This window comes from Mercenaria mercenaria, chromosome 8, assembly GCF_021730395.1.
Source record: "Mercenaria mercenaria strain notata chromosome 8, MADL_Memer_1, whole genome shotgun sequence".
Classification (NCBI taxonomy): Eukaryota; Metazoa; Mollusca; class Bivalvia; order Venerida; family Veneridae; genus Mercenaria; species Mercenaria mercenaria.
Genome location: NC_069368.1, coordinates 77,381,825 through 77,503,628, shown reverse-complemented (window position 1 = coordinate 77,503,628; position 121,804 = coordinate 77,381,825). Strand labels below are relative to the sequence as shown.

The 121,804-nt window shown below is 35.0% G+C and overlaps 4 protein-coding genes across 8 annotated transcripts; 2 read left to right on the top strand and 2 right to left on the bottom strand.

Annotated features, from left to right (window-relative positions):
- The first annotated feature begins 11,977 nt into the window (after positions 1-11,977).
- On the top strand, positions 11,978-40,794 carry LOC123566019 (protein disulfide-isomerase A3-like). The gene is made up of 13 exons (XM_045359836.2): positions 11,978-12,192; positions 15,744-15,831; positions 16,914-17,031; positions 22,487-22,594; positions 23,046-23,172; positions 23,849-23,962; positions 29,245-29,367; positions 31,143-31,325; positions 31,590-31,689; positions 34,146-34,271; positions 35,306-35,385; positions 38,381-38,432; positions 38,847-40,794. The coding sequence occupies exons 1-13, from the start codon at positions 12,059-12,061 to the stop codon at positions 38,958-38,960; spliced, it is 1,467 nt and encodes a 488-aa protein (XP_045215771.2). The 5' UTR covers positions 11,978-12,058; the 3' UTR covers positions 38,961-40,794.
- Positions 40,795-52,165: 11,371 nt separating this feature from the next.
- On the bottom strand, positions 52,166-65,027 carry LOC123566020 (uncharacterized). The gene is made up of 2 exons (XM_045359837.2): positions 64,469-65,027; positions 52,166-53,337 (listed from the first exon to the last, which is right to left on the bottom strand). The coding sequence occupies exons 1-2, from the start codon at positions 64,736-64,738 to the stop codon at positions 52,714-52,716; spliced, it is 894 nt and encodes a 297-aa protein (XP_045215772.1). The 5' UTR covers positions 64,739-65,027; the 3' UTR covers positions 52,166-52,713.
- Positions 65,028-68,508: 3,481 nt separating this feature from the next.
- Positions 68,509-105,321, top strand: LOC123566021 (uncharacterized). 5 transcript variants are annotated; one of them, XM_045359838.2, is made up of 10 exons: positions 68,509-68,760; positions 92,402-92,836; positions 95,154-95,189; positions 97,760-98,077; positions 98,360-99,199; positions 99,939-100,056; positions 100,720-100,771; positions 101,297-101,425; positions 104,071-104,219; positions 105,141-105,321. In XM_045359838.2, the coding sequence occupies exons 2-10, from the start codon at positions 92,485-92,487 to the stop codon at positions 105,250-105,252; spliced, it is 2,106 nt and encodes a 701-aa protein (XP_045215773.2). In that variant the 5' UTR covers positions 68,509-68,760; positions 92,402-92,484; the 3' UTR covers positions 105,253-105,321. The 5 variants fall into 5 exon arrangements, with proteins under 5 accessions (XP_045215773.2, XP_045215778.2, XP_045215775.2 ...); XM_045359840.2 differs by lacking the exon at positions 68,509-68,760 and adding an exon at positions 80,605-80,704; XM_045359842.2 differs by lacking the exon at positions 68,509-68,760 and adding an exon at positions 85,227-85,287.
- A 5,632-nt stretch (positions 105,322-110,953) lies between these two features.
- Positions 110,954-115,410, bottom strand: LOC123565599 (uncharacterized). Its single transcript, XM_045359459.2, has 3 exons — positions 115,226-115,410; positions 114,242-114,408; positions 110,954-111,356 (listed from the first exon to the last, which is right to left on the bottom strand). The coding sequence occupies exons 1-3, from the start codon at positions 115,281-115,283 to the stop codon at positions 111,120-111,122; spliced, it is 462 nt and encodes a 153-aa protein (XP_045215394.1). The 5' UTR covers positions 115,284-115,410; the 3' UTR covers positions 110,954-111,119.
- Positions 115,411-121,804: the final 6,394 nt, after the last annotated feature.

Here is a 121,804-nt window from a genome sequence, read left to right as displayed (position 1 = left end):
TTTCCACCATTTCTATTCTGCAGACGAGCTTTCGTGCAACAAACTACGAGAGTATACATATATGTATACTCTTGGCCAAGAATAGGCACCTTGTATAACCCTCGTGTAGCCGTAGAGGGTCATATAAGATGACTGGGCAGCGTTCGTTCTAAACAGTATCAATATTTAACCTTGTTTGAGTCTCGAAGGTTCAGTCCGATCACCACGGCCTGTATTCTACGCAACAGACATCACGATTGGACACAGTTTAAGTCTATATAGCAAGGAAATACAGACAAACACTATATGAACCTGTAGTTTTGTGTCCGACCAAGTTCGGATACTTTTAGATTTTAAGGTGTTGGCATAAGTAAAGGTGATGGAATGTTTCACTATTTTGAACATATCTTTGCGATAATAAAGCCAAACCATAAAATACAAATCAGATTTTTTACGCATATGATATATAATCTAGCAAAATCATCTGTTGTAAAGCCAATCACTGATTCGATTAATCAGTCTTTGACTATATGCTAGCCCCCATATAACCTCAAAATGGCACAGATTCTTTAAAAAAGTGTTACATGTGCTAGAGAAAGCAACCATCTTCCAGCAAGTATATACCCTTCCAGTTTTGTCAAAACATTTTGAAACGGCAATCAACTATCACTTATCAGAATTTTTAACCTGTGTTTTTACGTTTCAAACAGAATATGGATGTCAGAGTGTACATATGAAAACATATACAAACATTGGAAAAAAAGACATCGTTTACCTCATGAATTATAACTAAAATTAGATTTCATTGGTTTGTTAGGGTCTGCTTTAGAATTAATTAAATGTTACTGAAGTAACAGAAAATTATATGTATAATTAGTTTGTACAAAGATGCTTATGCCAACATTCATTCAAAATTAAATCATGCTACAAACATGACAAAAGCTAGTTGTAAAAATCTCTTGTAAACGACAGTGGCCATATTTCTTTGATTGTGCAGGACCAGTTTTTCACTAATCAAATGAAAGCGAATCTGTACGAATTTCAAGCACTGTGAAAAAACTAAAAATGAAAATATAAAAAAGTCCAAATATTTTATGAGAATGCAAATCCGATAGGTCAATTATAATTAAATTTTGATATTCATATTTCAAATGAATGTAAAAAGGCTTCCAGGCAGTTACATGTTTTAAAGCTAATTGGTAAAAAAAAATTAGGTAAACGTGTAAATTTAAACATCTTTTACTCCTCCATGCCCTAGAATTTTAGTCATTGTCACCTGACGTAGCACTATTGTGGAGAGGTCAACACCCAAAACAAAATAGAAAGAAATAATGAAAAGACTCATTTACAATGAAGGTACTTGTTGGAAGTTTTTTTTTAAATTATCAATCAGCAAGGTAAATTATATTTACATGACCAAATATAAATCAAACAAGCAAATTTTCTTCTTCCAGGCGCATAAAACGTGCGACAGACATACCGCCGTTAAGAAGAGTCAGATGTCCTCAAGCTAGGCATACAATTTTCTTGATTTTATACTGTTTTCACGCTTCGTGTCGACAGAGCTTTTGCGATAATAAAGCCAAACCATAAAATACAAATCAGATTTTTTACGAATATGATATTTTGTTTCTTCGAGAACAGTTGTAATGGTGTCATATTGAGCAAAAAAGAAACAACAGTTTACCTATCTCAATTTAGTCTTTTCTTACATGCAACACCAACATCGGATTATCCATTTTAAGCGTATTTCCAGCGGGATAGGATTGCTCGTTTACCACCTGTGCATATGCTAGCGGTTGCGTAGAGCAAGTTTATTGATGTTTTTACACAAAGGGATCGGCAACGTGAGTAAAAGATTTTTAAAAAGTACACTTACTTCTGTAGTTACATTTATTAATGTTACACCTTCTTTGCTTAGTTTTTTTTCACAGATTCATGCATATAATGTTTGTAATTGAAAAAAAGCAATTGCGTACTACAAAACATTTTTTCACAAAATTGAGGAAGATGTTCATGCAGATCTTGAAATATTAAATGTTTGTTTTACATGCATTTTTTAAAATTATGTTCATGACTTAGCACTATCATGTTAGTTTTGCTTTTTGTCGTATTTCGATTTCAGGGAAAACGGTAAAATGAATGAAACTCTCGAATTTATATACATTTCAGGTGGAAGGTTTTAGCGGTATTGAAGAATCATGCAACAATGACCAAACTCTAAAGTTCCCAAATTATTCGATTACCTTTTGGACTTATTATACTTGACGTAGTTAGACACAACAGGAAATAAAGATGAACAACTACATATGAGGATTATTTGTTGGATCGTAGATAACGGTGAAAAATGGTCGGATTTTGGTTACATAATGGTCAGATTTACATTGAAACGTCGGCATCCGACGTCTGAACGGTTTGCAAATGTATCCAAAATCCGACGTATCCAACGTATATATGTACAACGTCTAGCAGACGTGAAATGCTTGCTAGGTGTAATTCTCTCACACACACTTTAAAGCTTCATTTATGACTTCGAGTTCTAGTTACTTAAATGTTGCAGTTAACAAATGACAACTGTACTCTTGCTCTTGATGTATGCTCTGTTGCAAGATAAGGTGTGTTTTTTTTTTCGTGCAATATGTCAATCATTATAATTTTAGTTCATATGTTACAATCAGTCATATCGATATGAGCACACAGAGATATAAAAATCATATACTTTGTTAAAGAAAAAGAACATACTAAAGTCTTGCAATATGATTAAAATCAATAATACCACGATTATGCTTATAATATCACAGATATATGGATTAACGACATATGTCAGCACATGTTAACCTGATAAAATACGAAGATTTATTTCCATCAGAGTCCTTGGTCTTTCATTGATGAAAAAACACATTAAAAACACATAGCTAACGATGTATTACTAGCAATGAATATGTTACATGTGCACTACGGACAAGATGTTACACTATTGTGAATATCGCCTATAATGTGCCAATCCAAGCACGAAGAACATAAATGTAGTTACAACAAATGCAGAAGAATCAGTTTAAAACACACGAATGTCTTAAAGTACACTTAACCTGAATTTTCACGAATTTCAATCTTATCCTCACAGCACGCTTGATTAAAAGCAAAATTTTGCTTTAACATTTTCATACTTCTTGGAAGATCATTCCAATCCTGATTATAACTGTGGTAAAAGGACACTGAGTAAAACCATTTACTTGTGGATCATAAAAAATATCTTGTTTCCCATAACTATACATGTTACTGATTTTCGCAAAGTTCTCATTTAAATAACCATGACTGTTATGATAAAACGATTTTGGAGCCCGGTTAAACCCATGCCCTTCTAACTCTTCAACTCCTAAAGAGGTTCTGCAGTTAACATTATAAATGAACTTAGTAACTTTATTTTGTGCATCCTGAAGTCATCAGAATGAACAAGCATAATAAAACTTGATTTGAGCTTCACAGAGTTGCACACACTGATTTCTTAAGGAAGGCAGCTACTTCGCCTGTACAAGAAATTAATTCTAGAATTTACAGCTTTTACCGACAACAGAATTACGAGGGAGATCTCTATCAAAAATAGACCAAAGATATGGGGGTGTGACAGCCAGCTAATCCTATCCATATTTTCCCTGAAAAAAAAACCAAACTACAAATCATAGCCAATATCTTGTCAATTTTCTTAATGTCATTTTAATTCTTATACACTGATACAATCCGCTACTTTGACATAAATCACGCGTTTAAATTCAAATAAAATTATGTCATACATCGGCACGTGTCACGATGTTATACCTTCATTCATACATGCCGTGATTACAATGGCAACAAACGTGTCACTTTTAAATTTAATTAACACAATTTAAATTCTGCGTACACTGATTTTAGGCACATGACCATAAAACTTACAATGCTAATATCTTGTCCCGTGCCACGATGATATACTTGTATACAAGAAACAGGATGCTACTTGGCCAAACTGACACTTTTAAAAATCTAAATTCAAATTTAACTAATTTACTGAAACACCCAATCACTATGTCAAAATCATGAAGTCATAATAAATATTTAATTAGTATTATTATTTTGGTTATTACTATAATGCAACAACAAAGCTGCTTTCACTTTTATTTTCGAATTTTTTAAAACATATCTCAGTATTTTCAAAGGATAAAAACTTTAAAAACTTTTAAAAGAACTTTTATCGGACGAAACACACCTAAAATCATGCTAAACTCTATTATATGATTATACATGTATTCCTATTCCGAAACGGCTCTGTCTTATCATAAAACTTAGCACGTTTTTGTCAATATACAGAAAGCGTTGAAACCCTGTCTTTAAAGGAATTTTGAAGCAAGAAAGAAATAACTTATTTTATAATAAAATATATATCTAGAATGTGCACGACTAGGACTTTCCAAATATATCCGGGATGATATTTTAACTTTAACCTTTCCTTCAAAAATACTTAGTAAAAACAGGGTTATCGTGTAATTCTTCCAAATTTGTATAGAGAGTATATTGAATTTGAGAGACATTTTTCAAACGAATTTTGAAGCAACCAAATATTGACTTATTTTGAAGGCAAATATTCCATCGTAAAGGTATTGAATTGCTTTTTAAGGAAATATCCGGGATGGTGTAATAAAGTAAACAGAAATGTGTAATTTTTGACATTTTCTATGGTAAATGTATCATTTTCCTATATAAATCAATGTAAGTATAGGAATAGGATTTATCAGTTGTGCTGTCTGATGGCTTATCAGATTTTGTGCCGTAGATGTACTGATAAGATCGCCAAAGAGGAGAATTGTTCAACATGACATTCTTGCCTTTATTGAAAATACATATCACACCAAATCCTTATCAGTACATCTAAACACTGTCTCAAACTAGCTTCTTCCCAATTAACTACTGTTATTTCAGACAAAAAGCAAAGCATATGCACGGTGGGGAAACCAAGAATGCAACGTCATCCAAACCCAGCGCAAATGAGCTGACCACACACAAATTTACGTCGATTCAGGTCAGAAAAGTCTTGTAACTTTTTTATTACCGCAGTTTTCGACTCGAGATAAAGAGCACCGTACCCGGCCTGGAGTATACTATTCTGCGGTAGTGTTCCATGTTGTACGTATAGCTTGGGTTTTGCTCGAAAACGCGAACAGTTGGCAAAGAGGGTATGAGCTGTACCACACTTTTGTCTAAGAAAGTGAGTTTTGATCGTATTTTCGTAAATTGAGGACAGATTTGACGCTCATTTAATATCAGTGACAAGCATAATAGTCAATCATTGTTTTATCCTGCTATTTTCAAGGATATCTGACGATATTTTATTCAAAACAAACATTATTAAAATGAGAACATCCACACTGACGACTTTGTTGGAGAGCATCCACACTCTTAATTACAATTATTGCAGTTATGCTTCCTAAAAGCTATGTCTTAGGCAGTCAAGCTACGTTGTTCAACGACAAATGTCGTTGGGAAATTAATTTTGGTAAATCAACATTTACTTCCAGTCGTTAATTTACCCGGTAAGTCACATACTGTATGCGGAGCTTAAATTTGTTCACAAAATAATTTTAAATACTAAACAGATAGCCAATAATTAGAAAAATAAATCTTCTCATTTCATTTAAATAATTTTGGCACCAATTACATATGCGAGATAACAAAGTATATGTAAATTTCTTTTGCCAAACCACAAACCTATACTTAAACACCCTTACAATTTTCCTGGCTGAACTACTATTAATGAACAATACGGCTCAAGCTCTATAAAAGTTTGAAATTATTAAGATCTGCTAATATCAAAAGGTGTCCGCAACTAGTAAATTTATTAATACAGTTGTAACGGTATTATGTTTGAAATTATTTCTTGTCCAATAGCATTGCAGTACATTTCAAATTATGGGAAATTTATTTTAATAAATCAGCATTTGATTGGAGTGCGATATTAGGGGCTAAGCTTCAGCCAGAAAACCTGCTCTGCGGGATCACTGTCACAAGACAGTCACAGCGGAGAGAGAAAACCAAGGATGTGAGGAGTGTGGAAAGGTGTATAAATACTGACGAAAGTTGAAGGCGTCACATGAAAATCTTTCCCGTATGTTGCCTAAGGTAGTTCTACAAGTTCTGATCCATTTGTTTTTCTTCACTGATTTAAAATTCGATTAAACTCCGATTTTTTCCAAATTATAGAATAAACTTGCAACTTTTGGCAAATGTAAATTGATAGTGTCATGTGATTTTTTCTGCTTAACAAAATGTTTTGACCTTAAGTAACTTTTTGTAATATGTGCCTATAGGAAATCATCTTTTCAAAAGTAAATTGTCCCCAATGAAGCTTTTAATGAATCTTCTCAGTCGAAAATATAAGCTACGGTCTTACGTGTGCCTTTATTTTAGTTTATACAGAATTCATTTTAGGTCGATTGTGAAGGAAGATCTACAACTTATATTATTCACTCTCGACCCCTCATTCCTGATAGGATCAATCTCCATGAGGGTATGAGAGAAGAGGCCAGTTTCCCTTTTAATGCTGAGCGCCAAGTAAGGAAGCTACCGTGATATGTTGCCCCCTCCCATGATCCAACGCTTATCATTGTGCATCAATAGTGTGATTTTACATTGTGTTTTTTGCTACAATTTTTTAGCCCTTTTCCCTGTACTTCACTCAGAGTTTTTTTTTATCTTCTTTCGAAAAGAGAATGGCAATGTCATCTGCATAAAGTATCAGTTTACATTTGTCATTAACGTGGTAAAGTAATGCAATAATAAAGGCTTACTGAACTCTACATACTGTTTCCTTAAATTCAGACATAGCATTATTAGCTCCCGTCGAACGCAGAGGGATATTGTTCATGTCAAATGTCCATCCGTCTGTCTGCGTTGAATATGTATATAATTGAAAAAAAGTATTTAAGCTCGAATAGCCAAACCTATCATAATTATTAATTAGCACATGATCTTTGCCCGCACATAATATAATCCCCCTTGACCGAGTAAAAGCAGAGTTGTACCTCTTGATTAGTTTGGAAAAAAATGAAAATGCTTATAATTCAAAAAGTATTTAAGTTAATATCACCAATCCTCAAATAATTATCAATTAGCATATGTGTTTTGCTCACACGTAATATTACCCCCTTGACCCAGTAAGAGCAGATTTGTTCCCATTGATTTATTCTGGAGCAATGATATAAAGTTCTATCTTCTTCCCAGATTTATTCAAGAATGAAAACGCTTGTAATTCAAAATGTATTGTAGCTAGAACCACCAAACCACATATACTTATTAAATAGCACATGACCTTTGCTCACACATGATCCCCCTTGATCCAGTAAAAGCAGAGATTATCCCCTTGTTTGGTAGAAAAAACGTAAATGCTTAATATTCAAATTGTATTTTAATTAGAATCACATATCCTCACATAATTAGCACATGACTTATTATCCCCCTTTACCCACTAAAAGCAGAGTTTTTCTCTTTGTTTTGGCAAAATAGGGATTTTGATGTATTTAAGTAACTGATCGATGGATGGATCTTCATGAAACATAATACAAATATAGATTACTATAGGGCGGTGATGCATACCTATCTTTCATTAGAATCTCTTCAGTAACTGCAGTCATTGCTCTTTAATTGTCTTAAAATTCATAAATTTCCAGACAATGAAGTAATCCATTGATGGAACTTCATGAAACTTATTGATCGCTACAGAGCAGAGTTTCCCCCCTTGATTTTTTCAAAAAAGGAGCCACCAAACCGTTGCACTGTCCCTTTGTAATAACTTTTGTATATCTGGAATAAAATATCTTTTAAAAATATATATCCCTTCATTCACAAAACAACTTATTCGGCGGTGGGTAGAATTCACTAAAATTACTGGTACAGAATCCAGAAATACAGGACAGTTAACTGCTCGCTGTTACATAACAGAAATACTGTTGCAAAATGACGCATAATCCAAACCAAGCAGACTTGTAATTCAATAGCTATGGAAGCAGTGTATTGTTTTTTTTTCCTCTGTAAATGAAACTAGACCGCATATGGCCTAAATGATGCGGAGGCTTCAAACGACCAAAAATAAAGCAACAAAAACCTTTTATTCAGCTATTTCAAATAAAATTGAAAGATGTACATATAAAATAAACATATTTATATATGAAAAAAATCTGTTATTCAGATTGACACTGTTGAACCTGATCTGAAGAGGGTTAATACTTGACTCGTCGCACTAAAAACTTCTTTTCTCATCTTTGTTTCCTGTCATTGGCTTTCACTGAGGGTTTTGTCCATTTTGTTTAGTCTGTCAAACAAGTGGTTTCTGAAATATCCTCGCTATCTAAAATCTCTTTTTAGTCTTAAACATATCTACGTTAATTTTCTAAACATTTTGTAGGCGATGTGAGATTAATATATTCTTGAATACAGAATAGCTTGACATCTCTATTACTTAGATTCCGCCCATTAATCTTATTTTGTTTTCAGTATTATTATCTTATTATCATATATGGGTCAGAACTGAAGTTACTTTTTATGCAACTGAGTATTTTCGATAAAATTATACCAATAAAGAACACCAACAAAGCTTGAGTTATGGTTCGAACTACCTCATAACCTTCATACTGTATAAAAGTGTATTTACAAACCTTACTCCAGTTTGGTATATTTTCATTAACGTCGGCAGAGTCTTTTATATGTTTAACAACGGGATACACAGGCGCTCGTGATGTCCTCATATAAAAATCCTCTGAAGATATGTGAAATACTTTTAAATATGTTTTAATTGTCAATAATGAAATTAAACATATATTTCCTCTAAAGTTTGTCGTCATATTATTTGAAAGCGAGAACTTTATTTTATGAACGAGGTGGTTTGAATGGAGGACAATGGTGCCATGATAGCAAAAGAGCACAAGACTGAACAACAGGAGCTGTATGTTGACAGCGCGCTCGACTACTCGAATAATTTATGTAAGTTTGGGGTCAAAATGTAACTAGCTGAAAATGGACAAACTAACAGTCTACCATTCACTTCCAACTTGGAAGCACGAACCTTTCTGTCATAAGCCACATTTTTCGAGCCGCTTGCTTACTGGCATGCTCTGCATAAGTTGGTATGCATATTTTAGCTTGAGCTCTACTTTTTAACATAACCTGATGGTTTGGAGAAAGCTTAATTCCCTCGGTCAGTTCCTAGATAAGCATCAATAGCAAGTCATGGATGCCAGCCCGACATTAGGAAGTGGGGCAAATATTCTACCAATCTGATTTCTGGTCAGTACTCAAGGTTCAAAGCATTTCTAGCAATGTTTGGTTGAACCTTTCTTCTGATCTATCGACCATGGGGTGGTATGGTGTTGGTCTACATTTCGCAATACCAGTAAGTTTGCAAAGCTCGTGTATAACTTTACTTTCAAGGTTTCGATCTTTGTAACAGTAAGTCTTTTCGGGGATGAATAGACCTTTATGAAGTGTCCATAAAGTGTCTTTGCTGTAGTTTGCGCCATTTCATTTTGAACAGGCTGTCGCTTGAGCATACCAGATCAAATGATCTGATATTATCAACACGTGTTCAAAAGCATCCTTATGCCGTTCAAGAGACAGGGCGTCCGTACAAAGTAGCTCCGTTGATCTTGATCAACCTTGATTTACCTTGATGTTGATAGCCGACGTTGATATAAATCTCGTGTTGGCCCAATTTTTATCAGTTTTAGAAAGTTTGGAACACACGTACTCACACAATAAGGATGGTTATATTTAAAGTAGATTAATGAAGGGTGAACTTATTGTCCATGTGTTTTCATTCTGTATTAAGTGCCCTCTTAAAGGCATTCTCGTCCTCTGCTATGACCGTTTGTTGAGACAGACATATTATTTCAGTGATTAATTAATCCTGTCTGAAGACACGGTTTTGGCCTTTGCTACTATTCGCATGGGTTTTTTTGTTGTTGATTTTTTTAATAGGAATAAGTTCAAACATCTGGGGCGGCCACTTCCTTAAAAAGGGATGCAGCGCTTTCAGTTTCGAACTCTGGTCTTGACACCTTTCTCTGGTCTGAGCAAGTAGAACCTCTGCCAAGCTAGCCATAGTGTTTTGCCCTTGCCTTCATGACCCACATCATCATGAACACCGTTCAAGACTTCCTCTCTATAGCATTCGAGAAGGACTTTTGCCTGATTTGCCGGCCATCGTGAGATGTGTTTCTATATAAAAGCAATACAGTAGCTATACTTTCTAATATTCTACTTTGTTGCAGATCCCTAAAGCGAAATCAACTAAAGTCGATAAGAACTCTTCGGTATGCAGCCCCTGTACTCTGGAACACTCTCCCTAAATCATTCCGTCTGTCCTATAACTTTGTTCAGTTTAAATCATAAATGTCGAATTGGAATGATATTTAGATTCTAAACGCTCAGCCTGTCACAAATAAACAATTTCAGAATTACGGTGTCATGAACTGCATGCTTTAATGACTATTTATGCTGTTATTATTCTGTCTGATGTGCTTATGTTTTTCTGTCATTTTACATGCTAGCTTTTATATGTTAGATTGTATGCTAATATGCAGTAGTAATTGTTCAATACGTGTATTTTGTTGCTTCTATCCTTTATATAGCCATCTCTTAATATTTGTCTTTTGGCAGTTTGTATGTGCCATTGTATAGATCCGTAGGCTCGATTGTGATGAAAACTTCACGCTTATTGTAACCACTCTCAGGTCCGCTTCCTGGAAAACCCAGTACTGGTGTCAAATGAGAAGTCATGGTCGTGATCCCAGCGGGACTCGAACCCACGACCCTTGGATTGAGCAGTGGCCACCTTATCCACAAGACCACCGCTCTATGATTTATTCACATCCCTGTAAAGGATTAGGGGCTAGACATTACTGAAAGATAGATATATCCTGCACATTCCTGGATCAAAGCTTTTCTAGGACATATAACACAAAGGGTGGTGATAGATGCGGCAACATCTTGCTTGGCTCCTGTTATATCAGGCGTCCCCAGGGGTCCGTCCTGGGACCTCTACTGTTCCTGCTCTACATAAATACCAGGTTCTTTATCTTCCAATATGCGTCTTTTTGCAGATGACTGTGTTATTTACAGAACAATTAAGTCACAGGCAGATTCAACTCAGCTGCAACAGGACCTTAACAGTCTGTCATTTTGGGAGCAGAAATGGAAGGTGTCCTTTAACGTGAGCAAGTGTCATATTATGCATGTTTCTAGATCCAGAAATTCAGTAAATACTGTCTATACCTTACATGACCAGCCTCGGTCTGTTGTCAGTCAAGCTACTTACCTAGGTGTAGAAGAAACATCTAACTTATCTTGGTCCCCTCATATAAACAAAATATCTAGTAAAGCATGTCAAAGTCTTGGTTTCTTAAAACGTAATATAGTCATTCTGCTAAAAGTAGTACCAAAACAGCTGTCTATACCACCATTGTAAGAACAACTTTAAAGTATAGTTCCAGTGTTTGGGATCCTTACCATCAGAAGGATATAGATAAATTAGAAAATATTCAGAGGCAAGCTGCGAGATTAAATTGTAGTAAATAATCATAGCAAGACACCGGGCACGGTCACAAATATCCTAACCAGTTTAAGTTGGAATTCCCTCCAATCCAGAATGAAGTATAGTAGGTTGATTTGTTCTATTTTATAAAATAGTTCATAATCATGTTGATATCGATCCTAAACATTATCTCGCGCCAATTACTAGACAATCTAGACATTTCCATCACTTAGCTCTGCAAATACCTTCTACCAAAGTTGACTACTACAAGTACTCATTCTTCCCCAGAACTGTGGTAGAGTGGAACGTCACCATCTCAGGTAGATATCTATAGAGTTGGTATTTCCCGGTTACGTATCCAGACTAGTCGGGTTCCGGATACCAGAAAATAGCTTGCTTTTCTCTATCCCGGAAGTTGTTAAGCGTTTGTCGTGGACCAATGAAATCACGACAACACATTTGCACCGTCCACGTTAGGGAACCGGCTTCGCTGTCAACACAACCGAGAACAAAGATTGAGCCGTAGAGATGATGTTTCCATTTGCTGTGTTTGCGCTTTTGTCTTTGGCAAGCGCAAGTGATGTTTTAGAGTTCACAGATAGTGATTTTAGTTCCAAAATAGTAGATCATGACGTTATTCTCGTCGAGTTTTTTGCTCCATGGTAAGTAAAGTGGGTGGGGTAAGAATTTAGTTTAGGATAGATTTTTTTTGTTAAATATGTAGTATATGGATATGGCGTGTGGCTGGAAGAATCACGCTTTTCTCCTGTTATTTAAAAATGTTGTATAGCAGTTGACGTACGTACCAGGAAGAATCCCTCTACCAGTCTACAATTCTGAGTCTGACTGGGAAGTGAAGATTGTTGCAGTTGTATGCTTTCTTAAAATTTTCAGTGTTATTGTACCCCCCGACAACAAAGTTGTAAGGGGGGGTATACTTGTTTCAGGTTGTCTGTCTGTCCATATACGCAATCTTGTGCGCACCATCTCCAGGTAGAGCACACACAGTAATTAACAGATCATATATAAATCAATATATCATCTCTAAATTTATATATCAACATATCTTTTAATCAATATATTAGTAAGTAAAATTGTTTTTAAAAAAAATCACAGTCAAATCCGCACCGTAAAACGCACATCCGGGGTTTATTTTTGTTTACACCAGCACATTCGTGAAGATAATATCAACTTTGAATGCTGCGAATTTTGCTTTTGGAGACATATTTTCAAAGAACTATACAAGTGAAGGACTTCAGGATTATAATATACCCCAGAAAATGCAAAAAATAAGTCGACAATTCGTTTCTCTGTCTCTTTCAATTCACCGGAAGCATTTTGATGTTGACTGGTACTTTTCCATCAATTATTTTAACAAGCGCCGTGATTGATGCTGACAAAGAGATGCTATTCATTACTAAGAAGCTGCTGATAAAACTGAATGACGATGTTTTAAACCAGTCAGTCATGACCTTCACCTCGGAAAAGAAAGAATAATTTCGACATTATTAATTGAATAAGTTATATTTTGACAAATTTATAGCATTTGAAACTGTTAAACATGCGTATGTGGTTTAATACAGATATGCTAATGCAGTTTATTTTATAAACGCATCATGACAAACATATTTTTTTATCTTAAAATGAAAATTTACAGTTTTTTGTTCCGTCTCCATCGTTGAAATCTTTGCGGAAATGATTTGCATTAGAAAATAATGGTTAAGAAGTGACCGATATATTGATTAAAAGATGTGTTGATATATGGATTTACAGGTGATATATTGATTTATATATGATCTGTTAATTACTGTGTGTGCTCTACCTGATCTCTCCTTATCCCCTTGACAGAATTTAATGAAACTTCACACAAGTGATTAGTACCAACAGTAGTTGTGCATGGGGCATGCTAGGTTGTTTTTAAAAAAAAATTGCAGAGTTATGGGACTTTGTTTTTTTGTTACTATACTATATACATGGACACAATCTTGTGCGCACCATCTCTCCTCATCCCCTTGACACAATTTAATGAAACTTCACACAAGTGATCAGTACCAACAGTAGTTGTGCATGGGGCATGTTAGGTTCTTTTAGAAAAAAAATTTGTAGAGTTATGGGACTTTGTTTTTTTGTTACTATACTATATACATAGACACAATCTTGTGCGCACCATCTCTCCTCATCCCCTTCACACAATTTAATGAAACTTCACACAAGTGATCAGTAACAACAGTAGTTGTGCATGGGGCATGTTAGGTTCTTTCAGAAAAAAAATTTGCAGAGTTATGGGACTTTGTTTTTTTGTTACTATACTATATACATAGACACAATCTTGTGCGCACCATCTCTCCTCATCCCCTTCACACAATTTAATGAAACTTCACACAAGTGATCAGTAACAACAGTAGTTGTGCATGGGGCATGTTAGGTTTTTCAGCGACAAAAATGGCACAGTTATGGGACTTTATTTTTTGTTAACATACTATGTACATACAGTCTGCATATGCAATCTTGTGTGTGCCTAATCTACCAAACCCTTGCACACAATTTAATGAAACTTCACACAAGTGATCAGTACCAACCCTAGTTGTGCATGATGCATGTTACATTCTTTTAGATAAATATTCTGCATAGTTATGGGACTTTGTTTTTTGTTACTATACTGTATACATACAGTCTATATACATACAGTCCACATAATTATGCAATCTTGTGTGCGTCAAATTGCAATGTACTGTGTCAGTGCATGGGGGGGTACATTCATCACCTTTAGTGATAGCTCTAGTTTTTTTTAAAGGCAGGTGACAACCATTTCTAGATCCTTATTTAATTTTATCATTTCTTGGTCAAAAATGATGGTAATAAGCTTCAAAAAGCTTCTGATGAGTTCCGCATATATACTCTTGATCAAAAGCTCTGAAATTTTCTTCTTTGACATTGCTGAATGGGACTAAGGGTCTGCATGAAAAAAAAAAAGCTGTCATGTTACATTTTGTATTACAGAACTTTATATTTATAAGAATAACAATGCACAGCATTATATCAAGAAACGGATGTAACCAACTTTGAAGTGGTTTCACACTTTATTCAGGGAAAAATCCTCTCACCAAACTTTTGACAAAATAATTAATTTACAGGACAATTATCATGATTATGGTAAACATTAAAAAGCGAGTTTCCAGTAAATTGTACAGTTACACTGGTCACTGATACAGTGTTCGAAATTCACGGTAGTCCGACAGCCCGTGGCTACCAAATTTCAGCTCGGGCTACCGATTTTCCACAGGTACAAGCGCGACTGGGCTACCGAATTTTCCTCATTTGTTTAAAAAAAACATGCTAATTAAACGAGTACTGCATCGTGATTTTCCAGACTGAGAAACGCTTATGGAATTATTGGTTTTTGCACTCTTACTTGTTGACAATCAAACACAGTGCCAAAGACGTAACCGCAGCTCTAATTGGCTGAATACAATCACCTCTAGCGTAACGGATAATTTGATTAGCTTTCACAATTCTCGCGAAAATCTCACAAGTACCTGCAGTAGGTGGAGCTTAAATTATGCCATCAGCGTGTGTGTAATGTGTATTCAGCACTCGGTATTACATATTACAAATTGTCAACAGTCCGAGTTGCAGTAATTGGCGAGTGCGGATCCTAAAAAATCGGGCATAACAGTTTAGATTTCGTTTTGGCAAGGAGTGTCATGTCCGATGCTTTTGGATTCTGACGATGCTGATCTGGACTGGAGTATTTCGAGTTAAAATTTTTCAAAAACATGGCAAACATGTACTGTATGTCTTTTTTATTACTTCACACATGCATAGAGATGTCTGTAAAACAAAATGTTATATGGTGCAAAAATTATGTATTTTAAGGTGTTAAAGTTCGGGCTAGTGAAATTGATGTCGGGCTTGGAAAATTTTTAATCTGGTAGCCCGAACGGGCTATTGGATTCAAATCTGAATTTCGTACACTGCTGATAGGACTGTGCCATGTAGTATGCTGTACTATGAAATTAGAATTGACACCTAACTTAATGGCAAAAGTTCAAAGAGTGACACTATTTGCTCAAATGTGTATTTGTTTTAAGTTCTTAACAAATTTACATAAAACAGGTATTCATATAAAATTGCTAAAAATTTTATGTGAAGTTTATATTTTGTAAGTTGTACTTAAATTAAATTCTAGCTCTGCTGTTTCATTGTAATTCAGGTGTGGACACTGTAAAAGACTAGCTCCAGAGTACGAGAAGGCAGCAACTTCACTAAAAAAGAACGATCCACCCGTATCACTTGCAAAGGTAATTCTTATATCAAAGTGTAAATATAAATGCCATTTGTTGGTTTCAGTTTGTACTCTGAATTTTGTATTTTTTACAGAATAATTGTATTGATTTTGTAATAAAGCTTCAACTTGTGGAGTTGGTGTTGTTGTCTTGTTGAGAATCAATGTCTCACAAGATATTTTTTCTTGTTGCTTCAAGTTACTTACAAGTACAATGTTACATATTATATTTGGAGCTAAAAAAAACTATTTGTAATTATAAATTTTTGTATTAATCAAGTTGTCATCAGAAATCAACCTTAATATTTCGATAAACTGTCAATAAATCTACAGACACTTTTAACAGAATTGTGATAATTTAATACAAGGTAACACCAAGTTCAATGATGTTTTCAATATAGGTAGATTGTTCATTGATACATTCTGCAAGAGACTAGGCCTTAAAGTGTATCCTACACTAGCTATTTACAGAAAGGGAGAATGGATTGAAGAATATGATGGTGAAAAAACAGGGGGTACTGATGTCAATAGATATTACATTATGTATACATGTTGTATCACTTCTATCCAGATAAATTTATGCAGTCCTTTCAAAGCAAAATGGTTTATTCCAGTTGTTTATTGATTTTGGGGTTTGCAGGACTTTGCTCATTTATCTGGTATAACCTTGACATTCACAATTCACATCACATTGACATAAATGTCGTAAGTGTTTTGTCTGTAACCAGCAAATATGAACTCACATAGATGAAATCTTGCAAAATTTATCAGACTTGAGACTTATTTCCTTTATTAAATTTCCTGCAAGATTTTGAAATAGTGAAGATATTGATGTCTCACAACTTATATTTGCATGTTTACTGAATTTTATTTCATATATATATAATTTATTGCAAGTTTAAGGGAACAGGGTTTTAAAGGAGTGGTGATGCACATGGTAAGTTTTTTTGCCACTCAGTCCAGCTGTTGAAGTCTCTAACCCCAGTGGGGTTCTTGACAGGGTCTCCAGATATTATCAGGTTTTCATTTAGTGTTAGGATAAACTTCAGCCTGACAAAGATGTTTTATTTATTTGTTTGTAACTTATTACCATCTCAGGTTGATTGTACTGCCAATACAGAAGTTTGTGGTAAATATGGTGTCAGTGGATATCCAACACTGAAAATATTCAAAAATGGAGAGATGGCAGAAGATTACAACGGTCCGAGAGAAGCAGGTACATGTTACGGGATAGCATGTAGTGTGGTGTTCTTATTTGATTAAAAAATATCTGGTGCTTTAATAGTTGTCTAGTGTGTTGCTTTCATTAACTCTGTAAATGTTGCATTTTGTTTAGTTCTTTTTGCTTCTTAAGGGTGGTGCATTGTTTCATGTGGTGATTGCACGCATGCTTAGATGAATTGTTGCTTAATATGATGTTAGGTTACAAATTATGCTAGATATATGTAGCAGCCCATCTGCTCAGTATGGAGAGTGCAGATCTACAAATGTTCTCAATATATAGATTTGATAATAGACATTGTGTCAGGAGTTTTTCATCCGCTTTTGACTCAGGTTGTGGGTGACGTGTGAAGATCAGGTTTGTTCTGGTACATTGTCCATGAAGACTGGTTCGGTTAACCAATGTTGGCAAAAAGCCGGTCAGTATGAGTATTGACCGGGCCGGCGGTCAATACTGGTTAAAACTGGTCAATACCGGTCAATAATGGTCGATTCAATACTTTGGTCACTCTTGGGTGGTCAATACTGGTTTATTCAACACTTTTACATAATGCACATTAACAGATTAGAACAAGATGTAACAGTAATGTAAAAATTATAAAGCAATCTGAATAATACAAAATATTGTTTGTTAAAAAGTATAGTGGATTGATGGTCAATACTGGTCGATTCAGTTTTGGTCCTTGGCAATGTGTCCTGGTCAGGCTCAGTTCTGGACAATATACTTAGACTGGTCAGTGGTCAATACTAGTTAAATGCTTTTATCACTTTAAAGTATAGCCTTTATTTTGAATTAATTAAAACATTATTACTATAAATTACACTCATTGAAATGGACAGTACTGGTCATTTCAAATTTTGGTCCTACACAGTATCCCTGATCAACACATATTATGGTCAATACTGGTCATTTGAATACTTTGAATTGCATAACTAATTTTTATACGCCCGTTTGAAAAACGGGACGTATTATGGGAACGCCCCTGGCGGGCGGATGGGCGGGCGGGCGGGCGGGCGGCGTCCACAGACCTTGTCCGGAGCATATCTTCTACATGCATGGAGGGATTTTGATGAAACTTGGCACAGTTGTTCACCATCATGAGACGGAGTGTCATGCGCAAGAACCAGGTCCCTAAGTCTAAGGTCAAGGTCACACACTTAGAGGTCAAAGGTCAAATTCAAGAATGACTTTGTCCGGAGCATATCTTCTTCATGTATGGAGGGATTTTGATGAAAGTTGGCACAATTGTTCATCATCATGAGACGGAGTGTCATGCGCAAAAACCAGGTCCCTAAGTCTAAGGTCAAGGTCACACTTAGAGGCCAAATGATACAAGAATGAAAAATTCAAGAATGACTTTGTCCGGAGCATATCTTCTTCATGCATGGAATGATTTTGATGTAGCTTGGCACAGTTGTTCACCATAATGAGAGGGAGTGTCGTGCGCAAGAACCAGGTTCCTAGGTCTAAGGTCAAGGTCACACTTAGAGGTCAAAGGATACAAGAATGAAAACTTTGTCCGGAGCATATCTTCTTCATGCATGAAAGGACTTTGATGTAGCTTGGCAAAATTGTTCACCATCATGAGACGGAGTGTCATGCGCAAGAACCAGGTCCCTAGGGGTAAGGTCAAGGTCACACTTAGAGGTCAAAGGATACAAGAATGAAAACTTTGTCCGGAGCATTTCTTCTTCATGCATTGAGGGATTTTGATACAACTTGGCACAAATGTTCACAGCATGAGACGGAGTGTCATGCGCAAGAACCAGGTCCCTCGGTCTAAGGTCAAGGTCACACTTAAAGGTCAAAGGTCAGATACAAGAATGACTTTGTCTGGAGCATTTCTTCTTCATGCATGTAGGGATTTTGATGCAACTTGGCACAATTGTACACCCATCATGAGACGGAGTGTCATGCACTGGTCCCTTCTTTAAAATTACTTCCCTTTGCTGTTACTATAAATAGCTTATATTGTAACTTTTTCATTACAAGTCGTAGGGAAAAATCGAGACCACTTTTCTGTAGTACAACATGCATGTTACATCCAATTCTGAGGTGTATTTTGAGCTATCTCTACCTGGTAAGGATTTTTGTGTGGACTTGTAATTTTTTTTTTTCGATTTTTTTTTTTTTTTTTTTTTTTTCTCTTTAAAGATTAACTTCCCTTAGTTGTTACTATAAATAACTTACGTTGTAACTTTTTTATAATTGACCGTAGGGAAAAACCAAGACCACTTTTCTGTGGTACAACATTGATATTACTTTCAAATTTTGGGTGTATTTTAAGGTATCTCTACCTGGTAAGGATTTTTTTTGTGGACTTAGAAAAATAAAAGAATTACAATAATTTCTAAAAAAAACAACATTGTAAACAACTAGAAAATTAAAATTCCATTTGCAAATACAGGTGCTAGTGTAAACAAATTTGCTGTGACGGGCGTATATTGTGACATTCTGCACCCTTGTTTTTAGATAAAGTTACCATGTTCAAGCACCTCATTGATACAGTGGGATTATTGATCATGACAGCTAATAAGTGACTAGATAGACAGGCCTGCAACATATAATCTGTTGTATATTGTAACACATGGTGTCAATTAGGCAATGTGACACTTGCTATCAAAACACAATTAAACCACAAAGGGTCCAGTTGTAGGCAGCAATTTTTCATTGAATTAAATACCAGTAAAAATAATTAGATTTATCACTTGTGAATCAAACACTTGACTGCTACAGTTTATGAAATACTTTCTACAAATGAAGTTCAGTTAAATTAGCAATATAATGACCAGTATCAACCAGTGCTGACAAATTGACCACTTCTGACTAATTTGGGAGTATTAATTTGGTTGCTTGAACTAAATATAATGCATGCAAATACCTTCATCAAGCCCCAAATGCTCTTAACAGTCATTATTTAAATTGTTCATAAACTCTGCAAAATATCTTAACAGTCAGTATTGACTAATTGGCCAGTATTGACCAATCGACCAGTATTGACCGGTATTGACCACTTCAGGGAGTATTGACCGGGGCGGTTTTAACCGGTTAAAACCGCTGGTTAAAACCGGGGGCGGTTTTAACCGCCCAACATTGCGGTTAACTGCTCACTGTTATATTAGTGAAATACTGTTGAAGCTGGCACTTAAACGGAAACAAATAAAACATACATGTAGCAGTAGTATACTGTATAGTGCACGAATATGAGGGTTGATGCTTTTGTAAACTTGGTTACTTGTCTATGTTTGCTATGTCATCTTGTCATGAACTTATCAGTTTATGTTGGTCATTAGCGCGTGTATTTAGTTTATCTATGAATTTATATGTTAATGTATTTTATTTTCACATGAATTGAATTGAATTTGATATAAGAATGCTTGATGGTCAGTAATATATGGAAGTATACAGCTTGAACTGAAAAGTAGGCAATAAAAGACCTGTTACTTCATCCATTTGCTCCCAGTTACAGTGGCGTTTTACTTTGTAATATTAATTCTGAGCCTTTAAACTTTGGTTTGTAAACTTAAGAAACCAAACTTATTGCCTTGCACATTTCATTGTACCAAGTGGCTTATCAAATTAGGCAGGCTTTCACTTTGATAATGTGAAGCTGTTTCTTTCTTCTGATTCCAAGTCATATTTGTGTTTTGCTCTGTTCGGTGTTATAATTTATATTGACCAAACCAGGTAAAGTGACATCAAAGAGGGGATTTGTAGGGTTGGCACTGAAACAGAAGTAAACACATGAATAATTAACAATAAAAATCACTACAATGATCAATAATACCTGTCACAGTTATTTTCATTAATTAGTACAGGCACTGATTTTCTGTGGTAGAGATTATAAAAATTAATGGTGGAAACTGTTTTGTATAATAAGATTTGCATTTATTGTTGTAACATATGTCAATAACGGAAACACAGCTGTTGATTTTTGTTTGGTTTTAGAGGTGTGTGAAAACACTACATCTTCAGAAATGGTAATTAAACATACAACCAGTAATACCGCTTTATTACATTTATAGTAAGCTTGTAAAAATAAATGCACATGTTTTCTTCAAAGTAAAGGAATTGAGTGCAAAAGGCAATTGAAGAGTTCACTTGATACATTGTTTTCTTACATTGTTACCTTTAGTTCTCTTACAATATCATGCTGTGTTCTCACTAACCTTCTGTTCTTATTTTAGTGAGTGTCACTGTGTTAAATCTTTTACGTTCAGATTTTCGTGGTCATATTGTACATGTATTATCACAGTTTTATATCACTTTGTGAAATGGTAGTGGTCAGTGTAAGAATATGGGTATTCATTTGTCATTTATTGTTGCATTTTTGTTTGAGCTAATTTATGATTTATACCCCTGGTAACTGGTATGGGTAACTCTTCCAGTAGACTTAGTAACCTTTAGAGGGAGGATAGTGCAAGATTCTTCAGATGCTCCATTTCCAGAAACTTGTTTAGCATGCCAAATGTATAGCACCCATACACAAGATTCTTAATCTGAATGTTAGTTATTTTTAGCTTGACTTTTCTAAGAACAGTCCGAGCTATTTGACTCACCATGGCATCGGCGTCACACCTTGGTTAAAATTTTGCATTCAAGTAGCTATAGCTATTATTTAAAGGCAAGAGAAGCTTATTTTTTTCTTTTTCTAGGTCAATTACCAATCTCACTGGGTCAAGTTCTATAACTCGGACATGTATTTTGGCCAAATTATGCCCCCTTTTGGACTTAGAAAATCCTGGATTAAGTTCTGCATGCAAGTTACTATCTCCAAAACTAAAGCAGATATTGAATTGAAACTTTGCTTTTGTCTTCCGGGTAATAAAACTAGGTGATAGCATGAAGTCTCATAACTCTGACATGTATTTTGGCCAAATTATGCTCCCTTTTGCACTTACAAAATCCTGGTTAAAGTTTTGCATGCAAGTTACTATCTCCAAAACTAATGCCAGATACTGGATAGAAACTCTATAGATATTTTAACATTAAGGATAATATTCCTGCTTCTGGGACAACAGTTTGAATAGTTGAGCATTGGCTGTCTTACAGACAGTTCTTGTTTTTTGGATGAGTGGGGAATCAAACTTACAACCCTTGGTTTTGCAGTCAGACAGACTGTCCGGGACGGTAGACAACTGAGTCCATTCTGTTTCTTTCACAATCAAATGTACCTTGTTGACCATAAGTCTTAAATATATACTTGAGTAATACATAACATTTTTGTATAGCTTTTAGATATTCTTTGTTAATTAGAGTTGAAAATTTTACACATATAAAATTAACTGCCCAGTAAAATCCTCTAAACTAGTAATTTAACAATTTATTTATGATGGCCTCAGGTTAAAGGTAGTAGGTTTTGGCAGTAACTAGTGTGTAAAAATTATCAAAATAAGTTTTGTTTATTTCTGTATACATTAGGGAAGAAATTGACTATTTCTTTATTCAGATGGTATTGTGAAGACCATGAGAGGTAAAGCCGGCCCGGCCTCAAAGGAACTAACGGAAGTGGGACAAGCTGAGAAGTTTTTGGACAGCTCAGAATATGGTGTTGTTGGTGAGTGTACAATTACATAATTTATCAATGCCTTTGCATCAGATTTTTGGCTTTAATGGAAAGAATTTGAGACAGGCATATGCACATGTGAAAGATGAATAATGATTAAAATGGCAGGCACTTTCAAACTGTGTAACACTTTATCTTCATATAAATAGTCATTTACTTCTCACACATCTTGGTTAGATTTAACTATTTGTGACACAATAACTGACAGAGGGTACCATCTTGATATACTATATATAGATTTTGATAAATGCTATTAATGTCTTAACAAAGTAAAGTGCTGTAGGAAGAAAGTGTCAGTCAGTCAGAAGTTTATTGCTAGTTGCATTGCACAGGGGAATTTTGATGACAGTTCTACTGAAATTTTAGGAAAATATTGTAACCAGTGGAAACTTACATAAATTTTATCATACATGTATGTTTAACTGGAGGTTCTATTTTACAGGTTTCTTCAAGAGTGCTGACAGTGACCTTGCCAAGACATTCCAGAAAGTTGCCTCTGCCATGAGTGAAAGCATTAACTTTGCTCACACCTACAGTGGTGACATTAACAAAAAATATGGATATGATGAGTAGGTTTTCCAAGCTAATCTTGTTTTATCTAATCTCTTCTTAACAGTCTACAACAAATCCTAATTGTATTGGACAGCTAAGGAAAAGAGGCACCTCTTGATAACATTTTTCATGCCATTAGGGAAATAGTGGAATATACTTATGATGTTTCATTGCAGATAAATTCCTTACTCATTTGAGAAAACTCTGTGATATAAAGTAATTAAGCTGAAGTATGTTCCATATCACTGAGAAAAATAGTAAAAAAAACTGTTCATTCAAGCAAGAGAGATTTATTAACATAAAGACAATACAAGGCATCTTTGATCGCAGGAATGTGACTTATTTTATTAGTGATTGCATGTCTTCTCTACAGTCATTCTTTGGCCACATCTCCTGAAAAGTGGCCGCTTAAAGCAGGTGGTTGCTTTAACAAGGAATAACTTGGATACATGAATTTTGGCTGCTTAAATGAGGTTTCTTCTTAATGTAGGTAACAGCTAACATGTGTTTAACTGTAGTTTGTACGGGTGAAAACCCAGTAGTGGTTTTGCTGTTTTACTGTACATGACGACTTTGACATCTGTGGCTCCTTAACATATTGATGTTTTCTGAACCTAGACTGTGTTGGTGCGCCGTAAAACCCAAATAAATAAATACATTTCTGAAACAAATTATTGTAACTTTCTTTTACAGTGATATTGTTTTATTCCAACCAAAGAGACTACACAGTAAATTTGAAGAGTCAAAACAGAAATACACTGATGATGCCACAGTATTTAAATTGAAGAGTTGGATAGCCGATCAAAGGTAATTTAGCCTTGTGTAAAAGGACATGCTGTTGGAATAATAATAAATAAAACATGACTTTGTTCCTTAACTTGGCCTGATGTGCTTTTTCTGAAAGCCAGGGTACAGATAATGCGAAATCATTTAATTTTGCGGCACGAAATTTTGTGGGTTTTGACTAAAATGGCTGTTTCTTGAGGACGTAAATTCGTGGATTTTCCATTTTTGGAAAAATAAAATAAAATTCATAATTTCCACAGGAATAGATCTAGTATATCATTTTATTAGCTCGACTATTCATAGAATAGTAGAGCTATTGGACTCGCCCATACGTCGGCGTCCCAATTTGGTTAAGTTTTTGTATGTAAGCTGGTATCTCTGCAACCACTTGTGGGAATGGATTGAAACTTCACACACTTATTCACTGTGATAAAATGACCTACATTGCACAGGTTCCATAACTCTATTATGCTTTTTTACAAAATTATGCCCCTTTTTCGACTTAGAAATTTTTGATTAAGGTTTTCTATGTAAGCTGGTATCTCAGTAACCACTTGTGGGAATGGATTGAAACTTCACACACTTATTTACTGTGATAAACTGACTTACATTGCACAGGTTCCATAACTCTATTTTGCTCTTTTACAAAATTATGCCCCATTTTCGACTTAGAATTTTTTGGTTAAGGTTTTGTATGTAAGCTGGTATCTCAGTACTCACTAATTGGAATGGATTAAACCTTCTCACACTTGTTCACTCTCATGATCTGACATGCACATTTTATTAGCTTGTTTATCCATAGAATAGTAGAGCTATTGGACTCGCCCATGCGTCGGCATCCCAATTTGGTTACGTTTTTGTATGTCCTATAACTTTATTTTGCTTTTTTTCAAAATTATGCCCCTTTTTCAACATAGAAATTTTTGGTTAAGTTTTTGTATGTAAGCTGGTATCTCAGTATCCACTAATAGGAAAGGATTGAAATTGCACACACTTGTTCACTGTCATGATATGACATGCAGTGCAAAGGGTCAATAACTCAACTTCGCATTTTACAAAATTATGCCCCTTTTTCACTTAGGAGTTTTTGGTTAAATTCCTATTATGTAAGCTGGTATCTTAGTACCCACTAATGGGAATGGATTGAAACTTCACACACTTGTCCACTGTCATGAGCTGATAAGCACTATGCAGGTTCCATCACCCTATTTTGCTGTTTTACTAAATTATGTAAGTGTTTTTTTAGCTCACCTGTCACATAGTGACAAGGTGAGCTTTTGTGATCACCCTTCGTCCGTCGTGTGTCCGTGCGTCCGTCCGTCAACAATTCCTTGTCTGCACGATAGTGGTTTCATTTATGATTTTATTTTAACCAAACTTGCACATAACTTGTATCACCATAAGATCTCGGTTCTTTTCTTGAACTGGCCAGATCCCATTATGGGTTCCAGAGTTATGGCCCCTGAAAGGGCCAAAATGAGCTATTTTGACCTTGTCTGCACAATAGCAGCTTTATTTATGATTTGATTTTTACCAAACTGGCACACAACTTGTATCACCATAAGATCTTGGTTTCTTTCTTGAACTGGCCAGATTCCGTTATGGGTTCCAGAGTTATGGCCCCTGAAAGGACCAGAATTAGCTATTTTGCCCTTGTCTGCACAATAGCAGCTTCATTTATGATTTGAATTTAATCAAACTTGCACAAAACTTGTGTCACCATAAGATCTCGGTTCCTTTGTTGAACTGGCTAGATCCCTGAATGGGTTCCGGAGTTGTGGCCCCTGAAAGGGCCAAAATTAGCTATTTTGACCTTGTCTGCACAATAGCAACTTCATTTATGATTTGATTTTAACCAAACTTGCACACAACTTGTATCACCACAAGATCTTGATTCCTTTCTTAAACTGGCCAGATTCCGTCATAGGTTCCAGAGTTATGGCCCCTTAAATGTCCAAAATTGGCTATTTTGGCTTTTGCAGCCATATAGAGACTTCATTTATGATTTTATTTGATACAAACTTCCAAAATATCTTCAACAACAATAAATCTTGGATTCCATGACAAATCAAATCCAATTGTAGTTTCCAGAGTTATTTTATATCTGATTACCTCCCCTGATTGTAGTCAAAATGGATTTATATCAGTAAGTACTTACAGGACTTATTTGAAATTTCGTTATTATCATTAGTTGGACCGAGCTAATCAGGGTAGATAACTATGGATTGATTTTATGTCAAATTACCTCCCTTTATTTCAAATTAAAATGGGTATATCTCCGAAACTAATGAAGATACTGATCTGAAGTTTCATTTATGTCAACAGATTTATTTGGCAGATCCTTCTTTTGTTAACTTACAATAATTTTCTTTTGAATTACTTCCCTTTTACGTTACTATAAATAGCCTATTTTTAGTAACTTTTTTATTTTTGGCTGTAGGGAAAAACCGAGACCACTTTTCTGTGGTACAACATGGATGGTACCTCCAATTTTTAGGTGTATTTTGACATATCTGTACCTTGTAAGAATTTTGTTTTTCTTTTTGGTTAAATTTCTTTCCTTTGTTGTTCCTGTCCTTTGGACTTAGATATTTTTTCTGAGAACCTTCTTGTCCTCAAGTGCAATGATAACAGGTGAGCGATATAGGGCCATCATGGCCCTCTTGTTTGTTGTTACTGTTTTTTTGCAAAATGAATGCGCGTCTGCATCTAAAATTACAAGCTGTTGAACTTACGCATGTGTTATTTCCTGCCGAGAAATATGTAATGTGAATTGGGTAATAATGCATTGGCCGCAAATCTAGCAATTAATTTATAATATTTAATAGTCCCAAAGTAATAATAGTTTACTGCGTATCTGTAAAAATAAAGGCTAGTGTAAAACATTGCAGAGCGGGTCCGGAAAAAATCAGAAAACAGCTGCAGAAACACTACGTCAAACTTCTATATTTAGTATCTACTTTTACTTAATGAGCATGTTAACAAATCATGGATAAATGTCTGAATAAAAGTCTTTTTTTTTTTTTTACGACACATATCATGTTTATCGTTGATGGAGCCTCCATAAACTAAACGAAAGCTGCAGGTCTGTGCTGCCGCATGCACAGATCTACAGATTAGATTGAACGACTATGGTGTCTTTTTTGGCAACATTGAGGATTGTAGCATACAATTTACATTATCGTGGACACAATTTGTTCGTTGGGACTTAATTTCGTGGTTAAGCTGAACCACGAAATCCACAAAAATTAATCCCCCACGAATATTAATGATTTCACAGTAACATGTTCAGTCCCAGCAAAGTAAAATCAGTGTTTATTCAATGTGTAGTTAATTTACTACTTTTTTATACCCCAGTCACACATACAGTGCGGATAGCTACCTCTAGCCACGGATAGAAACGTAGTAACCCGTATCGATCTGTACCATAAGCCCTACCTCAAAGTAGTAATCCGTATCAATCCATACCAACACTTGGTCAAAACGTATTCAAGACTTATCACAAACTTGCAAGTTCCTACAATTTTTGAACATGCACAAAAGTTTGAGCGATCTGTAGCCATTTGAGCGATCCGTAGCCATTTGAGCGTGACTTTTGTCCAACTTGGTTGAAACTTATTTATCCGTAGTTAAACGTACTAAAACATAGTTATCACTACTGAAACGTACCTTGCCGTAGTTATTATCCGAGGCTGCCCGTACTTAAGCGTAGTTCATCTCGGTCGTCCACGCGCTGGGCAAATTGCTAGGTGCAGGAAAACGTAGTGCAGCGTAGTAAGCTGTACCTACCCGTACTTATTCGCATCCTTTATTGGTTTTTTTTTTTGCTCCCTGTTTCTCACCATTTCTCCCGTACTAAGACGTACTGCTCCATACTTATCCGTGTCCCCACCACAGACCAATCCCATCCCATCCGCACCGTACCAAAATGCACGGACATATCTGTATGTGTGACTGTAGCTTAAGGGGATAGGTCTGGCACTGGGTTGGTTGGGAGGTCTTTTTCCTGAACACATGCAAAACTTATTATAAGTTGTTCCTTTTTTACTTTTTTGAAGTTAAATGATGTCTGATAGAACAATACAAGCAGAAATGAAATAAAAATATCACAGTTCTCAATAAACATGCCAATATTTGTTCAGTAGGAAATCATTCAATTAAGCTGGAATACATTTCATGGTTTTGGCTAAAGCGTCTAATGCAGTCTGTTTACTTGGGGTTTAAATTTGTTAATTTGACAGTGTTTCAAGACAAAATATATTTTAATTTTCTCTTTTTGGTTGGAATTTAATTTTGTGGATTAACAACACCACAAAAAGATAAAAAAAATGAATGATTTCACCGTATCTGGGATTTTTTTAAGGTGAAGAGAAAATGTGTAGTTTCAATGGCTCGGAACAGGAACCGTTATTGGAAATGTCCAAAGCAGGAAAAAAACAATGTTTGAATAAAAAATTCAGTCATATTTTTTCAGTTTCAAGATGGTTCTTAATTTTTATTACTTTAAAGAACATGTCATTTTTTGCAGATAAAACATAGAAAGGGTGTCAGAAATTCTTGGTATTTGCTTAGCGCAAAGTGCTCAAGGTGAGCTATTGTGATGGCCTTGTGTCTTCTTGGGTTGTCAACAGTTTGACTGTTGACACTCGTCAAGATGGAAACTGGGTTATTTGAGTTAAAAACTAGGGCACTTGGTCAAATCATGAAAAAATTAATCTAAGGGCCGCATTTTCTCATTTATCTTCAGAATGTTAATCTCTATTATATCTGTGTCAAGTTTGAAACTAGACTATCTAGGTCAGAAACTTAAACACTAGTTCAGATCATAGAAAGACATTGTTAAAACTGAAAGGACTCTATTTTCTACCTGAACTTCCTTAAGACTTGGTCAGAATGTTACATTGGTTAAACATCTAGGAGAAATTAACTAGGACATTAGGCCAAATCATAGAAACAACATGGTTAAAACTGTAGAGGCCTGTTTTTGAACTTCATCATCATAAGCCTGTGTCAGAATGTTTTTCTGTATGAAATCTGGGTCAAGTTCAAAGGTAGGGAACATGAGGTCATATCATCAAAAAAGTTGGTAATTCAACTATTGATATGCATAAACATGGTCAAAATGTTTGTTTGTATGAAATTTAGGCCAAATTAGATACAAAGTAACATGGAGTGAGACCTAGGTCAGGTGAGCAATATATGGCCCTTAGTGCTATCCTGTTTAAACCTTCTGCTGTATTGACAGTGCAGTATGTGAAATGTTATGTTGCTTACCTTTCAGATGAATTTGTTTTGTTTTTCAGTCTTGGGTTATGTGCACACAGAACATCCGACAATGCTGATAAATTGAAGAAACCATTGATTGTAGCTTACTATGATGTAGATTATACCAAAAATGTGAAAGGAACCAACTACTGGAGAAACAGGTATACAGCACAGATTTTTTGCTGTTTTAAGCTTTTTTATAACAGATCATTGGGGGCCTCTGTGGCTAAGTGGTTGTGGCCACTGACCTTGAATCACTTGTCTCTCAGTGATTAGGGTTTGAAATTTCATTTCTGGTAAGGAATCTATTGGAAGGTTTAGTGGTTCTATCAGGCATATTGTGGCAGAATTCCAGGTCTGAATAAATGTAGTTTTTTGAAGCACAAAATATGTTTAATACACGTTTTGGAAAAATGGATGTATTATGTGATGGCGCATGCGTCTGTCCATCTGTCTGTGTCTGGAGCATAACTTTGATAACAATTCAATGTATTGACATTAAACCTTACATATGGGTACTTGGCTATGAGATGATTTGCAAAACACATGAACCAGGTCAGTAGGTAAAGTGTTAAGGTCACAAGTAGAGCTCAAAGATCATTTTTCCTTTGTTTTTGTATCTCGAGCACAACTTCAAAATTATTCAAGTTAATGACTTTAAACTTGGAATATAGGTGGATGGTGATGAAAATATTTAGGAGTGCAACAGTCCACATTACTCCTCCCCAGCCCCCATATTACATCCAAACTCTGACACACCAAAAAAAAATTCTTAAAGTTTAACTTCCTCCTTCCTAATCTAGAGTTTTAGTCATACATTTCCCCACTCTGTGGTCTTGTTTTTCACTCAGAACATATGAAGTTGAAAATGTAATTTATAATTTAAAGTGAATATTTTTTAACATGAGTAGTAGAAAAGTGTGTATGTGTGGAAGGGGTAGGGGAGGAAAATTCCTTTTAGAGATAAAACTTTTTGAGTGAAAGGTTTAATCCATGATTCAACATTATGGTCAGAAACATGGGTTTTATAAGTAATGTAAATTTTTATGTATTACTGAAATTGTTAAAACATAAACATAAAGGCTACTAGAATGAAGATATTCATTTCAATTTTAAGATTTATTTATACAGTAAAAATTCATTTCTGCTTTATTAGCAATCTTGTATGTCGGATATAAAAGAAAAGGTCCAGCCTTTTGCTGATGTCTGTTTCTGTTGCCCAGTGGACAATATGCAACTTTATATGGTTATCATTGCCATTGCTTAATACTCCTCTGTGGCCCAGTGGTTAACTGTTAGGTCGCTGACTTCAAGTCACTTGCCCGTCACCGATGTAGGTTCAAGCCTCACTCGGGGCGTTGAATTCATCATGTGAGGAAGCCATCCAGCTGGCTTACAGAAGGTCGATGGTTCTGCTCAGGTGCCCGCTCCAGATAAAATAATGCACATAGGTGCATCTGGGGTCTTCCATAGTTGCCATATGACCTATAAGGCATAAAAAAAAATTGTTTGTTTCTGGTATCCCGACCTACCCTAATTTTTTGGCCCGACCCTAGATGTTTTTATGGCCTTGGAGAATTTTTTTTTTCAACTTTTTAATAAAAAGTTGCAAAACTGCACTTTTTATGCTTTAAACGTGTCCAGTGATGTTAGAAATCAACTTACTGATGCTCTGAAGGCATTACCCTCTTATTTACATTTATTTTTTGACACAAAAATAATTTCCAAAAAGTCTCCCTTAATAAAAAATAATTTCAAAAAAAAAAATTTTCCGACCTACCTACCCCAACTTTTTTGAGCATGTTACTGGAAACAAAGAATTTTTTTTTTAGACCTAATTGTGTCAGTGCGATGTTAAACCCAACAAAACAAATAAAGACTCCTTTAAGTAAACAAAAGATATGAAATATAATAATTGAACATGTGACATTTGCAGGGTGATGAAAGTTGGCAAGAAGTTGAAGGATGCAGGAAAAAGTGTATACTTCGCTATCAGCAGCAAAGATGATTTCAGTCATGAGCTCAATGAATTTGGAATTACATCACCAAGTGATGATAAACCAACAGTAGCTGCCCGGGATAGCAAAGATCAGAAATTCATAATGACTGACGAGTTCAGGTAAGTACAACCTTCCTAGCTTAGTTTTGATAGCGAAGAGTATTTGGCTCCAGATTAGAATTGTTTTTATAGACATGGCAGTTTAATTTCAAAGTTTGGTACATATTTTATGTATAATCGCTTTTAATAGTAAAAATATGAAATTAAACCAGCTACAACAAAGTCTTGACCTGAGTTAGATTTAATTATTCATTAATTGGAAACAAGCTGTTTGTGGTTACATCTATTTATGTTTATATGTTATTAATATTACTATTATTTCAGTATGGACAATTTGGAAAAGTTTGCAAATGAATTATTAGATGGAAAATTAGAGCCATACCTTAAATCTGAACCAGTTCCAACACAAGATCAGCCAGTTAAGGTAAGCTTTGTGAATTTTGTTCTCTAAGAAAAATCTTGTACTGGCCTTGTCTCATTCAGAAGTCCTTTTCTTGCAAACAGAAGTGGCAGATGACTCTCATGCAACTAATGATAATTGAGAATTCGTGCATGGGTTATGTGCCCTTTATGTAAAATTCAGTAAACAAATACCTGGTACCTTGATTGCTGTTTTTAGCTCGACTTTTCGAAGAATAGGGGAGCTATCCTACTCGCGTCGTCGTTAGCGTGAGCGTCACACAAATGTTAAAGTTTGCGTACCACCCCAAATATTTTTAAAGTCCATTGAGATATTGCTTTCATATTTTACGTACTTGTTTACCATCATGACCCCAGTCTGTAAAAAGGAGGAGGCAACTCTATCAAGCTTTTTGACTGAATTATGGCCCCTTTTTCACTTAGAATAAATGTTAAAGTTTGCGTGCCACCCCAAATATTTTCAAAGTCCATTGAGATATTGCTTTCATATTTTGCATACTTGTTTTTTTATCATGACTCCAGTCTGTAAAAAGGAGGAGGCAACTCTATCAAGCATTTTGACTGAATTATGGCCCCTTTTCGACTTAGAATAAATGTTAAAGTTTGCGTACCACCCCAAATATTTTCAAAGTCCATTGAGATATTGCTTTCATATTTTGCATAATTGTTTACCATCATGACCTCAGTCTGTAAAAAAGAGGAGGCAACTCTATAAAGCATTTTGTCTGAATTATGGCCCCTTTTCGACTTAGAATAAATATTGAAGTTTGCATACCACCCCAAATATTTTCAAAGTCCATTGAGATATTGCTTTCATATTTTGCATACTTGTTTACCATCACGACCCCAGTTTGTAAAAAGGAGGAGGCAACTCTATCAAGCATTTTGACTGAATTATGGCCCCTTTTCGACTTAGAATAAATGTTAAAAGTTTGCGTACCACCCCAAATATTTTCAACGTCCATTGAGATATTGCTTTCATATTTTGCATACTTGTTTACCATCATGACCCCAGGCTGTAAAAAGGAAGAGGCAACTCTATCAAGCATTTTGACTGAATTATGGCCCCTTTTCAACTTAGAATATGCTTATTGTAATGTTAAAGTTTTACTCATAGCTTATATTATAATATCAAGAACTGAGAATAGTCGAGCGCGCTGTCCACTGACAGCTCTTGTTGTAAGTTAGAATAAATTTCTCAGTTTAAAATAAGTATTTATAGAACAAACTTAACATCACTCTACAAATGATAAAACTAAACTGGGACTTTGTTGTTCTGTGTATTTGAAACACTGGGATATCAGTTCTGTTTGTGGACATCAATTTTCCATACTTTGTCTTCATACACTACTATCAGACAGGGTTCAGCAAAGAAAGTATTTTGTTTAGTTCTGTTTGCTCTATAATTATACAATTTGTGTAATACAGTTTACTTTTTTGAGAGGAAATTTTTGAAATTATGAAAACCAGTCAAAATTCCAGATGCTATGAATTATATAGAGTTTTCTATTTTTGCCACAGGATTTTTCTCAGTACTTTGATTGCAGACTCTTTTAGTTGACTCAAGTGGCAGAGAACATCGTGGTCCCTGAAAGCTTTATGCTTACATGAGTATTTCACCAGCTCTCAAAACTGCCTCTTTGAAAAACAAGTACTGGTTTCATATGAGAAGGTGTGGTCATGACCCCAGTGGGGCTCATACCCACGCACCCTGATTTGAGCATCTGACCCCTTTTTCATTAGACCGCTGCTTTGTCATCACTATAACAGAATACAATATATCTTAAGTGAATTTGATTGATATGGAGTAGTTGTCAATAACTGGATAGGAAGTGTTAGTACTGGAGCTGGGTGAGTTATCTGACAGCTGTCACATGACAACAACTTTGTTGAGAAAAATGGGCTAAAGATATCAAATAAGCAAAGGCCTTTTTTTACCCCTTCGATTATGGCTTTTCAGTTTCTTTATGATTAGTTAATCAGGGTTTCCACTTACCTTGAAAAGTCCAGGAAAAATGATTTTTTTTTTCAAGGTCAGTGAATTGTCAGGGAAATCTTGATAATGGTCAGTGAAAAATGAAATTTTGGAAAAGTCAGGGAAATATGAAATTCTGGGTCGATGTTTAAAATGTTCAGTGGCTATGACAGTCTTCAAGCAGTATTTATAAATATTTTCAGTCACATTTTGGTGTAATTGTGTATAAACATAATTTATATGTGTTTGAATCAATTTCATTTTTATGTTAACTTGGGAATTTTGAAGACTGAAAGGCTTTGCAACCCAAAATAAATATAAAAGGGTGGACTTGACGGCTGTAGGGGAGGAGGAGGCCGAAAAAATATGGTGGTATTGGTCAGTGAAATGTATGGTTTAGTCGGGGAATTTCATTCTCTCAACTAAGTGGCAACCCTGTTAATGGTGTCATGATTTAACAAAATCCTATCTTAATACACTTGCAGGTTCTAGTTGGAAAGAATTTCCAGGACATTGTGACAGATGATAAAGATGTTTTGATCGAATTTTATGCACCATGGTGTGGACATTGTAAACAGTTGGAACCTAAATATACTGAACTCGCTGAGAAGGTAATATTTGCTCCTTTGTTTATCACATGACTTATCTATAGTTGGTTAAAGAGAAGGTAATATTTGCTCCTTTGTTTATCACATGACTTATCTATAGTTGGTTGAAGAGAAGGTAATATTTGCTCCTTTGTTTATCACATGACTTATCTATAGTTGGTTAAAGAGAAGGTAATATTTGCTCCTTGTTTATCACATGACTTATCTATAGTTGGTTAAAGAGAAGGTAATATTTGCTCATTTGTTTATCACATGACTCGTCTATAGTTTGTTTAAGAGTAGAAAGGAATGAGCAGGTTGAAGTATGTCAAACTGCAATGCTGTCAGTTACGATTTTAATGACAGAAATGTTTTAGGTGGGAAATCAGCATTTTGTTTATGATGATGTTAAAAAAAGTATGTGTCAAATTTGATAGTTTGAGCCCATAAAATTATACTGCATAACATCGTGTTTTCTAGAAATTCTACAAACCATACTGTAAAGAAACCAAAATTCTAGAAATTGAGTACTTTTACAATTTATAGTTGCACTGCAAAATTGGGAACTATAGAGAAATAGAAACTTTATTGTACAGCAGTGTAAGGTCAGACTGCAAAAATGAAAGATTATATGAAAATGTTTATATGGTAATGTCAATGAACTTAACCCTTACCCTGCTAAATTTCTGTAATGAACTTGTCCATCTTTCAGTTTGGACAGTACCATTAACTTTTAAAGGGGTGCAAACCAAAAAGATACTGACTGAATGGCGAACAGTGTAGATCATGATCAGACTGCACAGATGTGCAGGCTGATCATGATCAGCATTGGTCGCAAAGACAGAATCAATGTGTCCAGCCTGTTAAAGGTTACTAGTAATACGGAGTAATAGGATTGATAACAGATGTTCACCAGACATTGTGGAGATTAACATGGTCCTAATTTAAAGGAATGTAGTTGTTCAGTAGTGTAGATTCTTTAGAATACAAATACCAGACTGTCTTATGAAATAATTGTACAAGAACTGTAAGTTAGATACATTTCTTACTTGTTGCAGCTTGCTGATGAGCCCGAGTTGGTTATTGCAAAGATGGACGCTACAGCTAATGATGTTCCTCCTCCATATGAAGTACAGGGGTATGTATTATTCTTCACGGAAAAAAAAAATGTCATAAAGAAAATAAATATGTCAGTGAATATTTTTTTTTAGCTCACCTGTCACAAAGTGACAAGGTGAGCTTTTGTGATCGCGCGTCGTCCGTGCGTGCGTGCGTCCGTAAACTTTTGCTTGTGACCACTCTAGAGGTCACATTTTTCATGGGATCTTTATGAAAGTTGGTCAGAATGTTCACCTTGATGATATCTAGGTCAAGTTCGAAACTGGGTCACGTGCCATCAAAAACTAGGTCAGTAGGTCTAAAAATAGAAAAACCTTGTGACCTCTCTAGAGGCCATATATTTCACAAGATCTTCATGAAAATTGATCAGAATGTTCACCTTGATGATATCTAGATCAAGTTCGAAACTGGGTCACGTGGGGTCAAAAACTAGGTCAGTAGGTCTAAAAATAGAAAAACCTTGTGACCTCTCTAGAGGCCATATTTTTCATGAGATCTTCATGAATATTGGTCAGAATGTTCACCTTGATAATATCTAGGTCAAGTTCGAAACTGGGTCACATAGGGTCAAAAACTAGGTCATTAGGTCTAAAAATAGAAAAATATTGTGATCTCTCTAGAGGCCATATTTCTCAATGGATCTTCATGAAAATTGGTCAGAATGTTCAGCTTGATGATATCTAGGTCAAGTTCGAAACTGGGTCACGTGGGGTCAAAAACTAGGTCAGTAGATCTAAAAATAGAAAAACCTTGTGACCTCTCTAGAGGCCATATTTTTCATGAGATCTTCATGAATATTGGTCAGAATGTTCACCTTGATGATATCTAGGTCAAGTTCGATACTAAGTCATGTGGGATCAAAAACTAGGTCAGTAGGTCTAAAAATAGAAAAACCTTGTAACCTCTCTAGAGGCCATATTTCTCAATGGATCTTTATGAAAATTGGTCAGAATGTTCACCTTGATGATATCTAGGTCAAGATCGAAACTGGGTCACGTGCGGTCAAAAACTAGGTCAGTAGGTCTAAAAATAGAAAAACCTTGTGACCTCTCTAGAGGCCATATTTTTCAATGGATTTTCATGAATATTGGTCAGAATGTTTACCTTGATGATATCTAGATCAAGTTCGAAACTTAGTCACGTAGGGTTAAAAACTAGGTCAGTAGATCTAAAAATAGAAAAACCTTGTGACCTCTCTAGAGGCCATATTTTTCATGAGTTCTTAATGAATATTGGTCAGAATGTTCACCTTGATGATATCTAGGTCAGGTTCGTAACTGGGTCATGTGCGGTCAAAAACTAGGTCAGTAGGTCGAAAAATAGAAAAACCTTGTGACCTCTCTAGAGGCCATATTTTTCACGAGATCTTCATGAAAATTGGTGAGAATGTTCACCTTGATGATATCTAGGTCAAGTTTAAAAGTGGGTCACATGCCTTCAAAAACTAGATCATTAGGTCAAATAATAGAAAAACCTTGTGACCTCTCTAGAGGCCATATTTTTCAATGGATCTTCATGAAAATTGGTCAGAATTTTTTATCTTGATGATATCTAGGTCACATGTGCTCAAAAACTAGGTCACTATGTCAAATAATAGAAATAACGACGTCATACTCAGTTCAACACTGGGTCATGTGGGGATAGGTGAGCGATTCAGGACCATCATGGTCCTCTTGTTTACAAAATTCTTTCATTATCAAATGTAGTTTTTGTATCATATAAAATTGATAATCATTTTAGTCAGATTTTAAACCTTAAAAGAGTAGTTTCAAAAAAAGAAATAGCACTGAGTAAATATAGTCTCGTACTTTCTTTACACGCTGTATTATATAAACCAAAATGTTCAAAACAAGTAAGAAAAGGTTGCTGTGGTTGAAAAAATAAATTTGGCCTCTTCTAGCATCATCAGTCCATGGTCTGTTTCATCGAGACCTGTTTTTCTTCAGTGTCTTATTATTTTTGTCTGCCTCACATTCATATTTAGGTAGAGTGGGTTTGGGTATAAATAAAAAAACAATAAAAAAACTTGATTTATTCAAAATACAGCAGCATTTTGTAATTTTGACGAAATGTATGTTTTGTAACATTTTCATCACTGAGACTACATTTTTAAGGTGCACAGTAATTCTGAAAATATAAAGATCATATCTTTTAAAAAAAAAAACTTTAAGGCAATGGTCTACTAAGTATAAAATTCCAATGGAAAACTCACTTTGGGGAGGGAAGTAGACACCTAGTTAGAAAGTCGCCATATTCATAATTTTAACATGTCCAAAACATTGTGGAATGATACTTATTTCACTTGGGTATTGATTACATTTTACTCGGACTTTATCATAGACTCCCTGTGTAAAATCTCAAACTTTTAACTAAAATAAAGCTATTAAATCGATATGATATTTCAATGAAACTTCAAAGTTTTGTCGTTTGTAGCATCATCTGGGACATGAGCAGTGAAAAATCTTAATTTGATTTCTAAAATGCTGTGATATTTGTTTCTAAAGTCACTATATGTTCATTGTAAATATACTTTGTTATACCCAAGTGGAAACTGGCAGGTACTTGAAAATGCAGCTCTCTGATTGGTCAGTTAGAACCCCTAATGTACTGTGATGTCATGATAAAGTTATGAATAATGTCGTGTAACAATCAATTATGGCTTAAGCTAGACGACTTATTTTTACTCTAACCACGCCTTATCTGAGTGATTTTAAGACCATGCTATATGGAAATTAAACTTTCATTTTAAATTGAAAAAAAAACAACAGATGATGTTCAGTTTGGAGAAAAGGCATGCCCTGTTATTTGGTTGCAGTGATTGAAAAAGGGGCAATATGGAAAATATGAAGGCCATTTCAATTTATTTCGTACATCAGAAATTGTTTGTGCTATATAACAAAAACTAATTCCTGTAGGGGACGTTGATTGTTCAGCAGTTATGCCTGTAAAGAATTATAATAAGTTTGACTAAGATATTCTAGATGGTTTACTATATTTTGATATTTTTATTTCAGATTTCCAACAATTTATTTCAAACCAAAGGGATCAACACCTAAAAAATACCAGGTACATTTTTCTCAGAAATAACACAACCTATTGAATTTGAATCAATGTATATAATTATTTTTAGCTTGAAACCATAATTGAATTTACTGAAGGACAAAGTTAAGAATCAAAGCTACATGTACATCAATATGAGTGTAACCATCTAAACAGGATAAGTAAGAATTAAGTTACTATTCAAAAAACGGTTGTCACACTTGCTTACAGAAGTATTATTTTCTCAACACATGATGGACGTTATAGGTTCAGACATTGGGGACGCAACCATTTCCTTTCCAGGAGAACTTAACATTGGTTTTTCTGAGGAAATTGAGTGATTTAAATCTGCTTGAGGTCTTTACATTCTGTTTATTATGTTATTATATAATATACCAGAGAAAAATACATCATTTAATGCCCTTTTTCTTCTCTGTACAGGGAGGTAGAGAGGTAACAGACTTTGTGAAATATTTGGCCAAAGAAGCCAAGGTAGAATTAAAGGGATACAACAGAGATGGCAAGAAGAAGAAGTCCAAGAAAACAGAGTTGTAAAAGATAATTATGTTAGAAATGAAAGACGAATGGCGTGAATTGTGTGTGTATTTTATGAAGTGTACATCAGGGCAGCACACTTTCTTTATCATTGATTTCATTTCTCTGCTTAGTGATGCCAATCCATAACCTGCCGTTCATATATATAAGACATTTGGTAGATGTATGCCGCCACATTTGATGTGATGAAAGACATTGTACATTGTATTAGGAAGAGTTGTTAATCAGACCCCTGTTCTGCCCTGATGTATACTTGATTTAAGTGCAGAAAGTCCCAGGATTCCTGTAGATTCATTTGATTTGTGATAGCCATTCTAATCATGTTTTCAATACAAAGTTGATATTCAACATTTTTACATAAAAGATTCTAGAGGGATAGTGATTTCGATCAGTTGTAGAAAGTTTATCCAGTATGTAAAACGACTATGCTGCAGAACCAATCGATGGATACATAATTATTGCTTACATATCATGGAAAAGAATTGAGAACTTACTGTAGTTGTTTTTATTAGGAAAAATAAGTCTACTGTAAGTAGGAAATCTTTCAAACTAAAGCGAATAAATTTTACCATGTAAAGAGCTGTAACTGATTGGTGAAAGAACATTGTGTACAATATTGTAGCTGAATCTTAAAAAAATTGTGCGATATAGTTTAGCGAGGTGCTGGTATGTACAATGTATTGCTCATGGATTTTGAAGGGTCTTGTTTTCAACGACAGATTTTTTTCACAGTTATTCTGTATTTATTCCTTCATAATACATTAGGAAGGAAACAGTTTACTTTGTATGAGATGTAAGAAAGTAATTACCGTGTATATTATTATGGTATATGGATTAGGAAAAATAGTCTAGTTGGAATTGAGCTAATATTAAGTATTATTGAACTTTGCTTTTTCTTTAGATTAAAGTGCTTACTAAATACCTGTGCACTATTTTTTATATTGCATGTGGATCATGTCCAAGTTAAAAAAAACAAACTTTGAAAACAGAGGTACCATATTGTACCTTTGCATAAGAATGAGTAAACATCATTGTATAGTTATTCTAAAGTGCTTTGATCACTGAGTGCAGTACAGGTCTCATACAGCATTTGTTTTGTTTGTTACTGTATACATTGGTAATGTATTTATGTTGAAAGTATTTGTAAGATTGTGATAAACATACATATGTATGAGAGAAGTCCTTAAAGTTAAAAGAAAAACTCGTAAAATGTTTTCACTAGACTGCCTGCCTAGATGATTGTTTCAAAAGTTGATGAATGCTTACTTTTACGTTGAACCTATGATAGGGTGTATCATTAAAGAGTGCATAAGTGTCTGCAAATTGTTAGTCAGTGAAAGCCCTGTCACCAGTTGACTCGAAAATATTGCTGAATAGTAAGAAATTGAGTATTGTAATGTACCGGAAATTAGAACATATTTGCGTTTTAACTGGGAAAAGTCAGGGATGAAAATAAGACCTAGAATTTACAGCATATTTTGCCTTATTTCAGTATAATAGTGAAGTTAATGTATGTTAGCTCCAGACTTCACTAGTAGTCAAAATAATTTGTTATCCTGGATTGGTTTTAGCATATTTATTTTGTTGCTATCATTTCATTAAACACCATATGATATATAAATATGTGTAAAGACTTTATACTATTTAGTGCCTGCCATTGTTTAATTGTCTAGTTGTTTTTCTTGAAACTTTATGGACCATACTCTTGCTAATATTACTAACATTTTGAATGAAGATTTAAATGTACTGAGAGGGTATACATGTTGTACATGTGATGTTGAAGAAATCATGTTATAAAAGATAACATTAATGAAATAAATATTATTATATGAAACTTGTGTTCTGCATAGTTGCCTTTTCTACAGTGGTAAGAAGTTCAAGACCCACTGTTAAAGTCATTTTTCTAAACCCTGATAAAGATATTACAGAAGAAACGTGCTCAAGCCCCACTTGGCTCGTAACCTCTGGCAGCAGACTGGAGAGTGATATTCAAAATAAGCTTCAAGCTTTTATAACAATCTAGCAAAGACCCAAAAAAAGTTTGACTAAGAATTTACACTCCCATCAATTACAAGAACAGTTTTGCTATATCAAGTCTGCTTTTATTAGTCCCTTACCAGTTCACTGTGGGGACTAATAGGAATGCCCGTATGTCCATAAATTTGGTCCCTGCAATTACTCGAAAAGTATTAAAGCTAGGTTCATAAAACTTGGTATGTGTATAGAGGGCAATATGTCTATAATGCACATACATGACTTGTGCTTGTAGGTCAAGGTCAAGTGAAAATTGTTTTCACTCCATAACTTTTACATGCTTTGATGGATTATCTAAGTGGAAAACACACATATTCCCCATGATGAGACAATGTGGCAACACATGACCTATGCTTGTCAGTTAAAGGTCAAGGAAAAATTTGTTTCTGCCCCATAAATTTTTAATTAAATTGAAGGTTTTTAGCTCACCTGAGCCAAAGGCTCCTGGTGAGCTTTTGTGACCGCTCAATGTCCGTCGTTTGTCTGTTGACATTTTCTAAAAAAAATCTAGAAAACCACTGGGCAGAATTACACCAAACTTTACAGGAATGATCCTTGGGTTACCGCATTTCAAAATTGTTCAAAGAATTGAATTCCATGCAGACTGGTTGCCATGGCAACCTAAAGGAAAAACTTTAAAAATCTTCTTGTCCAAAACCTCAAGGCGTAGAGCCTCGATATTTGGCATGTGACATATTCTTACGGTCCTCTATCAAGATTGTTCAAATTGTTCCCCTGGGGTGAAAAGAGGCCCCACCCCAGGTTTCAAAAGTTTTACATAGACTTATATAGGAAAAAACTTTAAAAATATTCTTGTCTAAAACCACAAGACCTAGGCCTTTGATATTTTGTATGTAACATTGCCTTGACTTTGTGGTCCTCTACCAAAATTGTTCAAATTATGCCCCTTGGGTGAAAATAGGCCCTGCCCTGGAGGTCTCAAGTTTTACATAGACTTATATAGAAAAAAACTGTAGAAATCTTGTCTGAAACTGCAAGGGTTTTGCTTTTGATATTTGGTATTTTGCATTTCCTTGTGGTCCTCTACCAAAATTGTTCAAATTATGCCCCTGGGGCGAAAAGAGGCCTTGCCCCGGAGGATCTCAAGTTTTACATAGACTTATATAGGAAAACACTTCAAAAATCTTCTTGCCTGAAACTGCAAGGCCTAGGCTTTTGATATTTGGTGTGTTGCATTTCCTAGTGTTTCTCTACCAAAATTGTTCAAATTATGTCCCTGGGGTGAAAAGAGGCCCTGCCATGGGGGTACCAAGTATAACATAGACTTACATAGGGAAAAAAATAAAGATCTTCTTGTCTGAAAGTTCAATGCCAAGGCCTTTGATATTTGGTATGTAGCATTGTCTAGTGGATCTCTAACAAGCTTGTTCAAATTATGCCCCTGGGGTGAAAAGAGGCCCCACCCTGGAGGTCACTTGTTATATGAGTTATATAGGAAAAAATACTTCAAAAATTATCAGATCCGCATATTTCCTAGACTGTTTAATTATAATTACCTGATGACCCCAAGCGATTATGGATCACTTGACTGTGACCTTGACCTACTGACCTACTTCCTTGTTTTTTAAGATACAACCTTGAAATTTGGAGGACATGTACAGTTTTGCACGCCTATCTTAAAACTGACTTTCAGTGACCATAAATGTGACCTACTTGACCTACTTTCTTAATATTTTAGCATCAGTTTGACATTTGAAACATGCAGCTCATATTACTCAGGTGAGCGATCCAGGGTCATCATGACCCTCTTGTTTTTATTACTTCACAGAAATGTTTCCCCTGATTAGACTTTTTGGCCTGCACATGACCTGTGGTTGTCGGTCAAAGGTCAGTGTCACTACTGAAGGTCAAGTAAAAAGTTGTTTCCGCTCCGTAACTTTTATTTGCATTGATGGATTAATACTGCACTACTACTCGTAATACTGCTCACAAATGTTCCCCATGATGAGACAATGTGCCATGTACATGATATAGGTCGCTATAATTGAAATTTAAGTAAAAGTTTTTGTTTCTTAGCTCCTAAATGACTTGGAAGCATTTTTAGTCGTAACAAGCAAGGGACGAACACTAATCAAAGTTTTATTCCGGTAGGGGACTTCTGTATTGCCACTGCGATATTTAGTCACTTGTTTTAAGACCAGAACATCATGGAATAGCTAATCAGCATGTGAAGTTGGGCACCAGTGTGGTCTTGTTCAGGATTTAAGGATAACATGGTGTAATAGCCATATTTCACATTTTGAAACTGGATGGAGTTATTTTAAAGAAATTGGTCACTTTAAAGGCATTCAAAATTAAAAACATTTCACCGAGAGATTTTTCAAATTTTATCATCTTTGGTTGAGATAAACGGTATTGAAGTCAACATTGATGCTTATGGGAAATATATAATTTCTTTGATTATGAGAATCTGAACACGAGTTTCGGAAAAATCTTGCGGTAGAAAGCTGCATTATATGATTCTGATACAAATGTCAAAAAGAAATTTAAAATTCACTGTAGGGAAAAGGAGAAAATTATTATTTTCTTGTTTTAAGGGGAGATAACTCATGAAAAACCAAAATTACCAGGGGAAGTAATCAAAACGAAACATTTGAGAACTTCTGTCAATATATAACTTGTTAATATGCACCTTATTTCTATCGTTTGACATTTTTAAAGCTTACACTATCAAGTTGTATGTACGCTTTTGGTGAAATTAAGCTTATTACGGGTAGTAATCCTTAACTTGGTAATTCCAGAGTTACGGCCCTAGAAAAATAAGCTTACAGGATATAAAAGTTTGTGTCACGTACCGGTATCTCTCGTCAAGTATTGTCATAGAGTCATAACGCCAAGTAGGAATATTATTCAGCATGTGGGAAAAGCTAAGAAATCTCTGAAACCACAATAACGCATATCGAGGGCTTAGAGCGAAACTGGTCTATCTGTATATAGAAATAGAAGCAGATAGACCAGTTTCGCTCTAAGCCCTCGATATATACTTGATTATAGCAGACAGGGATCCCTATTCATCAAGGTAAGTCGGACTTGCACATGCAAATTGTCTTCACTAATTTTGCACTAGTTGTAACGGAATTTTGCATGGATATATAGCTACGATCGAATATATCAATTTAACTTCAGTACTTTCAATATACCAGAAACAAAAAGGGATATTAAGCTTTCTAAGTATCGGACATGACATATTGATAAATATAGGCTCATTAAACTTGTAATGGTACAAAGTGGCTTTGTCCCAGGGGGTCTCATTTGTTTCAGTCTTCAAAAGTTCCTAAACTGCAATTGTTAGAACTGAGATATGTGGTATGTAGTGTCAATATACAAAACGCTTTTATGACAAGAATTACTTCCCCTTCTAATTTAATAATTTAAGAGAATTTTTAATCCAAAATTCAATTTCATTTTATTTTCTACAGTTAAATTCACCACAATAAAAGGAGTATCGAGTCACGAAAATAAAGCATTTTAGAATAAGTATTTAGCAACTAATGCTGACTTTCTTTTAGAGTATTCATGATTATATTTTATGAGTCGGCATAGACCAGCAATGCTGGTTAAATATATCCGAATTGTAGGCATTGCTTCCCCTTATATGTCATTTTGCTCGACAAGTTTACAGCCGTTGTTTTTCCCAAAACCCCCAAGTTTTTCTCAACTTGCCATCACATCTATCAAATGTTTTTGTTTGATAGAGAAAAGAAATGATATCCTCCTGACATTTTTCATCTGTATAAACAGTTAGATCTTTAATGAAACTATTTCCTTCGTTAAAATTTCTCCCATATATCCTTTTTGGTTATTATGAATTATTTCCGGTGATAGTGTTTTCTGCCTGGCAAATATAGATTTGGCTATAGTTTTGTAGTTAACATTAAGTAGCGTTATTGCTCGAGTTTATCGTTGATACCATGTAGAACAGATGTCTACAGAATTCCGCAATACGGGAATGGAATAGTTTACAAGCAAACAACTGTCTGTTCTTTCAAAATGCCTTAAATGCAAAAAGCAATCTAAAGTCCAACGACCTGTTTAAAATTGGCCACCTTAAGCTCAGATGCTTCATACTCGCCAAAGACTGGGTTGTAGTCCATCAAAATTGATCTCCATCGGCGTTCACTAATCAACTTTCCGTTGTTCATTTTTGGTTCAGCCGAAACAGCCACTTATCCCGTCCCAACTACACCCAGCAATGACCAGATCTTTTGACTAACCTTCCCTGTCCCGATGATATTTAGAACCTTTTGTCCGGGAACGAATTTCTGTCTTTCAAACAAAATAAGTCTGTAATATTCAAAGCTTAGCAATTTGTAGAAGCGACAGTTCGACAATGATAGTGTGTGCGTGCGTGCGTGCGCACGCGTGGATGTGTCAACTTCTTTTTCAACATTTGTTTCAGTCATATAAATGACGGTGTCTACATGTAGTCAGAACAGTTCCCAACTTTATAGTGCTGCCTCACTGAAATATCACGCCGTAGACACGTGACATAATACCCACCAAGTCACATTATACTGACACCGGGTTGACCAGTCCTAGTACTATCCTCTTAATGCTGATCGCCAGGCGATGAAGCTACAAGTAATATTTCTTACGTCTTTGGTATGACGCGGCCGGGGATAGAACCCACGACCTCCCGCACTCGAAGCGGGCGCTTTACCACTAGGCTATTTAGGCGGTAACTTTCCCTTTCTCTTATACTTCTGTTCAATTTCCACAGTTCTGAACCTCTTTCTGTCTTTAATTGTGATTATATCATGATCTGAGTGCGAAAAGTGGAAACTGTTATTAAGACAACTAAAATGATTTTCGCACACCGGCACTGTTTGATGCATAAACATTTGCCTCGGTTAGATGGCAAAATGACAGTATTTATGCTTTTAGAAAATTCCAGCGCGGTTTTGTTTACTACCAAATCTTTATCATTTATTGCCTTGGTGAGTTAACGCAACTGTTTTCATTGCTTTATGCCATTTGTGCTTATGTTAGTCAGACCATTTGTCCCTAAATTAATTACTAAGTATAACAGAGTCAGTCATATCGTTGTCTTTTTAGTTTGACTTCGGAGATAATGTCATTAAAAGGGCATTTTTTTGCTTTACCATCCCGTATATGTAGTCTAACTGTATTTGTCGTCCCCTGAGTTTAATTTCTCGTCATTAAATCTTCCTTCGTCGAATCTGTGCCTCATCTTTCAATTCATTCTCACCACCCGTATCCTCGGAAGTTTCCTCCTGTGTGGTCGCTGGTACTTTATCTCGACTAGGGTTTGATCTTTCTTTTAAAGATCGCACATCGCTTTCCTTAGCGCGTTGGTCCCCTGACACTTCTTAGGTATATTCACTGTAAACTTCCGTCAGGCATTCTGCTTGAACATGCCCTCCTTGCATACAGCTGTGACACACGACATCATGCGGGCGTTCTTTTCGCACGTGTTCTGTACTTTTGCAATTATTGTAATACACTTTTTGTTTTCACCGTTGTCGTTTGATTGCATATCTGATCACAGTGTTTTTGTTTTGACCTTTGGTCTTCCCGAAAAATCTGCATACCGTTCTGCTATTGTCAGCGAATAGTCGCACATAGTAAATTGTCATATTTCAATGAATGGTGGTAAGTTGGTAACAATCTAGGAGTTTTAAGTGATGTGTTCCAGTTTCGATGTTTGTATTTTTATATTTCCATGTGAATCACTGCCACAAACTTCACCGAATCTGTTCGTGTGTTGAATAATTATCCTGTCTGACATTTTCCAAGGGACATTTTTCAGCGTTACATTTGTTATAACCACAGGCGCTTGAAGCTCTAACAATAGTATATATGCATTACCATACCCCACCCGCCTAATATACTATGAAATACTCTTCAAGAGATCTAACCTGCATATATATTTTATTGATTGAGCTTCAGACACCTGTGGTTATAACCTTGTCTGCATTCGTAACAACAACATTTTTGTACATTGTCATAAACGCCCGCCCCCAATATAATATTCCCTTTGGTTTCTGTATTTAGAACCGAGTTAAAGTACTCATTTTTTGTGATTTGTTTGGCTTTTCCATTTTTTCTTTTAAACTGTGTAATACCTCTTCCTGATTCAGTGTTTTCCAAATATTTCGTACCGACATGTATAGACAGTGGTCGTATGAGAATGTCCGCCATCTCGTATAAAGACGTCCGCCAAGACAAAGGAAGAAAGGAACAATAACAAAACAGAAGTTCACTACATACCACTCTTTTTATCTAGAACGTATTCTTCTTCTTTTACAATAATGACAAACGTTCAATACTTACACATTTATGGCCATGCGTATGGAGTTAGAAAAAGTAAAAGTCAGGTCTTTCAGTCCACCTAGCGCTTTCTGACAATTGTAATAAAAAAGGTGCAATAACCATGCACCTTTAAGCTTAAAGCCCTTAACTGCAAAATACAAACACTCATTAACTGTTATGCTGAGTAGGGTTAAAATAGAACATTTTTTTTTACTCGAATTATGGTGTAAACATCAATGTAGCAAGTGCTGATTTGAATCTGGAGACCGTTTCAACACTGACTGCATGAGATGGTAATGTGTTTTACTGAACAACTGTTCTAGCCAGGGAAAAATGAAATTTTAAAATAACCATCTGTAGTAGATGGTATCTGAAGTGTCAGATGTAGTATCTGGACTGTCTTGTGTAATATCATCTCTGACCAATGCTTTGTAAGTTGTAACACTGAACAGTGTCGCCCTCCCTTGAACAGGAAAGAAATCAAATCTCGCAATTGGAAATCTGTATCAAGTGACATATTACAATCAGAATTCGGTCAATTAACTGAAATTGAAGTGAACGCTTCCAATGTCAATGATCTTGTGTCTGAGTTCACTAGAATCACGTCCGACATTGTTCAGAAACATGCACCTCTAAAGGAAAGAACTATTCTCTGTAGACCGACAGTTCCTTGGTACTCTGGATACCTAAAACAGCTGAAACAATACAAACGATCAATAGAAAAAATCTTAATGAATTACAAATCTGACCTTTCAAAGAAAGTGTATAGTGGTGTAAGAAATGTATATAGCGCTGAGCTTTCTAGGGCCAAGGATAAGTATTACCAGAACAAGATTGGAGAAGCAGAAGGAAACATCAAAAAGCTGTATGCCGTAACATCCGATTTACTGGGAAGGTCGAAAGACAATCCGCTCCCATTACACACAAGTGCAGTATCTTTGGCAAATGACTTTCTACGATACTTTGCTGATAAAATAATCAAGTTGAGAAATGATCTTGACAACATATCAAATGAAACACCCAATGGTAATTCTTCCTACTCAAATCCACCTGTGACTATGAATACATTTACTGTGTTCAAACCACTTTCCGAAAACGATATTTTGAAACTTGTATATGCATCAAAATCTACAACTTGTGAACTTGATGTGATACCAACTAAGAAATTAAAGGAGCATTTTTCACAACTTGTTCCCGTTGTGACAGAAATTGTAAATCGATCACTGCTATCTGGTGTGTTCCCTGATGAATGGAAAAGTGCTGTGATAAAACCTTTGTTGAAGAAGAAAGGTCTCCCACTTGAACTGCAAAACTATCGCCCAGTGTCAAATTTAACATTCCTCTCCAAAATTCTTGAAAAAGCTGCACTAAATCAATTCAACAAGCATATTGAAGCTAACAATCTCCTCCCAGCTTACCAAAGTGCCTATAGAACATATCATGGGGTTGAAACAGCAATGGTCAAAATGTATAATGATCTTTTGGAAACCATAGATGAAAATCAAATAACAATCGTGGTCATGATCGACTTGAGTGCAGCGTTCGATACCATCGATATCCCGATACTGATTCAAATCCTTCAAGATGACTTTGGTATACATAGCACTGCCTTGAAATGGATAGAATCTTATCTCACGAACAGAACAATGAAAGTTTTAGTCGAACAGTCAGCATCTGACACGGAGCCACTAAGGTTTGGTGTCCCGCTGGGTTCTTGTGCCGGACCTGTGATCTTTACCCTGTATATATCGGCTCTTAACCGAGTGGTGCAGAATATCCAGCTGATCTCTATGGATACGCGGACGACCACAAGATTGCGTTAAAAATTCAAGCGGGAAATTCTCAAAATGAGACAACTGTTCTTCAACAACTCGACAGTTGTCTAAATGAAATCATAAAATGGATGACAACCTTCAAACTGAAAATGAATCAGTCTAAAACTGAAATTATTATGTATGGAACAAGACAACAGTTAGCGAAATTGGACATCACAAGTGTAAACGTTGGTGGGTGTGACGTAAAATGCGTCGATCACGTCAGAGACCTAGGTGTAACTATGACCAATACACTCAACTTTGACCATCACATTCAGAAAAAGTGTCAGATAGCTCATGTAAAGTTACGAAACCTTAGGGCTATACGGAAACATCTCACACAGAAGTCAACTGAATCATTAGTGCATGGATTGGTTCATTCTCACATTGACTTCTGCAACAGTTTATTTACAGAAATTCCAGCCTACCAAATCAATAAACTACAGCGAGTCCAAAATCATGCCGCTAGAATAGTCAAGAATGCTTCCTATGAAAAACCAAGTACCGAACTTCTGAAAGAATTACACTGGCTTCCAGTTAAGGCTAGAGTCATGTTCAAAGTTTTAGTAATAGTCTTCCGTGTCATCAATGGTACAGCTCCAGTATATCTGAGGGAAATGTCTGTACCTACTCGACAACGATACAGACTTCGCTCACAAAGTGACACTAACATTAACATCCCTAGACGGCGAACAAAACTAGCAGACAGATCTATGGCAGTCGTTGGTCCCAAATGGTGGAACGATCTGCCTAGCTATCTGAAAAACATTCAGTCTGAAGCCAACTTTAGATCAAAACTGAAAACACATTTATTTAGGCAGTTTTATGAACAATGAGTGTAGTCTTGTTAAAATACAAAATATTCAGAAGTGGTGTAAAATAGTATTTATATATGTCCAAATCTTTAAATCTAAGTTCTAGAATCCTGTTCATATTTTGTATGTATATATGTTAAATGTGTGTTATGTAATTGTAAAGCGCAATAGAATATTTTATAATTTTTGCGCTATATAAATGCCATGTATTTGTATTTGTATTTTATATATAACATATTGCCTTTTATTATAAGCAGCTGCTTTCGGGGAACATTTAGAAGAATGTATGTTACGTTTTAAGAAACCTTAACTTTGACTAAGCTTTACCAGAAATTTATTTATAAGTGGAGACTAAGATAAACAGATCCATTCTCAGCTCGGCCAAATCGATCCGCGAATTTATAGTCCTATAAACTACACAGTCATCTGCAAGAAGACATACGCTGGAAGACATAAAAGTGCGTAGGTTATTTATGTAAAGCAGAAATAGGAGAGGTTCTAACAGCCCCTTGAGGTACGCCTGATATAACAGGGGGACGTGGAGGGGGAGGGGAGGGGGGAGCTTGATTGTGCCCCAACAATCCAAACATTTTTAATTCGATGACCTAGAAATGCTTTTATCCAAGAACGAGTAGGGTCCCTGATACCACAATGGCCTAATTTTAGTAGCAAGTTGTCATGATGGAGTCATCAAAGGCTTTCGAGAAATCCACGATGGCAACATCAACCTGGCTTCGTTGTACTGAGTTAGCCAAGTCGTGAATAAAACCCACTAGTTGGGTTTCGCAAGACCATCGGCCCTGCTGCTTAGTAATGAATTAAAAATTTTCAGGAATCTTCTAAACACCATCGTTACATTATTTTAGACATGCTGGCAAATGGCAGTCAAGGTTTGTAGTTATATCTGTATCATTATGTAAACAGAAGAAATGGTCATATTTAAGATTCAGCTTTCTTGGCGCTAGATTTTTAAACATCATTTTTCTTGATGGAGCAATGCCACAAGAATCATTGCATACACTTTTTATATAACCCCAGAAACGTTTGGTTGTACAATGTTTATGTTCTTCAAAACTACAAACAGTATACTCATGTAATCCCAGTAAGCATTTCGAGTTTTCTTTTAAATCAAAGATTTAATATTCGAGAGATTTTCACTTTTCTTAACTTTACTGTATAATCTGTTACGTTTCTTCATTCACTTTTTAATTTCAAAATTCAGCCATGGAAGGTTTCGTTTAGTAGCAACAACATTTGGAACTTATTTTTCTAACTTACTCTTCAAGGGGTTCCATAAACCTTGGACATTCAATGTTTAAAGACGATTTTAAGTAGCAATTTTTTTAAGCCTCTTTTTAATTCGGACCAGTTTGCCTTATCAAATAATAGAATTTTGCGTTTTGCTTTTGGATTGATTCTAGCTGATGACAGAATGTCAACAAAAGGAATATTATGATCACTGAAACCAGGAATAACTTCTACAGTTTCCGGCAAAGTAAGATTTGACAAGAGTACAATGTCAAGTAGATGACTCAGTAACTCTGGTAGGTTCAGTTAGCAAACTATTTTTAACTTAAATGTTGACTCACTTAGAAGCTTTATTGCTGTGACACTTTAAACAAAATCCTCTTATTTCATTTTTCCAATTATTTTTTATTCGAAATTGTTTGTACAGTGGGTTTTCAAAATCATTGAAATATCGTTTTTTTAATCTGAGCCAGTTAATTAATTTCTTTTTTTCGTTACTGCGTAGCTCATTCACATAAATTTATGCTGTACTATACATAACTGTCTTGCTGACCGATTACTGTTGATCAACGTTCACTCTTCCTTGTTTAGCTTATCTCTATGCCGACGGGTGAGTGACCCAGCTGCCGTCTTACTATGCTGGAGGTACAATCTGTCAATTCGTCTAATTCGCATACGTAGAAGAAAGCGAGGAAGTTGTCATGCATTTCTTTCGTCCCCTAAACGGAGATATATACACCCTTCATATCTCGATCAATATACTCGGAGCTTCTAAATTCTCCGTTTTTAAAAATGACTGCATCACTGAAGAGCACTTTCGAATAATGTTTTTATATGGATAAAACGTTTTGTCACATGCAAAACAAAATGTGCAATTTGAATAAAACTGATGTTGAAACGTATTTTACAGCCAATGGAATTCATTTTGTTTTGTGTCCCCTGCATAGGGTCAGGGTTTATAGTGATCAATGGAGAGATAATAAAATAGTTATGTCGTAAGGACAGTGATACATTTTAATATCAAAAGTGGAACTCATAGTGACCATAACAAAATAAAACCCTTCTACCATTCAATTTATATCACAGGTCGTTCAGATATCGGTTAGTCCCTGCGGCGGACGTTCTCGCTTCCCACGTCCAAGAAGAAGTTTGTGGTATGCATGATATGAAATTCTGAACAACGATAAAACTGTGTACAGAACGTCACTTCTAGGGGCCTGTATAGTCGAATTTAGTAATTGTTCTGAAATAAGCAACTGATATGCCAATTAGGATTATACCGCCATCAATACATTGTTTTAAAAAGACAGTTGACAGTTCATTGCGTAAACTTGTCAGGCACATCAAGACTTAAGCTAAGCATTTTAATACCATGAAATGTATTCCAGAACTAGTCTTCTCCTTTTTGTTAAATGGACAGTCGTTCACTCTCTCAATTTACAAATCGCTCATTAGACATGGTTTGTGTTTATAACATTTAAATTTTACATCAAACTTAAATGTTCATTTCTGTTACTATATATTCCATCTTTCGTCTTACGTGGAATTTTATGAATACCATTCTCCAATAAATTTTAGAAACGTGGAGTTAGATTTAACTCTTCTAAAAATGTTCACATTTTCTCTCAGCCATTGAAAAGAGGATTTTAATTTCAAGTCTTGAGATGAACTATTGTCATACTTAAATCCATGAAATTCCATTAGATCAGTGACATAAGAGAAAGGTCTGTTGTTAATGTGTGCCAATCCACCTTGCCCTGGCACAGCCCAACTCATAATAATTCCTTCCCTACTATGTCGCACCAGGTTATCAATATAAACCGGCTCAAACTCTTTAGGGATATGTTCCGCTACTTCCAAAGAAAGCACCCAATCGTACATTGGTATACCATATTGTGGGACTGTCAGATCCATAAACGTCACCATACCTTTACTTGTTTCCTCACAGAATGGTGCGCCATCAAACGCATCGTAGAGTTTTACTTGATTTAATTTCAACATCTCCCGTTTATAGGCACCTGGTCCATCCCCAAAACTTCCGACTGTTTTGCCTCTGAGGAACTCTGATAAGCCTTTTACCAGCGGCAAATCTGTCATGTGCTGACCTCCATCTTCCATGCTTGAATTTCGACACCAGCCTCCCGCGGTATTTGTGTGTTGATTTGCATCTCTCTAAAAACAAAGAAATAATATTTTGTAAGAACATAATACATGTAGTAACTTAGTATATCTCCTTATTTTCTTTTTTATTCTGTATTGCAGTTACGCGATTGTGTCAGTTATTTTTCTGCCGGTTTCTGGTTTCAAACCTCAGTCTGCGTGTCTTTCGTGATCTTTTTCTTTACTTTTATTTAAGAAAGCCATCGCGAAAGGTCAATGCCAGGTGGTCTAGCTGTCGTGTCTGAAATGATGTTCCGCCATTATGTCAAGTTAGTCACAAAGTTCAGTCAGCGAAATTCTAACTTTATACTGACCTTACGCCGTAACTCCAGATGTTTACTATGTACAGTCCTCAATTTAATAATGATACATCTGATCCTAAAACCGATGTATACATGGTGGTATCTAATAATGATTTATAGGCCGTAATTCATCGTTCCGTATGTTTTCGGTGTCAGAACCCTAAATACTGATACAACGAGTGAAATGCTACCGATCCCTAAGTTCAGTAAGTTCGGGTCCTCTGTCTGACCATTCATTAGTCTCGGGAAAATTTGCACATTATGATTTATCGTTCATTTTTTGAAAGGAATATTTAACTATTCAACATTTTTCTACGTACATGTCAGTACCTACAAAATGTCGACATAACTCTTCAGGACTGGACAAGTGTTCGATCATTCGAAGATGTGTAATATATCAAGAATATAAGCAACACATATATAGGTAAAATTACATTACATTGAATTTAAAAAGTGCTTTGAATTAAATTCGACACCCGCGGAAACGTGTGTGGAAGTCGAAGAGCTTGCCACTACGCCATATTACTATCTTGGTTACTTTAATTTATGTGAAATAACGAAACACGTCCGAAGATACTGACGATCGTTTTGTCTATAAATCTCGTTTGTGTCTTAAAGCTTGATGTATATGTTGATTATAATGCCTGAAAATGAAACACTTGCAAATGAAAACAACATGTACATATGTAATAACACATTTCAAATAACATCTTATGATATTATCTATCCGGGACTGACATTTCTGAAACGGGAAGGGGAGAGAGGGGTAAGAGCTCTGACTCTCTGGTCAGATCTCTAGACTGTACTGGCAGATGCTGAATGTCGCGCCCTAAGTGGCTGCGTTTGTATATTAAACACCTCTCTGAGCTTATGTATCATAAAAATGGTGCTATACAAATTTGGTATACATGTAACATATAACTGAATTTATAACGGCACAAAATGATATTGTAAGTTAAATCGGGCTTTCAACATGAAACACAATATTTTGACATTTCGAAAAGTTTCACCCAGAACAATGTCGTGTATTTCACGAGATTTCTAAGATAACTAAGGTTATATAAAAGTCACTCATGATTATGAATAAGAAAAAGTCTATTTTTAAATAGGTTACTAAACAGTGCAGATATTACATTTTTTCCCGCCAATTCTAAATATTCCGTAAGTACATTTAAGTCATATTGAAATTTTGTATTACGTTTCGAATTTGTGGACATGGAGTAGTATATTTGTAGCTTTTACAGCAATAGTAAGATCGTTACAACGCCGTGCACCGCTACTGTGCACATCGAATCTTTCAAATTTGACACTAGCCTGAGCTGATAAACCAAACATGAATTCAACCTACGCATGAACCCTAGCTAGACTGACAATAAAGATTTTTCTCAGTTTTTTTTTTCTTTCATACCGAAGAATATTCCTCCGGCCAATAATCGATAGCGGTCAGATTTTCTATATAGAAATAAGAAGGGCATGTACACATTTTACTTAATAACAAAATTACTAAAAATAATGCGGTATTGTGATCAAACGGTTAAAGTAATGATTTAATCAGTTAAGTTTATTTGTGTTTTAATGTTTTATTCGTGTAAGTTTTATTTAATGTAATTTTACTTCGCTAGTAATTCATTTTGTGTTAATATCACAAATAAACAACATATGAAATTCAATTAAATATTGCAATGAATGTGTCATCAAAAAGCACATATATTAATAAATTTTAGTAAATACGCCTTGATCAAATTAAAGATGGAAAATATGTCTGGAGTATTTTTGTGTATAAGAATGTTTTTGCAATGTAAATAAAGTATCTGCATTTAAAACAGAATTGATTTTTACTTCAGTAACTTAATAATTTTTTTTTTCGTGAAAATTTTACCTGGTTTCATGATCTTTTCAGTTACCATAAAAGTCGCCGTGATTTACTTACTTTCATAATGTTCAATTCAAGATAATTTTACATGAAACCTACTTGTATACTGTAATCTTATTGAATGATAGTTTATAGAAAAAATAAAATGTTGTATGTATCACGCGTAAATCTTTTTTTCATTGGACCTGTAATAAAACTTGCCAATTACCTCTAAAAAAGGAGGAACAACACAGACGTTTACAACACTGATAAGGCTATAATTTCGTTATGAATTACGGGTATTCTTTTTTTTATATATAATTATCATGCCATTTTAATATTTTGCATATTTTTTATTTTGCAAACAGTTTTCATACATTGATGAAATATGTGTAGTTATACTAAATGAGTAATGTCTGCTTGAATACGGCAAAATACCTGTACCACGCTGATTGCCACTATCTTTTCTTTTTAATTTTACAAACATACCATAATTTTTGATTCATTCAATTTCCTATTTTGCCAATATGTTAAGAATTACTGAATTTATATACATATGGTATTCAAACATTTTAGAGTAACAAATTCAAAACCTACACCTGTGTTATTATAAATTGTGATAAAAATAGTAATTAAAAATAATTAAAAAAACTTATATATATTTATTTTTGTGACTTAAAAATGGATGTGACATTAAAGAAGCAGACTGTTTGTACCAGAAAACGGTCATTTCTATGTGTGATGCTAATGATTTGTCTGTAAATGATATCAAACAGAAATTGGATGAATTAGGTATTAAAACAAAACTTAGAAGAAAAGGAAAACTGTATTAATTACTGAAACAGTCTATGTCAAAACAGTAATAGTAAAAAAATACACAAAATGTGAATACACATACACAAGATGTGTATACACTGATATTGCAATGAGGTTTCATAAGTAGAAAATGTAAATTTTAAACAATGATATTTGTCAAAGTTTACACAATGTAAATATGTTAGATATATGAACAGTTGCAGACTTGCAGTAACTTTATTACTAAATATGCAGCTTTTTATGTTAAAATGAGCAATAGAGCAAAGCCCTATTTTAGATTTCCTACAATTTAAGTGTTGAAATATACATTCTTCTTATATAAGAATATGTATGAAAATATTATTTTTATTAGAAAATATGGTTTTTATTACTTATAGATATGTTAAAAGTTTAAAATTTAATTTAATTATTATAAAATAGCATGTTTATAATGCTATGATTCAGAAAATTACATATTAAATGTGCTTTTTGTAAAAATGACTTGTTTTTCTAATGAAAAATCCCTTTTCCATAGTTTGTAACTCAAGTAACATTTCAATTAAGCTTGTTTAATTATCTTATGGAAAACCTCTTTTATAACACTAGATATTGAAACAAGAAATATCTTTAAAAATGATGGTCGGCGGCGAATTGTAATAAGGAAAGAAGTTTATGAATTTTTCATCTAACATTCATCTTTCATCTAACATTTTTCAAATTGCAAAACTAAACACCGCACTTTAACAATTTAAATGGTTCTCTTTTAATTTTTCGCAAAGGTTTCGTAGGGTTGCAATTTTGTTTCGTTTATCCTTAGACGAATAATTACAGCAAATGGGTCAAATGTCCCAGCTGAACAAAGTTGGCTGCGGGCCTAATAAAGATGCTACAAATCAAGTTTGATTAGAATACATGAGAAAATATCAATTAAAGGATTTTTTTATTTATTATTTTTATTTATTTCTAATATAGGCCAACTGATCCCGCTTTAACAAATAGCATATTTGCTATTCATGAATCTTTGGACAATGACGTCACACCTATAAAAAAGCGAAGGTCAAGCGAAACATACAATTGTAATTATTTCAATATTTCTGTTTCATAAGCAAAGTTTGAGCATAGTCATATCACATAGATAAACTGTATGCAGCGTACCTTCATTTCGGTGGAATGAGATTCAGTCATTATATAGCATATATATAATAAAACAGATTTCAACTGAGTTCAATATTTGCATACCATACTAAAGAACTAAAGAAAAATATTCATATATAATAAATCAGTTAAATAATTTATAACAAATATATCAAAGCAAACAAGTACTCATTTTAATATGCAATCTGAATAAGTCACAAAAGCAAGAAACCTTTTCATATACAGACGACAATTGTAACAAGGAAAATCTTTTAAAAAGCACTTCTCTACATAAAAGACTCTTATCACACCCTTATTCATGTGATACGCAGACGTATTCAGCTCTTTCTTTAATTTGATATATGTTGGTATTTGAACAGGTTTTTATCATATTTATTAAACTTATTTATCATTTTGAGATATATCAATATTCTTGCTAAATATACTGAGCCAAAGTTAGCTTTAAAACTGTGAACAGCGTCGTTTAAGATAAACGCTTTGTCTACATTTCACTCAGCGTAGCACAATCAACAGAGTGAAAGAAATTGACACTCTCGTCCAATCAGGCAGAGTGTTGCATAAATCTTCCATTTTGATAAATTATCTAGAATCACTCCAGGAGAACTACGTTCCAACGTAAGTCAAGTCTCATCGGTATCATGCGACATACCTCAACGATGAAGCTACGGTGTCGCTCCGAATGACCTTGTTGATTCATTTATTATGTGCAATAAAGCATTGATTCTACGTTTTCATAACTGAAAAGATGAGTTTGATATGTGGAGGATATATTAGATACAACGAACTAGTTACAAATAAACTTATGTAAGCTACACAAATGTTGCAAAGTCGCAACGATAACAAACAGTATGTGCTAACGTCTCACATACAGTGTTGTAAGTCTCAGCATCATAATTACCATTTGAACTTGTAGAAAATTCTTATGTACATTTTATCTTTACATCGAGAACATTTCTTTGACATTTTCATAAACACTGGATGATGTCTGAGCAAGGTACAACAATTTTATCAGTATGACAAATGTATTTGTCGTTATCATTTTACACATTATAGTCTTACACAGGCTGGAGTAAAATTCTTTGAAATTGATTCATAAAATCATATACAATTTCAGCATGAAAATTAAAATGTAATGTAAAGTTAATGCTCTTCAAAAGAAATAAGTATCTTCAGGTATTCGCTATAGAAATACTTTCATTTATATCAAATTCCATGGAATGTTGTAAGCATTGTCAGTGGTGTTCAGCTGAACCATAACTCATATAGCCAGTTTTGAAAAAGTGTATACATGTTACATTTACATTTTACGTTAAAAGCGGAAAGAGAACCTGTAAGGTTTTAATACTTGCAATTTTATTATTTTATACTTTAATGCATGTCTTTCTTCCTCGTCCTTTTTAAGCACGCGCATTTCCTGAAAAATTCATTGCTAGTATTTTGCGTTGTTTTCATCTCCCAATATCCTTTTTAAATTCTCGAAACTTGTGCATTTACTAACATACGCCACATTTATGCAGCTTATTGCATTACCTTTTTTCTTTTTCAAACTTCATAAAAGTCATGCAGTAACTCGAATCTATTTTACTTTGTCGTTTTACTAAATCGCCCTTTTCCTTTACTTAAATTGAAAGTCATCCAAAGATAAGCAATTGTTTTAATCTCAGACAGATTTGTATTTTACTGCGCCCTTTTCTCGCTTTTCAGTAATCTCATTAAATCATCATTTATCTCTTCCCTCCAATCTATGTTCGCAATGGTCGCTGACTTCGAATCACTTGCCCTCTCATCTATGTGCTTGAAATTTAGCTTTGGAATCCAGCCAGTACGCTTGCAGTAAGTCGTTTGCTCTACCAAGATGCCCGTCCGTAATGAAATAATGTTCACAGGGGTATCTAGGGCTTTCCATCACTACGAACCTTAAAATCTTTAATTATCTCGGAGAGACGTAGAACGCTTCATCAATGTTACTAAAAGGGCTCAACATAGCTTATACATTCACACAAGTTTATTAAATAGTACTACATGCGTACGCCAGTAATCAATACTGTATAGATAATCAGGATCTTGAAGCATTACTTCCAGCACATAAATTAACTATTTCGTAACAAACGATTTCGTCACCATGTGCAGGCGTATTACTCATTTTGTCACATAATAATTATTATTACGTCGTGCAAATGTATTAGGAACCTGAGACGTCATAACTCGCAACCATACAAGGCGCAAGTTGTAAAGAAATTGATATAATTTCTTTTTGTTGAAAGAAAACACACTCTCCTTATATCTTTTCATAAGTTAAGAAACACTTTTCTTCCAAAAAGGCGAGACTAAACAGGTTAAGATCTAGGTTAATTAGTAAATGCGTCACTAAAGAAAAACATGTTGTTTTTCTCACGAAGTGCACATAAAATGCATCTAAAGTTGTTGGTCAGGTAATATAAGTGTTATTTTGCAGTAAAATGATGGACATTGTGTGTAACTTGAGTGACAATTTATCTATATTTTACGAGAAATATTTTTATTGTTTATTACTTTCGGTTTGTACCAGAATTCATTAATTTTTCTTATGTAAATGATGTATTTGACCGATCTGTATAAATATGGAGACAAAATGTGTATTGTTGGACTAAGCTGTAAGGGGACGCCCGCTCACACAGCAACCACGTGGTGGCTCGGAAGCCGGCCAGGGCTAAGGCCTTGCGCTGCGCGCAGCCTGAGAAGGAACGAAGACGGAGACAGAGAGTTATGAAATGCTTAAAGGCTTACTTGTGCTAGATGGAATTTTGTTAGCTCTGTCAGTTAGAAGTTATACTACTGGTTATGGAAAATAAATTAGTTAGATACAAAAACAGTGTCTTAAGTTATTGATCCAGAGGACTTAAGGAGCGGCTACGCTACAAAGTGCCCTCAGGACGGATATTTTTCCTTAATACATATCTAAAATTATTTCCACTGAGTTTCAATGGAATGCGACCGTGCAATATTTTTCCTTATTATATACGTTACTATAAAGCCATTTAAAATGGTCATCACGGCTTCTGTTTATGTATCCATAATGGCGCAGTGCGCCTCTGACGCCATAATCATAATGGCCCCGGGTAACCAGAACTTCAGCGCGTTCTGATGTTGACGTCATGTAGCAACATTATTATGGCGATTGAAAGGGCGCTGGATCAGATCGATTGTCAAATATTTATGGCATTGTTGATAAAAAGCAATACAAAATATTCTTTTAAGTGTTTGGAAAATATGTGAAATGAAAATACCAATATAAATATGAAACGAACGTATATGATAAAAAGGTCAATAAACGGTTGGTTGTGCATTCAAGCCATAATAGCACACCTACTTTCATAATGGTCCTCGGGCTAAAGCCCTCGGCCAATTATAACACTAGATGTGCCATTATGGCAAGAAAGCACAACCCAGTCGTATATTAACCTCATAGTATTTCTTCTTGGAATGACTTTTTTAACTCTAAATTATGCTTTATGTATGAAAGTACAACTATCATGGCATTTGATTTTATACAACATATAGCCTCTTATACAAATAGTATAGAAACTGAAATGCTCTTGAAAGTAAATGCTAAGAATGAAAAATGCACTTTAAACTTTTCTTACAATATTAAAGGTATACACATGTAATAAAGAGGTTAATATATTGGAGAGCGGTGCCTTTGAGTGATAATGGCCCTGGAAGAAAATTATAGCCCTCGGACTATTATCATCTTGTCAGGGCCATTATTACTCAAAGGCACCACTCTCCCATTTATTAAACTGTACATATTGCGGACAGCACTTTCATACCGGACGACGAATTTTTCTAAACGTTGTAATGGAAAAAATCGCACGATGTCCATGGCGTCCACGCGCACGTTGCGACAAGTTGACGTTTCAACTCGTGGAAAATATTAATAATGCGCGTCAGTTTGATTTGTTTATAAGATTTTCGAAGAAAATATTCTCGTATTTTTCCTGTTTCATATTGGGTGCGTGTCGTCAATTGTGACGTTAGTTTCATTGATGTTGTCACGTTTTTAAATTATTTTCAGTTCCACACGGTCTAAAGAACAAAAGTTTTATCATTGATATAATGAATAATACACATGTAGTAATTATAAAAAGACTTTTAGATTTGCATCGAGAAATAAGCATTCATTCTTCATAAAGTCGCGCAATATTTCTATATTTCCGCTGCAGAACGCGTGCATATATCTAGATACAAATCTAATAACCTACGATTACATGCTCACTTCGGGTTGCTTAGTTGCGTCCTCTGTGCTTCAAAAGAATCTTCTTACAGACTTACTGATAATTAAGGTGTGCTCATGCAATAGTATATAAGTCAACTCCGCGCCACCTCGTACATATTGCTTTCATTTGGAGTAAGATATCTTGGGGAAACGGTCAAATAATAATAAAATTAAACGGATAAAAATGATAGTACACACTTTGAACAAAATCTTAATTTTAATCACAGACTTGTTGGTATATCTTACTCGAATATAAGTAATGTGTTAAGGAGCAAGACTTCGATGAGTGTCAGTAACGCTTGCCTGTGTCGCGTATAGAGTTAGTAACACCATCGGTTAGAGTGAGGGATATGATATAAAATAAATATTGCTAGATTATGATAAAGCAGTTGCAAAAATATAATTCATAGATTAAATCTAATCGATCATTGACTGTCTGTAAGTATTGCTGTTGAAAACGTGTAGTATATTTGTTTTATTCTGGAAAATATCAAAATGCTTCTATTTTCTAAATAACAGACGACTGTTTTTAAAATTTTAATGTTTTAATAAATTTATGCGATTACTCTTAGAATCTGAATACATGTACATGTCAAGACACACGTAAATATTATCAAAGTAATTGATATACATGAAAATAGTATAAGCCGTGTCATATTGAGCGATACCGTAACCAGAAGTCGTTGAGATATGTCACATTATATCGTTGAGACATGACTTACGTTGGAACGTAGTTCTCCCGGAGTGATAATGCGTTATCAAGTAGTTTGATTTGCAAACTGAAGTCACGTGGCTTAGGTAACGAAAACGAATTTAGACGGCGTCGCCGAAAAAACATCCAGGTGACAATACCCGGAGGCAATAAATATCACATCGCAATACCAGTCACCTGTTACCAATACCATATAGCTGTTGTCTCCCCTGATATCGATTTTCTGCAATATCGGTCATGAGGTCAATTCTTCCTCATGTTCTTTTATGTACTAGTGACAAATGCCAGTCTATTTCAGAGATTTTCTCAGAGAACTGATTGTAATATTGAACATAGGATATATACTGACTATATTCACATTAAAAAATAAAATTAAGAAAATAATATATTATAGTCTAGGAGCTAGTCTATATGAACCATGGCGCAAATGTTTTTGCAGATCGAGAGCGACACTGAAGGACACTTGCCGTCGCATACAATATATTTTGATCTTCGTCTTCCCTTTCTTAAAAAAGAAAACAATAAACAATAAGATATGGTTAAATTTTGTAGTATCTGAAAACTTTCTCTTCAAGTTTCACTGTCCTAACATGTGACGAACACCACTAGAATGTTTAGTTTTCTTTCTTTCTTGTGTGTTGGTACTTAAAAGGATATTTAGATAAATTTCTCATAATTGTCAAATACAGGAAGGCTTAACTCTTCACTTCTTTCTTGTGTTTAGTATAAATTCGGTCACGATTTTAGATCTTTTAAAAGCCAGAGAACATGAGAACATGTAAATGCTTTTACGTGTTAAAGTGGTTTGTTTTCCGTATCACATTGTTTTGTATCTGTCTCGACCTAGGCCTAGCAAAAACCCATCAAGAGAGGATACAAACAGTGTTTTGATGATTATCAATAGATTTGTTGATGATAAACATGGCTTAAGAGGTTAAAGGTTTTTAGCCACGATAATAAATTATTCATTAGGAAAATGCTTTTTTAAGCATTCTCGCTTTCTCTAGCAACAAATATCTTTAGATATCATTATATATTATTGTAAAATAAAAAAAAAAGAAATTGATAGGCATATTCACGCATATTTCAACAATATTGCAGAAATATTTCGCTAGTGTTTTTTTCTTCTTTTTTAAAGTTTTTTAGGGGAATGGTGGCAGGGCGTTAGGACTGAAAATCGTGCCGTGACGACTAATGCAGAGGGAAAAATCGCGCCGTAATATTTTCCATAAATGTGGTATACTTAGAAACGAAAATGACGTTAATTAAGCACATTGTCTTGTGTTAGAAGCAGTATGGTTTACATAATTAATTATGTAGGACTACTGAGCGTATAAATTGGAATATGTAAAGAATCTGAAGGGGAATTTTTGTCAAAAATTCGGAGGGAAATCAGACTCGTTGGACCTGGGAAATGGGTCGGCTATAGGTCCAATAAACGGCCCCTAAACAGCGCGGAATGGCATATAGACATGAGGTTTGTGACACTCCTCAAACGGTTTGCACATCTACATCCCCGCTCATTTATGCTTATATGATGCGACAATATATCGAGAATCAAAATATAGAATGCTAGGCATTTTCAGTCTTGTTAAGTCTGATACGTTACGCGCTGTTTTCATAAAAAAATAAAATATCTGGAGACTTTTGTATGTTAAAATTGTTTTCATTTAAACTGTTTTGGCCGATCCATTTAAATAGGGGCATATCAGCAAGCTGAATACGAAATGTACTTGTTAATATGCATTGGTGTTTTCGATCTCGTTTTACCGTATAATCACCCTGCAACCACAAGTCGGCAAGGAAACAGAGTGCATAAATACGTCCAATTATACGTATATATAGAACTATGGTTTTCAATATTGTGAAGCAAATGTAAAATATCTTTTGTCTTAGTGTACAGAAATATTTACTCTATCTGATGTAAAACCCGACGAAACGTAGATAAATTAATTGTTAATATTAAATACTTTGTATTATCTGCTACAAAAACGTCATGGTTAACTTGAAAACATTTAAAAATAAGAAGAAAAAAAAACGAAATTAATAACACCACGAGAAAAAAATCTTACTTCGCACTCCTGCTGACCAAGTTTGCGGCGTTGCTCATTTAACTCCTTGGACAATTTGTTCCTTTCATCTTTCAGAGTCTTGTGCAGCACGACAGAATGTTTGTCATCATTCTCTTTCACATTTCGTAAATATATTGGCACGTGATAGCGTGGCTCATCAGCCACGAGAGTCGGACACGCCACGTGACTTGTCCTCCTCGTGCTTAGAAAAATCACCATAAACAAACATAATCCGAAACATACAACTCCTACATTCATACGACTGCGCATTTTGAATATATATAATTATCTGAAGGTTTCAAGGTCATCGGCCCTCCTTGAGTTTTATCTTTATCCTATATATGATAAAACTTCTGGCTTTAGATAAAAACTTTAAATCCATACTGGGACCAGAACGAAGTTCACCAGAATATTAAGCTACTCTCGAGCAATATGAAGTTATCTAACATCAACATCACAACGAAAAGGACAAAGAAAAAAATATTCATAATTCTTTATGTTAAATGTTTACTCGGCGTATTATATTTCCATAAGACAAGCAAAAAAGTCTCAATTTATTTGTAAGTGGAGAACCTGCTACTGGTTGAAATGCTGCAAAGCAACAAAAAATATGTATAAGTTTGTATTGAAGTGGATATATTATTTTGTTCATTTGTACTTAGTGACACCAGATACGGCTATTATACATCTTATATTTAACAGAAATTTTGGCTGTGCAACCGGAATTTATTTTTATTATTTTGGTTAAGAAAACTATCGTGATTTCGTTTTTCACCATCGTGTTTTCGACTTTCATCATCGTAGTTCCGTGATTTCGACTCTCGGAATATGGGTTTCAGAAATAAAAAATATCGATGGTCAAGACGGAACACCATACAAATGACTAATTCTCATGTGTTTCCATAACATACAGTATGTCAGTAATTAAGATTCAAAGTTTTCTTAAGAACTTAAGCATTAATTTCAAGATACGTAAACTTTTTTCTCTCTCTCTTTTTTTTTTGTTGTCGTACGATCTGGAGGCGAGTGCCTTTAAGAACGTATGAACGTGCAGTTACATCGTGGTCTGATATTTAAAATACGGTAGAAGTACATAATGTATCCTTTACCTGTAACTTTTTTTTATATAAAAAGCCGTTCTTCCTCCACTTCTTAGCCTTGTGTAAAAGTTGTTAACGTGTTAGAGAAGCCAGCGAAGTGAAAGAGAGCGGGTAAATGTAAGATTTTAAGAAGTTTAAACATACAGTAACAACCAAACTGATATATTAGTATTTCAAACAGGGAAACAAGACTTTTATGTTCTTAGAAACGAAACATAAAGGCTTTACAAAAGAAAAAAAAGTCTGGGTTTTAAAGTTTTATTAGACGCTGTTGATAAAAGATTAACCTATTTTTGTATATTTTGACTAGTCTTATCAGCGGTCTAAAATGCAAGAATATTATTGCATTGCTAATCTTTCTACAAACTGACCCATTTCAATATGACAACTGCGTTGAAAAAAAGTTTCTGTTTGGACAATGCAATATATTATGGCAGGATGTTAGTGCCGGATGTGTATTATTTATTAACTCAGTAACTTAGTAACTAATTTTTGACTTTCTGAACTCGGGGACCATCGTGTTGTATAGGGTTTAATTTCAGTTTTCCAAAAAGTACCATCATTAGCTCACCAGAAATCACATAAAACTCCGAGATCTTTAGCTGACCAATTCAATATATCTTTTATAAATCAGTCAATCAGAACTGTATCGAGAAATATGCACGAATTCGGCTGAGGAAGTATTGCGCGACTTCAGGAGCGCAATATCATTCCGCAAAAGAACAAGTGCGTATTTCTCGCAAATCTAATAATCTTTAATTTTATTACAAACGCATACTACACTTATAATTATTACATAAATGGTATAATTTGTTCTTCAGACTGAGTAAGATTTAAATTATGTCGGTAAAGAACGTTTAAACGCGACGGAATGCATGAAATTGACGTCACAAATGACGTCACGCACCCGATATGAAATTTGGACGTCAATATGGAAAAATATGGACGTTGCAGGTTCCACTGTTAAGTTCTTAAGTCGCACAATATTTCCGCTGCAGAACTCATGCATATTTCTCGATACAAATCTAATAACATATAATTATAATCAGAGTAAGCTTAAATAGAGTGTGTGTGTGTGGGGGGGGGGGGGGGGGGGGGGGGGGGGGGGGGGGGGAAGGAAATTAGTAATTAGTCCAATTCTTAATCAATGAAAAACGAAGAAAATTTATTTGGCCTAATATTTATAACAAGAAATATCTTTAAAAATAATGGTCGGCGAATTGTAATAAGGAAAGAAGTTTATGAATTTTTCATCTAACATTCATCTTTCATCTAACATTTTTCAAATTGCAAAACTAAACACCGCACTTTAACAATTTAAATGGCTCTCTTTTAATTTTTCGTAAAGGTTTCGTAGGGTTGCAATTTTGTTTCGTTTATCCTTAGACGAATAATTACAGCAAAAGTTTGATGAAGATTCATGAAGCGGTTCATGAGAAGAGGTCATTAAATGTGTTTATATTTTTAGCTAAATTGGCCCCTATCCCCATTTGTAACAAAATAGCAGGAGACGATATTGTTACACATCGAGTTTGATAAAAATCCATTACATTTTAGTGGTTAATGCGAAGAAAGGCATATCTACTTTCAGCTATAGTGGTCCCTAATAGGGCCCAAGTTCCTATATAAATAAATTTGGAAGAGGACCTTATAATGATGCTCCAGACCAAGTATGACAAAGATCCACCAAGCTGTTCATGAGATGCTGTATAAAGGCATTTCTAGTTTTAGCTCTAGCAGCCCCTAAAAGGGGTCAAATGTCCCAGCTGAACAAAGTTGGCTGCGGGCCTAACAAAGATGCTACAAATCAAGTTTGATTAGAATACATGAGAAAATATCAATTAAAGGATTTTTTTATTTATTATTTTTATTTATTTCTAAAATAGGCCAATTGATCCCGCTTTAACAAATAGCATATTCGCTATTCATGAATCTTTGGACAATGACGTCACACCTATAAAAAAGTGAAGGTCAAGCAAAACATACAATTGTAATTATTTCAATATTTCTGTTTCATAAGCAAAGTTTGAGCGTAGTCATATCACATAGATAAACTGTATGCAGCATACCTTCATTTCAGTGTAAAGAGATTCAGTCATTATATAGCATATATATAATAAAACAGTTTTCAACTGAGTTCAATATTTGCATACCATACTAAAGAAAAATATTCATATATAATAAATCAGTTAAATAATTTATAACAAATATATCAAAGCAAACAAGTACTCATTTTAATATGCAATCTGAATAAGTCACAAAAGCAAGAAACCTTTTCATATACAGACGACAATTGTAACAAGGAAAATCTTTTAAAAAGCACTTCTCTACATAAAAGACTCTTATCACACCCTTATTCATGTGATACGCAGACCGTATTCAGCTCTTTCTTTAATTTGATATATGTTGGTATTTGCACAGGTTTTTATCATATTTATTAAACTTACTTATCATTTTGAGATATATCAATATTCTTGCTAAATATACTGAGCCAAAGTTAGCTTTAAAACTGTGAACAGCGTCGTTTAAGATAAACGCTTTGTCTACATTTCACTCAGCGTAGCACAATCAACAGAGTGAAAGAAATTGACACTTTCGTCCAATCAGGCAGAGTGTTGCATAAATCTTCCATTTTGATAAATTATCTATAATGCGTTATCAAGTAGTTTGATTTGCAAACTGAAGTCACGTGGCATAGGTAACGAAAACGAATTTAGACGGCGTCGCCGAAAAATGACAGTGATCTTTACAAGTGCGTTTAAATATACTTCCGGAGTATAAATTATACATTTAATTTCCCCCTTAAAATACATGCCGATATCATATTCCACTTGTACAAATATCCGGTACAAAATATGCGGTGACACTTTGTTAGACATTGAGCTAGTTTCCTGAAATGTATCATGGTTTCTAATTGTTACCATGGCGGCACCCGAACCCACGACCACGTGTGCAGCCGATATTTTGTTAAATACACAAAAGCACATCTTTTAAAACTGTTCGTTGTATCAAATGATTAAAAGATGAATTTAGATTTCCCGAAAGAACAGAACACACAGCAAACACAGCCAGAGCAATACATCGCAAAATTGGCCCACCACAAATAGAAACTGTTGAGGAAATACGTTAACAAGTACATTTTAAGTATAAATTGGGATTTGGCAGAAAAAGGTGGTAGCGCAATTGAAACCGGTGAGTTGAGTTTTCCTTGATTCTTTTTTTTTCTTAATATTTCAGCATATTGTATATATATAACATAGTAAATGAGAAAAATATGAGATACACTGCCCCTGTGAAGATACGTGGAAGCAACAAAGCCACGCGAATGCAGAAAAACTGATAATAAGCGCAGAACACACTTGACAAGCAGCGTCCAAAACTATTCCTATGGTTATATCCTTGTGATCTGTTTGTTTTATTTTGTGTGTATTTTTTTGGGTTCACAATTGTACATGCACTACAAAGGTTTTGAGAAGGATACGATCTGGGAATATAGCTTTTCCCTGAAATGGACACACTCTTCTGATCAGAGTAAATAGATGCGCACATCTGAGCAAATTATACAAATCATACAGTTTTGCATGACTTAAAGATTTCTGTTGTTTTTGTTTAGAGGGTTTATGATTTCACAAGAGTCTTCTTGTTTATTCGTTTTTAACTTTACACAATGTAGCTTTATATAGGCTTACTTTACTTTTTTTCTCAGAAAGTTTTCTGTTCTGTTCTCTTTTAGAGAAAAGTACATTATCACATTTAGGTAAAGATTCAAAATACGAATCGATAATTAAATAGTCGTTCACATTTTTATTGTAAATCAGAATGATGTAAAATATTTGTTTCAAACTACATTTTTGAAAATGACACACGAAATAATAATTCCATCATGATCTTCTACAGCTTGACCCCGTTAAGGTTCAAATATTTCGAATCGGGGATAACTCTCAATTAACAAATATGCGTTTGTTTGATATGTATTATTTTGTTGTCTTCCCATACTTCTACACCAGACTGTGCGTATATGAATATTTTCACGAAAGTAACTTAAAGGTGTAACTTCTAGCTGGTAGCTTTAACTGAGTGAACCTTTAGTAAAATAACACAAAGATCCAGACACTTACATTTTTCAGAAATGTGCTCATAAAACTTTTTTTCTAACTTTGACCAAATTATAGAGCTTTTTTGTATGTTCTAATAATTGTTGTCTTTTGTTTGTGTTAAAATTAAGCTTTCTCATTTTAAAAAACAATAGTGTTTTTTTGTGACATTTTGAGAATGTGCAGTAGTAATAAAATAGGGAAAATAATTAGATGGCTTAAATTACTTTTTGACATTTCTGTATGACATTTACAATATAATATGAGCCGCGCCATGAGAACCAACATAGTGCGTTTGCGACCAGCATGAATCCAGACCAAACTGCGCATCCGCGCAGTCTGGTCAGGACCCATGCTGTTCGCTTTCAAAGCGTATAGCAATTAGAGAAACCACTAGCGAACAGCACGGATCCTGACCAGACTGCGCGGACGCGCACTTGGAAAGAATTATGACAAATTGTGTAGTTATATAACTCATTGGTTATAAACTACCACTGCATTGGCTCTAAACCCAGACTGAGGTCAGATCCTAATGTAACGGTCAAATTATTGAGCAAATCTCGTCAATTAATTATCTTGGTTCTACTTTGGATCAAGTTTATCATGTGATATAATAACTTGCTCGGTTAATAAAAAGGCTAACTCAATGTTGAAATTTCGGTATACTAATTTTTAGTAATGTCTCCCATTCAGTGCTATTTTGACGGTAACGCCTGTAGCTTTTTGTATTAAGATTTAAGTAAAATGTGGAAAAAATAAACTAAAAAACAACCAAATTGAATTGTGAATACTCAAGTCTTTTTCCAAGGTGTCATACATTGACGTTACTGTCAAAACATGGATTGTTTTTGTTTTCTCCCTCCGCCTTCGCTGTCTGTAAGCAATTATTGGCCATTTGCAAATTGTTTGTTCCACTTGACACAGTTGACCGGACATTGTTATGGCGTCTGTTCATTTTCAGTTGCTGTTCGGCAGAATTTCTACATAACTTAACAACTGCCTGATTATCTATGCGAGTCAATGAAAACATTACAAGCATTATACACAGTGAAAAAGCGGATTGATTCTTTTGAAGGAGATCATTATCATTTACACGAACATGAAGTTTGAGGACAGCTTTCTTAACATAGAAAGAAATGGTATCACTCACTGCTCTATAATTTGCAAACTCAGTCTTAACTCCAACTTCTTTCAAAAGAGGTATAACAATACATTGTTTCAAGGAGAGATTTAACAATACAGTAAGTCTTTTAAATATAATTTTAGAACAATAGTGGGTGAAATGTCTAACTCTGATGGTTTGGTATTAATTAAGTTTACAGATAAACTTTTGTAAGATCTTGGAACTGATTAATACATGGAACCTCTTTTAACTGCGGGCTGAAAATTTTGAATCTTATTTTGTGACTGTCTTATTTCGGCGATTTAGGTCATAAATGGTCATCAAATTTTGCTGCAAGTGTATTTTCATTTTCTACAATTGGCATTGGATTACCAGATTTGATTCCAGTCATTTCAGCCACTAGATGGTGAAGTTCTTTTGAATCACTTTAAGCACTATAATGACTTTGTGACGAAGAGTCCTCCTTCTGTCACGATTGAGGTCATAATGGCATTTGTTATCGTGCATGGGTATCTATACTTTCGTGTTTTTTTTTATTCTCTTGGGCATTTCACCACGTCCCATGGTGTTGCACAGCAACAAACGGAGGTGAAAGCAAATGCCAATTTGCATTCGGAAAACACTGCATATTTCACTAGTGTCCATCGTTGCAACTAACTAGACAACATAAAGGTGGCATGTGCAGGATGTTCCAATAATAACACGAGAGTGAGGTTTGTTTCATTCTAAACATCGTAACCGTGCATGCGGCAGACAACTGCAAAGTATGTTTATATTTGCAGTCAGCACATATGTCCGTTTTGAATTTTTGTCAGACATAAATGAAGAAAACGGTCGATCATTATATAAATCGGGACTCCTTTAAGGATAAAAATTCCAAAGTGATCAGACATAGGTAAATCATGATCTAAATCTACTTCATTGGAAAAGCAATGTATTCTTCTGACTGACCTGTAATACTACTTTTCGTGTAATAGCTTAACCCTGGTAACTTTCATATCATCTGGTCCAACATTCTCTGAAATACTGATTTCATATATCTATTTATAGAAGATGTGTCCCACGATTTGTATGTTGTACCAGTAGCTGGAATATCACAAGTACAAATTCAGAAAGTTGTGACTTTCTTATACAAAAGTTACCAATCTTTATTCTTTTTCCTATCTATTCGCGAATGTTATAGGCATGACTAAGTACACGTCGAAATGCTAGTATAAAGACTGAGAGTAATAAAAATAATCTGGCAATGATTTTTGTCAGGTACTATGAGAGTAATCCAGCAGGCTATAAAAGGTTAGATAATAAGTGAAGACAGAGTTATGAGAGTTAAAGGTAAAAATAAAAACATCGAACACAAGATTAATGTCTAATCTTTACCACAGCCTGCTTGACCTGGTCAAGTTCAGGTAGGGCTGTGATGTTACTAGGAAGTTGTTTCTATGTGGTGGGAAAAAGAGTGCTTGTGACAATCTGAGGTAACTTGTAGCTGTCTTACTGATAGTGGGTGCATTTGCCTTGTTAGCCTGATAGGTGTTTATATTATGTAAGATGGAAGGTTTATTGCTACAATATTGTGGTAAATTTTGAGAACACTTAAAGTCTGAAGTCTAATCTCCGGTGTTTCAGAGACCGCCTGTCCAGATCTTCTACTCAAATTTTACATAGAACAAGAGAGTCAGCAGTGAATTTATGATTATTTAGCACTTACACATTTAATAAAACAAAAGAATAAAACATCTTACAACACTTACTTAAAACATACCATTGGCCTTGACAGCAACACTCCTGAGCAAAGCTCCTTCTCCACAAAAAATAGTTTCACTAATTAAAAATGCCAGACAAGACACACAAGTTATTGGACCCTGATTAGAAACTGAAATATGGTAACACTTACAAAGTAAATACTCTTAATAGCCAATTTCAATCTGTTTTCCTTCCACTAAATCCCCGATCTGTTGGACCATCCTGTCTGTGTACTATCAGGGACAAACTTTGTGATTCTGAACTCCCCTTTCATATCAAAAGTAAGTATCTCTCCCTGTCAGACATCTCTATAAGTCTAAATTGTATTCTCAAACTGTTGTCAAATCTTATAAACAGATACATCTGCTGGTCCTGACAATTTTAAACCAATTGTCCTTAAAGAACTTCTTTGTGAAGTTTTGCCTATCCTTTGAATTCTTATTAAAACCCTCTGGGTACCTTGTCATCAGATTAGACAAAGGTAATACAAGAAAGGACATTAGAGTGATCCATCCAAACTATCGTCCTATCACATTAACCTGTATTCACTGTAAACTGACAAAACATATCATTGAATCCAATATTTCCTCCCATTTAACTAGGTATGACAACATTCAACAAGAACTACAACATAGATTGAGAGAGGTTCGCTCAATGTGAAACACAAATCCTCCAGTTGGTTACTGATCAAGCCAGAACCCTTGTAGCAGACCAGCAGTCAGATCTTATTCTCCCTGAAGCAAGGATTTTGACAAAGTTAGTCACATTAAACTACTTTTCAAACTTCATGAACATGGTATCAGAGACTGCACTCTCTCTGTCTTAATAGACAGAACTCAGGTACGAAAAATCTGTGACACCTGATGTGCTCCAACGGTCTGTCTTTTGGGCATCTTTTCTTTCTTCTATATATCAATGACTTACCTAAACATGTAAAATCCTAGGTCCGACTCTTTGCTGATGATACAACTGTCTATCTAACTATTAACAACAGAACTAATTACAATAAATTACAATATGGTCTTGACACCCTACACATCGAAATGGTTAAATAAATGGAAATGTACTTCAGCCAAATTATTAACAATTCACGAAATAAACATACAAAACAGCACAATTATATTGTATGGCCGGAGCCTTGAAACCGTAACAAATGCAAAATACCTTGGAGTTGACACACACTCATATTAACGAAGTCTACACTACAGTATACAGAACATTTGGATTCATAAAACGTAACATTTAAACTAAAAACAAAAAGGTAATTAAAAAGAAACAGCATACAAAACTCTTATCAGGCCTCCATGCATGCCTCTGGTAGAATACTTACCTTCAGTCTTGTCACCGTTCACTAAATTCAATATCAATAAAATAGAAGTTGTACAAAGAAGAGCAATCAGATGGATACATACCTTCTTTGGAAAACAGACAAATCATGAATGCAAAATTAACAATGTTTTTTTTTAATTGTCCATTCACTAGAAGCTATTCCTGCTCCAGCTTATTTTGAAAAAAAAAAACAACAACAAAAAAAAACAACGGAAGTACCCACTGGCTAATGGACAAATCCATACAGTTTACTATCATATTTTCTTTTTTAAAGTACCCCTTTTTATGGAACAACCTTCCGTCTGTTTTCTCCTGTTCATGGTGCAGTCTTTCAAGCAGGCAGTATGCCAACATGAGTTAGTTTCAACAAAGTGTGTTTAACCTGATTCTTCTACTCTTTTCTGTCTAGCACTTTACTGTTTGCAGCCTCACTTTCTCACTTTAACAGCTCACTCTCATTACTTTTGCAAAAACAGTTCTTTCAATTATTTTTCACCTAAAGTCCCTTTAATGACACTTTCATCTGTAGTGATGTACAAGACTTGGCATTACTTGAGAGGTGAATTCCATGTCCATCTGCTTCCCCCACATCTGCATCTTTTCAATGAGAGAGTCGATAGGAAGGTAGACCGCAGTATCATTGGCAAATAGTTAGAAATGTAAGCCTACGATTGTCTAGACACATGTAGTCCAAATGTAATTATTCCCACATTGTGTCCTTTCTCAACGGCATCGTGTTTTCTTTTACTCTACCCCGTTTCAGAATGTATGTGTAGCATTCTGTCGAGATCGGCATGTCCCTTCCTATCGCACGCTAGGAAATAAATGGCGGCGTAAAATTTTTATTTCTGGCATACCAGACGGGGATTTCCGGTATCTTTACCGGTGCTGGAAAAATCCATCTTACACCCCGGGGGTGTAAGATGACTCTCGTGCTAAATGACGTATAACGAACTACATATATATAGAAGTTTTATGTAGTAATTTTTATTTTATGCTAACTAATGAAATACTGTATTCTATCAGTTAAATATTTTCATATCTCATCATTCACACTGTGAAAATATGAAATCTATATTTTCACACTGTGAGAGATATAGCTCCGCCCCCTCATTACATTGTGTATGAATTTTAAATTATTTGCTTAAAACAGGATGGAAATTGTAGTCGCACTTTGTTCTTTATAGTATATTTCTCGATTCAAATCATTTTACTTAAAGAGAATTTCATACCGTTATGCAGCAAAAAATAAAACAAAATGGAACTTTATGTTGCATGCGTCTTTATAACGTCACAGCACGTCTGACGTCATGTCTGTTTACGCGCGTCTGTTTCCCGCGCTGAGATTAAAATAGTTGCAAAATGCACATCTCAACGTAATTGAGCATAAAATAAAAAGAAAATTTGTTTGTTTTTCGTGAATATTGAATATATTTCACCTCGAAGTGAGAAAATTTTCACATTTTCACTCGCGCTACGCGCTCGTGAAAATATTTGAAATTATCTCACTTCTCAGTGAGATATAGATTTATTCCATATTCACTCAAAACAAACAAATATCCTCTATATATTTCATTTAAAAAACAGAATAAAAATTCAATACCTTGACAGTTCCTATTAGTTCCTGATAGTATATTTCTCGATTCAAATCACGTTATTTTATCAAAAATTTATAACGTTACGCTGCAACTGATAAAACAAAACCGGAACTAAACATTGTTGTTTGTTTTGAAACGTCATGACGTCTTTCCTGTTTACGGACGTTGGTTTCCCGCGCTTTGTTTAAGTACACTGCCATAAGAAATAGTTCTAAAAAGAAAGCCGTTCGATTGATTTATTTTTATTATTATTTCTTGAAATCGGTATGCAAGAAAAAGATTCTGTCACTGGTTATAGGTGCAGATGGGAATAACCGGCTCTCGGGTAACTGTTTAGGCGGTTACTCGGCAGAGAGCCTCGTTACCGCCTAAACAGTTACCCTCGTGGCCGGATATTCCTATCTGCACCTACAACCAGTGAAAGAATCTTATAGTCTAAAAAAGAGACATTGTCAGAAGCGAAAAGGAGTAAATTCAGCGTGTTGTATTTAATGAACTGAAGTAAACAACCTGTTATGTTTCTCTTTTTCTATAGAAGCGATGTAGAAAATGTCGAAAAAGAAACGTTATCGAGTAAGTTGATATTATTTGAAATAAGGAACAGCCAGAAAAGTTAGTAGCGTACTTTCATTTCGTACGTCTTCGGCGATCATTGAGACTGTCAACATTTCTATAAACTTTCGTTTCTTCTCTTATGTGGTAATATTGCCTCAAACCCATGGCCTGTAAGGCTCCACTGCGATACATGCGAAAACACCAGTTGCTAAGAATCACAAGGCTTTACTATGTGACATGTTTGGTTTCATATCAACTGTGTTCCCAAGCAAGGAGACACATCAGATTGCAGACAGCGAGAAAGGGGAGGTAACCATAACTGAAAAATACAGTGTCCTTGAACTCACAATCTCCCTTTGATAAAAGTGCAGAATAACCATGTAGATGAACCTGCATGTATGAACTATGTAAACATTAATGACAGCTACCTTACAGAACCAGATCCAGAAGAAGACTTATGAAGTTTCTTAATGTCAGCAAAGTAGAAATTCCTGAATTTGACATTTCTTCAGACTCAGACGAGCCTGACTAACACGGATATAACATTTTTGACGAGATAAAAAATCTTTACGAAATGAAAGCAGAAAAAGATCCATATTCAACCACCTAAATAATAACAGTGTCAGGTATAAATTTGAAGACATTAAACAAATATTAGAGGATAAACTTGCAGACTTACTAATAATTTCTGAAACAAAGAATGGTGATTGTTTAAATGACAATTTGTTTGGTGTAGAAGGTTACAAAATGGACAGAAGATACAGAAATACGTATGGTGGCGGGTTTATGACATTTGTGAGATCAGATGTGCCTTTTAAACGTAGAAAAGGTTTAGAAAGTTGAAATCTTGAATGTATATATATATATATATGCTATGAACTACATATAAACAGGCTTAAATGGGGGATTTTGACGATATACAGGCCGCCCTTCTTAAACAATATTTTTGAGAGCGAAATCACAATTTGCCTAGGTAAAATGTTTATACAATTTGAGAATCTAATTTGAATTGGTGATTTGAACTATGACCTTTTGAAAAAGGATTGAGCAACTCTTTAATACATGTATTTAATACATGTATATGACAGTTTCAATTTAGAAAACATTGTCTCCGAACCTACCTGTTATACCAAAAATGATGAACCCAGTCTAACTGATGTAATTTTAACAAATTCCAAATATTTTGTAAAACTATACATTTTAACTGTGGACTCAGTGACTGTCATAATTTAATTTTCTGAGAACAGTGCCAAACATCAAGTAAGAAAAGGTAGTTTTCAGAAGTTATAAATTTTTTAATGAACACAGTTTTAATCATGAGTTGTCACAAATTCCTTTTCATGCGGCAAATATCTTTGATAATATCGATGATATCTACTGGCCCGATTAGTACATGCTAAATGATGTACTTAATGAACATGCACCATTAAAGGAAAACGTCCCAAAACGTAACCCCACCCTGTATGAACTTCCAGTACCGTAAAATAACATATAAAAGTAGAAATGCTAAAAATACCTATTTATGACATAGGACAAGTTGAAGCATAGCAAAAGTTCCTTCTTCCTTGTAAAATTTTGGTTGCAATGTCTGTTTTATACTGCCAAAAAATATCAGGTAAGTATTTACGCTAGTCATTTAACATAAATTGTTAAATCCAACAACAAATTAAATCTGTTACCTCTTTCAGTAGAGTAAATACGGTAATAAGACATTGACCCGGTCAATCTATTATGATTCGATGTGTGAATTAGTTGCACATAATTAGAGGGTCGCAATGGGGTTTGTTTTCACATATTAACCATGCATTTGAAGGTAATGATAATATTTGGTTGTTTACATTTAAATTTGCTGATATATGTCTATCTGGTCGACTGAATGTACACATGTTATGTTCTTCAAGAATAGAGGAAATAAAAGAATCAATTAATCATCATCGGGTTTAGTATTGATGGAGTCGCCTCAATTGAGAAAGAATAGTTTAATGTCAGAGGTTATTTTTAAGGTCACGGAGTTTAATTGGCCAGCTTGTAATTACAACAGCTTTCGATATCAGTAGCTCAGTCAAGTGTGACTTATTGAATTAAGATATTCCTTCTCAAGAGAAGGAATAACAAGAATATACCCGACTTAGAAATTTAAAAACCAAACTGAAAAGAGAATCTATAACTATTTATTTTTAGGAAAGGTGCGATGGTGGACCAAAGTCGAAGGACTTCCGGCCAACCATCAAACCCTTCCTTTCTCAAAAGTCAACCACAAAGTCTGATAATCCAGTCATTCTTAAAAATCATGATAGCACTTTAATGTCCGATCAAAATACAGTAGTAGAAAGATTAGATAATAACACCCTAGTAAATCAAGAACACCCTAGCATTAAGGTCATTGAAACTGTTAGTAAAAGTGGACCAGAGGATACGGTGAGGAACTGCATCAAAAAACTCAACTGTAAAAAAGCCACTGGTGTATATGCTATGCGATCTAAAATAATAAAGGCTAGTCAAAGAAGTCTGGTTAACCCCATTAAGGAAATAGCTAATACCATGATAGACAAAGGTTAGTTTCCTTATAAAAGGTGAACCTTATTTAGATAAGAAAATCAGGCCTGTTAGTATCCTACCTATGTATTGCAATGTTTAAGATTTATAAAAGAATTTTTAGAGATCAGTTAACAGTTTTCTTTGGAAACATTTTTCTCCCTTGCTTATCTGCATTCATGGTATCTTATGGCTGCTGAGGTAAGTGGAAGATTGGAAAAAGACCCTTGAAAATCAATATGTAGCTGCAATACAATTGGATCTATCAAAAGCATTTGACTGCTTGTCACATAACTTAATCGTCCTTAAACTTAAGACTTATGGGTTCATATGAGGCAGCCAGAGTGTGAAACAGCCTGCTCATTGGATAAGTGTAGGAGCCTTTTAAGTTTGTGAACTTCTTAAGTTGATATTCATCACTTTTTACAATGAAATAAATGTCTGTCTCTTTCCCAAAGCCGGATAAAACACTGAGTGGCAGGAAAATTAAGATTAAATTCTGAAAACTATTATCTTTTTGTGGTACTTTAATTAGGCCAAGTATCCAGACACTTTTGAAACATATTTTCTCAATTAAAACAAAAGCAAAATTACCATACTATTTACCAGATTTTATTCGAATTGTTTAAGAATGGTAAAAGTACACTAAACTGGAGTTATATAGCCTTTTTGCTGTCACACTGTTGGCAATTTTTGGTCAAATTTTACTGATTTCACATAAGCCAAATAACAAATTTAAAAGAAATTGTACAAATATATCTTTGATAATGTCACATAACTTAAATATGACTTTGAATAGGAGACATGTAAGTGATTTCCTCCCTCCAAGTAAGATACTGCTTACATAAAACAAAAATTATTTGCTATGAATATATGTGAAGCATGCGAAAAGTAATAGTGAAAATCATAATTAAATAGAATATTTGCCATTAGCCGGTTTAAGCTCCACAATGGTGTTTTGCCACTGACCGTTCCAAGGCGCTGCACCGGCCACTATGTTCCTTTATTTGCACAGTTTGCTTTGTCCTCCTGTGTTTGCTTTGTATGTGCGTGCGTGCGTGTGTGTGTGTGTATGTTGAACTGTGCACGTCTGCGAGGGTTTCGTTTTTTTTGGGAGGTTGCGTTTTTGGAATGTGGCATTCCCTGTTTGACATTTATCCTTGTTTTTCATGCATATAATTTTGACAGCTGTAACAGGTACCTTATATACCAATAACCTGCAATTGCTAATGATGATATCATTCAAGACCTGAAGGTAAAATGAACAGAGTTTAAGTGTAGGGTTTGAAAACAGGTGGGGTCTGAAAACAGGCATATTGACGATATGTTTTACGTGCTATGATAATTAACATTTTGCTTTTTATGTGCTGATTTATTTAATTAATTTCTATGTTTTTACATCTGCTTTACCCTTGCTTTATTTATACTATGTTTGACGGAAAATAGTTCTTGAGCTAAAGTTGTTTAGGTATTTGGTATTCGACGGAAATTAAAGTTTCTTGTAGGACGGATTACACCAAACCGGAAGTGACTACTCAGTGTTACATGTGAAGTAGTCCAAAATGTAGTTCCATGCTGTGGATGAAATCTGGTATAATGAGTGACATGAGGAGGTGACAGTTAAATTTTTGGCTTATGTTTATTGCTTATAGTATTGAGAATAGATCTAGACCATTTTCATTGTAAATTTCTTGGAATAAGCTTTATTCTTTGCGAAAAATGTCTACCTACGCGTAACTGCTAAACGGCTGTTTTCATGGGGGCATTTTTAGAGGGTGATGCTTCTCAGAACAGATTATTTTTCTTATATTCAATATAACATGTCAATATTTTTCTATTTTTGATAAAAAGACATGTTATAATAAATGACCATATATGGTTTTCATATCATTGAAATGCTCTAAAGTGCTGAAAATGAGGTCTGAATGTTTTGTTATTAATATGAAATAAATAAAGAATTGAATTGGTAGAATGTAACCTTGTATCTTGCAGCCGGATTTAGTGGCTTTCAGCCTAAACAGCCAGAATTAGTGGTGTGTAACCACCCGCACACTCAATCATGCAAACGCTTGTCAAACGGTGCTCACACAAAAAGCGCCCGCTAAATGATGTTGACAGTAGAAACGCTGTAGAATATTTGACGATTTCGTTAGTTTAAGGTATAAAAACGGGCTAGCGGCTCAGTGTTCCCCTAAGAAATTATTTTTGAAAACTGTATATTTGTTGATTATTTATCAGTTTGTTTTTTTTTCTTTAGAGTAGACGGTTTTCAACTGTGACATGTCTCGGCATGCAATTTATTATTTAAATTTCTTTATGCATGTTTTAATAAGGGCAGTGGCTACGATTAGGCTACCGTAATCCTAGCCTCCGATTCTAGGATTACGGAAGTTCCGTATTCCTAGACAATCCTATGAGGATAGGCTAGGATTACGGAAGTATGTAACAGGCATAAATGATGTTGTAAACTTACTTATTTCACTTTAAACAGCGATTTTTCATGCCTGTCGTACATACGGGTGTTGATTTCACCCGATTCTATTTGCAAGGAAATCTAAAGTGACAGGCAAAATCAAATCATAAAATTTAAAGTATGAAATATTTTTTTAAAATCCTTTTGAGCTATCATTAAGAATATAATCCACGTTTGTCTGTCAATTTAAAAAAAAAAAAAAAAAAACATTTAGTATGTTTTTGGAAAGAAAAACATAAATACGGGTGTTGATTTCGCCTTTTTTTCGTGGAAAACTCGAGTGACAAACAAACTAATCTCATAAAATTTTAAGTATAGAATATTTTATTTTTTTTAATCTAACATTAACCCTCATATTTCTATACTGAATATTTCCGCGCCGCCATAAATATATCGATTGAGTTTATACTTACCCAAAATGGCGGATCGATAACACGAAATACACGTAACATTGTAGGCATGAAAAAATCGCTATTTTCAGTGAAATATGTAAGTTTAAAAAATCATTTATGCATGTCCTTACTTATTTCCGTAATCCTAGCCTATCCTCATAGGGTTGTCTAGGAATACGGAACTTCCGTAATCCTAGAACCGGAGGCTAGGATTACGGTACCTTAATCGTAGCCACTGCCTTTAATAAGTTCTAAGATCTAATCTTAAAGCTTGCAGATTTTGAAATGGTACATTCAGTAACATTCTACACATCTACATGTTTGTCTTTAATACTCTGAAACTTATACAGCAACTGAATATTATAGGAAATGGCTAGGGGTCCGGTAACAGGGCCTAGAGGTCCGGTACTCAATATACATGTACTAATATGAATTAAGGCACCGCCTAGCATGGGGATTTATCTTTTATATATCAACTTACAAAGAAATATTTATCACTCAAAAGAATGTGAAACTTCGTTCTTTAGTTTACATTTAGTGTCATCATACCTCTCACAGCGAATATCATACTTTGCAAAATTTATGGGAAGCCGTGACGGTGACGTCATTCACCGCATTTCTCGCACTGGCTTTAGGAATTTGTTTGTTTGTTTGCACTCCTCGCAGAAACTTGACGACCTTTACACTTCCTTGCTGTTTTAAAAGTGTTTTTCTGTTGCGTGTACAGTTTTCATTAAGAAAAAAGAAGTAAAAGAAGCATGTTGGCGCGGTTTACGAATTTCTGTGACTGATTCGGGGTGCCCGGATGTTCATGCAGACAACCAGTCTGCGGCGTGTACATAAACCGGAAAACATCGAAAAATTGCCTCAGTGTATGCAGACAACAAAGACGAATAACTATATACGGACGTTACCGTCTCGGGGATTTTCATCCCCTGTTATGTACTGTATTACCAGTGTATAAAGTAATTGCTGGTAAAAGTTATGATTGGTTGTCGTAAAGTTGCCCTTATTACTCGCACGAGTCTGAGGCATATTGAATCCCCGTGACATCGGTTTTCGACGACGTAAGGAATCATTTGATTGCCAAAAATAGGAACAGAGAATCTTGTCAAGCGACAAAACAATACAAGACCTTCACTTTATGTGTGGTTATTATCTGGAAATCTGATTTTTGCAAGTTCATTTTAGATAAAACGGAAGTTTGTTGAAAGCACCTGCACGCCAATTCTGTTCGAAGAATGAAATAAATGTTATCTTGTTGTATGCGTCTCATTGGTTTATCGCATGTTTAAATTAAAGTCAAAGATCGAGAGGCTCATGGCAGCATTTGAATACACAATCTGTTTATGTTGCTCAGCAAGTAAGGGATGGCGGGAATAGTAAGGATGTCGAATTGAACATTGATGGTGGTGACCCGCTTATCCCTTGTTTGGTGACATGCTGTGTATTATTAATGGAAACGGCCGCAGGTAATATTGATTTTTAGGCAAGATGGAGAGTTCTTTAGACAAAGTAATACACAATATAAAAAGTACAAAGTAACAATTACAACACAAAAAAAAAATTTGCCACATTTTTTACTTTTTCGCCATTTGCGACCTTGGTGAATTGTAGTGGAAACCCTGCATTTGTCTGGTTAACTTATAAGGGTTGCAAACACACAGCCTAGACTTTTTCGTCTTTTTCTTCTAATACCAGCTCTTAACATTTAAAAATTTTATCGTCAACAATTCATAGTACATGTAACTGATAAAACATACATTCTTAACTTTCTTATCTTCCAGATATCTAAAGCTTTTAAACATCATGTCTAAATTGCACATATATTAGACATATATATCCTAAAGTATATGTTAAATGTTTTTTTAAAACTTAAACTGTAATTGATGAAACCTCTTAATGTTAATTAACACAATTACATAACTATTCCCAGTCATCACAATGCATAGACATTTTGCTGATGTTGGAATGATGCTTGATTAACATTGGAAAGAGGTTGTAAATGAAAGATTTTTAGACGTCATAAACAAATATCGTTAAACCAGCCAATATCCAACTGTAACTCAAACTTGATCCAACCATAATCCAGCCATAACCCAGTAAGCTAAAATCTGCATTATAACCATAATCTAACAGGTGAACAGTTTTTTGCACTTAATTTCTGATGGTTACACATTGGAATTTTACTTATAATCCAACTTATAATCAACATAAGCATTTTCTCATCTTTCCTACTGTGCAACACAATTCTAATAATAATAAGTCCAATTTTAAGAAAATCCAGTAAGTGGGGAACTTCAGAGTTTACTCATTTTACATGGTTCTTCAACAATGCTACAACTTCCACATGAAATGCATAAAATACAAGAATCATTTCCTGAAATTGAAATGAAAAAGCAAAAATGTTATTTTGTGCCAGCTAAATACCAACTAACATAATTCTTGCATGCAGAACAAACATATAATACTTTTATGAATGGATTTTCTTTCCTGATTTTGCATTTTTTAAAGTATAAAATGTTTTTCTACAAACATAAATTATCAATACTAAAAAATAATTAAGCAAAGACAGTATTGCAATAAACCTCTCGCAATTGTTGGTATCGTTCTGTACTACTGGATACTTACTTCTCACAATTGTTGGTATCGTTCTGTACTACTGGATACTTGAATTATTCTCAGTATTTAATCATTATATTATGCTGTTCATTTTCATGTAAAACAATGTTTTCTTTCTATGAATGAATTAGAGATGTTCAAAATTTTTGTAAGAAATATTGACCTAACTCTTAAACTAGTGTATTTGACAAATGAGTAAGTTAAACATAGAACTCCTGGGATGAGTCTAGATACTGACTGCCCAATAATATACTCCTATAGGTATTTCAGAATCCAAACTATCAATGCATCTTATATATCAAAAGTATGGTGATTCAACATACCCCATATTTAGTGATGTTTGTTTGAGACTAATAACTTCCATACAGTAAAAAGTTCCAAATTGATATATCTATAGTATGTTTGGTACATTATTGTTTTTTTGTGTATCATTTATTTTCAGACAACATCGGAGAAGATAGCAAGGTCTCATGAACTAAGAAGTTTAGTATTTTCTATGCAAAATTTAGCAAATTGCACCAACAGGCAACATTCTTTGCTTGAAAATTTAACTTTCATAACTGCTAAAAAATTCGCATGGAAGTCAGTAAATATAATATTGATATTCGGTGACGGTTTAAAGTATTTCAATCGTATGTCAGATATCCTTTATTTTAGATCAATGTTTTGAATTATGTTAGAAGTTATTATCTTCTGCAGAAGATTTTGTTGCCTAAGGCTTTTGTTTTAAGGTCATATAGGCAGAATTTCATGTCCACTTTGTGTCTTTTTTTCCCTTTGAAGGATTTACAGATTACTTGGCGCAAATGTGCGCCAGCATGAAACATCATGCATAACAAATGTAGGTTCAAGGTCATCATGTCATTTTGTGCTATGGCTGAATATTTTACAATCTATGTATATATCAATTCATTTAATTTAAATGAAACTGTATGGGGAAACATGCTCTTTTACCATAAGCATTCTCTTTAATGAATGTTTCAGGTATAACACTGAAAGAAATATATAAATTTATTATCTAAAATACCTAATTTGTAAATTAGATGCAGAAAAAGGGAAAAAAGAAAATGGGGTATAAAACTAATAAGTTTGTAGCAAACACATAAATTATTAGGTTTAAGAACACCCTCATGTTTGTAATAACAATTTATGGCTACTTGTTGTGTCAAGTAGGTTTGTTGATGTATTTGTTTGTTTTTGTGAGATTTAATGGCTACTTCAGATCTGCATGGTATTATAAATGCTGATAAAATTGGTAAGAAATAAAGAATGTGTCTACTCTTATAAGTTATGCATTGTGCTGGGCTCATTTCTCTTTTTTTTCATGTGACATACAGAAGGATTTATGCTACTTCGCTGTTCTTGATTTTTTTTTTAATTTAAACTGCAAATTCTTTACAATAATGTAGATTAAAGGAGAACTTCTGAAATTGTATTTGTCCCTCTGCTTGCTGATGGTCATGTGACATACGATCAAAGAAGACTGCCTTATTTAATTTATTGGTTTAAATAGAACATGATTGTTTAAAATATTTTTATGCCCCCCGAAATGGCACTTGTCCGGGCTGTAACTCTGCCATCCCTAAAGGGATTTTGAAATAATTTGGCATAAATGTTCACCATAATGAGACGACATGCCATGTGCAAGATCCAGACCTCTAGCTCTAAGGTCAAGGTCACACTTAGAGGTTAAAGGTTAACAAGGTCTGTTTCTTGTCCAGTCCATAACTCTGCCTTTGATGAAAGGATTTTGAAATAACTTGGCATACCGGTAAATGTTTACATTAATGAGACGATGTGTCATGCGGTCTTTAACTCTACCATTGATGAAGGGATTTTGAAATTACTTGGCATAAATGCTCCCCATAATGAGACAACATGTCATGTGCAAGATCCAGACCCCTAGCTCTAAGGTCAAGGTCACACTTAGAGGTTAAAGTGTAACAAGGCCTGTTTCTTATCCTGTCCATAACTCTGCCTTTGATGAAGGAATTTTAAAATTACTTGGCATATAAATGTTCACTATATTGAGATGACGTGTCATGCACAAGACCTATACCCATAGCTCCAAGGTCAAGGTCACACTTAAACGTCAAAAGTGTTTCTTGTCTGGTCCATAACTCTACCATTTATCAAGGGATTTGAAAATCATTTGACACAAATGTTAACCATATTGAGGTGTGTCACGCTTATGACCGGGTCTCTGGGGTCAAGGTCAAGGTCACAAAACAATGAGTGATAATTTTGCGCAGACAACTGTAGCATTCTTGGGCACGCTTAGGGGGCATTTGTCACCAATAGTGACAGCTCTTGTATTTCATTGGTATCTCTTGAATCATCATAGAGTTAAATGTCTGAGACACAAAATACTCTATACAGTCGAAATTCAGTAACTAGAATTCCAAGCCACCTAGTGTTTTACTTTGAGATAACTGGAATTCGACTTATCATACTTAAGGAATAATATATCCCAAACAGTGATTTGTTTTTGAATAAAGTCATTGTTTGGAGTTTAGATGCGAAGGAATGATATTATGAGGGCGCATGCCTGAGTGATATAATATTACACATCTAAATGACAATGATTATATTCACACGCAAATCACTGAGATCTATTATTTTGATTCTTACACGTTATCAATGATTATTATGTACATCCTTGCAGATATCCATCAAATATTTGCCTGATCATTTATGATGATTTCTTTTCCAGCCTGCTTCTATGCCGTCTAATGCCATGACATAATAACATCACAGAAAAATGAATTATAGAATAATAACATACAGTTTTCAGCCTTGTTTGTTTAATAGGAAAACAAATCGGAGTCGTGCTAGAATTTACATTTGTATTTAACTTGCACTTATTGAGAAACTATGATATATTTTTGTTTAATACTAAGTAGAAAGTCTCTCAGAGCTCTGCCAGAACCATCCCAGTTACCTCAGTAAGTACATTATGTACAGTATTATGTCATGTCTTATAAATAATTGAAATTGCATACATTTTTTTTAAAGGTATTTTATGCATTGTTACCCTATACAATGAAGTTGGCGGGCGGGGTATATGTTCTCCGTGACGATTTGATAAAAGACATTGTGTCTGAAATCATTCTTCCTCCACCCGTCCCTAGATTTGCCACTATAATGCCACCCTTTCCAATGGTGGAGTATTTAGACAATTTTCCACCAAAATGCCACCAAAATGGTAAAAAAAAGAACAGGACAGTGGCAACCCTGTTTTCCACTAAATTCCACCTTTTTCCACTTGTGTACACCTTTAGGTGGCAATAAGTGGAGTATTTAGACAGTTTTACACCATTATGCCACTATTATGGTGGAAAATTTGTTTGCCACTTAATTCCACCAATAGCCACCTTCATGGTGGCAGTAAGTGGAGTATTTAGACAAATTACCACTAAAATGCCACCATTATGGTGAAAAATCCATTTTCCACTAAATGCCACTTATTTCCACCAATCGCCACCTAACAGGTGGCAGTAAGTGGACAAAATTTCACCAAAACGCCACTATGGTGGCAGTCCTATTTTCCACTAGATGCCACCACATAGCTGGCAAAAGGTCGAAAATACGTGGCAACTAGTGGAAATCAGCTGCACCAGCTAAATCTGAAAATAAAATCAGTAGTAAGCAAAAATCAAATATTAATATATTTTTTATTTTCATACAAAAATCAAAGGCCCTTCACAAGAAATCACAAAAGATCTGAACACGAGTATCAGGATGTTGTCAATGCAGTCTTATTTTTTCATATACCAGGATGACTTAAGTAGATGGCAAATGACTCCAAATTTCACTCCTTTGGATGTAAGGCCATTTTTCCAGCACACAATCTGTAAAAGCAAACCATACATCTATTAATAGATATATTTTTCTAACATTCTGAATAATTTTGTAGAAAATTGTAAATTTTCTCTAGGAAATATGAAATCAAAAGACTAAACTAACTCACTGACATAACAACAAACTCTATAAACTTATTCTATGTCAAATTTTGCAACATCTTTACTAAAACTATGAGAAGTTTCATCAAAATCTACATTGTAGAGAAAATTCTATTCACTCAAAAGGTTACATTGTTTTGTGGGAATATATGCATCATGAATCAATAAAAGTGCAATAACACTGCAAGAACTTAAGAATTGATGAAAAAAGTGGAAGCACAATTGCTCTAAGGTGATTTACACTTGTGTCAAATTTCATGAATATTTATCATTTAATGGATTACTTGTTATGTAGGAATTTATGGATTGAAAAACAATTATAGGGCAATAACTCTGGTTACTGAAGTGATCCTGATGGAAATTGCACATGCAATGCTGTCCTGTAGTGATCTTCATTTTTGTAAAGTTTCATGAAGATCCATCAATAGATACAGGAAAAATCCCTATTTTTGTACCAAAACAAGGTGAAACACTTCTTTTACTAGGTAAATAATTGAGCAGTGTTAATGAGCTTTTAATAATTACATGATGTTTAGTGATTCTATAGACAAAGCTATAAAATTATTTTTCCAATTACAAGCATTTTCAGTTTTTTTTACGGATAGATAAAAAAAGAAAGAACAACGCCAAAAATAATATCCCTCTGCCTTTGGCAAAATGTAATAATAGCATTTGGGGTTTTCATCACATTTATAAGTAATATTTATCATATAATATGCCTGGAAATTCTATTAATTGGTGTATTTCTTTAAAAATTAAGGGTTATTTAAACATTAGCTTTTATAAAATCATATAATATTTACCTGATTCAGAATTATCTTGATATGTTTCTTTTAATGCAGTAATAAGCTGTATGCTGCTCAGGTATATACAGTTAGGCAGGCAGATCATGTCACAAAGTTGCACTTTTTTCACAGAAGGTTCCTGGTATGAACAGATTAAAGTACATATTGTATCCTAAGTGCTAATCAGTAATGTAAATAATTACAAAATGATACAATTTTACAAGCAGTGTTATAATCATGATTTAGCTATATACCAGAAAATCTATCTGGGATCTATCCATCTGCCAAACTTAGGAAGTTTGGCATAAAAGAAGATTTGTTGATTTTAATATAAAGCAGTTTTGTAAATGTTGTTTCAAATTCAAGTATTTGTTAAGAGTAAGTTATTAAGACAATGTTAAAGACAGTAATAATAAAAAAAATAAATAAACAGTATAATATTGTTACCTCTCCTAATGTGTTTCCATTTTCTCCCAGACTGACTTATCGAATGCCAGATTTCAAATTTTGGTATTACTACACAGATAAATTGATTCCACACATACACCTTTTTGGTCAGCTAAAGAAGGTGTCAAATACTCCTTGAAAAGCTATTGTAAAAACATACTTTTTATATACACTTCTTTTTTCAATTAATGAAGAGAAAAGGCAAGAACTATTTCTTTGCTTCTAACCTCATGTTTGCCTGCATATATAAATCTTAACTGACCCAAATTCCACCTGGGGTTGTTTCTATACATTAGTGTGGGAGCTTGTAACTTGATCTATCATTAATCTTATCTTTAACCAACTTTCACTCATGCAGAAATAATACACTGCAGACACATTCAAAAATGATCTTTTCAGATTCAGCTAGTACAGCCAATTTCAACTAGTTGCCACCTACTTTCCACCATTTCTGTCTTTCGGAATTGTTGATTGAAAAAGTGACTTATTAATATTTACGTTGAATATAATACAAAGATATAATAAATAATAAATATTCTGTCTCACAAAATAACCGAAATTCAAATTTTCTGTATACCACTCTGAATATTATTTTTGTCCAGCTAGAGTCAGCATAGACTTATTCTCATTTTAACAAAACCCCTTGAAGAAGGAGCCCGGGTATACTGTTTTGCAGATGTCGGTCAGTCTGTCAGTCTTTCGGTATGTAGACCAATTGGTTTCCGCATGATAACTCAAGAACGCTTGGGGGCCTAAGATCATGAAACTTTATATTGAGGTTGGTCATGACCAGCAGTGACCCCTATTGACTTGGAGGCCAGTAGGTCAAAGGTCAAGATCACAGTGACCTGGAACAGTTAAACAGTTTCCAGATGATAACTCTAGTACTCTTGGGCCTAGGATCATGAAAGTGAATGGGAAGGTTGATCATAGCTATCAGATAACTCCTATAGATTTTTAGTTCAGTAGGTCAAAGGTCAAGGTCACAGTAAGCTAGAACAGTTAAGCTGTTTCGGGATGTTAATTTGAGAACTCTTTGACCTAGGATCATGAAACTAAATAGGTTGGTTGTTTATGACCGGCAGACGACACCTATTGATTTTGAGGTCAATTGGACAAAGGTCTAGGTCACATTGACCCAGAACACTAGATCTTTTTGTGCCCAATAACTAGAGAATGCTTTGGTCTAAGATCACATTTGATACAGAAGTCACTTATGACTGGTAAATGACTCATAATTATTGATTTGAGGGCAGTACAGTACAAACGTCCAGTGAACAGTGACCAAATGATTTCTGTTTCTTGTACAGTTACTGAATGCATCAAGGGAGTGGGGGGGGGACATTTTGTGTTCTACGAGCTGTTGTCAATGTGGAGTTTTAGCAAAGTCAGGTTCCGTTTCAATTAGGCCTGACGTTTGAAGTTTAGTGTCCATTACACCTTGATTCCAACCTGAGTCCATGTGAAGATTTTTGTACAGGATAATCCAATGTCTTACAGTTCACTTTTAAATCAAACATCACAGAAATTACTAAGTTTTTTTCCACCTATTCGCCACCAAGAAAATTTTCTAAGTCCTATTTTCCACTAAACGCCACTCAATTTCCACCATGAAAAAAACCTATGTTCTACTTTCCACCAGTTTCCACCTTTTTGCCACCATAAAGAAAAACTATGTTCAAATTTACACCTAATGCCACATAAATGCCACCAAAATAAAGTGGCTTTTGGTGGCAAATTTACCACTTATGTGGTAAAAAGCGTTTAATTACACCAAACGCCAGCTAATGCCACCTATTTTCACCAACTGCCACCCTTTTTTCATGGAAATAAGTGGCAAAGAGTGGCATTAGGCGGCAAATCTAGGGACGGGCGTGACCTCTGATAATTCATGTGGGGAAGTTGGCAGTTACATGCGGAGAACAGGTTTGTACTGGTACAGAATTCAGGAACACTGGTTAGGTTAACTGCCCACCATTACATGACTGAAATACCCCCCCCCCCCCCCCCCACACACACACACCCCCAAAAAAAATCATTATGCAGGCTCAGATATTAACCCACCATTTATGTCACAGGTATTAAGTGAAATCACAAGATGTAGAATAGTTGACCACTTTGTAATATGTGGGAATTTAGCCAGAGCAACCAGAACAGCCAGAGTAGCCAGAAACCAACTCAGCCCTAACCCTGGCTAGTCTGGCTGCTCTGGCTAAATTCATGCAAGTCACTTTGTATAACAATATTGTAGAAATCAATGCTTATCTGTTTCATATCCAAAGGGGAATTTCTTAAAATGACTTTTAATGTACTGCATATATAAGGATGCTTGACAATAAATCAAATGTTGAGCCAAAAAGCCACTTCTATATACCGCAAGTTTGAACACATTTTAAGAGCATTTCTTTTTTGCAAAGAAAAATGTATACAAGTCTCTTTAAACTTTGCAAATAGAAATAAAATGCATAAAATAAGATTTACCCAAGGATAATTCTGTTTGTCTGGATTTCTTATGAGTATTGAAGTACCAATGTAGCTGTTTTTATGACCAGTTCATGTCAGAGCACGTATGTGTTTTTTTTTACGTTAGAAACATGCAGTACCGAAAAATCAACATTTTGAGCTTTAAGGGTATTTTCAAATGTTTGATTGCGGATTACATCCTTTGAAAATGTTCGATCGTACAGCTTTTATTAATGCAGAGGTTTACAAATAAGCTGAACAAATAATCCATCCGATCATGTCTTATCTTCAAAGTGGTTTAATAAATTATGATAAAGTACGGCTCTAATCTAAATTTTATTTGTGTTTGTGCTGTAAACTTTTCTTCCCAATTAGGAAAGAATAGGTGTATCAGGTGTAACTGTTTGCATACCTTTTGTAAGGTGGTTCAATCACTGGAAATAATATGCACTTGTGCTATTTGCAAATATTTTTGACCTAGTGTTTAAAAATTAGGTTGCCACAATACAGTTTTGTTTTCAATAATATTTTTACATATTTGTTGTAATTATGTGGATTGTAACAGTAGTAATTTTGTCATTACTTTTCAGTTCTTTGTTTATTTTCAACAATATTGATTAAAAATGGATATGATTACAAAAAATTGGGAAAATATTTTACTGAAGAAAGAGAAAATTTGTGGAATGTAAATTTTGGTTTCACTGTGTTTCAGGTTGTCTGGTAGAAGAGTTATGAACCTGTATTCACTGAGATATTAACCGTTGTTAAGGTTTAAAGAAGACATATTAAAGCAATATGGCGTCCACTCACCTCCCGAGCAGCCTAGGTGTGCCTACCTCACAGTATAGAATACAATGCAATGCAGGCTCTATTCTGATTGGGGATCGAGAATTTTTGTCAGCGACGGATGCATTAGAGGCCTATCTGAGTCAGTACGAGACCCAAGGCTTCTTAAACAACCAGCCAACTTACAAAAGGACTGTAAATGATCTGTTAAATCCGAAATCAGCCCTGCACATGACAGCAGAGAGATCCTTGGAGACTGGTATTCGGGCAACAGATACAGAGCTAAGACTGGCTGACCAGAAAGATAGTATAAATGAGTCACTTCTCAATATGAAGAAATCTGTGTCACTGAAAGCAGAAGGTGAGATCATTTATTTACAATGAATTTTTTTTCTGTGTGTCATTCATAGGCTTGATTTGCAGTTAGTGAGACATTCCTTTTATAGTAGAATCTTAATGCTAGAACAACAGGTCTAGAATTTTGCTGCAGAAATTTATTTTACAAATGGACTTGATGATTTAACTTCTTATAATATACAATTTTTGAAATTATGCCTCTGTTGTCAAAGATCCTAGAGGCATTTAGTGTTTGAACTGTCTTATAATTTGTCATTCTTTCTTGTGTACTCAACTCCTCCTGCAGTCTTAATCCATCTGAAATGAAACTTGGTATACAACAGCTACATGTAATGGACATGTACTTATTCTCAGGACTTTTGTATCTGTTTATAAACTATTTATTTTGAGTTATTGCCCTTTTTATGCCCCCGGCATCTACTGATGCGGGAGGCATATAGTGATCGTCCTGTGTGTTTGTCCGTTTGTCCATAGTCCGACCGTCCGTACGAGGTTAACCAAATTGGACCATTTTGTCTAGCATCAATACCCCTTACTAGAATGACTTGGTACTAATGCAGATGTAACCTGTGACCATTCCTCATCTTCAGACATCACCTGACCTCAGTTTGACCTTGACCTTGACCGCATTTTGGACTTAGGCTGCTTTATATGGGCCATCTCTTGGTTAACCAAGTGGGACCGTTTCGTCTAGCATCAATACCCCTTACAAGAATGAATTGATGCTAGTACAGATGTATACTGTAACCATTCCTCATCTTCAAACATCACCTGACCTTAGTTTGACCTTTTCTTGATCTCATTTTGGACTTCAGTACAAAATCTATCAAAAAGGATGCCCCAGGGGGCATCAAGCTTTTATTGAACGCAGCTCCTTGTTAGTCTTTGAAATAATACAACTATGTCAGCCAATTATATACTTTTGACTCCAGCTACAGTTTCCATGGAACTAAATTAAAATTTGGCATGTATGCATTAGACATTTGCATATTTTCAGGACTTTTATGTCTTTTCTGGATTAAGGCCCTGTTGTGGACTTTATTATTCTGTCAGTTAGTATTTTTAGGGGGAATGTGTCATGCAATGTTGACATCATTCTTTTTCATTGTAAAGTTATTATAAGGAAGAATGGACAATCTTTTCTGTGACTTTCAAAAAGTTGACAAAAGTGTAGTAGAACTTTTTCATAATATCACATGAACTGTATTCATATTATTTTACAGTTCTAATCAAATTTTAACTAGAATGCTGAACTTTAATATAATATATAGAGACAGTCTTGTTCCATTAACTGATGATAATAAATATTTTGATGTAAGAAAATTCTGCCAATGAATGCTTCATGTTTATAATTATTCTTTGATGTAGCTTTTAATTATAATATAGTGTGCTTTTCAATGCTTTAATTTTGCTAATGATCTGCAGAATTCACCTTCACAAATATTCTAGGTTTAACCTTTAGCCTGCTTGCAGCAAGTGATTCTGCTTTTGTGACCAGTGCAGACCAAGATCAGCCTGCACATCCGTGCAGACTGATCATGGTCTGCACTGTTCGCTATTCAGTCAGTAAATTTTCAGTGATATGGCCCAAATAGAATGATGGACCAGTCCATTTTAGAAATTTACCAGGCAAAGGGTTCAACAAGAAAAGACGGTAGTAGGGATACAGTGCTCTAACAGTGGGGGCTTGTGCTGTATTATTAAATGAAGTTGTCAAAGAAAAGTAGCAAAATTTTAGAAATGACACCTTGAAAAATGTGAAATCTCATTTTGTCCTTTGAAGTAATCTGTGGTGTGTCTGGTCAGGTCAGTAAAACATAAGACAAAAGTTATGCCTATCATTTAAAGGCCAAGCTGTCGTTTCTGTGACAATTTTACATGAGGAATATATAGACCAAGTACTTTGTTTTCCACCTATGTCCATGAGGGAGATTGTCAGAAATAGTAACTGTTGATAAAATCTGTGAATAGATTCCTTTAATGGAGCTTAGCAACCATAATCCATTCAATTTTGTGAGCATGAATTTTGTGGTTATGCTTTAAAGAACTATTTCATGCGGATGTGAATTTGAAGATTTCAGTTTTTGAACATAAAATGAATAGGAACTTTACTTCTTTTTTGGCAACTGACTCAACTGTTAAATCCAGAAGAATTAGTCCCCCATGAAAATGAATGATTTCACATTATTACCGGGTAGATCTGATTTTAAAATGTCAGTAACTGTTGCAAGTATGAACATTTGTGGTTGAATTCTGCAGATTATTTCTTTCTGCTGCTTGTATGTGTGACAGTAGAGATTCTTTATTTGATTTCTTTGTAGCCAAGAAAAATTATTACCGTAAACAGAGAGCTCGGGGTAAGTCATTGCACTTCCAGTTATGTATCTCCAGTTATGTATACATCTTTTACCAGAAATTAGAATTCTGTATGCTCCTGGTTATATAGTAAACCTTCTGTCTGCCTGTTTGACCGTGTTAGTCCAAAACACTCTGACTCAGTCAAGACTTTTAAATCAGCTTTATCTCCAAGGAGATGTGCAAGTCATATAGTTTCATTGCACAATGATTATATAGTGTTTGATGTCACAGCAATACTGTTTGAAATATTGAATGCGATTCAATCATATTTGACTGAAATGTTCAGCACAGTGAAAAAAGTTTGCTGTATACATGAGGTCAAGGTCACTAGCAACAACGCTTACAATTTTCATGCTCATTCATGTAAAGGGTGGATTCTAGGGAAGTGAAGCCAGTATGTGACCCCCTTAAATCTGGCAAGTATTCATTTTTGATAGTTTATAATTAAGACGTTAAGACAAGAAGTCACTTGAGTTAAGATTTTCAGGTCACTTAGCTTGCAAAACTTTATGTCTGTAGTATTCATAATTCCAGAAGAAATAAAAAAATTAAAATTGTATCAAATATACATCAAATTGCACCATTTGCAGCATACTTGCTAAACATTTTGCAAGAGGGCATGCCCCAGACCAATCTAGAAACCCCACACCAGAATATAAGGTATTAAATGTCTAAACTATAACATTTACAGTGTAAGTAGATTTTAGTGAAAGTTTACACAGATATAAAGCATTATAAGAAGGTATGTAATGTTCAAAAGTTAGTTCCATACCTTCAGGGTGAATGTTAAGAGAAAGGGCATGTACATTCATGTATATAGTGCTTCTTGTCACAGACATAGCCTTTAATGATTCAAGGCATTTCAGTAAAATATCAAACAATGTTTAGCATGCTGAGAAAGTGTGTTAGATAGATTTGTTATATCTATATCCCCAAATTCACAGGACAATCATACTATTCTTCAGATAATGTTGAATAATGATTTTAATTAAGAAATAATTTGTAGCAAAAGAGTGCTTTAACACTATTTATGCATGATGGGCAGTTATACGTCGGGCGTAATTTCACGAGGACACAGCCCGAGTGAAATTATTTGTATGATGTATTACCGCCCGAGTGTATAAGTAGTGTTAAAACACGGTTTTGCTATAAATTATTTCGATTCTAATATGCCCTTAATCTAAAACAGTAGATAAAATATAGTAGCGCTCTTTCTTGGTTGCAACAAAAACATTGATGTCACTGCAGGTTAACGTGATGTCATTCTGGCATATTTTAGAGTGTTTCAACAGAGAAAAGCATATTAGAATGTTCCATAAACTTATTATTACATTCAACTTCATCATGGGGTGAGAGTGGTTAGCTACATATATAACTGTTTCACAGTCTTTAATTCTACAGTATTGTCTGTGAAAGATGTTTTGGCATATGTATGTATTCCAAACACAGTTTTACCTCTTAAATTGTAGGAAAATCATAATTTATCATATGTATTAATAATGGAGAACCTGCAATAATAGACACCTGTGATAAGCAGCTACTTGCCTTAAACAGCCATACAGCTAACTTCCCAAACTGACTTTTGATTTAATTTCAACTTATCTTAAGCATCCAGCTGTCTTATGTGGCCAGATTATGTCACTTTCTTTGGTAGCTGCTTAATACAGAATGTATGTATATATACATCCGGTATATTCATTGGATCAGGGTTGAAGTAAAAGTAAATGTATTAATAACTTTACTTTTAATTTATATAGTAACATGTTGTTTCTCTTGCAAATGGACCTTCAGTCACGGCATGTCTTCTTTGCAAATACTAAACATTTAATTTAGTTGTTAGTAAACATCCATCTTGTTTCTCAAATTTTCAATAAAACAAGGTAAAAATCATTTTTAGATAGAAAAATATAAATATACAAGCACAGTAAATCAGTTTTTATGGCTTTGTCCATACTTCACATGATTTTATGATTTGAATATTTATAACTTAGTTTCAAGTGCTGTGTAATTCACTTTTGACAGAATGTTACTGCCCTTCATAAAACATTTTACCATTTTGAAAAAAAAAGCATATACAGTACAGTACTTTAATAATAATTTTAAAAGATAAAGACATTTTAGATTCATTCTGTTGGCATTTGAGAAGCGTGTGGCAATTTAAGATTTCTGTATTATTAATACAATGTATGTTGAAATCTCTTTCAGTGATAGATCCAGAAGTAACAATATTTACAGTGGCACTGTTTTGTTAGTTGAAGTACTGATATAGTCAAATGTATTTTTTTATAATATAGAGACTCTTCTTTTTTTTTAAGTATAATGTTGCAACTTATTCAAAGATAGGAAAACATGAACAGATTTGAACATGCATAATTAAAATAAATGTTAATTATGCCACACTTGTTAATTGTATTAATTTTATACTTCACTGAATTTAGTGTTTGCTGAACTGTCTCTTCATTTTAAGGCCTGTGCTTATTTGTTTAAAGTGTTTTTCCTTCATGCATTTATTATAAAATCTTAACTTATGAGTCAGATAAATAATATAAATCTTATTACTTCAAAACAGTTGAGGAGGCACTAAATAAATCACAGGAGCTGATACGTCAGATCAACACAGATGATTTTCCCAGTAATACCAATGTTCCCAGTGATGTTGGTAGCCTGGCTACAGATGTATTGGTATCTATGGACCCAGTTGAGGGCTACCAGGGAGCAGGTGATCCGGGAACCAGCACCCTGCCAGCATGGAAGAGCAAGCACGTGTTCGGTTACAAGCGTCCGAGGAATCGAAGATCAAAGACACTGAGCAGTATCCAGATTGCCCATGATATGATGGGGTTGACAGCTGACCAGCCACAACACAGCTTCACTGCTCAACCTAATGGTAAATTGTATTTACAGTGTAATATGAAATGTATTTCATATCTTTCTTTAATGTTTAAAATAAATCGTGAAAATGACACGATTTTCCCGAAATTTGCATGAAAAGGTTTGAGAAAACGATTGCCTTGATCTATATTTCAGTTTAACAGGAAATAGTGTTTTGAGCTCATTTTTGTTATTTGGTAACTTAATTCTAGAATTTTACATAAAATAGTTCACTTTCAGAATTCTTTCGTTCAACAATATTTTAGCTCTTATCACTTGTATGTTTGTTATTTTGCAGAGAAAGCCCCTCAGCATGTGACATTCCAGGATGCAGATGTACCAGTCAGTCCTATAAAAGGAGAGGTTGGTAAATATGATGATGATGTCTCACTCCTTCTGGGAGAGTCTCCCAATACATCCCGTCTGTCTAGGTCACCGGCAAAGACGCTTCGGGAAAGAAGTAGATCTGTGTCGCCATCCATCTTGAAGAGAGAAAGAAAAATGTTTGAGTCTGGACTAAGGGATAAACCTATACCAGATTTTTATACAGACTTCAATACGTCTATCCCAAAAGCTCCTAGCTGGGTAGATACAATGAATATGTCAGATATTTCTGAATCGGACTGGAAGAAACGTGATTTTACTGTTTCTAAACCTCCGCCCAGCTGGGTGAATGATATAGACAATTCCGATATTACCAGTGTTATATCTGCAGCTAAACCCGGTAAAAAGCTAGAATTCCATGATTTGTTACGTCCTCTACCTGTGATTAATACTCAAAACAGTTCCAGTAATACGGATGCCAATGATACTCTCCCCCCACCCGGTCTTACATATAAGGACCTAGTAGGGGACACCTCAAAAGTGAAAAGTGGGAATACTCAAAATCAGGGAAGGTCAGGATCACCGACTCTATCTGATAAACTTCACCATTTAAAATCTAAGACTGATGCTGCCATGCAGCGCTACCATCAACGTATGCAGTCTGATATTAATATAGACTCTCCATCCAAGGGAAGTAACCCATACACTAGAGATGATGTTCCACGATGCTCGAGTTTAGACACGGCAGCATTATTAGCTGGAATACCACCGCCTGGGAAAAGTGATATAACTGGAGCTTCTCCAATAATGCCTGGTAAGTATTATCTGCAACGTCATTGTTTGAAGTCCACATAAATACTTAACATGAACTACGTGTGTGTAGAATGTTTTAGCGGGAGTATTGACAGGCACAGAAATGTATAGCTTGAATTACTGAAATAGATAATTAAATATAACACAGGTAAAAAATATAGAAATCAAACCTCTGATCGAAATATCACATGTCCCTTAAATAACTTACGCAAAAATTGAAGCACATCTCGGAATTATAAAAAAAAAAGAAGCTATTTTGGCAGGTTCTGAAAAGATCCCTAGCCAAAACAGACTTGTTCAGACATCTGTTAATAAAGTCAGACTGTGTCTAAAACAACTCTGTAACTATGCTTGCAGATTTACTGAAAGATCAAATTTTTTCAGGGTCCATCATTTGCAAGAAATACACATATAGAAAAAGCTGCATTATCAAGATGCATGTCTTTAATAAAAAGTAATGATACAGTCATCATAACTTAAATCTTACTACATTAACCCTTAGCCTGCTAAATTTCTAAAATGGACTAGTCCATCATTAAATTTGGGCAGTACCATTTATTATACGAAGGAGTGTTTCCTGAAAATTTACTGACTAAATAGCAAAGAGTGCAGACCATGATTAGGCTAATCTTGGTCTGCACTGGTCGCAAAGGCAGAATCGATTGCTGCCAGCAGGCTAAAGGTTAATATACTGGTCTGTCCTCATCAAAGTGAGAAATTTTTTAATTGTAAAATTTCAGGAGATAATGACAGCACTGTAACAGGAGCTGGAAGCCCGGGAAAACCCCGCCGAGCCCCATCACCTGACACTGATATTGTATTAGAGGGAGACAGACCATGGGAGAAAATGGTGCCATTGTGAGTGTTTTTGCCATTTTGAGTTGTTTTTTATGCCCCCAAAGGGAGGCATATTAGTTTTCAACTGTCCGTCCATTCGTTAGTTCGTTCGTTCGTCACAATGTTAACTTTTTGCATGAAGGCACTTTACTTGCGAACCACTGCACCCAGGACCTTCAAACTTCACATGCTGATAGTACTTATTGAGTACTTGACCTCTACTTACTTTGGGGTCACCAGGTCAAAGGTCAAGGTCACCAGGTCAAAGGTCAAGGCCCTGCGGGGCATTTGTCACCATTAGTGACAGCTCTTGTTTTCATCCGACTTTTGGTCCAGTGGTAAGTGTAAGATGGTGCAATATAAAACAAGGGCTTGCAAGTTAGAGCCCATATGGCTTTAAAGAGGAATTGTAGGCTTTTGTCTTTTCAGATATTGTTGGCAGTATGCTTGCTATTCTGGCTGGAAACTTGATAAGATATACTGACATTAATAGTTTACAATTTACTTGTACAAATTTATCTTTATTTTATCAAACAAATAAATGATTTCAGTCACCAGTCTGGTATATAAAAGATTGTAGCCTATTCAAATCTTTGTTGCCATGGACAGTTAGCCAATATCGCATTTCATTTAAAAATAATGAGATATTGTGGTACTGTAATTTATTCTTCTGTTTTGTTACAGCAAAGCTCCAGTTACTGTAGCAAAGAACAGTAAAGGTTCCATAAATGACCAGGTAAAATCCACAAGATAACGTTTGAAATTTTTAGTGCCTGCATACTTCATATCTGGTCTAGATTTTAGAGAACTGAAAAATAATCATGATAATCACATGAAAAAATATTTATTTATTAAGTAAATGAACATGCTTGAAATTTTTGAAACAGGAAATTTAGTTCAAATTTTTGGTATAAACATAATGGTGTCCATGTATGTTACATGAAACTGTTTCTGTTCTTAAGTGGAAAATGAATTTATGTTAATACAGAAGTATAATATTAGCCCTTATCAAGCTGGACACGATTGATTCTGCCTTTGAGACCAGTGCAGATCATGATCAGCCTGCACATCCATGCAGTCTGATCATGATCTGTACTGTTTGCCATTCAGTCAGTATCTTTTTGGTATGCACCCCTTTTAACAGTTAATGGTACATGTAATTTACTTGAGAAATAATGTATCAGTTGTTGTTTATATAGACAATATAAGAATTGACATTCAGCTGTTTTACACTTTCAGAAATACTTTTACTGTTTTTCAGCAAAATTACTCCGGTGGGTCTCAGCCTGGTAGTTTGGAAGCATTAAAGAACATGATATTTAAGTTACAGCAGGAAGCAGTACATACTGACAGTGAGGATGAAGGTTCCAGATCCAAACTATCAGAAAGGGTAAGAGCTCAGTGGCAGACAGTGACTGTGACAGTATGCTCACTCTGGAATTGTGTACGATCACTGCCAGAAAGTAGCTTTGTCCTCAATGCTGGAAGAAAAAAATGCTAGTTCTAATGCATTTAAGCTTACCTATTTGAAATTTTTCAAATAGTAGGGCTTTACAATTACCCAATCATTGGCTTCAGGGTCTGCATTGCATGTAAGCAGGTTTCTCAAAAACTACTAGGCCAATTTAATAGTTTAAGATTTCATGCAATGTCATGCTTCAGATATTATATAAATATCATATATCAGCGTGTGTGACATTGATATTGTCAACCCGAGGGCAGAATGTCACCCAAGGCGAAAGCATTCAGTTTCGAGGGTTGGCAATATCAATGTCGTACACGCTGCCATATGATATTTATTTTATTATACCAAACAGAATTTAGTACATAAAAAGTTTTAAAATGTTTTTAATTCATTTAAATCAACAGTTTCATCTTTAGCGCAGTAATCGCATGTGTACACAAGGAATAGTGACGTCACTACTATATGTGTACAAGGGTGGCCATCATTTGGCTAAAAAATTGAAGCAGTTAATTGCCCTTATATGACATTCAAAATATCAGCACGGTCACTTGACCTGACAGTCACTATTGCTTGGTCACTTATCAAAAAGGTTGAAAATGTTTTTGATAGTCAAAATATCTCTTTCTCGGGTAATGGGATTTTAATATTGTAGACAAAAGGGAGGTGTAATAACATTAGATAATCACAAAGGATGAGCTACCCAGGGCCTCCTCTGGGTTTTTCATACTTGTCGCCAACCTTTTCGCCAATTTGAAAAAGTTGGAGCCACTTAAGTGCCATTTTTGAGGCAAAGTTCTGAGCCACTTTTATTTCTCTTAGTTGGCTGTCAAATTGTGCATAGAGAAATAAAATATAGTAAATAATTTCTTTTGAAGATGTATTAGTTCATTGTAGAAGTAAATTCAATTTGTAGTTGGATACAAATGACACAAGTCATTTCCTTAGTTTAAGAATCATATCTATCCATGAATTACCAATATTCCAGGACTCATTTATTTTCGGAAAGGAAAATTCGGAATTTTTTCTATTTTAGAAGGTCGAGTTGAACACTCATCTGATGATTTTTAAGAAGCCATGGTAGCAAGTGATATCTTCCAGTTTCTGAACATTTCAAAGAAATTAATTTACCAGGTCCAGGATACAAATTGAGGCTGTTGTGTTTTTGTTTTCGGATTCATCATTAAAATCTTTTATGAAAACTGAGGAATTACAAAATTATCTAATATATTTGCAAAAAGTAACAAATTAAATGTATCTTTCATACTTATTAAAAATTCGTCAGTCATACAACTGCATGCCACAAACATGTCGATCTTTTTTGTAAAAATCACAATACATAAAGTACACCGTGATCGGCCTTAATTTTGGTGAATTCTCGGCAGAGTTCAAACATACAAGCTGGCAGATGTTTTGATTACTGATTAACCATCAGTTCACACATTATTACGCAATTATATTCTCAAAGTGTCAACCAACTTCAACAGTCGAATTGTCAAATTACACCGCCTAGACTGGTTATCGATTTTATTCACTACCAGCGCCTAGGTAAACACGTGTATCGGGAACCAATTATTGGGCCGCTTATATCACTACTGAAAAAAAACAAATGACGAGAAAAAAACCTATGCGCCACTTATTTTCGCCAGTTTGCAAAATTTAGCGCCAAATTCTTAAAATTATCGCAAATGGCGACATTGGCGACCGACAGCGGAGGCCCTGCTACCTAAGCCCTTACTTCTATTTTGTCAAGATCATGCCCCCTTTTACTTAGAATTTCATGTAAAGTTTTGCATGACTTTTTTGTATTACTAAGCAGGTTTCTTCTCAGAAGCTGCTAGCTCAATGCTTTCAGACTTTGTGTATCTTTATCATCATCAGGTTACCTCACAGGGAAAGTTATATAAATCTAGTTTTATTTTATCATTTGAAATGATGCCCCTTTTCATTTTAGAAGGTTTGGTTAAGGTTTCACATGTAAGCAGGTTTCTCAGAAACTACTAGACCAAATGCTTTCAAACTTCAAACATGTCATTGTTACCCTGAGATGTCTTCTCTGGAAAAGCTATATATATATAGCTTTTATTTTGGCAATTTTAACATGGAAATGTTGTTAAAAAGTTGAATGTAAGCATGTTTCTCAGAAACTTCCTGACCAAATGTTTTGAAATTCTACACACATCTTTAGCATCTTGAGGTGACCTCTTAGAGCAGGTTTAAGAAGTCTGAGTTACTTTTTGGCATTAAATACCAACATACAAAAGTTTTGTATTTTTATTTGTAAGCTATTATCAGGTGGGTTTATGGACAAGGGTGAATATCTCATCACCTTTATGTATTAGTTTTATTGTGTCTCCAAGGAAGATAGTTAATATTGGTTTGTATGTAAGTTGCTCAGTCTACTGGATGGATTGGTTCTTATCAGCACTGTACCTATATCTATGGCCTTTTCTAGCATGATCTGTATTGTTTTTGTTGTCATTCAAATCTTCTTTACCTATTGTCAGTAGATAGAAAGGTCAATGTCACGTGTATTGCAAACAGCTCTTGATTCACTGTCTAATATTTTACAGGTACACAAGTTGCGAGCTGAAGCTGCTAGTTTAGGTATCCAGGTACCAGCAGACAGAGTGGACAACAAGACAGGCAAAGTTCCAGGAGATATACCTTCACTTAAAGGATATGATTTCCAGGGAGAGCCTGGGGGACAGTCTCTAGAAAAGTGAGCATTTCTGAAGTTTATTTTAACTATTTGCCTGTTAACATGGTTAATGGATGTTGACTTCATAATATACTTGTACTTACTTATAAATTCTGTTAGGAGTATTATAAGCTACACTTATCATCTCTACCAGTCATTATCATCTGCAGTATTTAAATCTAAAATTCCAAAGTAAAGAGTGTACCAGACCTTTTCTTCATTTTAGGAATGCCACCAACACCGCTTGAATTGACAAAATTGGGAATTTTTCAATAATTGAAACTTAACATATATAAAGAACATACAGTTAATGTTATCTGTAGCTGCTTGTAAATTCAGGCAATAAGTACAATTTAAGCGGGAGAAGTTTTACCTTTATTACACTACGTCATGTTTTGCTTGTTTTGTCATTTTGTGACAGCTGTCAACATCCCTATCATTTATTTTGTTTTGTTTGAATCAATTTTGTTTGATTTGTTGTTGTCTTGTTTCAACAAAAACTGTTCTTGTTTACCTGATCTTAAAAGTCAAAGACTTTGCTGGAACCACTTGGATATACCTTGCACTTTACATTGCAAACTGCTTTTTGGATACTTTCAGTTATTGGTAATGTCAACATTTATTTTTGATAATATGTGACATTGACCATGTTGACTGCTTGAAATAATCTTATACAAAATGTGCAAAGATGTTTACAATGAAATGAAACTGCAAAAGCAAAATAAAGAAGTGTTCATTTGAGAAATTTTATGTTTTGGTCTGTGTAAAAGATGTTATAGTCTTGGTAAAAGATATTTTGGTCTGGGTAAAAATTCCTGTTTATGTCAGAATATGAACAGTATACTGGTATGTCTTTTAAAGGATACAGTATTTCAAGTTTCGGAAAGCATAATTTCAGGTGTAATTTATACACTTAAGAAATTTTCCTTTTCTTTTTTTCAGGGCTCTTGTACACCTAGATCGCCTCAAAACGATGGTAAATGCACAAGGTGATGGTCAGTCTGGAGCTGCTGGGGTTACTCCCCTTTGTTCACACATGGAAGACCAGAAATAAACTGCATGATTTAGGAACACTATATCTGTGATATGAAGACATAATAGGAGGGTGTTTTGTTAGAGCCATGTACAATAAAAAAAACATATCAGACATATTTCTGTTGGGACAAAACCTTAATATCTTGTTGTCATAAATTTAAACATACAGTTAATTACTATGGCATAAACTACTTTATTTCCAGCCAATGTTTATTCAGTTTTGTTTAAAGTAATATGCCTCCTTTTTTATACTCCTATGAAAGGGGATGTAACTGGGTCACAATCCATGTTCAGACATATTAAACTGCTGCTCTTTTCACTTTTTGGAGGTGCTTTAACACGAGAGTTAACGTGTGTAAACAGAGAGGTTCTCACACTCATCTGCTCTAAAACGCCTTTCAAAAGCAAATGACGTTGACATGATAAAACCATGCAGACATTCCTGTGTATTTCATTAAAGTTTAATGACTTCGAGGGACAGGACATTCATTTACTTATAGTTTTTACATGTTTTATGCTAGAATAGCGTTAGTGCATGTTCATTTCTTGTTATTACATCTTCAGCATCCCTTGGGATACACTGGTACCCTCATCCTACTGGATTTGGGCACCAACAAATCCCTCAGAATTCTGCCTATGTTGTTTCATAAAAAAACATGCATTATCCGTACAAAGGCATATGTTGGCAAGTTCAGTTTGTGACCCTTATAGTTATGACCTGTGAATTAGTTGAAATTTAGAAAATGTACAACTAGTCTGTACAGTAAGTAGAGTATTTTAAAAGTCAAAAGTAATTTGCTCATACCTGTGCATATTGTGGCAATTTGGCACTCTTTTTTTGTAATGGAGAAAGAACTTGTAAACAAAAAGTAAAGTCTATGTCATTTTAGGCAGTGTTAATTTAAATGAATACTTGGATTATCTCTAAAGTGTGGAACATCTGATTACCAGTTACACCTGGCTTTAACTTTGCAACTTTTATAGAAAATACCAGTGTAAATAAACATTTGTTCATGGTTTTTTGATTTATAGACAATTTTGTATTGACACTTTTTCTTACATCTGGTGGCATATGTTAAAAGGTTCAGTTCTTGTTAAGCCAACAGTGTTTGAAGAACTTACATTACATGCCAGTACAGTACTGTACAACTTGTATTAAGAGAAGAGCAAAAAGATATCTATTCATACAAATGGTACTTTACTTCATCACAAGTTGTTCTTTAACAACAACAAGAATTGAGAAAGTGGTCTCTTAATAGACTTGGTATCTTTTTGACTGTATTTTAACATCTTTAGAGTGCATTCATTTTTTACCCGTTGCTGAAATATTTCTCTCTGATGATTGTTGAAAAATTTCACTCCAGCTATTAATAAGATAAAAGTATTACATTTTTTGTCTGATTGCGAGCAGAAAAAGGCAGGTGCATAATTGCCCTAGTTTAATTGAAGAAACATCCCGTCTGCTGCACGAGTTTTGAGAAAGTGTTACTTTTGACTTAGTTTCTACCTCAGGACTAACATAGGTAAGACCTGTATACTGTTTCATGTTAACAAAATTTTGTTATATTAAAATACTCAAATCTTACCAGTTTACTAGAATAGTCTAATTGAATTTAAGTTGAACTTATTTATGAAAATATAAATATGCATGTATATCACCATTGTATTGTTTGCTATGACTTCTGTTGTAATATACTCAAATAAAAGGGTAAGCTCAAAAGAATATAATAAAAACGTTTCCTTGTTCTTCATTATTTTGTTGCATCAAATGACTGTACCATGTGCGAAGTTGAAGGGAGATGACTGTTTTCTTCTTCTTCTTCCAATTGACTCCATACCTCAAAATGAGTATTCTCGAAGTGTGTGACTATACATGGGTTGTTGAGGACAACACGGTGGAATTAAGATGCCCAATGTACAATTTAAAAGTAAAAATGCCTTGTATATTTTCACGACTATCGTCTGCAGGCCGGACTTCAAGCCTTCGATGGTCGCGGCTGCAACAGTTTGAGCAGGAAGTGAATTCCATAGTCGAATGGTACTTTGGAAGAACGATGCCTTATGTATCAGGATCCTGGAGTGTGGTATGAGGTATCTCATGTTGTGGATCCTTAGTTGACGTGCGTTTGGTCAGGCCAAGTAAATTTCAGCTGGCACTGCAATAAGATGGTGGACTATGCGGTACAACATATGACTTCTGCTTTTTGACAGCGTTGTTGTAAAGATTTCCATGATCATTGATTCAACATGGATGTCACGCTACTAGTTCTGCTGTATTCACCAGTAACGTATCTTGCGGCTCTTCGTTGAACTTGTTCTATTTTGCTGATGTTAGACTATGTGTATGGATCCCAGATAGTGGCAGCATATTCTGTAATTGGTCGAACTAAAGACTCAAAATTGTTGGACAGCTGTATGTATTTCTTCTGAGAAAGGCCAAGGTGTTATTAGCTTTGCGACAAGTAATATTTATATGTTTGTTCCATGATAGATCTGAAGAAATGTTAACACCTAAGTATTTTGCTGTTTAAACGGTTGATAAAGTAGATCCGTGGACGGATATCTCAGTGGTTTGCACACTGGCCTTCCAATCCTGAGGTCGGGGGTTCGATCCCCGGCAGCTACTCGGGAATTTTCAGAAACGCTTTTCAGTCTTTCCCACCCAACTAGAGGTGTACTGGTCAGGAACCCAGGCAATCCTTGCGTGTATCAGTACTATACACTGGGCACGTCTATTCGCAACGAGCTAGGCTAAGTTAGCCGGACAAGCCTGTATCTGATTTCTGATCTCTCTGTCGTGGGGGCTTTGTCTCGCTCTGTCCCTCTGGTCAGATCGCTCTGTGTCTGTACTAGTAGAGGATGAATTATGCGCCTTGTGTGGCTGCATTTGAACTATGTAAAGCGCCTTTGAACGTGAAATTGATCATGAAAAGGGCGCTATATAAATCTGGTATAATAATAATAATAATAATAATAATAATAATACCATATCATGGGATGATCGGAGAGCGTTTCTTAGTGATTCTGATGACCTCACACTTGTCTGGATTGAATTACATCAGCCATTTATTTTCCCATTCTTGAAGTTTATTTAAATCTTAGTTTCGTTGCGTCTGTCGTTGTTTTGGTGGTTCTGTTAAGCAAACAGTCATCCGCAGAGACGAGGTAGATGAAACACAGTCAGGCAGGTCATTAATATACACCAAAAACAACAGCGTGTGCCTTGTGGAACGCCGGATGTTACAGGGGTACGGAAAGAGTATTGGCCTTCTAGCACCACTGACTGGATTCTGCCTGTCAAAAAGTCTGATATCCAATCAAGAAGGTGACCTCACACACCATAACATCGTAGTTTCGTTAGTAGGCATTGGTGAGACACTTGATCAAATGCCTTACTAAAATCAAGTAATATGGTATCAACTTGCTCGCCAATGTTGAGACTGTCAGCTAGGTCTTGAACTGTAAGGATCAGTTGTGACTCGCAGGATCTCTGTTTACGAAAGCCGTTCTGTACATCACTGAGTATGCCGCCATGTACGTCGGTCTAGGTGAAAGATGACATTACTATGTATAACATGTTCAAGAAGTTTACAGCTTGAATCTGGTTCCGGTATCTGATTTAAGTACTGTAAAGAATGTGTTTTTAGAATAGCTTGTATACGATATCATATCATATAATATTTAATGGTTTGGATCGAAAAAGCTATTTCATGTCGATATGCATTCATGGAAATAAAACGAATTGGAATTTTACTTCACTCGTTGGTTGGGATGTAGTTTTGTGGACTGACTCGGCCACGAGTATTAACACTTACTCTGCTAAGTTTCTATTATAATAATGAACTTGACCATTTTTCAATTTGGACAGTACCATTAACTGTGAAAAGGGGTGTTTAACAAAAAGATACTGGCTGAATGGCGAACAGTTCAGGTCATGATCAGACTGCACGGATGTGCAAGCCGATCATGATCTACTCTGTTCGCAAAGGCAGATTCAGTCGTGTCCAGCATGATAAGGGTTAGTCATCCATGAAAACTAATGATATTACAGAACACACGGTGTGTTTCTGAGTCCTTCATTATGCAGCTGATAGGACTCTCAGTAATGTGTACTTGTAATATTTTTGACACGAATGTTTTAACAACAGATAGTGATCTTTGGTCAAACGCACCATTGTCACCTTGTTTGGCTAACTTTTCATTCATTACTTGGTTTTAAGTTTAAATAAAATATACAATGTGTACATAGCTAATCAGCTTCTGTTTCAAACTCCGCATTAATTGACCGTTTGCATATCGCTGAGGAATTGACCGTGATAATTGCGTAGTCAGGATAGTTCTGCCGGACCGTGAATGAGCGATGGGTCCCCTTGCTTGCCCCTCACCGCTTTGGGCTCTACACCTCGTTTAGGGTGTCGATTTTTTATGTGAGGAAGCCATCATGCTGGCTTACGGAAGGTCCTAGATCGGTTCTACCCAGATGCCTATCTCAGCCTGAAATATTGCTCGGAGGGGCACGTAAGGTCCTCTTCAAAAGCTAGGAAGCCGCCAAATGACCTATATTTGTGTCCGTGTGAAGTTACATCTAACAACGATATCTAGTGATAATATCAAATGTTCGAACTATTCTGCATCCTAATGGAAAATTGCCACAATATTAGCAAGCATTCTTCACAAACGAATGGCTTTACAATAATGGCTTTTCTTCTATGAGAAATTCTTGATGTATGTTTTAACGATCGCTGATATTCACGGCATTCATCTATAATAGAAATATATTTCGATTAGATTTCGCTAAGTATCGTACATTTATTCTTTAAACGATATTTTTAGTATTTGGGTTTATTTATAATTAGGACCAGGCAATTGATGTGATTAAAAGTTGTGTAACATCAATAAAATCTGTTTGTCTAGCCCTGTGTTCTGTAAATAAACCCTAGAATGTTTTCTATAGAAACATTGAAATCGAACATGCGCAAATAATTTTCTCTAGGTAACTGGCAGCAAATGCATGTCATTGTTAATACAGGCAAGGAAGATGTACTAACCGTGAATGTAGACGTACGTGTTTTCGAGAAAACAGTTGCGGTACATATGTATCTATGCAACATATAGATAAATAACTTTAAGAAAAGAAATAAAAAGATAAAGGTAGCTACGTTCCAGTTGTGTGCCGCTTTGTCATAACAACATCTGAACGCCTGCTAGTCGACAATGTTCCTGTGATCTTGACCTTTAATGGAGTGACCCCAAAATCAACAGGGGTCATCTACTTCTTATGCCCTAACATTTTATAAAGTCTGAAGGTTCCAGGTCTCCTGTTATTGATCGGAAATGAAGTGTGACGGATTCTGACACCTGAGACTTTGACTTTTGATGAAGTGACCCCAAAATAAATAAGAATCATCTGCTCTACATGTCCAATCAACGTTTGAAGTTTCAACATTCTGGGTCAAGTGGTTCTCAAGATATTGATCGGAAACCGTTTTCCATGTTCAGGCCCCTGTGACCTTGACCTTTGATGGAGTGAGCTCATAACCAAATGGGGTCATCTATTTCATAAGCCCTATCACCCCATGAAGTTTGAAGGTTCCAGATGAAATGGTTCTCCAGTTATTGATAAAAAATTAAGTGTGATGGACGAACGGACAGGGCAAAAACAATATGTCTCCCCCAATGTGTGTGGGGAGGGGTGGGGAAGACATGATAAGAAAATCCAGTTATTTTGATAATTTTGTTAGTTATTATAATTGTCGAAAATGTAACATGATTTGGTGAGGTAATTTAAACCTTAAACGTCGACTATGCAGCTTTCTGTCCATCGGGCTGTAGATATGAATAAATAATACGTGTTTCTTTATTTTACATGGACTGGTATTCTCTGTTTCACACTATAAAATGGAAATGAAAATCAATCAAAATCAGAAAAATGGCAAATGTCAAATATATTCCAGCTACAGTCCTGCAAGCGACATCTCCAACATTACAACCCGGTTCTAGGCAACATGATGTGCATTTAAGTTTTGTGAGTCCGAATCCCGAGGCGTAACATCCATGCCAACACTCCTGGGTACAACTCCGTTTGATGCTCACAGTGACAGACTTGTAGGTGACACGTTCAACCTGCAACCGAAAGTAAAATTTTATTTCCAGAAAATCTGCTGATTTTAGAGTGCTGCAAGACAGAGTAAAGATAGAGCAGATATAGCTTTTTCATGATTTCTGTTCTCTTCTAAAGCAAAAAAGTATAGATAAAACTATCAGAGGACAACTAAGCCGGTTTCAATGGCACATGTAATTGGATTTTAGCTCACTGATGCGCCAGTGATTAAAACATACATTTCATGGTCAAGGTCCAATGGTGGGATCAGCTGAATTTCATGTCCGTTCCTTATCATTACTTATAGACGAAGAGCAACTTCCAGCCGAGTTGGTCCAAGCCAAGTAACGGCGTTTTGTATGCTTTGTACATGTCCAGTTTTATAAGAAAACGAATGTTTGATTCACATCGTTGTAATAGCCGTTTCTGCTCACATGTTGGTGGTTATTTGTAATTACACTAGAGTTGTGTCCATAGGAGACGGATGACCCACACACTGAGCAATTTCATATCAAGGTTCTTCACCTATGCAACCTTGAACCCATTCCTTCAAAGAGTATGTGGAGTTGAACACACAAAATGTCTTTACTTTACCCGAAATAGTGAAATCAACAAAGGGCCATAACACTGGTCAAAATAGTCACAGCCAATCATTTGGGGACATACTCAGATAAGGTTGTGCACCTGAGCAACTTTCAGTCCATTCCTTCAAAAAGTGTATAGGAGTTTCTTCACCATAAAGGCCTATTTCGTGACATTAAGAAAGGGCCATAGGTCTAGAAAAAAATAGCCACAGAAAAAAATCCATTATTTATGATCATATTCACATCAAGGTTCTTCATTTGTAAAACGTTCAAGCATGTCCTTTCGATAGTGTTTGAGGAGTTGGACACACAAGAATTTTCTCTATATTCTATAACAGCAAAACTATCAAAGGGCCATAACGGCGGTAAAAATAGTCACAGAAAAATTTCTTTCCTTTATGGTCATCTGGACATCAAGCTTGTTCATCTGTGAAAGTTTTAAGCAAATCATATGGTTATAGTATAGGAGGAGTTGGACACACAAGATTTCGGGACGTACGTACGGACGTGTGAACAGCAGCAGCGATATTTATATGGAGGCATAATAAAGCATTTGTTTCAAACTGCATTCTTGCAACATTTGGAAAAGATCCCGAGAAAAGCTATAATACATACCAAAAACAAAAGATCTAAAGTCCAACATAATTACATCTGTAATAATGCTATTGTGATGTTCATAATGTGACATTTTGTTACAAGCAAAGATGAAGTACAATCATAAACAAGAGGGTCATGATGACCCTGGATCGCTCACCTGAGTAATATGAGCTACATGTTTCAAATGTCAAAATGATGATAAAATATTAAGAAAGTCAGTAGGCCACATTCATGGTCAATGAAATTCAGTTTTACGATTTGTGTGCAAAACTGTGTATGTCTTCAAAATTTCAAGGCTGTATCTTAAAAACAAGAAAGTAGGTCAGTAGGTCAAGGTCACAGTCAAGTGATATCATATTACTTGGGGTCATCAGGTAATTATAATTAAACAGTCTTGGAAATAGGATCAGCTGATCTTTTAAGTATTTTTCCTATATAACTCACATAATAACTAAGTGACCCCAGGGCGGGGCCTCTTTTAACCCCAGGGGCACAATTTGAACAATTTTGGTAGAGGACTACTAGACAATGCATCATACCAAATATCAAAAGCCTAGGTCGTATGGTTTCAGACAAGAAGATTTTTAAAGCTTTTTCCTATATAAGTCTATATAATAACTAAGTGACCCCAGGGCAGGGCCTCTTTTCACCCAAGGGGTACAATTTGAACAATTTTGGTTGAGGACCATAAGACAATGCTACAAACCAAATATCAAAGGTCTAAGTGTTGTGGTTTCAGACAAGAAGATTTTTAAACTTTTTTTCCTATATAAGTCTATGCAAAACTTGGGACCCCCGGGGCGAGGCCATATTTAATCCTAGGGGGATAATTTGAACAATCTTGGTAGAGGACCACTAGATGATGCTACGTACCAAATATCAAAGCTCTAGGCCATGGGGTTTAGTACAAGAAGATTTTCAAAGTTTTCCCTGTATAAGTCTATATAAACCATGTGACTCCCGGGGCGGGTCCATATTTGACCCTAGGGGGATAATTTGAACAATTTTGGCAGAGGACCACTAGATGATGCTACACACCAGATATCAAAGCCCTAGGCCCTGTGGTTTTGGACAAGAATATTTTTAAAGTTTTTCCTTTCAGTTGCCATGGCAACCAGAGTTCTACATGGAATTCAATTCTTTGAACAATTTTGAAAGGGGGCTACCCAAGGATCATTCCTGTGAAGTTTGGTGTAATTCTGCCCAGTGGTTTTCAAGAAGATTTTTTTAGAAATTGTTGACTGACGACGGACGACGGACATCAAGCTGTCACAATAGCTCACCTTGTCACTTCGTGACAGGTGAGCACCTTGTCACTTCGTGACAGGTGAGCTAAAAATACTGAGTGATCTTTTTCTTTATTATTGAAATGTAAGCTGTTATTTTTAAAGTAAACAAGCTGACATGAACTTCTGATGTTGTGATTTAAATAAACAGTCATACGAAGACAACTATATCATATATATGCCTAAATATGTTTTCATTTATGTCGGTGGAAGTGGGGGAGTGCTATTAGATATCTATGCGTGTAAGTAACTTAAGGCAATGATTGTCATTCGTTTTAAACACAGGTATAAAAGTATCTCTAAATTTCAATCATCATTAAAATTAAGTTTTTGAAAACTAATTTTAGTTATTTAAAAGACTTAGAAATTATTTCCCGTGTTATCTATGAAGTTAGATTTACCAGTACATAGATCTACAGTGTTTGTTTTAGTAAAACTTACCATGCAGTACATCTCTACACCAAGGCAGGGGCGGAGCGGGGTACTCTGTGGATAGTACTGGCATGCTGTATAAGGCTCCCACACGTATTTAAACGACTCGGTACAATCATAGCACGATAAATTCGTGGTACTCAATGGGGTTGTAGCAGCATCTGCTGGACTGAGATCTGAAACGTAAAGTAGCGCCAGAATACTACTGATTCTACATGACCGCTATCTGCCTAATAACATATGTGCCTGGTCTGTCTGATAACATATATATGTGCCTGGTATGTGTTACAATAATATACGTAGCCGATATGTGTTACAATAAAATGCTTGCCCGATATGGTTTACAAAGGCTCGTCCGAAAGCAATTCTTCAAAATAATACTGAAGTTTTCTGTAATACGTTTTGGTAAATAATACAACTCTTTTTTTGTAAAATTATACATAAAGGAAAATGTTCAAGCTAGCACCTTACATCAAACACGTATTCATGCATATCAAGAAGCATATTCCAAAATGGATGCCTGTCCGGAATCAAGTCTTATATTTGCTCCAGATCTCAAGTTCAGTTACGATATAATTATTGCTTTTAGTAACAACATCATCAACATCATCGCTTTTTATGACAGCAATATGTAATACACATGTCATGTGTAGCCCTGATGTGAAACATTTACTTTCTCACATATTTAAAAAAAAAAAAAAAAAAAAGATTTTAATAAAGCACAAGCAATATATTTAGGTCTATTCTCTATTGATGTTGAAAAAAACTAATAATCATTTACTCATATTTAAACCTGTGTCAATAACACAACACTACGACGTCCAATTTAAAGAGATCTTCTTGTATGCCCTTTTGCGACTCGTATTCAAACCTAAGTTAAGATGAACATTGTCAAACTTTTTGATCAAGTCCAACGTTTTCTCTTTATATTATAATATATACGCTGAGGAAAAACGTTATTGATATAAAACAACACAGACCACATTCACTTACCTTTGAAAATTTGAGATAGCCATAAAAATAAAATGTGAACAGATTTTCTAGTTTTCATTCTTCCATTTCAATTACCAATATTTTCATTTTTTCCTTTTCAAACCGATAACACTGTTGTGAATACAGTACTCTGACATCACAATGGAATCATCCGTGAATTCACTGCAAGAAAAGTAAATAGAAAAAAAGTCCGGGGGTGATAAAACAATATGCTCATCTGATAAAATGATTAAACTATAGTCTTGATGAAAGAAAGAAAATTTACATCACAAACTGTCACAGTAATGTAGACCGAAGTGGTAGAAATGAACTAACAGTTCGAAACTTAGTAATGTTGACAGTGTAGTTCGGACGATAGTTAAACTTACCTTCAAACTTTTAGAAGATCAGGGAATGATTATATTTTGTCGGTTATTACATACTCGTTTCGATTCCCCGTTAAGTTACACTGGTACCGGAAACGTCAATATTTTTCCATACACTGACGCCTGAATTTCATATCGGGTGCGAGACGTAATTCAGTGTGTGTTGTTGCTCTATTTTTTTCTATTTAGTTCAGTATTGTCAATCCTATTCAGGCTATTGGACATATTTATGATATTTACATAATATACGTGTAGATGCGTATGTAATAAAAAGGTTATTATCTTTGTATCCGGAAATATGCACTCGTTCTTCAGCGGAAGAATACTAAGTTGCGCGCCTAAAGTCGCGCAATATTTCCTCTGAAGAACTCGTGCATATATTTCCCGATACAAAGCTAATAACCTATAATTATTGATTTTATTACATACTCATTTAATAACTCCGTTAAGTTTCAATGTAACCTGAAACGCCAATATTTTTCCATATTGACGTTCAAATTTCATATCGTATCGAGTGTGTGACGTAATTTGTGAAGTCAGTTTCATGTATGTCGTCGCCGTTTCAATTTAACTCGGGCTTAATTATAAGATTTGCATCAAGAAATATGCAGAACAATATTGCGCTCCTAAAGTCGCGCAATATTTCCGCTACAGAACTTAGGCATATTTCTCGATACAAATTTGAGATATGAGAGAGAAAATCTCACCAATATGAGAGAGAAAATCCCAAGGAAAATAATACGTGTCCGCAAAGCTTTTAAGGAATTCGAGCAGAAATGTTACGCGTGGAAAACACTGCCACTGAGAACGCTTGAATTAAACTTAAGTATTTCCGAGAACAATATCTTGAAACTCTGTTATTTTTCCAAAGTCTTTATGTTAAGAGTAAAATAAAATAGGTCACCATATATATAGTTTCCGGTAATTATGTCCAGATTACCTGTTTTCTTACATGGATGCACATATTTTAAAATATGACAAAATATCTTCTGTAGCAATTTTTAATGACTTCCCTGCGTCACAGGTTCAAAACAGTGACTGTCGTTGCGAGTCCATAACAACTTTTTTGTTGTTTTTACAAGTGCTTTCCATTTACAGGTAAATAAGAATCAATGACTTCCATTATTCGCGCTGTTAGAAACCCCGATTGATTTTCCAGCCTAGGCCACTTGATCAGCCGAGTTACGGAGTAACGGCTTATTGCCACAATTTCACTGTTTTCCGGTTTATAATGATGGGAAAACGATGTAACAGAAAACTTTATTGATTCAGAATGCAATATACTTTAATCAATGTTGGCTTTATATCTGAAAAATTTGTCATTTTATGCGATACAGCTATTGCAACTTGTATTTCCCTGATCAAATCAATTTTAAGGACTGGGCGCATGCAGACTCACATTAAAATTGTTGAGTTGTAGGCATAAATAAAATCGTACGTTACGATACATATAACTTTTAACCACTTGGTTTCAGCAAATGACTGACATCTTACCCCCGTGACAAGGCAACTGCTGAGACGCTTCTCTGTTTTATTTTTATGTAACTCCTGGCAGAAACTATTTTCCCAGGTAATACAACAAATTTTAGAAACCAGACTTATATTGCGAGTGTTTCATTGGTCAATTTTTAAAATTGTCTTGTGTAACTGCCTAATTGACGCTGGTCTCCAGATTCAGTTTGAGGCAACTTCAGATTGTCTCCTACAGCGAGCAAGCCCGGATAAAACCCCTTTGTCGGACCTTTTGAGATGATAGTGGACTGGACTAATGTACGGTGGCTGATTTCTGCCATTTCGTGATTTCTGCCATTTCGTTCAGGCGTGTCAGTACATTTGAAGAGCGCCAATTTAACACACCAGAACGACAAACTAGCGCGCCAGTACCACAAAAACCGTATTTGTAAATTGTCGTTCCGTCGTATTATAGCACCCTTTAAAAGTACCAACACGCCATAACGACAAAACAATTTTATTAAAGTTAAAACTTATGCTCTTGGTGTTCTGATTTCAGCCTAGTTATTGAATACATTGGTGTACTGATATCTCTTGCAAGCTGTCGCTTGCCGCTTCTATACTGACGCATGGTGTCGTAACGCTTTATGCTGTGTATAGAATGAATGTTTGCCCTTCTATAGAAATTTAACACTAAAACATTAGAAAAAAAAAGTACAAAAAGCATTAATATAACACTAAAAATATAGATAAAAAATACAAAAAAAGCTTTAAGAAAAAACAAAAACAACAAAAATAATTACAACAAGAGCATCTACAATTCTTCCTGTCCCACAAGCTGACCAGATTCCAGAACTGATTCAGTATACCCCTTAAATCTCTGGGATAATGAGTTCTAGAGACTGGGAGCTGCAGAACAACAGGTTATATGACTGGATGAGTATTATGGGAGGTAACTTCAACCCCACGTCTCCTCCACTGTCGAATCTCGATGCCTTCCTTAACTTTCCGTTTGATGAGAGATATTTCACTGGTGAGATATGTATGTGTAAGTCTGACACTTTTCATCTATTGAATTGCTACAGTTGAGACCATCGAACATCATGACATTATCATGTGTACAAGTTGCTTTATCAAGGCCACTATCAAAATTTTCCTGAAATATCAAATTTGAGATTGATGGTGGCGTATAAAATTCCGAAATTAAACCATTTAGTTTTATTTAAAATTACCCAGTTCAGATCCATGGAGTCATACTGTAATTATCTGCGACAGATCGCGCAGACATTTTGTATCTATATCTTTTTATTATAAGGCTGGAATTATTACATACCTGCTATATTTCTTACTTAGCTGAATGAAAATTTCTCCTTTAGAATCCAAGATTTTGACTAGTTTTACCAATCATTTCAACATGTGGTTACCTTGACAGATTTGATGCTATTATTGGTTGGTTATGTAGAGTAAAGACTGCATTCGGTTGCTTTTTAGAACGTGTAATATACATAATACGGCATTTGAAATGTTACAGCACATCTTCCATCTACTTTTCCGGTCCGCAAGAATTTTCAGCTCTTCCTGCGGCCGTACCGTGTTCCACGCAGTCGTCATCGAATAGAAGGACATGAGAGTGCTTGGTTGTAGGGAGGTCATAAATATAGAGTAGAAAAAAGACGACGCTCCTAAAGAGAACCCTGCGGAAGCCCAGGTACCACGATCGAGGGCTATATGCAACAACCAGATGCTACGGTTGCCAAGGAATGACTTAATTAGGGAAAGAGTAGTACCTCTATGCTGACTGTCCACCACCATTTTGAAATCATTCAAGTAGTCCCAAATATTGCTTACTACTGCTCAAGAAGCTTTAACATGCTATACAGGTAATTAAGAGATACAGGCCTACAGTTACTGGCACTGATCAATACAATACAATACAATACAATACAATACAATACAATACAATACAATACAATGCAATTACAATACAATACAATACAATACATTTACAATACAATAAAAAGCCTCGTTGCAGTTAAATGGTATGTAGAGCTTCGTTTTCAGGCACTAAATTACTAATAAACTGGTAAAGTAATTATACTATTTCAACGGACATTCTTTTAGAATACGGAGCATGTCTGCATCCGAGCCATGTGGGATCATGTTCAGGAGCAGTTTCTGTACACCGTTTTCTGTGATATTAGGCCTAATTCTGTTCATAATTATCATAGTAGGGAGTTGGTCCTAAATTTATCACGAGTTATAGATACAGAAGAGAACAGTCTAAATAGTTTTTTAGGATTTAATTTAAGGATGTCATTATCTCTTAGTGGTGCCCCTCCACGATAATCATTTTTCAATTATTTAGTTAAACTCCCAAATTTCTTTGAAGTAGGCCTACCCAGGGTCTTTCAAAAATGAATTTTGAGTGACCCTGGCCTACCTTATGTTTAGATGGATCGTATGTTTTTCATATAATTCCAGTAAGACTGGCTTTTTTATTTTGTCTGAGTTTTACTTTTCTTTAATTAGTTTATTGAAACATACGTTTTGTTTGGACTTTACCATTCTTAATTAATTTTTATGATTCCCAAATCTCGTCGAAGTCCTTGCCATACAAGGCATACAGACACTAAACAGGAAAATTGTGCGAAAAAAATGGTAGTCTTATATAATGACGGATTCAAATAGTCCTCAGTTTTTTTTTGCTCTGTAGAGATATTTTCCTTATTTTCTTTTCATTTTTTTTTGCTGAAATCACATGACAGATCTATATTTGCTTGGCATGTAGGAATCATTTTCATAATGAAATAATTACATGCCAGAATTTGTCATGGAAACGTAGACCATTCACCACCAGTACAATTTACATTCAAAGTTTTAGCTGATTTTGCGGTTTGTGTGTTTGACCAAAGAGCTATAAAAATAATACTTCTTTGGTTTGATCAGGTTTGACTGAAAATATTTTTCTTGCATCAAACATGATTCCCAATTTTTTAATAATTTTTATTCAGCACTGACAATATTCTTCAAGAAAATGTAACACACCCTATTACCTGATGTCCACCACGCCGAGGGATGCGGCTGCCACAGAGGTCAGAAATCAATAACGATGAGTAGTGGTGTTAGTCTTTTGAGCTGCATTTTTTCATTTCGACTTTCCATGAAAATATTCTGGTGCAAGCATACGTGTAAATGCCTTAACATATTATATAATTAATCCTGGTCGCCAACTTTGCGAAATAAAGAAGTATTCAGCAGTTTAAATTGGACGTTTATTAAAATTGATGCGAAAATCATATTCAACGGCCCAATTCGAAGTGTTTACAAAATGTTTTGATCGAATTTACCTCACAAGTCAAACGACCAATCATCTAGGGATAATCCTGGCAAGTTTCAAGTCTGTCCGTACGTCTACACCGACGTTATGACCCTCCAAAGGGACCCGGGTATAGTCACGTATGATAAACTTTACCGCAGAGGACATTTTTAAATGATGCCCATCCCACCGAGGAGTCAAAATATAGGATACCGTTTACGACAGAGGGGAATTTGGTGTAAAAACGTCTATTTTGGCTGATTGTTTCGCTTTTAAGTCTTGGGAGGTCATGGAATCATTTGCAGTATGCATTTTTTATATACTTATGTTTAATAATGGGCGATTTTCAATGGCGAACACCGCTGTAACACAGTGTTAATCAGTTTAGATTGTATTTCTATCTCCGACATTGCATGCTATCTGCTACATGTATAGATTGGTTCTGCTGCTGACTGTAAATGTTCATTTTGTAAATTCATTTTTGCTTCAATTTCTTTTATGATGAAATATACAGAAATAATGATATCTTAAGTCCTGATACTTGCGTTCTTGCAGGATTCTGTGTTGAAGTTACGGTTAATATTTGGTTTTGCATTTATTATATACAGCTTTCATTTAAATACACATCAGATCATATAGTTAAACACAGTTTGTCGAGTAGTATATTTAAGCATATATATTTGAAATGCATGAGAATTGTTTAAAAAAAGCTAAGACACTGATTTGCAGCTTACGCTTGAGTGATTGACCATTTAAGTACATGGAACTGGAATAAGATGAAAACATTTGGAATGCTGGATATAGGACAGAAAACATATACCGACGTGATTCCAAATGAAGGTGAAATATTCATTTCTAGTGACCAGCGTGTGGGCATGTATCGAAGTTACAGGGAAAAATATCAAAATTGAATACATCTTCAAGAGAGATCGATCAGAATGAAATCTTCATTTCAGATAGTAACTCGGTAATAACAGATGGTTTAGTTATTTCCATTGCATTTTGATAGATCTCTCTTGACATGACAATTAATTAAATGGTCAATCACTCCAGTGTTTACTTCAAAATCATTGTTACAGTAATAACACGTGTATGCCTTCATCTTTGGTTCTGAAATTGAATACAAAATAAATTGTTTAGAACATTTCTGTAAACGATTAATGAATAACAGCTTTATTTAGAACCGATCACTTGTCTTATGCCACTGACAACAAATATATTTAAACTTTCTAGCTTAACGGATCTTTTATGTAGAACTATGTTACTATCAGTAGCCTCTTAGTATGAAAGCTTGATAATGCAAAACAATTTGATATTTAATATTAACCTATATTCAACACTGAATCCAGCAAGAACGCAAGTACCAGGACTTAGGGTTTCATTGCTGTCAGCAAATGTCTGTATATTATGATAAAAAAGAAACAAAAATGATTTTACAAAACGAAG

What these genes read in the sequence shown, in the direction of transcription:
- LOC123566020 (XM_045359837.2), bottom strand. Translation starts at nt 64,738, where the DNA reads ATGCGCAGTCGTATGAATGTAGGAGTTGTATGTTTCGGATTATGTTTG. An exon ending in TTGGTCAGCAGGAGTGCGAA is followed by an intron (nt 53,338 to 64,468) that starts GTAAGATTTTTT and finishes CTTTGTTTTTAG; the next exon opens with AGAGATGCAAATCAACACAC.
- LOC123565599 (XM_045359459.2), bottom strand. Translation starts at nt 115,283, where the DNA reads ATGAAAACTAGAAAATCTGTTCACATTTTATTTTTATGGCTATCTCAA. An exon ending in GCTATCTCAAATTTTCAAAG is followed by an intron (nt 114,409 to 115,225) that starts GTAAGTGAATGT and finishes TTTACGTTTCAG; the next exon opens with ATCTCAGTCCAGCAGATGCT. An exon ending in GTGTAGAGATGTACTGCATG is followed by an intron (nt 111,357 to 114,241) that starts GTAAGTTTTACT and finishes TTTCGGTTGCAG; the next exon opens with GTTGAACGTGTCACCTACAA.
- LOC123566019 (XM_045359836.2), top strand. Translation starts at nt 12,059, where the DNA reads ATGATGTTTCCATTTGCTGTGTTTGCGCTTTTGTCTTTGGCAAGCGCA. An exon ending in AAAAAATATGGATATGATGA is followed by an intron (nt 23,173 to 23,848) that starts GTAGGTTTTCCA and finishes TTTCTTTTACAG; the next exon opens with TGATATTGTTTTATTCCAAC. An exon ending in CAACACCTAAAAAATACCAG is followed by an intron (nt 38,433 to 38,846) that starts GTACATTTTTCT and finishes TTCTCTGTACAG; the next exon opens with GGAGGTAGAGAGGTAACAGA.
- LOC123566021 (XM_045359838.2), top strand. Translation starts at nt 92,485, where the DNA reads ATGGCGTCCACTCACCTCCCGAGCAGCCTAGGTGTGCCTACCTCACAG. An exon ending in TGGGAGAAAATGGTGCCATT is followed by an intron (nt 100,057 to 100,719) that starts GTGAGTGTTTTT and finishes GTTTTGTTACAG; the next exon opens with CAAAGCTCCAGTTACTGTAG. An exon ending in GGGGGACAGTCTCTAGAAAA is followed by an intron (nt 104,220 to 105,140) that starts GTGAGCATTTCT and finishes TCTTTTTTTCAG; the next exon opens with GGCTCTTGTACACCTAGATC.